The sequence below is a fragment of the Thermobia domestica genome, chromosome 14 (assembly GCF_964235325.1).
Source record: "Thermobia domestica chromosome 14, izTheDome1.hap1.1, whole genome shotgun sequence".
NCBI classification, from domain to species: domain Eukaryota; kingdom Metazoa; phylum Arthropoda; class Insecta; order Zygentoma; family Lepismatidae; genus Thermobia; species Thermobia domestica.
In genome coordinates this window covers 101,059,310-101,203,488 of record NC_137467.1, presented here as the reverse complement: position 1 = coordinate 101,203,488, position 144,179 = coordinate 101,059,310, and positions in this window count along the sequence as shown.

The window sequence follows — 144,179 nt, the reverse complement described above, 5'->3', positions numbered from 1 at the left end:
TTGGACAACGAGACTGAATTCTCAACTAAGGTTCTGGAGGTGGAACAAGAACAATACACACAAAAAACACATTTGTGTTTACGAGATGAAAAATTATCTCCCGTGAAACGTGTTTCAATTATTATTCTGTCTAAAAATGCACGGAGTTTGTACAAAATACTCGTACGTAACATTTTAATGTGGTTATTAATGTGTTATTAATGTGGCTATTAATGTTATTAAAGTGTTTATTAAAACCGCTGTAACTTTTTGCGTCAATACAGAAGGAAAGTTTTCGTTACAAGAAAAGTTTTCGAAAGATTGTATAATTTATACTGACTTTCACTACAGAGAGAAGCTTAACAATTATAAGATCGAAAAGATGTCAAAAGTAATGCTGCTTATTACGGGGAATTATCCTGTCTCCAGTTGAAACGGACAAAATACCAGCATTGAATGGCGTCTACATCAACCGTGGATAACTGCACAGGACAGTTTGAAGTCACACGGCCAAAATACTGCTGGCCTTCTACCAAGGCATGACAGCTACAGTTAATGTCCATAGTATTCCGTTTGTAGGTATTGCACTTGAAAGTTCATATTCTAGTTCCATGGATTATTGTGCTGTTTGACTTCTCAATGACACCTTTCATCAAGTTGGGTTCAGACGGTAAATGGCTTCTGAAAAACTTGCAAGAACGAATGAGACAATTTATCACTGGTACAGTTGAAATGAAGTGCACTAGAAACTGCGGTATTGTGTAATGATTCATACCTAGGCTATCGCAAAAACACGATCAATCGTCGCAAGGTGGAATATACGGAAACTTAAATTTGTTAAGGATGGATCACCACCTCTTTTGTAATTGCATAGTTCCAAATATCCATTCGAACAAAGAAAGCTGAAGAATGAAAGGGTAAAGCACCAGCCACTTAACTTATTTTCAATTCTTGTCACTACCGATCTGCAGATAATAATTAAAATAATAGAAAAAAATTGTGGCTTGTAATGTCTGTGAGGGGAAACAATAAAGACGAAGTATGCAACACCTAATTAGTGATGTCTGGTTTTGCATCGCCATCGTCTCTAATACATGAGACTGGGTAAAACAGAGGTATATGTTGAAATTGACAGTCGATGATGATTTAGTATGGAAGAAATTTCTGAGTTCCAAAGAGGCCAAATAATGCCTGCACGACTAGTAAGTGTAAGTGTATGTAAGATCCTCAGTATGTTAAGTATGTGGCAAGCAACAATGCCCACACTGACAATGGCCTAGAACTCGTGGCTAAACATTTGAGAATAATAATAATTGATGTAAGAGAGAACTCAGTAACAGATATCGCCAAACACTGAAGAGAAGCAAGAGGGACAAGTACACTAGGTCAGGTTGCAATTTGCATATCACTAGTGGCTTCCAACAAAACATCATTGTGAAGAAAATGATGCCGAGAACAAACAAATGGATAGGCCATAATTAGAAACACATCATATGCCCCGCTGAGTAATTTTTCGCCGTCTTTCAAACGACAGACTATGTTTATGTGCGCCAAAACAACTTGTTATCCATGTGGCTTTGTGTTCATCTGCATTCGAAAACAGTATGTGGTGTGTCACTCTGGTTCAAAGTTAATCAAGGTTTCACTTTCACTTTATGTGTGATCGAAATCAAGCTTTAGTATGCAGGAGTATCAACAAGAATTTGGAGTTTTATAGGTGAAGTTCTGATGGTTCAAAAAATGAAAATTCTGTTGCCTGTACCTTCATTTCTACTAAAAGTATCCCACAGTTTTTCCTGAGAACCTCACTAAAGTCTTGAGATCTAATTTAGCATCACTGAACGTTGCCCTTGATCATGTACTTGAATTTTCGTTGCGCTGTATGCTCGTCTGCAGTAACTCGCAATCTCTTTCTATGCCTGGAAATTGTTTGTATAAATCATTACTTCATTCAGCACAATCTGATGAGAAGTCATCTCTTATGTTCGTTGTCTGCAGAGTGCCTGACCATGTCAGCGTTTCCGCAAACAAGCAGCCAGCGCACCTCCTTGGCAAGATTTGCTCTCTCATGATATGATCTATGCAAGTACTTCCTTCAATGAATGTGGTCTTACTGACAAGCAAATTGCAAAAAGTCGAAGGAAATAATCTTCATTGTTGTAAGTTCTTTTCAGGGAATGAAAAACGTCATCGTGTAGTAGTCTCTGGGTTGAAATGATCTGAATAGTCCAGTATTAGACACATTCCTGTCTATTACAAGCTGTTGACCATCCATACTGTCAATAATATTTTATTCGGTTAAGTTTTTTTTTATTTTTGTAGATTGCCCAAACATTCAGACCTCAGACAACATTTATGGCTGCCTAATAATCTTGATCGTGTCTTGGTTATGCCATTGCTTTAGTTGATTATGTTCTAGGGCTTATTTCTGATACCAAACAAATCAACGCTGTCTCCAATTTTTAATTTCTACTATTATAATTAGTGTTGAGCTTTAGTGCTTCTAAATTCTGTTTTTAAGGTTTTTGTCTTATTAATTACAGATGGTGATCAGAAAAATGGGAACACCTGTAGTTGGCAACACGTCAGATGTATAGGTTGGCAGTGGTGTCGGAGCGCCCGCAGCGCCGGACCGCTGGTGGTGGTGTGTTAGGTCGGTCTCCATACTACGTCAGGCGCAGTGGAACACCAGTATCCAGTGGCTGCAGCAGACGGAGGTAGTGTATAATGGGAAACCTCTCAGATTTTCAAAGAGGGCAAATTGTTGGTGCGCGGTTATGTGGAGTGAGTGTGGCGGCAGTGGCTACTGTGTTAGGTGTGTCACGTGGGACAGTGTCGAAGGTGATGACGGCCTACACAACACACGGGAAAACCACATCGGGCAAGCGGAACAGTGGGCGGAAGAAAATCATGAGTGACAGGTCACGCCGGGTATTAAAGCACATTGTCACGCAGAACCGTTGTGCCACCGGGGAGCAAGTGACGGAGGAACTCAATCAGCACCTCCCCCACCCTGTTTCGACAATCACAGTCCGCCGCGAATTACATGACATGAACTTACGGGGTCGTGTTGCACGGGCCAAACCATTCATCAGGGACCATAACGCTTTCGCACGCCGCAAATGGTGCCGCGACCATGCAACTTGGACCGTTGAGGACTGGAAACGTGTGATATGGTCGGATGAGTCATCCTTCACCCCATTCCCAACCAAGGGCCGTGTTTATGTGTGGAGAACGCTCAAAGAAGCTTATGATCTGCAGTGTCTCCGCCCAACTGTGAAACATGGCGGCGGCTCGGTGATGCTGTGGGCCGCTATATCATGGTTTTCATTGGTTCCTGTGGTCACACTTAGCGGACGAATCACTGCCAACGATTATGTCGCAATTTTAGCAGACCACTTGCATCCTATGGTCCGGATGTTATTCCCGGACAATGACGCCATCTTCCGGGATGATAATCCACCCATTCACACAGCTGGCTTTGTTGCAGCGTGGTTTGAGGAACATCGGAATGAAGTTCAACACCTCCCCTGGCCCGCCCAATCCCCAGATCTCAACATAATTGAATATCTGTGGTCTGTCTTGGAAACATGACTCCGGCGACGATTTCCACCTCCATCCTCTCTCACAGAACTGGCCGATGCCCTGCACGAGGAATGGTGTAAAATTCCACTTGCTACCATTCACGACCTCTATGCCTCCATCCCACGTCGCATCAAGGCTGTTCTGAAGGCGAAAGGTGGCCCACACCATATTAATCTGGTAAGTTGCAATTTCGTTCAGGTGTTTCCATTTTTCTGATCACCATCTTAACTTCAGTACATGCTTTTTTGCTAGTTTATTGTATCTGTTGTATCATTTCATAGAATATTTATTTTATTTTTGATAATTTGTTTATACTTTTAATATTCGTTCTTATACGGAACGGTCCCACAAGTTGTCGCTCAAATCTGATTCCCACACAGCGCATCTGATAGAGCATCATAAGAAATGAAAATGAGCAAAATTTAAGGTGCTATGGACCAGAAGAATAGAAGCTTAGGGGCTTCAAAATTTGAACATCCAAAGAAGTATAACATGGAATAATGTACATTTAAAGTAAATATCTTGAAAACCGTTAAAGCAAACAAAACAAAAGTTGTACAATTTAATGAAAATAAAATGCACTATCGAAAACTACAAACAGTGTTGACACTGGTGAAGCAGTGTTGCCAACTCAGGATAAAATATTTTGTTTGAAATAGTACCATATACAAGTGTGCACAGATTCAAAATGCATTATTATCACTGAACATAACAGTGAAGTGTAGTGGTACAGTGTTGCACACTGTTGGAGCTACGTGTGCTGAAAATGTACAGTAGAGAAATGTGATATGTGGCAACAGATGGTAATAAAGGAATCATACTATGAATTCAGTTCAAATGCATAACACCGATAGTATAACATAGCAAAATGACATTTGGAAAATAAAATATTAATCATTTGGAAAACAAATTTGGAAAACAATTAAGTGATGGCATTTTTACGTCCTGTGTGAGCTCTGAAGCTAAATAGAACGGGATCTATAGTGTAAAGTGGGATCCGGACCACTATGAAAGAGAAAGATAACAATGAAATGTAAGATGAAAAGTACAGCAAAAACGTGCGAGGCGGGATTAGAACCCGCGATCTCTAATAAGTCAGTGGACTAGCATTCTAAACCACACGGCTATCCGGGCCGGCTTAAATCGAAATGAGGTAGTAATAAAATAAGTATATTTCCAATGGGAATATGGTAATATTACAGTTTACAGTAACATGATCATATGATGTGTAGGAGAGAAAGTAAAAAAAATGACACTTAACACGAAAAACATAAACCAAGAAAGTACTCTCTAATAATCTGGAAATCTGGAAAAGCAGTTTACAGAATTAGAAAACATGTGTTTCTTTCCTCGCGTGTAACATTTTGTTTTCGCGAGTTGTCTTTTTATTCACCGGGGCTACGGAAATGCAATGCCGATCCCTCTCTTTTTTCTAATGCATTCCTTTATTACTCTCTGATGCCATATATCAGGTTTCTCCATTGTATGTTTTTAGCTCACGTAGCTCCAATAGTGTGCAAGACTTCACTGTTATGTTTAGTGATAATAGTGCATTTTAAATCTGTGCACACTTGTATATGGCGTATTTAAAAAATATATATATTGTTATGCTGAGTTTGCAACACTGTTTCACCTATGGCAACACTGTTTATAGTTTTCGATAGCGCATTTTGTTCTCATTCTATTGTGCAACTTTTGTTTTGATTCCTTTAACGGTTTTTAAGATATTTACTTTAAAGTAGGGATGGCCAGACGGATCCGGATCTCGGATATCCGGATCCTACAAGATCCGGATCCGGATCCGGAATTTCGGATCTTGGATCCGGATCCGGATATCCGGTTCCTGGATCCGGATCCGAAGTTTCGGATCTTGGATCCGGATCCGAAGTTTCGGATCTTGGATCCGGATCCGGAATTTCGGATCTTGGATCCGGATCCGGAATTTCGGATCTTGGATCCGGATCCGGAATTTCGGATCTTAGACCCGGATCCGAAGTTTTGAATATTGGATCCGGATCCGGATATCCGGTTCCTGGATCCACACCCGAAATTTCGAAGTTCAGATTCATACTCCTGTTTTGAATATTTTAGGCCTTAGATTGAGACCCAGAACTAAAATATCCATATGTATAAAATTGACTAGGTGAATTTTATCTAACTCAGTGGGAAGACAATTCAATTTAAATGACAAAGGATTACATCAAAATCTGATTTTCACATTTTTCGGGTTAGACCATTGTTCGGCACACCCCATCATTTAGTCTTTAGTATATCTTTAAACGTACTACAAGTATGCCACTTTCATCTGAAGTCAGTAGTTGTATAGATCTGCCGTTTGTTATATATTAATCGAGTTAGGCTAAAAAAATTCGATTGTTTGTGAGACCTATGATAATATTTTCAGAATGAGTTATAACATTGAAAAACTGCATAGTAATGCTGCATATTTTCTTTGTGCCACATTGGAATTTAATGTAGTCTATCTTATACAATCGGCTCTTATGATTAATTCAATGATTTGAACTCCTGCAGCATTACGCTAAAATCATGGATGTCTTTGAATTTTCGTCATCATTTCTATTTTTTTTTTATTACGAGCAAAATAAATATCATAAGCGGTATTTTACATAATACATATAGACGCAGATCAGTCAGTTGATTGCTTAAAGTTTATAGCAAAGCTATTACATTTCTAAGACACTGGCGGCCTTAGGACAAAATCCATGGCTTTCCCATAAAATCTTAAATATCTCTATATAAAAAGGGCAAAGTCCTGAGTGACTGAGTGAGTGAGTGACAGATCACCGTACAGACCAAATCGCTTAAGCTACAAACTTGAAATTTGGACAGTTTATAGGGTTTGTGACGTACGATACCACTAAGGAAGGACTTTGGGAAATTCGACGAGGAAGGAGGGAAATGGGTGGAAAATATTGATGATTCTTGACGTTAGATACTTCAAATTTGGTATTTGGGTTTCTCATTGAAAATAATTTGATACTTGTTAAAGTGCTTTTTGATATTTAAATTAGAAGGGGCAGGGAAGATGTAGAAAGTAAAAGAACGGGTGGTAATTGCAATTATTGCAATTAGTATAATAATATGCCTATATCTCGGAAACTTAAAGGGTTAGAAACATGGAATTTGGTATTTGGACTTCTCACTTAAAATAATTAGATACGTATTTCAACGTTTTTTTTTTATGTGTGACCCAGAAGGGAAGAAAAGGGGCGAGAAAAAAATTAAGTGGGGATTACAATTATTGTATTAATATGTTATATCCTTTAAGGTTAGAGACTTGAAATTTGGTATTTGCACTTCTCATTGAAAATAATTTGACATGTGTTTCAGTGTTTTTTGACGTTTTAGTAAAAAGGAAAAGAAAAGAGATGGAAAGGAAAGAGGGTGGGGATTGTAATTATTATAATACCATGTCGATATCTGGGAACCTCTGAAGGTTAGGAGCATAGAATTTGGTATTTGGACTTTACATTTGAAATAATTAGGTATGTACTTAAGCGTTTTTTTATGTATGTCTTAGAGGGGAAGTAAAGGGGCGGGGAGAAAAGACTTTTATATCTCGGAATCCTGGAATGTTAGAGAAATTAAACTTGTTATTTGAACAAAAATTCGTTATCTTGTGAAATGAAATGCTTGTGTTTTACATCCCACGTTTAAGCCGGTTAGGATAAAGGAGACGGTGATTATGAGAAATAAATGAAATGAAGAAAGTAGGAGGAAACGAAAAAACCCCGAGAAAACCCACGAGCACGGTGTTTGTCCACCACAAAGTCCACACGGTGCAAGCTGGGATCGAAACAGGGACCCCAAGCACCGGAGGTGAACGCTCTACCACTGAGCCACCGCGGCCCCTTAAAAATTCGTTATGTTTGCAGGCGTATGATGTACGAGGCCGTAGACTGAGCAAATCTGTGGGCTGGGAGGAAAGTCCCCATGTACTCGCACTGAAATTCGGTATGTCTCGGGATACCGGAATGTTATTACATACAATTTGATATTTGAACTGAGATTCGGTATGGTTGTAGGTTTACGAGGTACGAGGTCATAGGCCGATCAAATGAGATATCAGAGGGTCTAAGGGCAAATCCCCAGACATTTCTTTTTAAATTGATTATGATTAGAGGCTTTTGTGGTGCGAGGCCCTAGTAACGGGGGTCTAGTGGCGAAGCCCCCAACTAGCCGAGGTCTATTAAGTACATAAATGTATTTGCGTAATGACTGGAAATTGCATGTATGCCTGTGGACAAAATTGCATAAGTAGCCACGAGAAATGACAATCCTTTAAGATAAAAATTTTAAAAAGCTACCAAAATGTACTTTTGAATGAGTTGTATAAAATTATGTTTGCGCAGGGGCGAATCCAGAACGGACTCTTGGAGGGGGCGGATGGATTCTTAGGGGGCGGTTGGGGATGCTAGCAGTAAAAAATTACTTAGATGATATGAAATTGCCACAAATTACTACTAAAGTACACTGTTAATGGTGGCGCTGGGTAGGGGCAAACGACTTTTCGCCCTCCCCCTGCATCCGCCTATGTGTTTACATGAATGATATAGCTCCTTATACAACCTATGCAGAGTTAATAGTAGTGGATTACTAATTACAAAGATACGCGTTACTGCTCGAGGCTCCATATGGTATTTTGTATACACATACAGTACATTAATACATTGATTTTGATACATTAATTGCCATTTAGAACTTCATCTCTACTACAATTCTTAATTCTAACTGGAGTGGTACGGTCACAGAGAAACGTATTTTTAAAGAAAGAAAAAAATGCTCATCAAGAGCAAGAAAAGGAAGTTGCTCCTTAATTTGATTTGATCTATATTTTATGGGCTGTTTTATTAGCAATGGCCTAGCCCATCACGACTAGGAAATGGCCTCATTCAGTGACCACAATAACTCAGAAAGAATTAGAAAAGTAAGCAGCCAGAGTCTAATGAAGAAGCTTGGTCTTGAGACTAAGGTTTCATCCCAGCATTTGACTAGTGTTACAGAAAACAAAGGACAAATTTCCACCAGGACGACAGCTTTAAAAAAGATTTACTACCTTTTCGGTCAAGTATTTCCACTAGAATCTAATCTGACAATGAGATTGGTCTCACCTAACTCGACAGTTTTACTCAATCAAATTTGGAGTAATTGTGACATATTAAGGCACGAAAACCAAATATCAACAGAACGAAGGGAACGCAAGGCTGTCACACGATCAGATACCAAAAGTGTCTTAAAATCTTATTTTAAGCATAGGAATGAAAATCACTTTGTCAATAATTTCGAAAATTTTGCTGATTCGGAACACCCGAATTTTCTGACACGGAGTTTCGAAGCCGGATCCGAAATTTCGGATCCGGATCCAAGATCCGAAATTTCGGATCCGGATCTAAGATCCGAAATTTCGGATCCGGATCTAAGATCCGAAATTTCGGATTCGGATCTAAGATCCGAAATTTCGGATCCGGATCCAAGATCCGAAATTTCGGATCCGGATCCAAGATCCGAAATTTCGGATCCGGATCCAAGATCCGAAATTTCGGATCCGGATCCAAGATCCGGATTTTCGGATCCGGATCCAAGATCCGAAATCTCGGATCCGGATCCAGTGTCCGGATATCCGGATATCCGGATCCAAAAATATCCTGATCTGGCCATCCCTACTTTAAAGATATAATTCCATGATATATTAATTTTGAAGCTCCGTAGCTCCTATCCTTTTGGTCCTTAGCACCTTAAATTTTGCTCTTTTCATTGCTCATGATGCTCTATACGATGTGCTATGTGGCAATCAAATTTGAGCGACAAAATATGGGATCCTCCCGTGTTAGTATTTAGTATGGCAATCGTGGGAAGTCAAGGTCGTTAGCTTATTGCATGAAGAGGACAAATGGCATCATTGGTGACATTGCTAACAAATTACCAGTTACTCAATCATTTAGCCACGAGACGTGACATGAGATAAAATAAAAACTTTATATTCGAAATTATTTTTAAAAATCTTCTGTGTACTTCTGTTGTTAACACCTGTACTTCTACAATGTATTGAACATTCTTAAAACCCTGTAATTTTAGTTATACATCTTACTTGTTAGTGTTGAACATTCTTAAAAGCCTGTAGTTTTAGTTATACATCTGACTTGTTAGTGTTGAACATTCTTAAAAACCTGTAATTTTAGTTATACATCTTACTTGTTAGTGTTTTCGCGTAGCGAGTGAGAGAATAAAGTTTTCATACGAAGATTCACTACGAGCGAAAGATTAACAGTAACAAGTACTCGGAAAATACCTTCGCTTCAGACGTATCTGATAAACATTAACAATGACAATACCGCCAACAGTTATTTTATCAGTTTCTTAGTTTTCTCAGTTGTTTTACGCTGTAGACTTACAACAGAGTTCTAGCGACAGTACTGAATGTATTCGTAGATCATGCCTATGATTTACAGAACATAATATTCAGTTCCATTTCTGAGATTCAAATAAATTACTAAAAATGAAATATTCGATTTTCGTTATTGCTCAATACCTCACAATGAAATGCTGTGCACTCGGTGAGTTACGTGGTAGTAATGATAACATTCTAAGGGCAAAATACTCATAATAATAGATTATTTTAGAAATATATGTGTTAGTAGAAAAATAGGTATGTTACTTCAACATAATAGTTCTATGTTATCGAAGTTGAATTACATACTTAGACATTCCTGATGCTACTTCAACTTCAACACATTTTAGAATAAATTGTTAAAATGGTAGTGGTCAAATCAAATAAATCTTGACTGGATAGTACGAAATCAAGTAACACAACACTGGTGTTGTTTTGTGTACCATTACCGAACAAGTGTACTAAATGGTCATTTTGTATCTTAATAAACGGAAATGATCATTATGTGAACAATAATATTTGGCTTAAATTATGATATAAGTAGTTTTGAAGAAGGAAATATAGTCGGCAATTAAACGATACATAGTGGGCTTTAATGTTGCGATTTGACACATATGTTTCCTGAATGAAAGAAGAGCCTTCACAATTGACCAGGAAACCAATCAAACAACGGGTTAAATATTTTTTGACTTAGCACAATTTTAAAGAGTCTTTAAAGAACGACTGTAAAAACATCGAAAGCACATGACAGCACTTCTGCTGACGTAATTTTGTCAGAAAATCCATATGTTCATCAATTGTTATCGTGTAAGGTAACATAAAATAAAATGCGTTATTCGTTACTTCATATAAACTTCAAATGTAACGGGTAAACGTTTGCTCATAGTAAAAAGTTAATAAAATAAATACTGTATTAATACAATTGGTTCCTATTTCTGAGTTCATTCACTTAGTTTGTAACACCTCCGCGGTGTTGTTTACACATTGCTCAATATATGTGTTAAACCAGTAATACTATACCCACTTTAAACGCAACACTGGACTCTTAGGTCCATATGCAGAGTCGTTCTGACGCGTGATTGGTGCCGTATTAAAGAGTTCAACTAACATTTGTTTCCTGCAGTAGTCAGTCCTTTAGTATGACGTTAATCATGTATCAAAACGACTCTGCAGAAGACCCTTGGTGTTGAAATAACGTACTATAATAGTAATCATGCTAGGACCATTGGCCTGTGTTTAAAACTGAGTTGTAGCAATAATATCATTATTTACTGTGTATAACTTCGAATGAAGATTACGTCCGGTAATTTATCATGATATGTAACCTTACTGAGAGTATATTCAGGGCCAGATTTATGGGAATGCAGCGATCAGATGCACATGGCAACACTTTTTCTATAAGTCTCAATTTAATAATGTTGTTTATTGAACAAACTAAAACAATGAAACTTTCTCTACTTCGTAATATAAAACGAAGTAATGTGAAATAAAAATAAACTTGAAGAATACTCATTTGTAATGACGTCAAATGTGGTGGAAGTACAAGTAGTACATAATAACGTTATACGTAATGCAGCACAAAGCGGTGACAGTGAGGATTAGCGATCGATAGTATCAAGTGTTGTGTCAAGTGCGTTGTAGTCAGTAACAGTAGCATAGGCCAAGGCCCTTGTTCGTGTGGCGACTCCGTCTCAGTCTGTGCTAACCTATCACTGTCAATACTCAGAATTTACGTGCATTTGCAATCTGTAAATTTGGGAGTATTGGAGGACCATACTGAAAGTTATAATGCTTTTATTATTAGCTTGAAGATATTATTATTCTGTGATGTGAACTTCTGATTCTCATTTTTATTTCACTGTTTGGGTTACTTTAATTAGTTGTAAACATCACGGTAGTTTTTCTTCATTTTCAAATTTTTAATTTTTTGATATTAATACACATGGAAACTTGAGCCTTCTAAATATTGCCAAATCCTGTTCCTGTTATCTATACATCCTACCGTAAATCATACAGTAATACTATAATAAAAAGCAATTCTTACTTTTATTGCCATGGTATGCTTGTATACAGAGGTTGTTCAGTCTACATTTGGCCAATTTCGACTTACCTAAAAATTTAGAAGAATCCATGGCTCCAGGTCCCTAAGTGCTCGATGTGTTTGCCTTGGTTCCTAACAATAGCCCGGCAGCGTAATTTCCACTGTAATGGGCTTCTCTGAAGAACTGGGAGGGGAATCTTGTCCCATTCCCTTTGCATAGCTTTCCAAAGTCCTTCCGCAGTTGTCACACCGTTTTCCCAAAGCCTGCTTCAGCAATCCAAATCCACAATAGTCCATAGGACTTGCATCTGGAGATTTAACAGGTACCTCATTGAAAGGTATCACCTGTATACCACTTGCCTCCTCCATCTCCCTGTAGATGCGAGGGACGATCGTGAGGTATGTGATGAGGCCTTGTCCATGCAAAATACTGCGAATTTATTTTGCAGTTCTTCGCCACCCTACGAATCTTCAGTTTACCTCGGTAACAGTAGCCAGTAACGACCATGAACCCTTTAGGGGAAAGGATTCTTTAAAAACACGGGCCCACCTTCTGAAGTTCTTGTCGCTTTTCTCTCGGTACATGATGGCTCTCGGTTTGCCACAGTCGGAAATGTAAATCCATGCTTCGTCGAGCGTTACGACTTACATCCACCTTTGTTTTCCCAGATGCCGTTCGTACAGCTTCCGGGCGTTACATTTTCGTTCCTTTTGGTTAGCATCATTGAGAAGATGGCAACAAGCTTTCATCACTTTTTTCCAGCTTGAGTTGATGGTGTAACGTCTGGCTCACAGTCCCCAAAGACACGTCAAGACGATTAGTCATACACCTTTGTGTTTGCGGATTTTCATGCATTGCCATTTTGCGAAGTTTCCTCTGTATGGTGGAGGTGGCCGTGGTGCATTCCCGCTTCCTAGACAACTTCGTTGGTGATCCAAATGGTGGAGCTTCGTTGCCCTTGTGCTTTTTAATAACATTTTTTATTCCACTTAAACTGATGTTACAACCATTGTCCTTGCACTGTTTTCTAATGACAGAAACACTAAAGTGGGCGTCATAAAGAGCCGCAACATAGCTTTCCCAAAACCGGCTTAGTTTGGGCGGCATTTTGGTCACAGAGCGGAAACCCACAGACTTGGAAACAAATTTAAAAATACACTCACAACAATGGTCCTGTTTTGTGTGTTAGTTTCGTCCGCGCGGAAAAACAACTCAATTCTCAAGAAGCCACTGCACAAAACTGCAGGACGCCACGAGCCAGGTCGGGTCAGTACATTCTGCCCGGGAGGGTGAAGAAACGAAATCGGCCAAAGTAAGCTGAACAACCTCTGTATATAGGTTGCTATTGAACTATATCAAAACTGTAAGAAGTGATTTCTGACATTGAAATAGAAGACAATGTTAATATGTACCCGTGGGAAGAAGTACATAGTTTCAGGGATGTCCAAAATCGCGTAAAACCTAAATTTCAACATGTGCTATTTCAAATGCTAGAAATCGTCAAATTTTGGTAAATATATGCATAAAGCAAGTCCTACATATAAAATCCAGAAATTAAAGTTTAATCATTATATGCTATGTATGCGGGGAATTCTCTGCAGAATATAACTCCAGCACATATGCTTAACAGAATTTTCAGATATGCTCTGCTTTCCAGGTTGGGTCAAACTAGGCTAAATTTAAGACTTGACGGAAGTGGACACAGAATACTTCGGAGGCAAATCGGAAGTATTACAATTCGCGAGCTTTATGGTTCCTCGCGTTCGGAATAATGCGGGCTACGACGTATTTTGCTGCTGTACATTTAACGTTTTCTCATCTATAAGGGCGAAAAAAGAAAAATCACTGCACTCGTTTTTCCGGACAAGAAAGACACTAGTGCTGGTGGTCCCTAACACTTCTGAATTCCTGCAAAAGCATACTGTGTTCACTGTTGCCAAGGCTTATAATTTACTTATTTTTGACTCACCTGAAACTTAGAGCGTATTTGTAAATTCTGTTGAGAGCATAACTGGGATTGATATCTTGTAGTGAATTTCTGCATACCCATTGCACATTGATGAAATGTACACTTTTATAATGCATGTGAATGATTAGTTTTGCCTCAGTCCCTGCAAATCTACATAACGGCCCCCTGAGTATCCATGGGCAAGGAGGCGAGCAGTTATCAAATACCTCTGTAAGAAGGAAATCGCTGAGGAATCTTGCAACTTCTAATCCTACTGTGAGAAATGGTATTGCATATTACCAAAGGTGTCAAACATCCACTAAAACTTAACTCCGTTCTGGTGTATCTTAAACAGTGCTGACTGACTCAGAAAACACTGATGTTAGTAATGACATGGAATTACAGAACCGAAGGTCCTTGGTTTATTATATAAACTTTTAAAAATGTTTTATACCCTCTACTTCCCCTCCATTGAGCTTTGCTTAGGTACTTCCGGCAGTCGCTACTACATTTTTTTAACCTTTGTCTGATTCTTCGACATTTTCTTCTTCAGCAGTGGAGGTGGGGTTACTAGATTTAGTTTGGATACTTATAATTAATACCAGAGGGTACTTTGCTCTACCTGGTTTTCTGATTATTTATACGTCTTCTCTTAAAAAGTTATAGATTTGATATGTATATATATAACACATATACAATTACATACACATAACACAATAAGTCAAGAACTTCCTATTTCTTAATATGTGACTCACTTCCTAATATTATGCCGCAACTGAATTTCCTGGGTGTAATTTTTCAATTTCACTTTTCATTTCATTGCACTCAGCTTTTCTCACACATATTGTTGGCTACGCTCTACATCCACTGACAGTAAACACGCTAAATACACTTAAAGACAAATAGGTCTGTTTTCCTTATGTACTACGACCACTACAATGACTACACATATACAGTTAAAACAAATTTATTATTTTTGCTGTTCTCCTCAATACACTACACTTTATGTTATGAAAGTTTGGGAGTTAGTTCTCCTCGACTAAATTTTCTGGGATTTTCTTTCTCTGCAAAACTTCAATTACCTTGTTGCAAATTTCTTTGCCTTCTTTTAGAAAGTTTTCGCCCTTGATTATCTCGAATAAATCTGTTTCTTTCAGTGCTGCTTTCTGTTGATTATCTTTCTTCTCCCAAGTCATTAATGATGCATTCAAATATTACGTTTTCTAGTGTTTGTCGTTCTCCACACTGACATTCTACGTTTTCTCTAATCCTATCTTTCTTAAAGTAGTCCGAGAGATCCACGACTGCCTATTAGTTGTATCATTCCCTTGCTGGGATTAAATTTATTGATCTTCAATCCTTCTTCCACTGATAGCACAAGTCAAAGACTCGTCTTCCTTTTGTTGAGTTCCCCTATTCTCCTTGCCACTCTTTTATTGCACATTTTTTTCAGCTTCTCTTTTCCTTCAGGAATCACATCAAGTATTTCAACTGATCTGATGTTATTGCCTTTCCTTTTCCAGTAGCTATATGGTCTCTTTTGGATTTAAATATATAAGGGTGTTATTCCTGTTATCATTTGTATGAGACTATGAACGTTGTTCCGTATCCTCCTCTTAATCTTCTTTGCACGCTGTCTATTTTTTTCATTCTGTCTAATTCTGTACCCATATATTTGTGCCATATACCATTGTTGATGTTACAATTACTGTAATATACAATGTTGTTACTCTTAATGGTAGTTTATCATCTGTGTTTGCTGTGGTGATAATATTATCCAAAATTAAATTAGTCTTTCCTTCTGTTATTTCAATCCATATTTCGTCCGATCATAGACATAGATATTTAATGCACTTTTGTAAAAAAAAAAAAAAATTGTATGGATAAATTTTCAATTTTTATTATGGAATTTCTTTCCAACTTATAACCGAATAGTATGTATTTCAACTTGAAAGCTTAAACTTAAAGGCCATGCGTCCATATGCTCCCACAAAATTTATATGTACACTTTCTAACCCTAATGTTTCTTTCCTTCTTTCAAAATCTCGATCCACCAGGCAAAATTAATCACCTGGACCTGTGTAGTGGTGATTTGTTCTGTCTACTTCTTCGATTATTGTTTTAAAAAATACTATGTGTTTTCCTTTATTGTCTTAATTCCTGACGATATGCCTTAGATCTTGTTGTATTTCCTTATTTTCTAATCCTGAAATTTTTAGGATAACTGAACAAATTATGGATTTTTAAACTTCCTTACTAAATTATTACCTGATGTGCCTTCGCCCTTCATTTAGCTACTTAAGTGTTCTCCACCAATCCTAAGTTCTTCCAACCTATTTTACACATATGCTTTATTTGCTTGTTTCTTCTGTATTATTTGTTTTATTCTTGCTACGTCTGTTATAATTCGCTTGCAACCATTGTTTTCTAATATTCGTTTTAAAACGGTTAGCTTGCATTCATTTGCGCTAAGTTTTTTCTTTGATATCATATATATTTGTCTCTATTCCCATGTTTTTAACCCCATTCTCTAGACGTTTTACTATTACATTATGTTAATAGATGTTTGATTCTTGAGGGATATTTCCTCTTCTATTATCCTCGTACCATTACTTGCATAATTAATGTCCCAGATACTATCGTTATCGTCGTTCCAAAGTCTCCAGTTACTGTACCTTTTCCCGTTGAAATCACTTATAGACCTACCACACCTAACTGGAAGGAGGTAACCAGGAACGCCTGAACATTATGCAACCAACATAACACTATACCAGCACAGATTCTCTAATTAGCACGGAAGATTTTTCAAACTTTTAATAATAATTCCTTTTATAAGTTACATTGACCAGAAACAATACTTCGCATCCACTTCCTTAGTCTTATATATATATATATATATATATATATATATATATATATATATATATATATATATAATTTTATTCGAGATACACAAGAGTGGCTATTTTTCGAGAGGAAATCCTTCTATGTATACGCTTGCATACATATTCATTCTTCAAAGTGTTTCACAGACAGCACTCAACTTTATCGACATACATGCACTTTTTCTCTTCTTTCTGAAAAAAGATACTAAAATGTTTTAGTCTGCATCTTTGTTACTAGTTACCGGATTGACATTGGACTATTTGCATTGCAATAGTCACAGTTTCAAGTTTACGACATGAACTTCAATACATCAGTGTGACATTTATTACTACACGCAGCAATCGACGTGATGGAGCGACCACGAGGCGCGTCATCCGATAACAACATGCATGTACAGCCATGAACAGAATTAACTGGCAGTTGGAGTGATAAAAAATGGTAGCTCTTTCCTCCAGAAGAATTGTTTCATATTTTTTTCACTGTACGCCTGATAGTTGGACAACCAACATGACAGTACAGATATTCCTCTAAATCCATGAAACAGATAGGCAAAAATTCCAATCACTTTACGATCTAAGAAATAAGAATTAGTGCAAAGAAAAGGAAAATAGTAATATGCACCACGCAGAGACATAGAAAGTATGGAAAGAGCTAAAAAAATAAGGAAAAGAAAGAAAGAAAAAAGAGAGAAAGAGAAAGCCAGAGACATGGCAATAAATGAAATTTTAACGATTAGGGATAAAAAGTCTGCATCTTTCTCACCTGCCCTCTCCCTTTGTCTTGTGCTTTTCTCTCTTTATTTGATAAATCTCTTTCATTTTATTTATTTTATTTAATTTAACAATCACCAGATACAGCTCAGAGGCCATTTTACACTGGATATTCAACAACAACAATAACAATGGAAAGGATTTGGGAAGGTATCGGCCAGGGCCTGTTTAGTAGGTACCATCCCGGCATTTGCCTGGTAGGACTGAGGGAAACCCTGGAAAACCTCAGTCAGGATGGTCGGCAGTGGGATTCGAACCCACGACCTCCCGAATATGAAGCCAATGCTCTACCACTTGAGCTACTTGCAAACACCATTTACAATGTATAATTCATTGAGAAAATAATTGGAATTCCAGGCTGGAAATCGAATCAAGAACATGTAGAATGAGAACCTCACACACTGTCTACTTAGTTACACACCCCATTTCAAACGTTTTGTTAAATTAGTCATTGGCAACTAGTTATCCCCGGTTCTATTTGAAATTTGAATTTTATTTACGGCCTTTAGTCATCTATGACTAGCAGGCCCGTTGCTTTCATTAAAAATGAGCCGCTTACTGCAGAAAGCAAACATATCCAACACTTCCACATTTCCATTTTGTAATAGGTCAATGCATCGTTTAGCTCCGATATGACACTTATCCGCTCAATAACAATGGGCATCGCAACGCCTTCAATTTTCCGTTTACTGCAGAAATGAAACTTGTCCCGGACGAGTACCCTATCGTAAGTAAATGAAACTTTGTAGTTTTCCCGTTAGAGGTGACTCTTTTATGCCCAATGATAGGGGTTTCGTGATAATATGGAAGAAGCTGAGGAAGGAGGAAAACTATATAGTAGATGACGCTGTTGAGTTCATTGAAACTTCCTGGACCATCGCCAAGAAGTTTCTCATTGTTCAAATGAGAGCGACTGATTGCATTGACCTGAAGTTTACAAAATAGAGTGTCTGAGCGATGTCTTTTACGGCAAAAAAAGTCGCTAAATACCTTAAAACGACTTTCAACCTTTCAAAATACCATGAGATGTACTTAGCATCTCTAACTCCATATAGTGTTCAGTGTAGTATGAATATTGATGACTTGATAGTGGATACTATTATGCTGAGGAACTCTTCTAAACACTCTGCCCTGCCCATCAACAACAAGAAAATGGATGACACCGAAAAAAAAAAAAACGTTGGTCACATACCTCAAGAAAACATGGTATTTTGGAGTTCAATAGCATCCTGGCCTATCACAACAAAAACACGTTCTGATGACAAAGATGACTGATTAATTAGTAGTTCCACAACTCACACATTATTCAGAAATGTTTAACAGCTAAGTTTTCTTCCAATAAAGGATATTTATCAATTTTATGCTCGTTTTCTTTAATCAATTCAACCCACAATTCGTTTGAACAATGCATTTACTGTAGAAAGGAAGTATGTGCAAAACACAAAGATGCGGTTTCTTGTAATTATTTCAACGTCTCAAAAATTATTCCATTTCCTCTGTTAACCCTCTACTCAAACGTCAAGTTGTTCAAGTTACTATTTCCAGTTCCAACTTTTATTATCATAGATCAAAATGGTCACAAACAGCAGAAATGCAAATATTTCAGTGTTTGTGAACAACATATCATGACTATCTGCATCACTTTGCCGAAACTGGTTGTTGTTCAAATTTGCTATTATTTCTGGTTTCAATGCCGCTTTCAACGCTTATCGCCATAGAAGAAAAAGAGTAACTAATAGCGAGAAGGGTTTGCTACCAAGAATTTAGAATCTCAAGACAACATACCGCTACCATTCTCAATATTCTATCGATACCGGAAGTAGTTCACATTTACTAGTACTTCCGGTTTCAATCTTGAGTTCAGCAGAACAGAAACGGTAAAAGATGCCAGGAAGCGGCTTGTTACAACTGATGAAATATCCCAAGAATAGGTTCCATCTTCTACATTGAAGTTTTATTTAAACCAGAAGAGGTTAAAATTAGTCATTGCAGGTTTCAACTTTTATCGCCATGGAACGGAAACAGATAGCGAGAAGACGTCTTTTAAGAAACGACTCAACGTCGCAAGACAACATAACATGACTAACGTATGGTGAAAAAAAATTGCACAAAATTTGCAACACTGCAAACCCTGGTAACAATGGACCGTGGCACACGATATGAGCTATGCGGGAAGATTAGTGTATCTCTCGCGCATTAGCAAGTGCTGGAGAAGAATGATGCACAACGAAATGAGTTTGGCGTTAAATGAGAAACAGCGTCATAAAATAATAGTGCAATATTGGAAAGACAATCCGTACGTTATAAAGTCAGACTTAATGAAACACTTCCAGAGTGTGGGATATTCAAGACGAACGGTGTATAATATTGTGTCGAAAGTAGAGAAGGATATGAACGTGGAAAGGAAGGTCGGCAGTGGACGGAAATCGACTTTAAGTGATCCCAAAGTGTAATGTAACATTACAATTTGTGTAATGTAATTTTTGTTGGGAAGGGTCCACTATTTTTTGCACGTAATGTACCAGGCATTTTTTTCAAAATATATTTTCGGTTTATATAATATATTCATTTGATTATTATTCAACTCAAAATTAATGCAGAAGCTTGGAATAATTTCGTAGAGGTTATATTTTTGGGGAATAATATCTTTATTTGTACATTATTACATGCTAATATCTTGCATATGGGTATTTCAAATGGACAAATATTGAAACCATCTTCTTGATGCTATACAAAAACATAGGCCTGTTATTGGGCAGAAATTCTCGGAATTAACCAACAATCTGATTTTTGGCAAAATAATTTAGACCCCTTTCGTCCCTCTGAGATACCCATATCCTCCCAAGATCCAGTTCTTACCATTTTCTATTCGTTTTATAATTTTCCACCGCCAAAACCCTATGTTCTGATTGACCTATTTTCTGACGCTATGGTATCAACGCACGAGAATGATCATTCTAGAACTTACGACTATCTCAGCTACAACCACGTCAGTTTGCTGCGGATATTTTGGTGATTTTATAGCAACGCAAACAGTTAATTCAGGTAAAATTAGCTCTACTTAAGAAATTAAATGTTTGGAAGCAGACAGAGAGCCTGAGATAGCAAAAACTCAACAGTAATCTCATAAAAACAGTGAAATATAGAATTCAGCTTGACAGAGTCCATGATGTCATCTACAGAAAGTGATGGACAGGATTCATAAAAGTGTGCATTTTCAAGTGCAGATTTTGTGATTAGGTTTCTTAAAATCTCCTTTTTTACCCTCCCAAAATTCAGTTTAGGTTTGCAGCGTCCACATATATATAGTTTCAGTTTGTGTATGTAGTAAGTGTAATTTTTTTATAATTAGTAACATGGCGGTATCCGATTTTGTAGCAATTAAGGTAATTGCCATCATGGCAGTGTAAACGAAGAAAGGGGCTCTCATTCACTCTTAAGTTGAGCAAGCTTCCAACGAAAATGGGTTAAACAATTTTTTTAGGGTCCTTTTCCCTTGAGGAAAGGGACCCCCCCCCACAATTAACACTTTTGATATATGTTTACAATAGCTTTAACACAGAAATGGGAAAACATGATCTAGTTTACAGAAGGGCTATTTGGCTCTGATCATCTCTTTTTCCTCCTTCTTCAGTTTATAGAGCCGATTAGGGAATTCAAATAATATTATTTGGTTCATTTATATTTGAGTGATGTGATAATTTATGTATGAGCATGTATAGTTATATGTATCAGTATTTATTTTTCTTAGTTTACGTGGAATATAGCATGTATATGTGTATAAAGTAGTATTTTGACAGTAGAAGTAGTGAATGAGTGAGAAGTATGACATTTTTAAGTATGTACAGTGTATTGTGTTTTCTTATTCTTCATCTCTAGTCTGTATTAAGAAATATTTTAATTCATAATGAAAATTCAGTTATTCGTATCGTGATGTGTAATGTATCCTCGTCGCCAAAAGTGCCTTTACATCGCCGTGACGGGTATGTGACCGCGCAGTACTCCAAGGAAGGGATGGTTGCATAAGAAATTGTGATTAATTTTGAACAGTTTTTATTTTGACTAGGGAAATAACGTAGATATAGGAAGCAAAGGAAAAGATTTGAAGCATCAGTACACTATCATCGCTGAAAAGATTCATATTCTCAGTTTTTCATTTTATTCTCTTATATGTTAATAACTGCTGACAACTGCTACTAGCGCTTTTCACTCTTCAGGAATTTAACACGACATGTTTGCAGGACACTTTTCTAAGTCCTAAATTTATGCGTGAATTATTTCATTCGTCTCACTGTCCTTATGCTGAACGTATGTTTCGCTGTCGTCAAGCAAGGGTTGTAATAAATGTAAATAAGGTTCTTATTATTAAATAAAACACAGAAGTATCCAAAGGCGCAAATCTGTCTTCAACATTGGGGGGGACGGGTAAGATGGTCCCGTATATATATATATATATATATATATATATATATATATATATATATATATATATATATATATATAAGCGATGTTCAAAACATTTATGAAGTTGAAAAACAATGCTGTGAAGGATCAGGGGAGCAGAATTGTCTTCAGTGACGAATTTAGGAGGCTATCGGGCTCATTCTCCCCTCGAAATAATTTGTTAGTTTTACGCATTCCACGTACAACAATAATCCTTCTTACCATTTCTAAGAATGTCATTGACTTTCCATTTTCTTATGCTTTTTGTTTAGAAATAATACTGTATTTGTCAAATTTCATTCCATGTAAGAACCGCGTCCTTAATTGTTCTTTCTGTCATCCTTTCTATTTTTCTGTTTCTTTTTCTTGACGTTACTACTTTCATTTCGCCTATCATACTTTATCGACCGTTGTCAGTTGTGATTCAAGTTGGCCGTCATCAGTAACACCAAAACTAAGAGGAGTTGATAAGCGAAACTAGTGTTCCACACCAACATGCGCGGATATCAACATGACAGGACTTTAGTTATTATAACAAAGGAACAATTATATCGTTTAGTTATTTTTAAAAGAAGGAAATGTTTGAATTAAAGAAAATCAAAACGGGGGAATAATTAGCCCGGGAAATTAGGACGGCCAAGAGGATGCTTTCTTTTTCTTGTATGAATAGAAGAAAGGGTTAGATTCACTTTTAAATTTTTGTGTCATATCATATAGGATTTATCGATCTGTAATTCTTGTCATTATAACTTCAATTTATGCATAAATTAAAATATATTTAATTCTCAAACTCAGGTGGGCAATTGCCCACTTCCTTCCTTGTATTGGGCATAGCCCTCAAAAGAAAATCCTAAATACGCCATTGGTTGTCTTCAACATTGGAAGGTGGGCAGATTTGAGGCTTATTCTAGATAAGGGAGATGAAACTCATATTACGGTAGATGAATCTGATCAACTGTTGTAGAGTATATTATATATTAGGTGATGTAGATGAAGTAGTAGTACATATCAGTATTACAAATCACTGCCGTGAAAACATTCTGAAATCTGAATACATGCATATTTATAATTGGTATGTTTCTAATTAGGCATCCACAAAGATCCACGTTAAAATTGTTTTATAGTAATATAATAATATAAATGACGACTTCCCCAAAACTATGAAGAAAGAATATCAATTATGTGTGACGCAACAATACTCTTTGAGCAAAATGATTATAATCTCAATAACATTACAGGAAGCGTTTCAGAAATCTGACGCATGTCATACTCTTTACTTAACAGATGTAACCTTAAGATTAGAGAGAAAAATATTCCAGCAATTGAATTCTTTTCTTTGCTTACGAAACATCCTCTCTCAAAAGAAAAATTGGGACACGCGGAAATAATACGTAGGAACAAACCATGGTTCGAACTAGCAGAGAAGAGAAAACAGGCAAAATTACGTTGGCTACAAAATCCGAATGAATAACTACACAAAATTTCGTAGACATCAGGCGAGGAACTTCCAAAACTTTTAGAACAAAAAAACGCGATATTTTGAAAGCTAAAAGTTAGGAACTTGAAGATAGTAAAAACATTCGGGACATGTATAAAGGGGTCAACGAATTTAAGAAAGGCTATCAACCTCGTTCTTATATATGAAAGAAAGCTGATGGAACAGTTCTCACTGATACAGATAGCATTTTAAATAGATGGAAAGATTTCTTTGACGATTTGCTTAACACGCAGCCAAAAACTAATGTGCGTGGAGAAAGAAAGATACACACGGCAGAATCATATATTCCAGAACCCAATCGAATAGAAGTAAAACTCGCTATAAAGAAATTAAAGAAACACAAATCTCGGGTGCAAACGAAATTCCGGCTGAGTTAATTTTAGCTGGAGGCAAAAAATTGTGGAACAAGATACACAAACTCATTCTCCTTATCTACAACAAGGAAGAATTGCCACAAGAGTGGGAAGAATCAATCATTGTTCCAATTCACAAGAAAGGCGACAAAACTGACTGTAATAATTATCGAGGCATCTCTCTTCTGTTAACATCCTATAAAATCCTTTCAAACATTCTATTAGCAAGAATGAGCCCATACGCAGATGAAATGTTTGGAGATTATCAGTGTGGATTTAGACGAAATCGATCAACTATCGACCAAATATTTACCATTCGCCAAATACTCGAAAATAAGCGGGAATACAGTAGTCCGGTACATCAACTATTTATTGATTTTAGAAAGGCTTATAACTCGGTTAGGAGAGAAACATTGTACAACGTTCTTACAGAATTTGGAATACCGAAAAAGCTAATTAGATTAATTAAGGCATGTTTAAATGAATCCCAAAGTAAAGTCCGGGTAGGAAAAGTTTTGGCCACGAGCTTTCACGTTAAGAATGGCCTGAAACAAGAAGATGCGTTGTCGTCATTATTATTCAACTTTGTCCTGGAATACGCTATAAGGAAGATGAAGGATAGCAACCAGGTTATGCGTACGCTGATTACGTAAGTTTAGTAGGGGTTGATATGAGAAAAATAGAAAGAAATGCAGAGGTCTTATTAGACACGCTTGCATGGACATGAGTTTAGAAGTAAATGCAGAGAAAACTAAATACATGGAAGTGCGTCGGGACCGTAATACGGCAAATTATGTATGTGTTAAAATATTAAATAATACTTTTGATAAAGTGGATACTTTCAAACATCTAGGATCAATATTAACAGACGAAAATCATATTCACGAAGAAATTAAATGTCGACTAAAAACAGGGAATTCGTGTTATTATTCAGTTCAAAACCTCTTGTCGTCGCGAATTCTGTCGAGGGATTTGAAGCTTAAAATGTATAAAACGATAATCATACGCTTACTGAGTACAGAGCATAGACTGAAAGTATTTGAGAACAAGATCCCGAGAGAAATATTCGGACCAAGAGGAACGGGAATGGGGAATGGTGGAAACTTCATAACGATGAACTACGTAAATTATATGGCTTACCAAACATTGTTAAGGTCATCAAGTCTAGGAGGCTTAGGTGGGCAGGACATGTAGCCAGGATGGAAGAAAGTAGGAACGCTTTCAAAGTGTCAGCGGTAAGACCAATCGGAAAACGACTATTAAGAAGACCTAGGCGCAGATGGGAAGACAATATTAAGATGAATCTCGCAGAGATAGGAATACAAAGTAGAAACTGGATCCAGTTGGCTAAGAATAGAAGTCAGTGGAGAGCTTTTGTGAACGCGGCATTGAACCTCCGAGTTCCATAGGCTATAGAGTTTGTTAGCTTACGAAGCATGAGTAGATGCCTAGGCTGATACTACAAATAGATTAAATGCGCATTTACTGAAAAGATGGGTTCTACTGACATTGGATAGACTATATACTCTTCGTGTGCTAGGGCCTAGGGGAGAGGAGGAGATAAGATTTCATATGAGGTTACGTCACGCACAGTCGCACGCCTTCATTTTCATTATAAATGGAAAAGCCAAGAGAAACAAATTTCATCTAACTTTCCTTTGTGACAGTCGGACACAACTCATCACAGTTATCTGCAAAATGCACTTTTCAAATCGGATTATTGGGAGAGCCTCTAGTTCCAATGGTGGGGGGACATGTCTCCCCATTTCCCCGGAATATGTGCCCGTACCTACAGCTGAGACAACTTTCCAGCATGAGGAGAGGGGCATATCCTCCTCTGGCATTTATTGCAATTTGTGCCCAAATAGCGGAAGTGGAATTAATACATATTGATGAGACTACTAAACTCACTACAGCACGAAGTTCAGTTTGAAATACTACAGAATACGATTCTTTTTTTTTAAAATGGAAAAGCCAAGAGAAATCAATTTCATCTTACATTCCTTTGGGGCAGTCGGACACAAATCCGAAAAAGCGCTTTTTAAATCAGATTATTGGGGGGGACAGTCCCCCCCAGGTCCAACATTGGGGGGACATGTCCCCCTCGTCCCCCCCGGGATTTGCGCCAGTGGAAGTATCTATTCTATGTATAGCACAATATAATACAGTAATTAACCAACACGATAATCACTAACGCCCGCAGGATTTTTTTCGAACCGGGAGGGGGGGGGGCAAAAGACCGATATAGAGTTTTTTTTTTATTTATTGCCCTATATATATTAAAAGTCATAGTTTATCATTGATAGCGTATATCCTCTTACTTTTTAAAATCGCCAGTTTAACCTATTAGTCAGAACATACATCTCCAGATATAATGTAGAGGGAAAAGAAGGAAAGAGATATGAAAAGTGGCGTAAGTAATTTTACTGAACCCTGGATAATCCATTACTCATACCCCCCCCTGTCCCACGCATTTGAACTGCTGCGTTATATATATATGGTTCCATGTCAGAAGGGCCCGAAAAAGGGCTAGGATAGAAAGGCCCGAGTCAAAACGGGGCTCGGTTTTAAAAGGCCCCGCGTCAAAAGAGCAAGTTCAAAAGTGGCCCGCGACAAAAATGCCCGAGTCGAAAATGCACAGCGCGAAAATGTTCCCGTCGTCAAAGGGGCCCGGGTCAGAGATCATCGCGAGAAGAGAGTCCGAGACAAAAGGGCCCTATGTGATAAAACGGACAAAGTGGACACCGCCTCAAAAAGACACGGGTCAAAAAATCCTTGCAAGTAAAGAGGCCGAGTCAAAAGGCCTTATGTCAAAAAAGCCGGGTCAAAAAGGACCCCGTTTCAAAAGGGGACAGATCAAGACGGTCCCGCGTCAAAATGACCCCGCGGCAAAAGGTCCCGAGTCAAAAAGGCCCCGCGTCAAAAGGAGCCAAGTCAAAAGAGCCCCGCGTCAAAGGGGTCGGCAAATACAATTCCACGGCTAAAAAACCTGAGATCAGGAGTGAAAACCAGGAGAAAGATACATGTGACCAGTAGCGTAACTAACTTTATTGTGCCCTGATCGATCATCCAACTCATACCTTCCCTCTGCCGCCCGCATTTCAGTTGGTATATATATATATATATATATATATATATATATTTCTATGTCAGAAGGGCACGGACAAAAGACAAGAATAGAAATGCCCGAATAAAAAGGGTCGAAAGGGCCTTGCGACAAAAGGATCCGAATCAAAACAGCCCCGCTGTCAAAAGAGCAGGAATCAATAGGACGTCGCGACAAAAAGCCCCTATCAAAAATGTCCGAGTCAAAAGGGACCTCACCTCAAAAAGGACACGGGTCAAAACGGTCCCGGGTCAAAAGGGTTACAGGCGAAAGGGCACCGCGAAAGGAAGCCCGAGTCAAAAAGGCCTCCGTTAAAACGGGACGAGTCAAAAGACCCCTGCGTCAAAAAGGACCGACTCAAAAGGCTCCGCGTCAAAAGGGCCCGGCAATATAATTTCACGGCGAAAAAGCCTGAGATCAGGACTGGAAATCAGGAGGAAGAAAGAGATATGATCAGTGGTGTAACAAATTTTACTGCGCCCTGGTCATTGATCATGTATTTAATCATACCTGCCCCTGCCCTGCCCCACACAGAGTTGATGTATATATATATATATATATATATATATATATATATATATATATATATATATATATATATATATATATATAGTTCTGTCAGAAGGACACGGACAAAAAGGCGAAGACAGAAATGCCCAACTAAACTGGACCCCGTTCAAAAGGGACCGGTGAAAAAAGGGTCCAAGTCAAAAGGGCCCCACTGTCAAAAGTGCCCAAGTCAAAAGGTCGTCGCGACAAAAGGGTCCTATCTAAAAATGCCCGGTGAAAAAGGACACCGCATCAAAAGTGCACGGGTGAAGACTGTCCCGTGTCAAAAGTTTCCGAGTCGAAAGGGACACGCTACAAAATGTCCCGAGTCAAAAGAGGCCCCGCGTTAAAAGAGGCCGTGTCAAAGAAGCCCCGCGTCAAAAAGACCCCGGGATAAAAGGCCCGGTAAATACAATTCCACGGCTAAAGAGCCTGAGATCAAGAAAATGAAATCTTTGAGTTTTACGTCCCACGGTTATGCCGGTTAGGCTAAAGGAGACGGTGATGATGAGTAATGAATGAAATGGTGGAATAAAGAAAGTGAGAAGAAATGGGAGAACCCCGAGAAAACCCACGCACACGGTGTTTGTCCAAAGGGCTCGTCTAAAGGGCTCGGCGACCAAAGAGCCTGAGTCAAAAGGGTCCAAGTCAAAACGGCCCCGAGTAGAAAGAGCCCGGGTAAGGAGTCGGCGACAAATGAGCCCGCGTCAAAAGGGCGCTGTTTCAAAAGTGCCCTGGTCAAAAGGTCCGGAGTCAAAACGGCCGCGCACCAATACCGTTCGAGTCGAAAGTGCCACGCGTAAAATAGTCCCGACTGAAAAAGGCCCCGCGTCAAAAGGGCCCGCTTCCACGGCTAAAAAGCCTGAGATCAAAGCACGAGAGGAAATCGGGCATGCACAAGTGTATATTGTCCCTTTGGTAATTTGATGGTTTTGTGCAAAAGAAGGAAAAATAATCTGTAGTTATTAGTAGCAAATAGGAAATTTGAATGGTGATATAAGTTTTGTTTGGTTGTTGATTGTTCTGCAACAAATGCTATTACTTAAGTCATTCTCCATTAAAGTAAGGTTGCACTCCCGTCTTTCGGAGTCTGTATTCTCGTTACTTTATATATTATTCATTTTCCCCTTAGTTCTAAAATTCGATTTCTAGCCCTAGATCAAAGTATAGTATGAAAAATATTCTGTGAAAGCGATTAGTTTAATTTTGCAGTCAGAAGGCACATGTGGAGCTGTATACAGGGTTAGTGAAAAGTATTGGGACAGAACAATAATAACGACGTGCGTGGATGGAGGCAAAAAATGTTACAATTGGCATTATTGCATTGACTTGGAGTGGGGTCACATTCGAACCGATCTTGAATTCCGCCATATTACATATCACACAATATTATTAAATATAAAAGGTTATGTTTTTAGACTAACTAATACCTTAATATTCCTACAAATGAGAATGTGAACTCGTTTGTGACACATCATCTGTTTGGGACAGAGTATGCTCTGTTTTACAGGGTGTCCGATGTGTAAAAGTAAATTACAGACATTCAGTAAAGCAACATCAGCATCATCCCTATTTATCGTATGATCATACTTCAGGTCTTGTTTTATCACAATACAGCAGCCTTTTAAATGGTAAACTCCGCATAAAACATTGCAACAGCTAACGCCGTGCAGTTAGGCCACCAAATATACATCTTCTTATCACATAGTCGTGTCAGGTAAAGAGACCCCTCTCTCACCTCCTTTCTTCTTTTCCATACTAAAATTAGCTAACAACATGAGCGCAATTCTTATTTCAAACTATACATGTATTAGTATAGATAAAAAGAAATAACAAAAAAGAGACGAAACAAGATTCATAGGTTGATGTAGGGAGAAACTTAAACACCCACAATCAAAAATTGAAACCAATGAATGTCTATTACACAGAAATTCAGAAATGAGCAGAGAGAGGGAGAGAGAGAGAGGAGGAAAGGAGAGGAGAAGACGAAAAAGTAACGGGAGAACAGGAAACTGTGGAATTCAAACGTAGTAAGAAAATAACCTAACATTATGAAGTTCCGTGTGCAGAAATCCAACAGTAATATAGAAATAATGTTTGTTTTTACATAGTTATTCAGAACTATTCGAATATATAGACGATCCTTTAAATATTTATTATGTTACTTTCATAATGGATAGCATACTTAATTTCAAGTAGAACTGTAGATCTCCGAGACACATCTAGGATAATGTCAAAGGTTTAACACACATGCTCTGTTTCCGCGTGATTCGACTGCAAATTCGGTAGTGTTCGTTGGACGTAATGATCCAAAATACATTCTAATATACCCAGTAGACAGCGTTGGTCATATCTTCCATTTCAGAATACTAATGCGAACTGAACGAAAAAAACGAAACGAAAAGAAAAGAGAAAGAAAGAAAAAGAGAAAATTGAAGAGTGCTATTTTATTGCTAAATATCTATCAGATATAACCTATATTAAAAGTCCAAACTGTATCGTAATGGAAAGCTACAAATGTTGGAAAGGAAAAGTTCATGTTTCTCATAGATGTAGCATCTTTCAAATTTCAACGTTAATAAAACACATTGAATTATAGGACGGGAACAAATATTGTGTCGAACTAGTAAAATAAAATTTTGTTTTCAAATAACCAGAGAGGTACCATTTTCTAGTCTTTTCCGAAGAGTTATCTGTTCCGAACATCCAGCATTGATTTCATCTCTTCCGAATATAACGTAATTTGCACAGAGAGAAAGAACACGCTAAGAGCTCATACGCATCATCGTGTCAGTCGTATGATGTTGGTTAGGTTATAGACCACCACTGGATCGAGGAATTTAAATCCGTAGTGAACCAGTAATTCGACTGAGATTCGGTAACCCAGAGGATAAAAAAGAGATTTTACTTATTTCCTTGCGTTTAAACAGTATTTCTGTCAGATATGACTAAGGCCGTTGATGTTATCCCCAGAGCACGAAAAACACGACGCCGAAGTTAACAGTTAATTAGATTTCCCGGACCAGGCTTCTGCTCCGTTTTAACTTTGGAATATGAACTGCATGTATGTGTGAGAGGGAGAGAGCTAGAGAAGTGAAAGATGCAAAGACAGATAGGGAAACGTCAAGAAAGAAAGAGAGAGGGACGGGACGAATATAAATATGAAGCATACTTACTATTGCAGTGTATGATATAGAACGCACACACTATTTACTCGAACTATCGCTAGTGATGCCTTGTAAGTTCTCCATCAGGAGATGAATCTCTGTTTGCAGCCATTATTTTATGCGAAAAAATCATACTACCTGATGGAGTATCGAACCAAGATTTTTCATTTGGAAGTCTGACACGTTACCACTACATCACCGATTGCTTTAGCCAAACTTTGTTTAACAAATGGTGTAGTGTTTCTTTCTGAGAACGATAACACGAAAATTGCATACTGCAGATCAATGATGTCTTTGGAATGTCCTGGTAATTCCTGTCCTCTTTCCCATCCAACATTCGTAAATCGTCTCTATCATGATACAGGTGTTTGCTTTCACATTGTTATGTATTGCTTGTCCAGTATGATAAGTCGATTCTTCACAATCACTATGCTACGAGGGTCTTCCGGAAATTGGTACCCGTTTGTGCAATAAAGACACAGCAGTACATATTAACAAATATACAGATTTTTATTGGAAAGAACATATTTTACACTACTTCTCCAAATAATCACCAAGCAAATTTAGGCATTTGTCGTACCGTGTGACGAGTTTCTGCATTCCAGCGTCATAGTCCTCCACCACCAGCGTATTGAGATACGTAGTCACACCTCCTTTAAGTTCGTCATCACTGTCAAATCTTTTTCCTGCCAGAAAGTCGAGACACATTAGGAAAATGTTCACAGAGTTTATCAATTGTGACGCGCCGATCGTTCCTCACTCATTCGTCTACTGACCTCAGCAGTTCGTCTGTAATGACAGATGGTCTCCCTGAACGCTCCTCATCGTGTGTACTCCCCCTCCCCAGGTTGAAGTTGCGACACCAGCGCCGAACAGACGACTCGTCCATCGCATTGTCTCCATACACCTCCTTTAATTGGGGATGAATTTTACAAGGTCGAACGTTTCGTTCATTAAGAAATTTAATCACGGCCCTCACTTCACAACTGGCGGGGCTCTCAATTCGTTTAATCATTATAAATGAGCACAAACATAACACAGGCACTGCTAGCATCACGCAACCTCGCACAGAGCAGGCAGACAAGCCTCTGACGCGTTATGACCTTGCCCAGCGGCTTTCCGAGTCATCAGCGCTTCAAGCGGCGCAAACGGGTATCACTTTCTGGATGGCTCTCGTAGATAGCAATATTATTCATAAGGCCATTGCGTTATCCCTACACTATCATGCCATCTAAAATTTCAAGCCGAATATTACTTTCTTAAGCCCTGATCTGTGGAACGAATCGGCTTCTTCCTGTAACGTTATTTGCAACAAAGTGCAGAACAAAATTGATTCGTTCGACGGCCTAGAGAGAAATAAGTGCCCACTCATAAAAAAAAAACAACTTACAATCGAGCAATCGAGGAAAGAATGTGAAATTAAAACATATTTTGCAGTAAGTTCTCCGTGCAAGTTCAAAAGTAAACAAATAATAATAATAATAATAATAATAATAATAATAATAATAATAATAATAATAATAATAATAATAATAATAACCTATATTATAAAATTGAAAGTAACTATGTGTGTGGCTCCTAATCTCTTGAACCACCCACCTGATCTCTGTAAAGCTTTCAACATAGATAAGGTTCGGATCTGGGACTACTTTTGTCATTTCAGTTTGACGGTGCAACGTAGGGGCCGGTGAGAGGGAGGAACATGTAAAAAAAAAAACTGAAAATGAAAGTGGCTGTCTTTGTGACTTCATCACTCTTGAACCACCCGACCGATCTCAATTAAATTTTCAACACAGATCAGGTTCGGGCCTAAGATAGCATTTATCTATTTACTTTGACGATATAGCTTAGGGTTGAGGAGAGGGAGAAGTTAAAAAGTGTAAATAAAAGTTGATAACTCGCGAAACGAATGATCCATCACGATCAAATTTTCAACCTAGATGAAGTTCGAACCTGAGATGGTTTCTGTCATATCACTTGGACGTTGGAACTAAAGAGATGAAGAGGAGGAGCGACATTTAACAAAGAACGAAAAATTACTGGTATAAGTGGTGTATCTGTAATTTTTGGATTCGCTGAGATTAATAGTGACACATCTGATGCTGTTTAAACCCAAATTCAGTCCCTCTAGTGGGAGGAGGGAGAGACATATAAAAATGATCGAAATAACCTATATCAATGTCGAATTCACAGTTTTCCGGCTCGCTGAGATCAACAATGACACTGCAGATGCCGTGCCCCACAACATAGGGATGGGAGAGGATATAAAAAACACAACGAAAATGGCCGATATGAAAGAGGGCTTTAGTAACACGAAACAGTGACTGAGTAACGGACCATATTAATATTTTTTCTCAATTTAACCCAATGAAGCGGGTAATTGATGCTAATAATAATAATAATAATAATAATAATAATAATAATAATAATAATAATAATAATAAACTACTATAGTGTGAATGTACACATTTATTATTATTATTATTATTATTATTATTATTATTATTATTATTATTATTATTATTATTATTATTATTACCGTACTTTAGAACTTGCACGACGAAATTACTGAAAATATGTTTTATTTCTGTAATTTTTCCTGGATTGTATGCATTTCCTTCATTTATTAGTGGGCACTAATTTTTCTCTAGGCCGTCGAATAAATCAATTTCGTTGTGCACTTTGATTCGTTCCAAAGATCACACCTAAAGTAAGTAATATTTGGCTTCTAATTTCAGGTGGCATGAAAGTATTCGGGTAACGCAGTGGCTTTATGCATAATACAGCTATCTAACATAGGGTCAAATCTTATTCACGTCAAAGTTAATATTTTTACAATGTGATTGTGAAGAATCGACTTATCATACTGGACAAGCATTACGTAAGAATATGAAAGCAAACACCTGTATCATGATAGAGACGATTTACGAATGTTGGTTGAAAAAGGGCAAAGGAATTACCAGGACATTCCAAAGACATCATTGATCTGCAGTATGAACTTTTCGTGTTGTCGTTCTCAGAAAGAAACACTACACCATTTGTTAAACAAAGTTTGCACGGCGTTAGCTGTCGCAATGTTTTTGAATCGGAGTGTACCATTTACACTTCCCTATTTTGTCCCTGAAGTGAGAAATTTTGAGAGAAATCAGAATTTTTTCTGATTTTTAAATTTTTTTAGTCCCTTTGGAGCCCCGTGTAAACGTAGACATCTTAAAATCAACTGAAAAATACTATATGTGTGTACAAAATTTCAAGTTTCTATCTTGAATAGTAAGGGCAGGAAAAGTATTTCATTTATCAATAATCCCCACAGTTCCTCAGACTACCGCAAAAGACCCTGATGGCAGGTAAAAAAAATTCCTGAGACATCCGTGTTTATTCTAAGATCATGGTTTGCCATCATTCTCTTGAGAATAGAACTACCTTTCAAACGGTATTATTCACATGTCTCTATCATGTATCTAACGCGGGAAAATCGCAAAGAAAAAAATTTTTCATCAAAATATCCTTTTAAAATTTTACCCCTCTGGACCCCTCTGTTTTAACGCAGAGATCTGAAAGAAATCTGATAAATACTATTAGGTGGAGTGAATATTTGTCCAAATTTCAATCTTCTAAGTGCAAAACTAAGCCTGCTATATATATATATATATATATATATATATATATATATATCCATAATACCCCAGATTCCCGTATAAAACAGGATCTTGTGTAGAAGTTTCCTTGAGACATCCCTATTTATCCTAGAATCGTGGGTCGTACATAATTCTCTTCAGAACTGGCTTTCAAACGATACCATTCACATGTCTCCATCGTGTATCTAAGGCGTGAAAATCGCGAAAAAAAAGAGATTTTTTGGTTAAAAATATTTTTTTACCTTTTTGCCCCTATGGACCCCCAGTGTTAACGCAGAGATCACCTAAAAAGTCTGATAAATTTTGTTCGGTGGACTGCATGTTTGTGCAAAATTTCAATCTTCTAGTTGCAAAAGTAAATCCGCCAAAAAATAAAAAAGAAATAAATATCGGCCTAGTAAAAAAATATTTTTTAAAGTTTTGACGTCATCACCTCCTATGTCTCGACGCAGAAAGGCGTGAAACCATACTTAACGTGTTCTACAATGCTTCTAGGCTTGGAAAACAAAAAACCCAAAGTAAAAAGCTTTATTTGTTCTTTTTAAATCGAATAATGAAGACACTCATTTAGTAGCTAAAACATATTAACAATCCACAAGAACTGTCACTTGTTGAAACCTTCATATCGAATTATGAATGGATTTCAGGTGCTGTACTCAACAAACGAAAGTCAAGCCTGATGTGTGCAAACACAGCTGACCAACTCATGGCAGTCATGTAGACTACAACTTTCGTGCCACAACATGCACTGTGGTAGTGGTTGTCCTTATTCATCAAAGTAAAGCCCGCCATGTAAGTCTTGCAGGCCGAGTATACCTTTTAAATGTTTTTATATTCAGTCGTCTTTGGTTCCATACAAAACTATTTTCCTGCCAAAGAAATATCTCAGTATCATACGGAAACACACAATGCAACTGCTGTGGCATACTCACTCCCTAAGGGTGAATCACGCGACAGTGTACTTATCAAAATGTGTTGGTGGCCTTGGCCTTGAAAACATTTAACTTCAGAGCTGCTCGCACATAGCTTGTGCCAAAAGGACTAGATCAGGAGAGTAATGCTCTCGGAAGTACGAACGAGAAACACAGTTCCGATTGGTTGGTGTTATCAATTTCTTGCCACGTTGCACTTAAATACCAGAAATCAAATAATTGTTGTTGTTAGTCTTTGTGGCCAAGTGGGCTAGCGCTATATGCTACTAATGAAAGTCCCTTTTGGCGTGAGTTCAAACCCGGCTCGAGTATTTTTTTTTACATTTTTAAAATATTTTTATAACACTTTTTAAATTAAAATAATATGAAAATAATATTCAAAAAAGTGATTTACTTACTTTTGTGCAGATAAATAGTAGTAGTAGTAGGAACGGGTTAGAAACCCCGCAGGGCTCGTTTTGTTCCCCTTGTACTCCATGATATAAATTTTGTGACCAACTTAAAACAACTGGCTAGGATAGCGTTAAGAACAGCTGGCTAGATTAGCGCGCGAAAAAAACGTACTTCTGGGAGCATTACTCTCCCGAGTGGGTCGTGTGCTAAACACTGCTCATGGAGTCCCTTTCCAGCACAGTAAAAGGGCGAAAAAAAGAAAAGAAAAGAAAAAATAAAGAATACGGAAAACTGTTCCTTATGCAAAGACCGTTTGAAAACATTTCAAAAGGTACGCTATGACTATTATCAGTTAATTGGCAACAACCGATATCACGGACAGATCCAGGAAGTTTTGAGGGGGGAAGGGGGAAGGTCTGAAAAATAAATTTGAGACATTTCTTGATATGTGGTTGGCTAACCAAAAATGTGAACTGGAGTGCTTCATAATACGTATTTATCGCCCTTCTGGAGGCTGCTTTGAGGAAAGCCATGTTGTTCAACACGAGAGAATCCAGGATTACAATAAAAAAACTTTTTATTACCATCTTTTTATTATCGCATTATTTTATTTTATTATCATTATTTTTCTTAAATTAGATTATGTAGAGTAAACTATTTTTAATTTAATTTCCTATTAACATAATTCATATTAACTCTTTACTAATATCCTTATTTTTATACTGGATAAGTACTATCGTGAGGTCAGATTTAACACCATTATTTGTTTTGAAATTAAAATATGTTAATACGTGTTACCATTGGCAGTTGATTGTGGACCGTTTACTAGTGCTATACTTTAATGGACTTAACTAGTTTTGGGGACAAAAGATATTTTCAAAATATTTTTGACTAATGGTCTTTTGGTAATAGATTATTACGAAGCGAAAGAACATACTTAAATGAAATAAAGTTTTTTGTTATCCGAAAATAAAGTATGAAAATAAACTTATTTTTATGTAAAAAAAAAGCATTCAATTATTAGTGCTGAGAAAATGTGACTTGTCATTCAAAAAGCTGACAATTGATGCTTTTGTGTTTGATTAGTTGCTTGGCTGCAGGCCCGTATCCACAGGGGAACTAGAGTGCCGGGCCCCCCTAAAGTTTTATTGTTCCCCCTAACAGGGACGTACCCAGAAATTTATTTCGGGAGGGGCGTAAAGCGTTTTGGAGGGGTTCAAATACAATTTGAGGCTAAATTATATGAAAATTTCTAAAATTGCCCCTAAAAGTAGATTACATTTTTTTAAAGTCGGAATTTCGGGGGGCGGACCCCAGGACCAACCCTGCGTATGCCCCCTAAAATATTCACGGTAGGCTTGCAAATGAACTGCTATACTATAATGTTGAACTATAATATGGTTGGATCGGCCCCCTAACTTCTACCGCCCCCTCATATTTTTGGGCTGGCTACGGCTACCTACCAATACACATAATGATTAGTCTTAAGGGGCCGTCCACATATTACGTAACGCTACTTTTGACCAATTTTTATCCTCTCCCTTCCCCTTGTCACACTTCGTAATGCAAGGCTGAACCCCTCCGCCGTTCGTTACGTAACACTTTTGGATTTTTGTTTTCTCACCAATTTTCCTTATTTTGGGAGTTATTATAATAAAAACTATTTTTAATAGCAGAAATTTTATTACAAAATGCTCTTTTTCTGAATATTTTTGTAGTATTTTTCACTAATAAATCAAAGTACCGGTACGTATTAGAAAATGGTAGGATGGTAATAATATTTTAACCCCATAAGATTGCTTAATTAACAGTCCTAATTCTTCAAAACTGCATACTGTCGTTTCCCAAGGAGATCACACCTATCCTTTTCGGTCAGATGATGACAACGAGGGTCACTACGAAAGTTTTGAGATACGCATTGTTGTGGCACAGTATTTGAATTCCAACAATTGCGTTCGGTAGTGGTATACAGAGCAAAGAAGCGAAGCAGGTTTCAACGGCGTATCGCCTTCACTTGTTTGTTGATGTGAGCAGTATTCGGCTGTCTAGAATGGAGCTCGAAAGGGAACCTTTTCGGGCAATGATCCTTTACGATTTCAAAAGTGGTTTGAACGAGACACAAAGCCTTGATCGTTTGCAGGGGGCATTTGGGGTCCTTGCTAATTCCCGTGCTACATTTTTTCTGTGGTTTGGTGAATTCAGAAGAGGCCGGACATCGCTTAAAGATGGAGAGAGAGCTGGACGTCCTGCAAAAGCTGTGTGAGATGAAAACATTGCCGCTGTGGAACAAATGATACGAGAAAATCCTTGAACAACTTTCAAGGACATTGAATCTACAGTGAACGTTGGATCGCCAGCAGTAACAAAAATTATTCATGTTCATTTTCGGTTCATGAAGGTTTCATCTCGTTGGGTGCCGCACACTTTGACTGAACAGCAGAAGCGCATGCGTGTGTAAAGGTGTGAAGAAATGCTTGCAAGATTTGATGGAGGCAATTCTCGACGCGTCTCTGACATTGTTACTGGTGATGAGACTTGGATCTATCAATTTGACTCTGAAAATAAACGCCAGTCTACAGTTTGGATCTTTCCAGACGAAAATCCACCCACGAAAGTGAAACGACCGCGAAGTGTGGGGAAGAATATGGTCTCAACTTTCTTCTCCAAATCTGGCCATGTTGCAACTGTTCCACTTGAAGAACAAAGGACTGTTACTGCTCAATGGTACACTACTGTTTGCCTAACAAAAGTGTTCCAGAAGCTTCGGGAACGGCGTCCAGGAACTAGATTGCGTGGGATCCTCCTTCATCATGACAACGCGTCCGCACACACGGTCAATATCACAATTCAGATTTTAGAAGCTAGGGAGGTCAAACTTATGTCTCATTCGCCGTATAGCCCTGATCTGGCCCCGTGTGATTTTTTTCTGTTCCCCAGGATCAAAGATCGCTTGCGTGGGAAGAGATTTTGCAGCCCTGAAGAGGCTGTAGTGGCTTACGAGAACGAACTTCAACAGTTGAAGAAAAAGGCTGGCAACACTGCTTCCAAAAGTAGCTTTCGAGGATGCAAAAGTGTGTACAGTGTAATGGTGAATACTTTGAGAAAATGTAAGTGTTAAATTGATTTTAAGTAAGTTATTTCACATCTGAAAACTTTCGTAGTGACCCTCGTACTGACAAGGAAGATGAAGGTGGAACATGATCTGAAGAACTAACATCGATCTCTTTTTCAGGGATCCAGGATGCTTCGTGCATTTGAAATTCGCCAGTTTCGACGATGCAAAGTTGCCTTCCTCGTCGACCACAGATTCAAAGTGGCTGCGCATGTGAAGAAGCAGGGACATCTCGTTTGTGAAGAAGCTCTCGAGCATCTTTTTTGGACTTAGGACTTCAGTTTACCTCTTTTCATATTCTTCTTGTCCTAAATCAGTGCGAGAATGCGAATAAATTCAATTTCTTCAGAAATGTTCAAATTCAAAAATCAAAAATTTAGTAGGAGATAATATCTTATTTTGATCTACAAATCCTGGATCGTTCCATCGCGGAAAATATAATTTCACGAAAAAGAATTTCTTCTGTTTCCTATGCAAAACCCCTTAGAAGAATAGAGTGAGTAATGATTCAAATCAAAGGTTTCAGATAACATTCTCAGAAATAGCAATACTAGTGGGAACATGAGGGCATTTTCAGGCGGTGGTTACGATCACTGACAACTAACTCCGGAAAAGCGTGTTCCCTAAATGCAATGCTGCGATAGCCACAAAACGGAGTTTTATTGTATTGTAATACATGCAGGATTCGCCACCATTTACGCTGGTGTCTAGTGCGTCTTCGAATCTCTTCTGTATGATTCAATTTATATAGGCTATAGTTCGCAATTTTCCAAAACAATAGGAATATTTATTTATCTATATCGATATATATATATATATATATATATATATATATATATATATATATATATATATATACGAGGGTTGGAACTTAAATAGTGGCAACCAACACTGCTGTGGAGACACTATGCAATGAAATGTACTAGTGGCGCTGATAGCGCACGTTGTTAACATACCTACCTAACCTCTGAGCAAGTAGACTCGCCCGTCCCACGTCACCGGCAGGCTCACAAGCGAGGGAAGCACAGTCACTTGTGAGCGAGCGGTCTAACGTAAAGGTGTCACTATGTTTTCGAAACAGGAACAACGGAGTTGGATCAAGATTGAATGTGCCAGAGGTCGTACAGCACGACAGTGTCATCAAGGGCATCAAGAGGCGTGTGGGGAATCGGCATTGCCGTACAGAACAGTGGCACGGTGGGTAAAAACCTTTAACGAAGGTCGGCAAACTGTGGCGGACATGAATCGGGCAGGTCGTCCTAGCGTCTCTGAAGAAGAAGTGCAAGCTGTTGTGAACAGTGATCGACGCCTGACGATTCGTGAGCTCGCCCACGAAACCGGATTAGAGCATTGACGGTCTGCCCTGGAGGAACGTAATGCGTTAGGATAACACACCATAACTTTCACCACACTGGGGCTCTGACGCACTTTCGACTTTCGCGGCGACCCATAATGACGCCATTCGTTGGATTGGCGTTTCAGTGTTGGCTCGTAAGATCTGGCCCATGTCTCATCCAGTGTTATGATACGGCGTAAGAAAGCCTCGTTTTCGCGGTCATACCGCTCCAAGCGCGTCTGAGCAGCGTCGTAACGCATCCATTTTTGCATTTCCATCAACTCATGCGGAACCCATTGTGATGCAGTTTTGCGCATGCCCAGGCGTTCCTTCAGAATGCGAAGCATAGTCTTACGCGCTAATCCGGTTTAGTGGACGAGCTCACTAATCGTCAGGCGTGGATCACTGTCCACTCTCCACTAGCGAATTTGACACCTTTACGTTAGACCGCTTGCTCACAAGTGATTTGTGCTTCCCTCGCTTGTATGCCTGCCAGTGACGTGGGACGGGCGAGTCTATTTGCTCTGAGGCTAGGTAGATATGTCAACAACGTGCGCTATCAGCGCCACTAGTACATTTCATTGCATAGTGTCTCCACAGCAGTGTTGCCACTATTTAAGTTCCAACCCTCGTATATATATATAAAAATGAAAGTGACTACGTTTGTAACTTAATAACTCTTAACCACCCGACCGATCTCGTTCAAATTTTCAACATAGATGAAGTTCTGACCTGGGATGTTTTTTATCATTTTAGTTTGAAGGTGCAACTTGGAGGAAGGGGAATATATAAAAATGATTGAAAATGAACGATGTTAGTGTCAAATGCATAAATTTCGGCGTCGCTGAGATAAACAGTGACTCTTTCGATGCAGTTTAAACCCAAATTCACCCCACAACTTGGGTAAAGTGGAGGATGACATATACAAAATGTTCGAAAATGACTGATATTAGAGTCAAGACCATGGTGTTAGGGGTCGCTCAGATGAACAGTAACACTTTCGATGCCGTTTAAATTAAAATTTAGCCATGCAACTTGGGGAAGGGGAGATATATAAAAGTGATCGAATATGACCGATATTTGTGTCGAATCCATAGTTTTTGGAGTCCGTAAGTTGATGGTGACAGTTTTGGTGCCCTATATATCCAAAATGAAACGTATTCTCCCCGTATGAAAAACGGGTATTCTAGCTAATTTATAAAAAAGAAAAAAACAATAAAATTATTTGTTTAAAAGATTGCATATAAATCTGAGAATAAAAATAAAAAAATACAGCAGAAAAAACTGTTACGTAGCGAAGACCTAAAGCCCCTCCTCACCCTTATCACTCTTCATAACGCAAGGCCGAACCCCCTTCCCTCCTTGCCGCGTTACGTAATATGTGGACGACCCCTAAATGTGTCTTAATCACATATCCATTAGACACAGAACAAATATAGACACTTTAGTTCTTCTACTGACAGTCAGTACATATAGTGATTTTTCTTTATTGACCCTTATGCACATTTCGGTTGCACATAGAACAAATCCAAGAACGTTTTATGTCATCAATTCGAGAACAAATAGTACATCTCCTTCTTTTAGCTGGAGAATCTGTTTGTGGACAGTCTTCATTGATGTTCCTATCAGTTAGTCGTAACAATGACTGCCGAAGCCTACGAGAAAGTGTCCCGCATTCGCCCCTTACTTTTAGGTGATCTTGAGCGAGAGTCATCGTAATACTCCTCATGAAGTCTCGTCTCTGAAGTCTTCTTGGTTCGTTGGAAAGATGGTAAAAAAAACAAGGCTATTTAAGCATGCAACGTCCAGTATTCTATAGAAAATTGCAAGAAACCACCTTCTGCAAAATCTGCCAGTTCCGAGTTCTGCACACATCTCCGTAACACTCCCCAAGAAAACCACAGAAAAAATGTAATGCAGGAAACGTATAGCGCAAGTACTATCCTGGGGAAAATTTCGACCCCAGAGGTCCGAAACTATCGAAACAACAAAGTGCATGGACACGAACAACAAGTAGCTACGAAATATCAAGATCAACTGAAAAAATGCAACCGTTAAGTTTTACGACCCACGATTATGCCGGCTAGGCTAAAGGAGGATAATGAGAAATGATAATGAGAAATGAATGAAATGGTGGAATGGAGAAAGTGGGACGAAATTGGAGAACCCCGAGAAAACCCACTCACACAGTGTTTATCCAGCACAAGGTTCACTTTGCGTGGGCTGGGATCAAACCCAGGACCCCATGTACCAGAGGTGAATACTCTATCACTGAGCCACCGCGGCTCCCTAGCAAGGTCAACTGAGAATAGACGACTGAAGCCTCAGTGAAACAATATATATATATATATATATATTGTCCACAGCTAGAAATGTGTTTGCGGAGGTCAAATTTGATCCCCCACGATAGTAGTTACGAGTTAAGTATGTAGTGATAACTTAGGAAAAAGATAAGTAAAAACTTATATTTCTTAATAAAAATAACTTTGTATACTGTTAGTATATATATATATATATATATATATATATATATATATATATATATATATATATATATATATATATATATATACAGGGTTTGTCCGCGAAGTAATAGGACTGATTTTATTCCGCCATGACTATACTTCGGAGCGTGCGCGCACTGACTGAATCCAGTAGAGGGCGTTCCTAGCTAACGAACGATCGGCTGGTCAGTTGTCTCCGAGCACACGGAGAGTCAGGACATGCTTTTTCGCGCTACGTGTTTCTGTGAGTGGTGCAAGCCGAAAATGCAGCGTTCGTTAGAGCAGAGGTACGCGATTAAATTCTGTGTTAAACTCGGTAAATCTGCGACAGAGACGTTTGATATGATCAAGCAGGCTTACCCAGATGATGCTTTAGCAAGAAGTGGTGTGTTTCGGTGGCACAAGGCCTTTTCGGAGGGCCGGGAAGAGGTCGCCGATGAAGACCGTGCTGGAAAACCTTCGACTTCAACAAACACTGACAATGTGACTCATGTGCGCGAAATTTTCAACTCAGACCGTTGACTAAGTATTCGTTTAATTGCCCAGATGTTAAATTTACCAAAGACTGTGGTTCATGAAATTGTGACGGAGCATTTGAACATGCGCAAGGTGTTCGCGAAGTTTGTCCCAAAAGTGCTCACTGACGACCAGAAATTGCGACGAGTGGAATTGTGCCAAGAAAATTTGAACATATGTGAAAGTGACCCCCAATTTTTGAAAAAAACTAATCACAGGTGACGAATCATGGATCTTTGAGTATGATCCCGAGACAAAGAGGCAATCTTCCGAGTGGCACGCGCCGGCGTCTCCTCGCCCAAAAAGAGAAGAATGAGCAAATCCAAAGTGAAAACGATGCTCATTGTCTTTTTTGACATCAAAGGCTTCGTCCACCATGAATTTGTTCCTCCTGGACAAACCGTCAACGCCAAGTTTTACGTGGAAGTGCTCAAGAGACTCAAACAAAGTGTCAATCGGGTTCGACCAGACATCGGAGCTGACTGAAAGCTGCACCACGACAACGCTCCGGCTCACACCGCCTTTCTTGTGAACAGCTACCTGACCAAGGCCGGCATCGCAACGCTTCCGCAGCCGCCCTAAAGCCCAGATGTGGCCCCCCGGACTTCTTTTTGATTCCTCGCCTGAAACGCCCGATGAAAGGCAAGCATTTTGAGACGACAGAGGGGATCCAAGCAGCTTGCACCGCGCCTCTCAAGGCTATTCCGGAGAATGACTTCCGTGACGCCTTCAATGCTTGGAAATCGCGCTTCCAGCGCTGCATCGACACAGAAGGAGCCTATTTTGAAAGTTTTCAAAGAATTGTAACGATTGGCTCAATAATTTTTTTAAATCGACTCAGTCCTATTACTTTCCGGACAAACCTTGTATATATATATATATATATATATATATATATATATATATATATATATATATATATATAACGCAGCAGCTGAAATGCGTGGATCAGGAGGGTATGAGCAAATCGATCACCAATGGAATGAATCGATCCAGGGCACAGTAAAACTAGTTAGGCCACTGGGCATATCTCCTTCCTTCTCTTCTCTTTACATTATATCTGGACTCTGACTAATATGGGATCTGACTAATAGGCTACTGTGGCAATTTTAAAAAGTAGGAGGATATACGCTATCAATGATAAACTATGACTTTTAATATATATAGGGCAATAAATCGAAAAACTCTATATTATTGTTCTGTCCCAATGCCCTGTATAGAGATCCACATATGTCTTCTCAGAACAGCATTAAACTAATCTTTTCCACAGAATATTTTTCATTCTATACTTTGATCCAGGGGTGGAAATGGAATTTTAGACCTAAGGGGAAAGTCAATAATAGATAAGGTTTGATTCAGAAAGTCGGAAGAGCAAGCGAACTTTGATGGAGAAGCGATAGAGATTGTTGCAGAACAATTAACAAAATTAATATCACCATTCAAATTTACTATTTGTTAATAATAACTACAGATGTTTCTCCTTCTTTTGCACAATCACTTCAACTTACGAAGGGGATATTATCCCCTCGTGCATACCTGATTTTCACTCTTACTTTGATCTCAGGCTTTTTGCACGTGAAACCGTATTTACCGGGTAACTTTGACGCGGGGCCATTTTGACTCGTGCATTTTTGTCGCGGAGCACTTACGCCCGGACCTTTTCCATGCTGGGCCGTAAGACTCGGGCCCTTTTGAGTTAGGGTTCTTTCGACCCAGTCTGCTTTGACGCAGGACTCTTTTAACTCGATTCCTTTTGACCCGGGCAATTTTGACGCGGGGCCATTTTGACTCTGGCCTTTTAGTAGCGGGGCTATTTTCACCCGTGTCCTTTAGAGGCGGGTCCTTTTGACCCGGGCTTTTTTAATGTAGGGCCCGTTTGTCGCGGGGCCCTTTCACCAAGCCCTTTTGGCGCGGGCTGTTTTGACTCGTATCCATTTGTAGCGGGGTCGTTGTGACTCTGGCCCTTTTGTTGCGGAGATCTTTTGACTCGGAGACTTTTCTCGCGTGGCCTTTTGACCAGACCTTTTGACCTGTGCTCTTTTTTTACATTCGCTCAGCCGCGTAACTCTCAGCCGGTGCCTTAAGCATTCAAAACCGGGGAGGTAACATTATTGCGAATGTTTCATTTTTTCTAGGCTCTCTTGACGCGGGACTGTTTATACTCGGGCTCGTTTGACGTAGGGCCCTTTTGACTCGCTTCTTTTTGTCGCGGGACCATTTTGACCCAGGTCTTTTTCACGCTTGATCGTTTTATTCCGGAAACTTTTAACTCAAGCCTTTTCGACACGGGACATTTTGACGCGTGGTCATTTTGACTTGGACTCTTTTTTCGCGGAGACTTTTGACCTAGACATTTCACACTGGGCTGTTTTGACCCAGGCCCTTTTCACGCCGGATCGTTTTGACTCGGGTACTTTTGTCACGGAGAACTTTTGACGCGGGCTGTTTTCTAGCGGGGCTGGTTTGAACCGTGCCCTTTTGAGTTGCATCCTTTTGACCCGGCCTCTTTCGAAGTAGGGACCATTTGTCGCGGGGTCTTTTGACTCGGCTCCTTTTCACGCGTGGCCGTTTCTACTCGGGGCCTTTTGTCGCTAGGTCCTTTTGACCTGCAGACTTTTTGACTTGCGCTCTTTTAACGCGGGGCCGTTTCTTCTCGGGTCCGTTTGACGTAGTAACTTTTTGAGTCGGGTTTTTTCTCGCTGGATCCTTTCGAGCCGGGCTCTTTTGACGCAGTGCCCTTTAACTCAAGTCCATTTAACCCGGGCCCTTTAGACGTGGAGCCATTTTGACTCGGGTCCTTCTGTCGCGGAGACCCTTTCACACAGGTCCTTTTCACTCGGGCCCATTTGTTGCAGAGATATTTTAAACCCGGGCCTTTTGTCAGGGGGTTCTTTTATCCGAGCCCTATTGACCTGGGTTCTTTTCACGCGGAGCCCTTTTTACTTGGGCCTGTTTGACGCAGGTCCATTTTGACTCGGGTCTTTTTGTCGCAGGACACTTTTGACACGAGCTCTTTTGACGCGGGGCCGTTTTGATCCGGGAACGTTTGTTGCAAAGAGCTTTAGACACGGGAATTTTCGACTCGGGCTTTTTTGTAGCGGGGCCCCTTTTGGTACAGTCCGTTTGGCATAGAGCCCTTTTGACTCGAGCTCTCTTAACACAAGGTCCTTTTTTACTCCGGTCTCTTTCTCGCAGGACGATTTTGACCTGAACTTTTTCACGCTGTTCCGATTTGACTCGGGCCCTTTTGAAACGGGATACTTTTGACCGGGGCTCTTTTTACGCAGGCCCCTTTTAACTCGAGCCCTTTTGACGCGGGGTCGTTTTGAGTCGTTCCCTTTTGTCGCGGATACCCTTATACCCAGACCTTTTTCACACTGGGCCGTTTTGATTCGGGTCCTTTTGAGGAGGGTTCCTTTCGACCCAGGATCTTTTGACACAGGGCATTTTAACTTTCTCCCTTTTGACCCGTACAATTTTGACGCTGGGCTATTTTGACTCAGGCCTTTTCGTTCCTTCGCTCTTTTGGCCCTTGCCCTTTAGAAACCGGTCCTTTTGACTCGGGCCCTTTTGTTGCGGGGTCCTTTTCACTTGTGCCCTTTAGAGGCCGCTCCTATGACCCGGCCTTTTCTGACCCAGGGCCAATTTGTCCTGGGCCCTTTTGACCAGGGCCCGTATTGACTCGGGCCCTTTTGGCTCAGTTCCCTTTTGTCACTGAGATCTCATGACCCGGGGCCGTTTTAGCTTGGGGCCTTTTGTCGCGGTGGTCATTTACCCTGGCCCTTTTGACACTGAGACATTATGACCTGGGCTCTCTTGACGTGGGGCTGCCTTTTCTTGGACCCGTTTGACGCAGACCTTTTTGACGATGGGTCGTTTTATTCCTGGCTCTCTTGACGCGGGATAATTTTGTCTCGGGCCTTTTTCACGCCGGACTGTTTTGAACTGGGCCCTTTTGAGGCGGGGTCGTTTTGACCCGTACTCTTTTGACACAGGGCCCTTTTTTCTCGAGCCCTTTGGACTAAGAACCTTTTGACGCGGGGTCGTTTTGACTCTGGCCCTTTTTTCGCGGAGAGTTTTGACCCAGGCCTGTTTGACGCGGGATCTTTTTCACTCGGGCTCTTTTGTAGCGGGGCTGTTTAGATCGGTCCCTTTTGAGGCGGGTCCTTTTGACCCGGCCTTTTTTGAACTAGGGTCCTTTTGTTGCGGGACCCTTTGACGCGGGGCCGTTTTGACTCGGGCCCGTTTGGCGCAGGGCCGTTTTGCCACGGATATCTTTTAGCCCAGGCTGTTTTTACTCGGGGCTCTTTTACCCGAGCCCTGTTGACTCGCAGACATCTTAACCTACGCTCTTTTAATGCGAGGGCGTTTTTACTCTGGCACGTTAGACGCAGGAACCTTTTTACTCGAGTCTTTTTGTCACCAAATTCTTTTGACCCAGGACCTTTTGAGTCGGGGTCCTTTTGACCCGGGTTCTTTTGACGCAGGGCACTTTTGAACCGGACACTTCTGATGCGGGGTAGATTCGACTCCCGTCTTTTGTCGCGGAGACCTTTTGACCCAGTCCCTTTAGACTCGGGTCCGTTTTGACTCGGGCCCTTTTGTTACGCGTTGTTTCGACCCGTGCCCTTTTGACCCGGCTCCTTTGATGCGTGGCTGTATTGACTCGGGCCCTTTTGGCACAGGGCTCCTTTGGCGCAGGGAGCTTATGACCCGGGGCGGTTTTACTCGGGGCGTTTTGTCGCGGAGGCAGTTACCAGGGCCCTTTTAACCCGGGCTCTTTTAACTCGGAGCCATTTTGACCCGGTCCCATTTGACGCTAGACCGTTTTAACTCGGGCACTTTTGTTTCGGAGACCTTTTGAGCAGGTTTCTTTTGACTGAGGCCCTTTTGTAGCGGGGCCCGTTTTGACACCGGTCCATTTGACGTAGGGTCCTTTTAACAAGGCCCGTTTGATGCGGGTCCGTTTTGCCTTGAGCTCTTATATCGCGGGTCCTTTTGATCGTTCCTGTTTTGACTCCGGCCTTTCTGTCCTCGCCCTTTCGTCTTGCCCTTCTGACATAGAACCATATATATAACGCAGCAGCTGAAATGCGTGGGGCAGGCGGCGGGTATGAGTAAATCGATTATTAATCGATCCCTGGCGCAGGAAAATTAGTTACGCTACTGACCATATCTCTTTCCTTCTCTTCTCTCTACATCATGTCTGGAGATGAATGTTCTGACTAATAGGCTACAGTGGCGATTTTAAAAAGTAAGACGATATATGCTATCAATTACAAATGTTATGAATTTTAACTTAATATATATAGCGCAATAAATCGAAAAACTCTATATCGGCCTTTTGCTCCCCCCCCCCTCCTGTTGGAAAAATCTTGCTGGTGTTAAGGATTATCATGTTGCTTAGTTACTATATTATATTGTGCTATACAAATAATAAATACATCTGTTTTTTTTAATAAGAAGAACCTTATTTACATTTATTACGGACCTTGCTTTACGACAGCGAAACATATTCACGTTCAGCGTAATCAGTTTCCATTCTGAAATAAGGACAGTGAGACGAAAGAAATTATTGACGCATACATTTAGGACTTAGAAAAGTGTCCTGCGAACATGTCGTAGTAAATTCCTGAAGAGTGACATGCGCTAGTAGCAATTTTTAGCAGTTATTAACTGAACATAGAAGATAATAAACTGAAAAACTGAAAATACGAATCTTTTCAGAGATGACAGTGTACTGATGCTTTAAATCTGTTCCTTTACTCCTTATACATAAGTTATTTCCCTAGTCAAAATAAAAACTCTTCAAAATTATTCACAATTTCTTATGCAACCATCCCTTCCTTGGAGTACTGCGCGGTCACATACCCGTCACGGCGATGTAAAGGCACTTTTGGCGACGAGGATACAAAGGTTTATTTAGTCGTGCATGGGTTGTTTATATACTAGTAGCGCCACTGTGTCCAAATTCAGTATCATCCGCTGCTCGTATTTCTGTTACTCGAATGTTTTAGTGATTTGGTTTATACGAAATTGACCCTTATTTTATGATTCATCATAATCATCATAGGTATTCTGCCTTTATTGGCAGGTCACTTGCCGCAACTGAGAAGCTTCCATGCTCCACGGTTCTCCGCTAACTTCTTCGTCTTCGCGTATGATCTTTCTGTTTTTATATCATCCATTAATTGTAGTCTCCTTCTCCCCCTCCCTCTCTTTCCCGACGAATTTTATGATTAATTATATGTAAATATTATTTGTGCTCTATATAAATAAATAGTTAGACAAATTAATTCAAAATTGAACGTTCCTAAAAATTACAATGTTCTACATAGTCCAGTAATTGAAATATTAACAGGGGGCGCGGTGGCTCACTGGTAGAGCGTTCACCTCCGGTGCTTAGGGTCCCTGGTTCGATCCCCGCTCACGCCGTGTAGACTTTGTGGTGAACAAACATTGTGCTCGAGGGTTTTCTCGGGGTTCTCCCGTTTCCTCCCGCTTTCTTCATTCCACCCTTTCACTCATTTCTCATTATCACCGTCTCCTTTAGCCTAACAGGCATGACCGGTTTAATTTTCTTAAACTTAAAGATTTCATTTCATTTTGAAATATTAACAAAAATAAACTTTGCGTTCATTATTAAGCAGAAGATAGAATATGTGATGCTATTTTTCCGTTTCCAGATTACGATGCTAATTGCTTTCCTATTCGTGCTGTAGAATAAACCTCATTGTTGTCATATCAATATAAACGTGTTTAATTAATATTATCGTTGATAATATTGCTTTTCTTTGACTATATATGAAATTATTAAGCTGTGAAGTGGAATATAGTATGGCTTTCGTAGTAAGAAGTTACGGGTTCGTGTGATGCCTCGTGTATTGGTCAGTGCGCGATTAATTTCTGTAGTGGCGAATAAGTTATGACTATATGATATGACTGCTTTGAATAGTCCTTGATATACTGATATATATATATATTAAAATGAATGTGAATAAATAATAAGACATCCCTTAATGTATTTGTTGCCACAAGTTAAAGTATCGATTATATATATAATAATGAATATTTCGAGTACTGACCCCTACACTAGAACTTCACACGAGGATGAATGTGTTGGGTAGTTAACGGACTATATTCGCACTTCGTGGTTTGGCGTTCAATAGTAATAGTACCTATTCATTGAGAATCTAGTCTGATAGGGTGGATAGCATCATATAGCAAACAAGTCGAGATATTTTCTTATCGATCACGGAACATACTAGCCGTTTGAAGAATTGATGTCGTCGAAATACATGCGTTTGGTTTGCTTTAATGAAAATATCCGGCAACTTTTAAAACATTTTCCACCTCATCTAATTCTGGCTAAGCTACCACTGTTCGTAGAGGTAACAAAGTGGATAGGATCAAATAATATAGTAAATCAATTACAGTAAACCTTAGTAATACCGTGCCAGGTCGTCAGAAAATCTCCAATGTCTGAATTTTCACTTCTCCTTCTAGTTGACTTAGTATTTGAAATTAGTTGACACCTCAAGGTTCGCACCCTTGCGTACTGGTAGCGGCTGGTGATATTTTGGCTCTATTAACTCGCCAGTACAAAATTTAATTTATTTAATTTTCTTTCTTATTTTGGCAAATCCCCAATTAGGATATTCTTCTTTCATTGACTTTAGTCTAGTTTTCCATACCTTCCTCGAACCTCTTGTAATGTACCATTACAGTTGAAAGTAATGGCAACTTTTTTCCCTCACCCTGTACCTAGTGAATTTTTAAAAAAAAAATCGATTTCGGTTTAATTACACGATGTATGTATCCTCTTTACTTCAAATTAATGTAATGAATCGAAAGGTCTCATTAGGAATCATATTTTCACGGAATAAAATATTTATTTATATTTTGATTAATTGTAAATCCCATTTTCGCATATACAAGTTGAATAGTTACAAGGTTTACCATTCTGACGTCTTACCGAAACATAGTTCCGCCATTGGATATAAATTTTCTTAATTTCAGACCAATGTAGAATTTGGCCAGGTAACTAAACTTTCCCTCACCCCCTCTCACTAATCAATAGTCACTTTCAGATCCGGTTATATCTGAATTTCACCAATTCCTATTTGCTTTGTAATTTCCGCGGCTGAAAGATTTCGCCCTGATTTGATGAATACTTCTATCCCTGTCGTTTTCGGCGCAGTGTTATTATTCTCATCAAAACCATCTCAGTAGGCGCAGCTCGTGATTTCTCCTTCCTCGTATCTGCTGGAAAAGGACGGAAATTCTAACGATCTCAAGTAATATCCAGTTTAATTTCATTGTTAAACGCTATATGATTATATAGGAGCCTGTAGACCTACATTCTCGTTGAGTGAACGGTAAAACCAAGGCGAAATAGGAACCAGTTCATCACACGGCATATTGCTCGTCATCCGATCAAACTTGTAGACAGTTTAGTTTCAGTACGAAATCGTTCAGAAGACCAGTTCTGTAGTTATAAATTGGTTTGGTGACAGTAACAGCGAATTCAGTTTTAGTGGCAATTAGGGATTAGGTGAAATACGACCTGGTTGAGTACATATACTATAGTGTATAATGTGAATGTGATTTTTTTTCAATAATTGCATGTACTAATACTGTAATACTAATCAGCAGAATGGCAGCTTAATCTAACTAAAAGGGCTCCTATTCCTTTTCCGAATTGAACCAATTCTAGCGGGGGAATGGATTAGTTATTTTGTTTTAGGGCCTTTTCCCCTCTCAGGGGAAAGGTCCCTCAATAAACTTTGTTAAAGTGCCCCCAGGGCTTCAAACTCCAGTAAACATGTTTTAAATAATTGGCCAGGTCATTTGGACCTAGGGTTTACTCTTCTCATTTTGTCCCCCTAAAGTTTAATAGAACCAACTTTATATACCGACAAGGAGTAATGTGTTTGAAGGTACTTGTCTTTAACATGCCTATAGTGAATGGTGCTTGTTTAGTTAGTATTTATGTGTAGTATTTATAGTGGTGTGTGTAGTTAGTAGTTCTGAGTGAGTGCATAATTTAACTGTAAGGACAGTGTGTTAACATGCGTTAATTTAGTACCATTTGTCTAACTCGAAGTATACTAAACCAGAGTAAATATTATAGTTCTGATTAATAAGAGTAAGGGTATATTTTAGTACACAGTAAATTATGTCTCTACTGCAGCGCCATTGTGTTCGTTTTCGGTAATCAATTGTTTGTTGACATCACGTTATTGCATGAGTTAGCGATTTAGGGTTTTGATTTCGGTCCCTTATTCCTAAATTATATCCAGTAGACATGGTTTTCGGTTCATATGAGTATACATTCATATGAAATGGCATGAGATCTTACTGTTCTGAAAATTCCAGCTTGCTATGTCAATTAGAAACCAAAATATCCACTGAAATCAAGAACGCCTATTTTCTTAATAGAAGTAAGCCTACATGATGTTACTATTTGTTTCAAAATGCAATATTAAATTCCCTTTTCCCGTTGCTGTGGAGAGATTTCATTGTTGCTTTAGTTTTATCAGCAAATCAGAAATAAAATCATCGTTGACAATTTAACTTTCAGTGAATACACATATGGATTTTTTTTTACTGCGAAGTAAATATAATTTGGTGTTTCGGAACAAAAGTCCGTGATTCGATGAATATTATCGTGTAGCAGTTTAAGCGTGATGGATTGTGATAATTATAGATTTATTAGTGCATAATGTAATATGTGTATGGCCTGCGTGTAAATGTATGTAATAAGGTGTCTGTAAAATATTACATCGTGGAAATGAGTAAATAATGAATAAATGTAATGATATAATAATAATACGATTATAATATGAAATGAATGATATGATAGGACACCTGTACTTAAACGGATAGGCCCAGTGTATATTATATATTGAGAATAAGAATATGTTTACTGAAAATCTCTCGCGTTTTGATTTCTACACTGATACATTCATCCAACCGAGTTTGCTATTGGATAGTAATATGTAGTTGGGAATTATATGTTACTTCACATTTAAATATCTCATATTAACAGCTCCGGTTCTGAAAAATTTCAGCAGATAGGGTAGCATCATGTAGGAATTACTTCTGAAAGTTTACAGAAATGATAATTAAGAAGAATAACTGCCAAATCCTGGGATCATCGGAAAGTACAGGTTTGGTCAGTTGTACCTTTAACATTCATTGACTCTCCGAGATTTTTCTTCTTTGCTTACCTTATTTACTGTGCAGTGTTCATATAGCTAATGGATCGGATAGGGCTATCCAATTAAATCGACCACTACTAAATTAATATCTAGGTCCATTGCGTACCCGGACGTCGACCCCTAATCCTCTTAAGTATTTTCGTTTCTTTTCTTAGTTTAATTAGATGATGGAAATTAACGACGTCCCAGACTTTGGCATATCTGCGCAGGCTAGCCATCGGTGATGTTTCGTCACTGAAATCACCGATCCAAAATTCAGTTTATTTATTTTTTTTATTTTGGCAAATTACTCGTTAGGGATATATTAGCTATTATTTACTCTAGTTTCATTACTGTTCTAGACTTTCTTAGTTTCTGAGAGGTCGGATGATTTTTTTCTTTTTGAAATTCCCAAAATTAAGAATCTACACTAACCTTCCTGTACGGCCAGGGTCTTCAATTGCGTTGACCTGATACGGTGAGAGGTGGCATTTCCCTAAAGCCTTTGTCTTTCCGAAAATCCCATTGAGGGCACAGACTCATCTCGTTGTTGAAGATATTTGTTTTTCAGCTATTTATTTGGTAAGCCGAACCCCTTTTGGCATAAAAGAGAATATTTGGTTATAGTATGTTGTCTACATAAATTCGACCACTTATCTTTCGTAGTTGTAGTGTTCTGTCTCCTCTCTTTTTACCTATCCTTCTTCTACTCCTTCTCTAAAGTATTTTTTCAACCTCCCCCGCTTTTGAAACTCATGAAAGTATACAATGTTCATATCACCTATTTCGATCGTATGTACTAACTGAGACATCGAGGGGTACAATTCGTGGAGGTATTTCCCGGTATTTCAGAACAACTCAGGACCATTTTTCACGATACTCAACCCACCATGGGAGGGACTGACGAGGGGGTACACTACGATTTCAGATTCCCAGAAACTTGATTATTGTTCATCGATCGTACAAACTATACCCATTGATTACTGACTTCTGGTTTTCCTTCTATTGATTGGTTACATGGTGTGTATGTATTAGTAGTTTGGGCCCACTAATTTCAAATAATCTTGATTTTTTCTTTCTCTGTATACACATTTATATATGTATGCTTACATAGTTTGAAAAATTACGCGCCTGTTCTATTTGTTGTATTTCCACTTCTTGTGACAACGTATTAAATAATATCAACCATTTCTTTATACGCGGATCTTAGTAAATTGAATCTTTGTCGATTATCGGGTTTATGTATACATTTCAATGTTGCAACCTTATTAGAAGAAAAAGAATTTTTGTTAGTCAGGTTTTTTTTTTGGTTGTTTTGAGCCAAGAAAATGTGAATACTTATTGAATATGAAAAGGTTATGTAGAAAATTAAGTGTCGTTGAAATACTAAGATTGATATTAGAATAAAATTTATTATATTGAGTAATATGAATATATTTATGAGCGAATATGTGTGTAAAGGGCTCGGTATTTATCCTGGTTGTTTTAGGTTGTCATAGATTTTTGACACCCGATATTGACTAACTCTTTGTGATTGTAGAGTTTTACCGTGCAATTTGTAATAAATAACACCTTACGGATTTGTTATTAATGTTCGTAACTATTAAATTTTAATACTATGTTAAATGTTGCATGTAAATAGAACAAGTAACAGGTCGTAAAAATAACCCTAATCCGTATCTAAAGTTATTTTTGTGAAACCATAACGAAATCAGTGAATTATGAAGCAGTGTGCCCCAAATCCTTCCCCTACGACCGGAAACATAACTATGAGTCATTCGTCAGTTCAGTGACTAGAATATTTTGACTCCATGATATAAACCAGAAATAAAATTCAGTGATCTTAATTTGAACTGAAATGTGGTTAATAATTTAGTAATGTGAATACAGGACCTAGGATAGATCCAGAGACCTAGCTCCATTCAGATATCGTATAGTACAATGGAAATATGTTCCCGAGGTTTGGGACTGGATTCGATATTTTAAATCTCATGAAATTTGGAAATTTCATCCAAGTGCGTTAAGTTACTTAGTGGAATATATATATATATATATATATATATATATATATATAATGTGAAGCAACTAAATTTTTTGTCTGTAGTTAAGACAAACGACTAACTACTCTCATGGACGCCAATCATAGTGTATAGAGTTGATAAAGGAGCTATTATCGACGTGAGAAAAGGACTCATAAAATTGTCGAAATTTCCCCTCTTGGGATAGAGACTCCATAACAATGCTTCCAAAGTTTTTTAAAAATGATTAACCAATTATATTTTTTCTTTCCTCTTTCACATTGATATGTATTAGTTCGTACTGAATCTCAAATATGTTCAATGTTGACTCTTGAATTTTTTTCTTCGTATTTCGTTCTGTCGATTTTTTTGTTTTGTAACGTAGTCCAACTCTTAATGTATCTGTAAAAATAAATGTGTTATTCGATATTGTTGAAAAGTAACAGATTTCTATGCATGTCTATAAATCATATTATTATTACTATTATTATTTTCTTTTCATGTATCGAAATTTTTCCTTGTTCTGTCAAATTATGTTTTCTTGGAATGTAATAAATGTCTATAGAAATGTAGTTAGGTTAGTTTAATTCAACTAAATGCAACCTGAAGTGTACATTGTCCTGTATGAATGTGAGTGTGAGTGAAATGTAGGTTTAGTATTAAGTGCACCAATTCTCTTGACATATATATGTGTGACTTACTGTAATTAATGGTAGTTGACAATTAAAGTCTTGAAAAGTCAATACTAACTCCATTTAAGTTGGCTCTATAAAGAATACAAAAAAGGACGGAAATAGCCTGAACGAATGATCAGCATGGAAGAGCTTGGAAAGTCAAAATCTTTGACAAATATGTGTGTTGCTTTATTGTTTTTTTTTTTTTTTTTTTTTTTTGTTCTTTTCTGTAGTCAATTATAACATGCCATCAACTTCATCATTTATACTTCAAGTGCTGGATACTAGTCAAGAACTTTCGGAAATATTGAATAAACTGTTAAATTAAATTTTCCCATCTATCTCAGAGCTAGATTGGGATAATTCGGTAGTTGGGGTTAAATGTATCTAGGTCTGGGGGGTATGGATTAACATGTCTACCTTTGATCACCTTAATACCAAATACTCACCCAATAGCTATTGGAAATAATCCCAATTCGATAATTATCCACTTTCCTTTACCATATTTCTCAAAAATATCCAGTAACAGTTTCCCTATTTCCTCATCTCCTTACTTTCCTTTTTTCTTTCTTTTCTTCTTCCTATCCCATCTTTCTCTTCTCTTCTTTACTTCTTCTTCTAATTTTAATAAAACTGAAAAGGGGGTCGTAAATAGGAATTCTATATATATAATAAATACGGTCATGTATTTATTTTATTTTTCTTCGGAAGTCCGATATAAAAGTCATCTCATTTTGATTGAACCTTGTATGTTCAAAAGTAAGACATGGATTATATATTCCTACTAAATTAGATATAAGCTGATAGCTTCATGAATATCACCCCACCAGGGGTGAAGGGTTCCCACTCACGACTTACTCCATGCATCTCATTTGCACAATACAGGGTCCCCCCGTTTTTGTTACGGAGCGAGTATTGTTTGTTCCTTTTGTTTATTTATTCCTCTCTTTCTTTTTGCTTTTTGTTTCCCTTTTCACTCTTATCAGTTTCTCAGGGTCGGATAATTTTATTCTTATTTTTAGAAATCCTAAATTAGGAAACCATGTTGATTCCCGGTAGTGTCGGAGTCTCCACAGCGAGGAGGGGGATTTCCCTAAACCTTCTGTTTTTGAGAAAATTCCCTTGAGGGCACAGACTTACTGTTGCGTTGGAGATACTTTATTTAGAAGGAGAACAAATTTTTGGCATGTGAAAGAATATTTGGCAATGGGTTGTTGTATGTTGAATTTCGACCACTTATCTTCGTTGTTTTAGTGTCCTAGCTTATTCTTTTGCCGCCTCTTTTTCTTTCTCTCTTCCTTATCTATTCCTCTACTCTCTTCTTCGAGATTTTTAAAATTAAATTTTAACCCTTCCCCGAGTTTTGAACTTTACAAATATCGACTACTTAATATATAGCTTTAGAACCAAAATTATCAGTTGAGACGTCGCCTGACACGATTCGTGGAGGTATTCGTTGTTGTGAAGTATAAAGTAAACGTTTTCCGCCATATTGACGGATGGCAGGAGCGAGCGATGGTCCGATCTATGATTAAATTTTCTTACGTTTCCTTCTGTCCTTGTCTAGTTAGAACCTCCGTCAAATTGTTAACTATTCCCAAATTTGTTTCCACTGGTACCTCTAAATGTATATGTTGTAGTTATCTGGGCCCAAAAGTTTTGTCAGTATCTATAGTTATATTTATAACTATACTCTTTTTGTTTATGTGCCTGCCTCACATATTGAATGTCCACTGTTTTAAACTGAATATCTAGAAATATTAATTTTATCTTTATGCGCGGGAAATAAATTGAATTATATATATATATATATATATATATATATATATATATGAAATAACCGATGTAAAATGTAAAGCGTTGCGACCGTAAATGTTCGATTTGTTGGGGTTAATAACTTGAACAATTAAATAATTAATGAATATATGTATATGTCGAGATATGAATATGAATATATGTGAATATATTATTGAAGTAAAATGTATAATATGGAATTGAGTAAATGATTATAAGTGAAAAGGTTCTTGGTACTTTTCCCCGAACGGTTCGTGGTTGCCACGGTCGTGGGATATCCGATAAATATGAAGTGTAAATATTAAAAATACCGCCGCATGTTGTATATTCTTTTTAATTTGTGTAATATTTCTTAATAACCTGTGTAATAACTAACATTATTTATGCTACACTAACCGTATGTAGCATGGGTTTAAGGCAGGTCAACGTAACCCTAATTGATTACCAAATCTATCCTCAGACCAGTGAAATGAAATCCTACTGTATTAAATACATGTGATTCCCTCCCTCCTGTACAACTCCTAAAACTCAACCAGTGCTTTCACCCTTAAAATTGTGTCCTCATGGACGAAGATCTTCCTGGACTTGAAAAATTCTTGTTCACTAGTTTTCACGTTTCCTCGAGTTGTGCGAATTTAATAATAAGTGTGCTTAGCTCATGATATAAGGCGATAACGGTTCAAACCTGGTCAAGTAACTAGTACCTCAAGTGAAATTACCAAAGAAGGAAAATAGTCGCCATAAGAGTAAAGGCAACTTTTTTCCCTAGTAATCTAAACGTGAGAAAAATATAAATATATTAATAAGTATATCTACGAATAGACTATGTGTCGGTTACGATCAGTGACCTAATGCCATGTGTGCATATGAAAAAATTAGTAAGAGTGAAATGTTTTGGACACCACATAAGTGTGCATTGATATTTAGTGAGATATTAACGCTCGTCATTAACTACGAAACAGGACTCGTATATTCACTCAAAAATTTACTTAGTAATAATTTTGTAAAATATAAATAATTATTGTTTTAATTCATACCATATGCCTCAAAGATTTAAGCGAATATATATATATATATATATATATATATATATATATATATATATATATATATATATATATATATATATATATATATATATATATAATCATAATGTTATTATTTAATTTCATATGTAGATTGATACATTCGTGTATATGTTGATTGCATGTTCATATTAACTTATGTCTTAATCTCGAATAGGTGTAATAAATGTTTATAATATTGTAGTTAGATGGTTTCTATTACATTATTTTTATCCAAATCGATACGCTGTCCTGTATGCATGTGAATGTGCTTGAATGAATGATAAACTTAGTTTTAAAGTGGTGGTATTAATATTGATTTAAGATGATAGTATCTGTGATATGTATGTAATAATATACTAATACTTCTGTAATATACCAAGACTGATGGGAAAAATTTATCCGACTATAGACTTATTTCTCTGTTGAGTATCGTATCCAAGGTTTTTGACAAGTTAATATATAATTATTCGTATAGTCATGTTTATCCCAATACTACGATCTATCAACATGGCTTTATGAAAACTAGAGCAACTACAACTAACTTAACATGTTTTATAGCTGATACTCTTCCTATCTTTAAAAGTAATGGTCAAATCGATGTACGTAATTTATTTCGACTTCTCTAATACCTTTCATAAGTTACCACATGACATCTTAATTTACAAATTGAAACATTATGATCTCTCCACTGTATTTATTACTTGGTTAGTATCATACTTGTCCCAAAGAAAGTTTGTGGTTAGGTATAAGGGTAATCTTTCAGACGTATATAACATATACTCCGGTGTTTCGCAAGAATCAAATCTCTGACCACTTCTATTCCTTATGTTTATTAATGATATAACTGAAAATTTGGATTGTAAATGTTTGATGTATGCAGATGACCTCAAAATCTACAAAATTATTGTAAATTTGAATGATTGTTTGGTGTTCCAAAATGATATTAACAAAATACTACTTTGGTCTCAAAACAAAATACTACCTTTAAATTGTAACAAAACCTTTTCAATGAATATTACGAATAAAACAAATCCAACTTTTTTCATTTACAACAAAAATGATACTCCAATTAGAATTGTAGATACTATTAAAGATTTAGGTACTGTTTTTGACAGCAAATTGCTTTCCAAACAACATCTTGAGAATATAACTTCCAAAGCGAGAAGGAATCTTGAAATTCTTACATGGAAATCCAAAGATTTTAAATCTGTTAAAACATGAATTATTCTTTATTATTTCAATGTTAGAATTCATCTTGAATATTGATCAATCATATGGAATAGAAATATAGATTATATATTTACTACTCTGGAGACAATTCAACATCTTTTTCTTGCTTGGTTATGCTGGAAGCTTAAGTGTTATGAAGGTATGTCTTTGGATGAAGTTAGGATATCCTTAGGTATGTTAAGGTTGTCTGAAAGAAGGATTATTTCGGGTCTTAAAATTCTACATGCAATTCTTCACGGTAATTTGAATTTGGTATGAATAATAACTCTGTATACAACCAGTTATCATATAAGAAATCCGAAAATATTTAAACCTATTCAGTTTCTCAATGATGTTCCTTTGTATAAAATTTTATCAGTAGTCAATGATTTTGCCAGTGTTGTTGACATTTTTGATCATAATTTTAGTAATATGCAAAGACAGTTATATAATCATTTTATTATCAGCTGAGAGTATTATTTTCTTTTATATAACAGCATGTTTATTTTATACACGATTTTTCGTTCCTTTTCTGTATCATTTGTATTTTGTAATGTATTATGTTTATTTTTGTTATTTGTCAGAAAATCGTAAGTGGGCAGTTCTGTCTGTAATTTCCAGTATGCAATAAAAATATTATTATTATTATTATTATTATTATTATTATTATTATTATTATTATTATTATTATTATTATTATTATTATAAATATAAAATAGAGAAAAGGTTTGAGGGTATTAAATTTGGTGAGACATTTTATTTCTTACCAGTATGGACTTTATTGTTGTCTTGGTGTATCAGAACCATCTTACATAAGTTTTCACGACGATCTCACATTTTTTCCACTTAAATGTCTTAATAGCTCTCAATAGTATCACCGCTTGCTAGAGTCAATTGCATCTCACAAAAATGCACTCAGTTACATAATACCCTTGCCATCACCTTACTCCGAACATTCCCACTTAGTATTTTACGAGAGGAGATGAGGTTTGTTCTCTACTGTTTTTAAATCGCTTTTGTCTCAGGTTCAAAGTAATGATGCAAGTCATACATTGAATTCCGATATTTTTTTTAAAAAAAAATCTGGTTTTATCCTCTTTTTAAAGATAAATTATGTACGGTACTCAAAAGTGAGATATCTTTCACATTTTCCTATAGAAAAGCTTGTCTGAAGAGAAATGAAAGTGAGTTGAGGCCATAGTGGGACAGTATTTAGTATATTTGAGATCCTGCACAGGGTGATGTTTCAACTTCGAGGGGAAACGTATACCTAGAAAAACACTGAACTCGCTGCCAACTGTGTTCAGCATTCAGTTTTGGGAACCTGCCTCGTCAATATTTTTCTCATGGTCTGCCACATTTATATCTTTAAGACATCATCAGTTGGTGTTGTCTTGATCTTCTGATACAAAATGCCTATAATTTCTATAGCACACCAAAAGTTTGGTTTTGCAATACTGTCGTGGGTAACATCAATGTTTTCTTTGTCAATATTATTGAAGGTGCGCTGCAGCGAAGTTAATTAAAAAATACCTTTGACCTTTTAGATATCTGCAACGCAAATTCTCAAAGTAGCATTAGAAGTTGCACATCTCCTCAACAATTGACACATATCTAGTTGGATTTTTGGGGTGATATCCTTCTAGTAGAGGTACCCAATACAAGCTCGGTAATGCGCACCACATAGCCGGCTAGGTTGCGGTGAGCTATCCACTCTGTTCGACTCGGCTCAGATGAGCCATCCTGGAAGTAACTGTATGTCCGGCTTAGTGAGTCTTCCTGTATCTGTTCTCTCCTTAAAGAAATCCTTGGTTCGGCTGTGAAGAGGATTGTTACAAAACAAAGTTCTTGTTAAGTCAGGTGTTGGTTAGCCGTACATCGTTGGTTAACCGTAAAATTTATTGGTAATAAGTATTGTCTTAAAAAGTTTCATGAAGTGAAATCTAGTGCGTTTTTCCCTCAGAATCCACTTTTGGTCTCACAAAATTATATTTCGTCAGTTTAATACGCGTAAGACAAAGTTTTCTCATAGCTTTCCTACTTTTCTAGATTTACATACTTCAACATTTATAAATAAGTAGAGATAATATAAAGTGCCTACTGTAAATATTTGACTGTCCAAAATTCGAGTTTAAATAAATCATGAATACAAATACAGACCATTTTCTGGAAATAAACATTTATTTATTCATATATTCATTCAGAAGAGAAAGTAAAATATAAGGAAGCTGATTTGTGTAGTTGTTCTTCCAATAAAATAATAAAAGAAATGTAAAAAGCTGTACTATTAGCGCTGCGTTCTAAAGGCAACAAGTAATTTCATTTTAATTTACAAAATAAAAAACATATTACTTTTTATATATGTGTGTACTTGTTCTATGGAATCGTCATTATTTCCAATATTTTTATACATAATAATGGTAGTTTTACGATACAAATATCTGCTCTACAAAATTCCAATATTTAAATTGTGATTTACGAGTGTTAAACATTATAAAGTCAAAGCATTTCTTCCTATTTTCTGTTACAAAAATAATCTTCATAAGAAACTTCTATGTAGTTATTTCATTACATAGGCAGGCCTATATGTGAAGAAATAGTGGAATTTTCTGTTTTTCAAATAATTTATAAATTCACAAAGGTTTGTTTTCGATTTCTTGATAAATTTTAAATATTGGAATGAGATATTTGTTCTCTACGAACTCGATGTATGTTCCCTGCACTTCACACACACACACACTGTCTAAAGTTTTACTTCCCAACTTGAAATAGAAAATTTTCCGGTTTCCGAAAGCTAATTGGAAAATTATAATTTGTTGTTGTCTAATTTTCCTATACAGGAATTGAATTTTATATCTCAATGTGCAGTTAAATATAGTGGAAAATTTTCCACCTAACAACACTATACATAATATCCAAAACTGACCGGCTGATGAAAGTTTATCCACTTGTTTCTACATCACAATGAAAATTTTCCTATCCACGAAAATTCCTTTCACTTGTTCCTACAGAGCTATATAACTTTCCTATTCACAAAAAGTTGTTTCACTTTTTGCTTCAAAATGAAAGTTTTTCGACTCATAAAACGTTTTTCATTTTTTCCATAGAAGACAGGAAATATTTCGATTCATGAAAAATTGTTTCCCTTGTTCCTCCATAGTACTGCACCATGTCTGTGCCTTGAAAATTTTCAGATTCTTTAGACGATCTTTCACTTTTTAACAATTTGTTTAGAACGGAAAATTTTCCGGAAAAATATAGAAATAAATTTTCCACCTCATATCACGGCTAAACCACGATGTAGGAATTAGTGAAGTATGTTTTCATGAATCGGAAAATTTTCATCACTGTATACAGTATATGACACAAGTTACATACTAGGTGATAATTGTTACTTATATAACTCATAGTCAGTTCAGAAGTAGCGCGATATTTGTAGCGAAGCTACAATAGCTAGCTACAAATTTTGAGCAGACAAAATGTACACTTTACTGTGAAATGCAAATTGACAGACAAAGCTTTTATGTAATATTTTAACCAAACTTTTAAGTTCAGTTACGCATGTAAATGCCATGACATATGTATTATAATGCATGATGCCAAGTAAACTGTATTTGTGACAAGAGCTTAAGTAGCGAATACGTTTCTGGAAAACTAGCTAATAGTTATAGCGAGCTACAATTTTTATCATGTAGCTGTAGAGCAGCTACTTTTGAAAAATAACTTTCTCATCGCTGCTCATACTAAAATAATGTTGGCAAATGGTGAATATAGTGTATACTTGCCTTGTACGTGAGCCTCACGGGTCTACTGCAGGCGGCTTTCCTCGATTTCAACAAGCGATAGAAGGAAGTTTATCACCTTTCTCAGTTGTTTTCTATATGCTCAGAAAACTGTTAAAAGTAAAGGATATGATTTAGAGTACACGGGTCATAATCAAGAAGGAGCATGAAAAACGTGGCACTACTCACCTGAACCGATGAAAACTACTAAACACTGCTTAAATCGATTAATTCTTTACGATAGCTATGCAAAATCTTTATCGAATTAGAAATAGTGGTGTCAACCGGCTCGGCCTATCAGTCATTGTTATTAATATCAGTATTATTTAACCATATATATTGTTTTACCATGCCACACACACACACACAAACATATATATATTTAATATTGCACTTTTCATTAAAAACATGATGTTACAATTGACCCGGGCCCGGGGACGTTTGTAACAAGACAGATACTGTCATAAAATGCTTCGCAACTTTCTATATTAGAAGTTGTCATGTTTGAAAAAAAAATTGAATGGAGTAACAAAGCTTTACTTACGATATTGTATAATTTTCATACTTATTGAAGCATAAACACGTGAGAAGAAAAATAAAATAAAAAAATTGTTACAATTGTCCCCGGTTTCTCCTACTAACGGATAACGGTGACTTTAACCATAATTTGTTTATATCCCATATCCCATGTATAAGCAAGTATTTGAATTCTGTTCATTGCAGTAGACAGCTAGAGTGATTATCTCTGCATAGTTCGTTAGTGAAGTCAATATGTCCATATCTTAACTTGTAACGGCGAATTTAGTGGTGGCTCTCTATGTACTGTAAGAGAGTATTTTAATTAAACAGATCTAGCTATTTTTATAACAGATAGCTAGAGCGATTATTTGGACTGATTTCTTTAATAATGAAGTTAATCCGTTAACATCTTAACCGGTAACGGAAACTAATAATGTAGCTATTACTTACGAAGATGTTAAAGGATTGACTCCATTAATTAACTCAATCAAGATAATCGTGCTAGTTATATATTTAAAATAAACAGAATTTAAAAATTTCGCTTTCACTCAAGTTATAACAAGGAGTAATAGACAGACGTAAACCATCATTACCCGTGAACATGTTAATGTACTAATTTAATTAACGAACTCAGACAGAATAATTACTCTAGCTATCCATCGCAAAAAAACAACTTCGGTCAAGAGTTATTGTGTGGAGTAACTGATGGACATAAGTCACTCTTAGTCGTGAGTATGTATGTTAACGGATTATTTCCATGAATGAATCGTCCGAGGTAATCCCTCTAATTTAACTATTGCAGTAAACAGGATTAAAAATTCGCTTTCGTTCCAGATTATTATGTGAATTAACAATTTATTTCCGTAGTACGTACTAAAATCATAAACTCATGAGGCCCAATTGCATGATTCTAATGAACGTTACCAAACAATATCTCTCTCTGAATTCGTGGGATAATGTTATGATGAATTATTCTAACAGAAAGTTTACAGAAAAGCACAATTTTGTGAGAAAAGAAACCAGATTTCTACATACTTGCATGGCATACTACAATAGCGTAAGCCATGCAGAAGCAGGTCCGACAGTTGACTAAGAAGATTGGAGCTCAATGGGAAACTCTCCACAAAAATTCTTGTAAGCCAATTTACATTTGCACCCGTGAAAGCTGACAAGAATTAACATATTCAGTGGTTGTGAGAGGCAGCAAGGGCTAGGACTTTGATTATCCAAGTGTGTACCGTAATTTCTGAAACACGTGTCTCTTTTCGTAAACATAAACCTTATAATCTCTGTATATGTTATACGATAGATGAGTAGTTAACTTTACTTGTATTGTATACTTAAGATAAACTGCTATGAATTGATATTTCTCTATTCCATGGCTATTTTGAAAATATTAGCTTTCATACAAATATTTTACTTGAGGGTGTACAAAAATCTCGTGTTTAGTTTATTTTCTGTGTTCATTTTACAGAAAATAGGACCAAGACCAGACATTTTATGCATTTTTTCTATTATAAATTTCTGAAAATAGAACTCACTCTGAAACATGAATCTCAACCGGCCCGTATCCAGGGGTAGTCTAGGGGCGGCGGGCTTCCCCTAAAGTTTTACTGCCCTCCTAAAATTTTTACGGTAGGCTTGCAAATGAACCATAATATGGTGATGAATTATAAAATGATTGGATGGGCCCCCTAACTTCTACCGGGCCCCTTCTACATTCTTTGAGCTGGCTATCGGTCTGAATCTCAACATTGCTGTTTTTCGGGGAGCCAGACAAAAATTAAACAAAATATTTAAAAGAACCGTCTTTCCTATGTGTTTTTCATCTAGGGTCCATGCTCATAATAAAAAGTGGTGAATAAATTTACAAAAAAATAGAGAAGCTCAGACTTTTTGTGGATGTATCAAAGTTAAAATTCTTTCAAGCTGCTTCAAACACAATAAGTAAAGAAAGTCAATCACTATCTACCTAAAAATTAGGATAAGACCCCTGTTGTTTACGAAGTGTAAAATGGCTCTTACGTGCAAACTACAATAATAATAAAATCACAGATACTCATTACAAACATAAATACTCAATTATAATTATATGACTCAGACTTACGACTCCTTGCTCGAGCCAACTAATAATTTGTTAACAGAGTGAAAAAAACGCAACACTTCTTGTGCGAGCTCAAATTAATCGTCAGTGCCTAACTGAGGAATCAGATGCAAGAGTTCTTGCGCATTCGACTGTTGACAAGGTGGATACGAGTAAATGCTTTGCACTGACACGTGCTCCAGTTTCCTTTCTGCTTCATTCAATCTGGCAGAATTAAAAGAAGAAGAACGCAAAATCTTTTGGAAACTTACTACATGTTGACTGGTGTTAAAGGATCTCATCCGGGCACGTATTTTGTCTCTCTGTGTGTGTCGATACACGCAAGAAATTTATGTCCTAACATGATTTTATTTTCACCGTGCATACTAATCAAGTGCGTGACTTAGATGCGTACATGCTTGCTTTGTTGATCGAGTCACCAAACACTGGAGGCTTTCGTTATTCACACGTGCTCTGCTGCATAAAAGTCCAAGACATGAGTTCTTTGACAAGCATGTGGATAACCAGGTTACACTTTCATCAGACGGTTATGATTCCAGTTTTGGTTACATAGTTGTGTTACGAAAGTAACACGTGTTATCTACTACCTAGGCGTAAAACAAAACGAAAAATAAAAATAAATAAATAAATAAAAAAAGCTCAGTTACCTAAAAATATTTTAAACGATTTGTCTATAAATTGTCACCAATAATTCTGACATATTTATCATTCGTATTTCCATTGTGTTATCAAGATTTTTAATTTATCTTTAAAAATATTAATTAACTTATTTATATTTTTTATACTCACTCCTTTTTTTATTCAAATTCAATTTAGTACTTCAAATAGTAATAACAGCGGAGAGTTGTAAAACTAGCACTGATTAGTGTATATATAAATATATTCACAGGAATTAAAACTAACAAATCTTCTTGCAGCTAGTAAAGAGATGGATAAAATATCTTAAAACACTATACTTCCTGCTTCTCCTTTAACATTAAACCATCTTGTACAATTAATGATTCTAGTATTTTCATCAATTTTTCTTTGAAATGTTATGTTTTTTTTCATTTATTTAGATGTTTGGAATCTTTCATTACTGCTCACGTTCTTCATCACACATGTAATTAAAATGGTATTAAAAAAGTATTTCTCTGCTACAAAAAATCCAAAATCAACCATAGCATTTATATTTGTCCCAACATTAACAGACTGTTTGTTTTCTTTTCGCACAATGAATAGCATACATTGGTCTATCTTTAATAAGCTCTCCAGGAATAATAATAAAAAAAACACATCTGCGTTTTCATGTGCACATCTTTTGTAAATTGTATATGCTTATATATATATATATATATATATATATATATATATATATATATATATATATATATATATATATATCGAAACAGTCTGTTTTGAAATATCAAAGTTATAACTTACTCTAGGAAAATTTCATCCCTACCATTTATCAAACAAAAATTATTAACATTACAATAGTTAAAAAAATCTCAATTCTTTCTGTGACCTAAATTATCATCTCTATTTGTTTGAGGCAACAAAATTTGGGTATATCAAATTGTTGAGAATTAAAGCTCTTTCGTAGTTCAAATTTAAATTGAGTTGGGTTTTGCGGTATAGTTTGTTCTATGCATTGATATACATTAAATAATATTAATTCTTTTGGTTCTTTTAACAAAAGAGGTTGATATTTTGTTTCAAAACCTGAATTAAATTTAAAAATTTGGGAGTCTAATTTTCATACTTTTTGTTTCAATTTGTTGTGCTATTATACAATGATTTTACCGACTTCACAGAAAAGTGTTGTGAAAACTATAAATTAAATACAACGTATTATTAAGTGTATCACACTTAGCTAGTACTGCTGTATTAAAAACCACTGGGTAAAAATTGGAATTACAGCAGATGAATATATGTACTGTCTACGACGAAAGATACAAGAGGCGATATTAGCATCGTAATAAGCTCACACGCCATCGCAAACAAAGATTAATTTTCCGACTAAAATCAGGAAGAAGTTGTTAAGCTATTAAAAGGAAAGGGAGGAGAAATAGGTAATCATAATTGTAAACAAATGTTAATTTTATAATGTGTCTTGATGCTAATAGTTTCTATGGGTGGACCAAGTTACAAAATCTATCTATTAAAAACCACAAATCGATTATACCGAAAAAAATACAATATATTAAGAATAATGTAATGGATATTAATGATGCAAGTGATGTTGGCTATACATTTGTAGATTTAAAATTCCAAACAAAGTACATGATTAGTTTAATGATTATGCATCTGCACTAGCACAAGAAATATGATGAATTATGCAACTATCAAAAATATATTATTGATGATCTATGCTAACAGATAAAAATAAAAAGCTTATGTGTACCCTGCAAGATAAATCATTATGCATTATTGACTATTGCAATCTTAAATAATATATTAGTGTGGGTTTAAAACATGGTTAAAGCTATATATTGAAAAAGTACAAAAAAAGACAAGAAGCAAAATAATAATAATAATAATAATAATAATAATAATAATAATAATTCAGAAAAATATTTTTCCAAATTAATGAATAATAATGTATTTGGTATGCAGCTGGGAAATATTTTAAACAAGATAAATGTTCAAATAAACAAAACAAATAAAGCATTTCAAAGATTAGTCATTTCAGACAAATATCAACATAGAACAATCATTAACGAAAATCTTGAGCTTGTGCATGGTAAAAATAAAGAAGTGTTTATGGGAAAATCAATATTTGGGGAATTGTATATATTCGGATTATAAAAGTTACTCATGTTTAGATTTTACTATGATTATCTAAAAACAAAAACATAATACCTATGGTAATAATGTAAAACTGCTACAAACGGACACTGATTCATGTATACGTAGACACTGGGGACTTTTACGAAGATATGAAAGAAAATATTAAGTTTTTTGATATACTAGTGACAACCCGGATGATGTTCCAATAGATATCCCTAAAGCTAATGAAAAAATGATTGGTCTATTCAAAGACGAAAATAATGGAAAACCCATTAGACAATCTATTTGCTTAAGAACTAAAATGTATTCATTTAGAATTGATGTGAAAGATAAAGAAGTTTGCATAAGAATAAAAAAGGTTAACATTGAACGTCTTAAATTTAATAACGACAAAGATTGTCTATTTAATCAAAAGCAAATTACAGAATATAAATATCGCTTTCACTATATCAAATTACAAATGTACACAGTTAAAGGAACAAAGGTACTTTTTAGTCCATACAACGGTAAAACGTATCTTGTAGATAATGTGACTAGACTTAGTATACAATACGATAGCATCAATGTATAGCGCTCTTGATTGAAAGTTCTTTTGCTGTGATCACCCACAATGTCTCGAATGTAGCTTGCAAACTACACATTAATAGTATTGACTACTATTTTTAAAAATAAATGAATCCATAGATGAGTCTAAATTTGTCAGAGAATTTCCATATTACTATTCAAGGATTTCAAGAAAATGTAGAGGTTTTATGAGAAACATCTAAATGTTCATTTTTAATTTTGACAATTGGACTGAAGTTTTAAGAAATTAATCCAATTGTACTGGAATTTGAAAATACAAATGCTAGTAAAGTATTTTGCATTACAAATAAATTATGGTTATATAATGCAATACAATATACAATGCAATACAATAATACAATGTTCTCTGTAGAGTTATTACCTTCCAAACCAATAAAAAAATGTTAACACTGAACGGCACTAATTGGAATGAGTTATCAAAATATGAATTCTAGATTCAACGTAACATTCAGACGTTTTCATTATGAATATTCACACATCTCTCTCTCTCTCTTTCTTTTTTATAATTAAAATGCATCAAATCTAAAATACAAGATCAGCGCACAATAAATTACTTTTCTCTATGAAGTAGACAACACGTGCCACTTTAGTAACCCTGTCTGCTTGTTAAAAAAAACAGCAGGTGTGAATAATGGAAGATAAACAAAGCATGCATGTTCCCATCTGAGTCACGCACTTGATTAGTATGCACGGTGCAAATAAAATCACGTTAGGACATAGAATTCTTGCGTGTATTGGCACATAGAGATAGACAACATGCGTGCCTGGACGAGATGTTTTAACACTAGTGAACATGTAGTTAGTTTCCAAAAGATTTTGTATACTTTTTTCAATTCGGTTAGATTGAAGGAAGCAAAGAGAAAAGCTGAGCACGTTTTGCAAAGCATTTATTCGTATCCCTTTGTCAACAGATGAACGCGCAAGAACTCTTGCGTCTGAATGCTCGGGTAGGCATTGACGATTAATTTGAGCTCGCGCAAGAAAGTGGTGTGCCTCATGCACATTGCTAACGGATTGCATTAGATGGCTCGCGCAAGGAGTCTTACGTCTGTCATATAATTATGATACAGTATTTGTTTGTGACGAGTATCTGTGATTTCGGTGTTATTATATTTTGCAAGTAAGAGCCATTTTACACTTCTTACACCGCAGCATTGCCGGATTTACGCATAAAGTAAACAAGCTATAGCTTAGAGCCCCACTCTCTTGGGGGCTCCAAAAAATTAGAGAAAAAAGTGGATATACATTCCCAAGCTATAGGATAAAAGAGACATGTTATAAAACTTACATATATCTACAGTATTTTGTGTTGTGTAGGATCCAATGATGTAAGTAATGGGGACCCTCTTGCTACTCTGCTCCCAAAATGCCATTAGTTTGCTTATTTCTGCACATAGGCTGCTTACTATGAACTGGCAACATGCAGCATGCACTGCATTGACAATGAACCACTGGACATATAAAGGGCCTCCATTAGCTTTAATAGCTTAGAGCCACATTTAATCTAAGACTGTTGCTTGTCGAGAAAGCGTTTTCAATGCGTTTTCCCCCACAGCGAACGCGACCTAGGTGGCTACTCGGTAATTTTACTTTCACCAGAGTTATAAATCATACTATGAGGCATTCAGGGGTTCCAGGTCTTTTCTTTTCATTTCCCGCGCCAGAAGTGAAGAGTGAGAATTACCTGCTTCAGTTGGTTTCTTGTGAGAAGACATGAAGGTTATCGAAGATGTATTGGTCTTAGCTGCAGTTTCTTCTTATATAAAGAAGAAAAGACGCAGAGGTAAACGCCGATTTAAAGTGCACCCAATTAATAATTAGAAAATTGCATTTTATATCGAGGTCTGGGGGCCACAAAAAGTTTAGGGGGGCCTAGCCCTCCTCTGGTTGCGGGCCTGAGTGCCTAGCAACATTTAGCTGTTTCGTCAGGTATGTGCTAATCTTCACTGTAATAGGAGCTGATATATCCGCAATAAAATTATTGTGACAAACTACATCAAAATCGAGTTGTGGCAAACGACACGCCATCGTTTCAGAGTAGCTTTCAAAAATAGATTTTCATGAAAGGAAGCGTGTGTGTGTGTTTTCTTGGATGTTGAATTGCCACTTTTTTTTTTTTTTTTTTTTTTTGCTTGTTATTTTTTCCAATTTGTTGAACTAAGTACACACAACGTAAACGTCCGAAACAGCTTACTTTATCTTAATCAAACTTGGAAAACAATTCTGTTGGTGTTAGATTGTTGCTTTTTCAATCTATTCCTACATCCATATTAATCTGTGTATCTCTATGAAAAGGATGTGTATGTATGTTAGGAATGGTATAGAGACGAGATGAAACTCAATACACTCTCGGTCTCGTCTCGAGTCAAAAACCCGTTTCAATCTCGGTGTCGTTTCGGAAACTCCTTCGTGACTAAGCCGTTAGCGTATGCGCCTTTGGCGTGGTAGACCTGGATTCGATTCTAGGCAGGAGGTTATGTGGTTAGGATCCCACGTTGAGCTGTAGTTCACATCTGATGTAGCCTCGCTAATATAGTCGAAAGAGACGGAGCAAGAGGCATTTTGTTTAAGATATCCTCTGTATCGAAAACGAATATTAGACCTCAATCAGTAAATTCCAACACTTACATTACTTTATACTTTACTAGTTTTGCACGTGCCTTTGGAACATGGGATTCCGGATTCGAATCCTGGTGTGAGATCATTGAAAAGTTTCAACGCATAAAGGTAGTTTAGATTCCACCTTAAACTGTAGGTTCACATCTTGTATAGCTTCGGTGTTGAAAGGGCTGCTAAATTCCACGCCACTAAGTATAAAATTTACATCTTGATATTTTAAACCAATTCTCTGGTTTAATCTGATAATTTTCCTCTTCGCATGATCTTGCCTTATTCTGAAATTCATACTCTCTTCCAATTTTAGCATCTTATTCTCAGTTTCAGAACAAAGTTGATACAACACGAGAAATTGCAGTTAAAAAATAAATAAATAAAATAAACATATCTTTCCCTGGAATATTTCTAAGCTGCATGGACAGAAATGTCTGGAAACTGAAACATTATGTGTTTGTTTTACAAAACTAAGTTTCGAAATAATTTGGCAACGTAGTTTTTCGGTCAATTCAAAGGCTGGAAAGAGAATAAGATATATTGAATCCCAATTCAAAATTATAGTCTTTGCTGCTTAAAACATTTTCGATGTGGCATTTTCCTCCTTTCTCCTGTGCACACATCTATGACTTAGACCATCTAAGGGAATTGTTCCACCATCTAACATATCCACCTTCATAAAATGTCGCATAGCCGGCCCTGGCCCTTACGTGCTTTCGCGCCGTAAGGTTTGTTATATATTAGGTATATTGGAAGGTGGCACAACTTTAACAAAGTATTATTATTACTATATTATTATTATTATTATTTATAGTTAACATACAATTTAGCTCGATGCAGCTCTACTTACAGTATTAAATAAAATCATAAAATAAGAATATTCTTACTTTCTTCATTCTGAGAATTCCGTTCCATTCGCAAACAGTCTGGAACAAATATCTCAGCCAGTTCTCTCCACAATTTTATTTCTAAATCACGATTCATGTAGTTCGGATCTCTTAAATCATATAGGCATGGCCTATTTTGTATTTCGATTGCAAATGCATCTGTGTTAAACACACTAATCATGGCTAGAGATGTACACAGGACACGTTTTCAAACACAACTGAAAATTTCTTTTTGTGATTACACTTGCGGTTATCTGCTTCGGGGTGGAGTTCGAGCTTCAGAGATAGGAGCTCAAATTCAAGTTATTTCGATGGTTCATCTTTTGCCTAAAGCCAAATATTTTGCTTATAGATTCCCATGGCACCTATCAATGAAGTGTATCACGAGAAATAACCCAATTGTGTTACATAGATTTTTCTGTGATTAGCTAATTTTTCGGAATTTCCTTGTATTTTTGAGTTTTCTTTTGTTATACACACACATACTTCATAATAGCAGAATTCCAATCTCTGCACAAAGCGTCTTCCAAGCACCTGTTTTTTGCTACAATCTCCTTGCCTGGCAACACGCCTTTCCTTTTTTGTCCTTCCTTTTGAAATCTTTTAAACAGCACGCGGTATATTGTTCCGAAATGCACCAAATACGCTCGAGCTGACGTTTTTCCCGCGTTTTCATTGCTTTCGCGTTTGAGATTAGTCACCTACATTTAAATACATTGTCAGCGTATTCCAAGTGTACGTATGAGCAATAAATACGCTTTGCGATTGCTTCAAGTAGCCGGGTACTAAATCCGACAGTGCACAGCAGGGGTCTTATATTAAGTTTTAGATAGTGGTTACTACTGAGGACATACTTTACTGACTGTGTTTAAAGCAGCTTCAAAGAATTTTAACAATGATACATTTCTTCTTGAAAAAACAAAAGAAAAAGAAAAGAAAAGAAAAGAAAAGAAAAGGGACCTGCAAAAAGAATCTAGTCTGCCTTATTTTCTGAAAATGATTTCAGTACTGTAAACAGCAAGATTTACTTATAACAATTTGTAGACAGCTGGTTGTGAAAACAGGGGATCCGCGGAGCAAACAATTTTTAATACAAAGACACAGTTTAGCAATTCAGCGGGGAAACGCAAACTTGTTTTTTTAAATCATTCCCCTCTGCTCCTATTATGGAAGAAGTTTTTTTTTATCTTAAATAGTTGTAGGGGACATTGAGTACGAAGATCGGCCTAAGTACCAAGAACATTAATTCTTTTAATTCAAATGATGTTCACTAGAAAGGAGAGTAAGGTTTCATAAGATGGTGAGAGGGGATAGTAATGGTGAGAGATGAATTCAAATGCCATGGAGACCTCTCTTGTTTAAAAGGAAAATACAGCCAGGGATTCATGCTTTTGGTAAAATATGCCAACAAAGCAGCTTCTGACAAAATCAATGAAAAACAACTTATATTATTATTATAGGTAATATCTTTAAACACATTTTTTTTACTGTGGATCTGTTAAAATAATTTAAAATTCTTATTTTTCTTAATCAGATAAGATATAAACAACTTATGTAAATATTAAATATTCATTGCTCGTATAAAAAACAATAATAATAAATTAGAGAAAAAAGCTACTGCAAGTCATCTGTACATTTTCAGATGCAAATATTTAACTTTTAGAAGCTGTAGAGGTCTTCTGTTGCTAAATAAATGTTTTTCTTATAACAATTTGCATATGAATATTTAAAGTAAGTCGTATTTTTATATCGAATGGTTTTCTTTATTCAAATGTTTATTATTTTTTCATAAGTGAAGTTTATGTAAATTGTTCAAGTATAAATATATGCAAATATACAGAGTATTATTTAATATTAATTGTTTCTTAACGAAAAGTGATATGCATAAAATTATTGATTTACGTTAAATTGCTGTGGTATAGAAGATGAAGCAAAATTGAACATTTAATCAGAAAGTTCATGTATGATAAAAGGAATAGAAGATTCAGAAAATATTAAGAAAATATTGGATTTTCTTCAGTTTTAAGAAAACTAACTTTGCTGAAGACATATCTTTTTTCTTTCTCAAAGAACGAAAAGGAAATCACTCAGAGTTGGCTGTTGCTGACAACCCTCTTTAACTGAGCTCACTGGAGAGGACATACGAATTTAGGAGAATATTCATTTAAAATATGTACATTATTATACACTTTGTACCACTAGGTCTAGTCACCTCGGAGTTCCTGTGTTCCATTGTATTTTCTTAGTCTGTCCGAACTAGTAGCATGGTAGCAAATTTTGCGAACAATACTACAATTTTCCACACATTATTTGAGATTCTCGCAGTTTTCTTGTGCTCTTTTGTATTTTCGACTCAAAAAGCCGACCTATAGTTCCGAGGTAAATTTATACTCCACTCTGCTAGGAGAGGAGGAAGAAGTTCGGAGAACCATTTACATTATTGAATATTTGCAGATATATGTACCAACTATTCTTGGGAACTGCCGAAAGTAATAATATATATTATGTTTCAACGTGGACTTTACCGATATATTAAATAATTTTCCTTTCTAAATAAAAGAGTAAAAGTTTCTCAAATAAGGTGTTCTTGGAGAAAGAGCATCTGTCTTGAACAGCAAAAGCATGGAGTTCTGCTTGCCGGAAGATAACAGAGTGCTTTTAATGGCAGTAACTCAACTTTCATGTATTGTTATGTTTAGATATATATAAAGAGATAGCTTTGATATTGTAGTTGAAGATTATATATAGTATACAATGGCAATGTGTCATTGTATCATTTTATTTGTATTATGTACCTGGGTGTTCCTGATCTGAGAGGGTTATTATTATGTTTTGCTGGTCTATCATTTATTTATATGAATATTCTGTTACATATGCCAATAGCCACAAGTGTACAGGATAATTTCATTTGGCTATATTAGCACGGAAAACAAAGGCAAAGAGGCCACCCTCATTTTTGCGGTTAAGTAACAGGGGCCATTTGAAATTGAATCGCTGATTTGAGAAACGTCATAAGTGAGCTATATGCCGGAAATGAGTGTACATGCAGTTTTGATTCTTGAACGATAGCTATACCGTTGTGTTATGATACGTCAGAACTCATGTTAATAGTTCGTGCAATATCGAGCTGCAACAAGTGTCGCTGAGTTGAGAAACGTCACAAATCATTGATTTACAGCATTTTTGACATTATTGACTTATGACGTTTCTCAAATCAACGATTCAATTTAGAAGGTAGAAAGTGAATCATGACTGTTCTCACGACCGAAGATCAATTTAAAGAGATTGAAGGTATCTGAGAAAGGGCTGTATAAATATTTTGCTTATTTTTGTTTGAGCCCCGAAAAATATCTGTGTTAAGATCCGTGTTTTAAAATAGGTCCTATTAAAAAAATAGTATATAATAAAAATAAGATGCAAATACATGTAAGATTTTGGCCCTAATTTCTGTAAAATGCTCACACAAAAAATGTGGGCTAAAACGCAAGATTTACTGTACTATTGGTATCATATATTTCATTGATTTTTAATATATTATTCTTCAGGCTCTTACAAAAAATGCCTGACGTTGACACTGGCATTACATTTTAATATATATAAAAGACAAGATGTGTATGCGTCTATCTCACTGAGTATCTGTCATCAGATTTTTGTGTTGAACGGATTCATATAGAGCCATCAAATTTTGCACATAGATGCAACCTCCACCAGATCTAATCGCATACGAAGCATTTTTTCAATTTTCAACTCAAGAAAGGATTAGAGGAGTCAAGTTTAAAGTACATTTGTATAAAATGAACAACAATGCATGTAATATAGCCAAGCCAACAATTTATGCTCTTATGCGGATTGCTGACCAGAGAATTAACCCTTAAGTACTACGCATGTTTTTTGTTATATTACCATTACGCGGAGTCTGTCAGATTCCGAACAATATATTGCAAACACACTACCGACATGATGTTAATTTTCACATATACACTCAATATAACCAAAAAGGTAGAGGAAGCGACAATTTGGAGAGGCGGTAGAACGGGAAGTTATGGCGAACGCAGAATCTGACAGACTTCGCGTATTACTTACGTAGTACTTAGAGACATTGCTCCTCGATACATAGGTCATGCGTTTCTTTACTTTTCAAAGATTTTGCATAAACATTATTCTTACTATGAGAGGAAAAGCCACTTCTGCTAGTTAAATATAAAACCAATCATAAATTCTTCTTTTTCCAGGTAATAAACCTCCATTTTATGTAAATTACACGTATATAACTGATTTCACAATGTATTAGGTACTAAAACGAGTTCTATCGGACTTTTGTCCTACAAACAGAAAGATAATTAGATGAAGTAAGACGTATATAGAAAATCAGAAATAGTTCTCATCAACAGCAACAACTAGTCTGCACTGCAAAGGCACATTTTCAATTGCATGGTGGAAAAATACAGCGGAAAATAAACCAAAGTAGCCATTCAGAAATGTATGTAATTTTTTCACTATAATTTTTCTTCAATACTTAACTGCAAATTTCCAGCCAAATAGAAATAGTTAGGGTTTACTATCATGCATTGGTATTTTTCTAGTTTTTCATTTAATATTCCTTTACAGATTGGTAACTCAGAAATGCTAAAAATGGTAGTAAGAAGTGAAGTATCGTTAGAATACGGGTAATGACGCAAAACCTAATCCCAGTTCTTTAAAAATCAATACAGCATTATAAGAATTATTGATTTCTGCCAATGCTAAAGAATATACATTGATACATACTTATTGTTGTATGTTGTATAAGATTTAGGTCTCTTCCTAAATTTTATACAGTTAAGATTTTACTATGATATATTTGTTACTATTAGCTTCTCATGACATTTCATGAACTAATTTAAAGTTCCCCGTTTCGCCTTATGACATTTCATGAACGAATTAAAAGAAAATCAATTTCGTCCACTTTTTATGATACTCTTTCTACAAATTCGTTAACAGCATTGAATTTCCCCGTGGCTATGTGGATACCCTGTGCGTCTTTGAGTAGGAAACTGTGATACGATTCGTGGCGTGAGCTCATGTGGTTTAAAATATTGTAATTTTACCTTCATATACAATGGCGACTCGTGGAATAAAAGGTAGAGTGGGACAAGCTTCAAGACAAATACTTCATAGTTACTACTACTACTAAGGCATTATTATTGTTATTATTTGATTATTTAGTGCATTGCTTAAAAAGCTCGAAATTGCAGTCAGAAATACTTATCATACTTACACATTAAGTATAATCATAGGGCAACAAAATAACATAAAATATTTACTGTAATAAATGGGACACCTAATTACCTGTACATATACTCTGTTCTTCTATGCTTAAGGCTGGAGAATTTCTCAATCACTTTTGTGTTAAATTCCTAAATTGTAGCAATATAGTCTTTGTGTGCGGACAATATTGTTAGTGCATTACGTCTATTTTGGCTCATCGAATTTCTCAGACAAGTTTTGACACTTTGTAATGTACTGAAACAACTTTCTAACGTTCTGATTCTGCTGTAGCTACAGACGTTGTCAACACCATGTTTACCAGTTGCGGCACTTCCGAAAATGTATCTGTGAAGTCATTGTCTTGCAGAAATATTAATAAATCACTGGAGTTACTAATTGCGCAAAGAATATCATTTCTGTATGCGGCCGATAGTTCGGATTTGAGCTTTTCTTTGTTCGGCATCGGATAGGAAATGATACAAATGTTAAGTCATTTTCCAGGAAGGAATGTTTAAAAGTGGAAAAGTTCTGAGGATTCACTCGTGTAATACTTTCTAACAACACGCTTGCTTTATTCATTTTTGTACCAGACTAAAACACAGGGGGCAAAATAGCACAAAAGGCACTAAGAAGATGAGCGTCCAAACTGAGGGGTGGACATGCGGTTGATTTTTCGTGGATCCCTTCAGCAGAAGTAAGACAAGAGAGCAAGATCAAAGGACAAAAGAACTGAAAGTACGGAATGAACAACTTCTACAGACAAAGCTTGTTTTGGCAACAAGCAAGCTTCAAACCTTCTCGTTCGGAAGAGATCCGGTGCAATTTTGTGACGAGGGCCTACGATTCTTGGTCCATGCCACCTACGTTCAAGCTGGGTTTCCACATTGCTCGCCACACTAGTTAATGCAAGACTATACTAAGTCCACATTGAAGCAGCTCAGGCCCTTTCTCTTTTTATTTTATACTGACCGCGTGAATAGCGTATCTACAAACGTAATTAGTACGAAGAAAAACTGATTTTTTAAGGAGTCAGAACTACTGTTTTGGGTTCAGAGGGAAATTACAGCAAAAATACTAACAGAATAACTTAAGATACATACATTTTTCTATGTTAATACAAAATTATGGGAGGGCCGTATCCATCGAGCCCCTTATTACGGGCTACCTCTCTCTCTCCTGCTCGTATATATATATATATATGTGTGTGTGTGTGTATAGGGAAAACCCGGGTATTCACGAACACTGGGGTAATACCAAACACCCAAGTGTACGCTCAAGGAAGCTTTTAGAAAACGATTTTGCTGCACGCTAGCGGAGAGACCTGGAAAAATGTAACATAAATTTGCTGACAGTCAGTTGAGTGGATTGGAGGAAGAAGACGTTTTGTTGTTTTTGTCGAGTCACTTACAACGTTGATTCAAAAATCTGGGTAGGGTAAGTTGGCTCTTATCTTATCTATATTGTTACAGATAAGACTATATGTTCCCCTATATTTGAGCATTAGTTCTTGGTAATCTTACTAGTCTGTATGCAGTCAACATATTGCCCCATGGTGTGAAATAAATTATCAAAAATTTTTAATTTTTTTCTTATTGAAAAGTAAGTAGTAAGTTAATGAAATTAGTGTGGGAAATAGATCTTGCTTGGTAATAAGCGTTATTAGCTTTATTAATTAGTAAGTTTGCTATATTTATTATTTTAGGCCATTGGTAACCCTATTTTAGATGTTGCCTTCATCATAGGCAACAATTTTACCTGTGTGCGATTCATAGAGTGTTTGTTTTACAAAACTGTTTATCGTAGTAGCGTCCATTAGGAGTTAGCGAATTTTGTTCAGCGTATTAACCGCATTTAAACATTGAACTAATAAAGAATACTGTCATTGAAAGCAAAACATTAATGCGTATATCTGTGATTTCTACAATCCCAAATAATGTTTTCATTTTAAGAATATTTTTTTAACACATTTTTATTTCTGAATTTATTTCATAAGAGTACATTTTGTTTAGCATATTACCTATTAGTTTTCATTTGTAATAGTTTCAAAGATGATGAGGTCTGGTTATGTCTCTCATTACCTTGAGTTATGTTTGTAATCAGTGGCGGCTTTAGCGGGTAGGCCGGCTAGACACGGACCTACCCAAAAATTTTGAAAAATGTATAACCATTAAAAGATACAATAAAGAGTAAATGTATTTTCCACTATTTATATTAATGGTAGATAATAATTTTACAAATAACATCAACCACTACCATAAGAGTAATTTCCAACTCTCATTAATCAATGAAATGTGTATATGTAGCCATAACCGAGGGCGCGGGCCTACCCAAAATTAAAATTATAAAGCCGTTCCTGTTTGAATTTATAATTCTTATTAAAGATTTAAATACTACGGTATATCTTTTAATGTATTTTAATGCATTTCGTACTTAAACTAAACAGTATGTTCGGGATTACCCTGACCACTGGGACAATTCCGAACATAGGTACATTTTTAAAACATCTGACTGATTTGTTCTAAAATGTTACTTTTGACTTTCCTCTGCATTTTAGTAAACAGCAAAAACTCTGAACTTTCTATAGACAAGAAATCATAATTTTATCTCTGAAAACAAAAGAGTTATTTATAATCACAGCTTAAGTGTTCCTGAATACCCCGGTCTCCCGTACACGTTCACACACACACACACACACGCACATATATATATATATATATATATATATATATATATATATATATATATATAGGGGGAGAGAGAGAGAGAGAGTAGATATAGATATATTATTTCTATAAGCTCCTCATACTCCAGAAAGAATATAAACTTAGAATAAATTTACTGTCGACATTCTCAACACTGGTAGGCTTGTTAAAAGTACTGGTCATTTTACAACTTTGCGTAAGAACTAATAAAGTTGTAAATATTTATTTAATTTATTTTCTTACTAAATATTAACTTCTGCTGGTTTTCAAAGTTCTGAAAGGTTGTCACATTACTAAAGTGAACACATGTATGGTACTTACGATACGAGAACAATATACTCGCTTTCAAGAACAATATACTCACTTAAGGGGGAATTTTAGCCTTTAATTATTCCGTCTTCATAAATGTGCAGATGGTCTTGTCTGATCAACTCTTCAAGAACGGACTATTTAGCATTGACCTTCATTCTTAGATTTTCACAGTAACTAATTTACCAGCATAAAATAATTATTAAAATTATCATATATTAGTAATGTTAAATTGCATGTGAAGTATTGTAGTAGTAAAATTAAACAATATAGAATATAACGTTGTCAAGAACCTATCACCAGTTAGGATGAAACTCAATAATTCATTTTGTTTCCTCTTCATTAAATTTAGATCTACTGTTTGTTAAAGGCAAATGGATCAAAAATGAAAGAAATGATTTGAAGTGAAGCCAATATTTTTCTACAAGCAACAGGCCTTTTATGCAGAGATGGAATCTCATAGATAACACTTGAGTAAAATGGGGAGAATCCAGAAGTCGAGAAAATAAGTTTTCCTTCCTTATAAAAAAAAAAAATCACACTTCATCTTGCTAATTTTCCTGCGAAGTCAGTGGTAAACATAGACAAAATAAATCTAAGGATAATTATTAATGTTGGAGAAAAGACACATGTGCCATCTAGTGGTTGGAGAGAAAAGCTAAAATTGTAATTAATTGCCGACGAAGAAGAAGAGAAAATGGAAAAGAAGAGAGGCTGGTTTGGTACAATGACATTTCAACCTTTCCTTTGCTAACCGTGTCAACTCAACTGAGAAAATATGACAGCTGAAATATGTGTGTATAAAAACGTCTATTTCCTTCCCCGGGAACTCCTGAGTGCTATAAGGGTTCTTTCTGTGACAGGAAAAGAGAGCGTTTTTAGCTATTTTGTCGTGTAATGCGGCTGCATTTCTACGTTTTAAAGGTCTCACGTAAGAGCTAAGATCGTTTGCTGTCTCAAGAAACACTTGCTTTCCTCTTGAAATAACGACTCATTATTTTTCTAACGTGTGGAGCAATACGCAGAAACTTTGTCTTCTGTTGTTTTACAGTCACAAAAATGCAACATTATTCAAATCAGGCAGTCAAGTATAAAAGAAACTGAAAAAAATCTTGATTTAATATGCTTGTCTATAAAATTTATTTATGACTTCTTTCTTGTATTATGAAAATATACTCTTCTCTGCTAAAACGCACAAAGAAAAACATAATTGCGTAGACATGAGCACAATTCTCTTAATATGTTTTGCTTTCCTTGCTTTTCATTTTTAGTCAGAGACAGCCATTATGCTTACAGCAGTTCGAGGGAAGTTGTAAAAGATAAAACATGTTTTACAAAGAGAAACACTGGATTAGAATATTTTGTTTATATTTTCTTTTCTCGTAGAAATTATATTTTTTGCCGTGAAAAGAATAAAATAAAGGACAGAACCAGTAGCGTTTTGTGACATAATTTTTTGGTAGTTCACAGCCGTTAGAAAATTCTAATTGTAGAATTATTTCAGTATTCTAAGAAAACGATAAAAATCAATGAAAGTAACTATATTGTATTATATATATATATATATATATATATATATATATATATATATATATATATATATATATATATAGGAAGTACCCATTCATAAATAAATACTTTACTTCATTCGCATATGAAATCACTTCTGTTGTTCTTATGGGCAATCAACTTGCCAACAATTCTTCGGAAGTTTAGTTTTTACAATTTCTTTCTCTGTTGATGCCGTAGCTAATACACTGAGACTGTTTTGAGCTACGGCACACCTTTAATATTTTTCTATTTCTTAATAAGGTAAAACAACTTTCAGTTTCTTAAGTCAACATTTGATTATTTACTATGATTTGTACGTTTTTTTGTTGTATGCCATTCTTTTGTCTACAGACTCACCATCAATTTCGTGACAATATAGTAATGGAATCTACATTAAACTCCAAACGCCTGCTATCTCGTACATTTGAATTGCCAGGTATGCTGTTTTGTGAACTGTTAACAGTATACACGAAACATACATTGTATCAAATTATTATGATAGTTGCAGAGGCAACGTTAATAATAATAACGCATTGTCCTCGTATTTTGCATTGTTGTCTCAAGACACATCATGACTGTTTATTTTGTATTTACATTCTCTGTTAGAGGTTAGGCTATATAAGACTAGATGTACCGTTTCAAAAGGAGATTAGTATAGTATGCTTGATGCGCTCCCACCTGGAATTGAACCTGGGGCTTGTTGACCAGTCACTAAACAAATGAGGACAGGACACTTCATGAAGTCAACCAAACCACGTAAAATGCCAGAGTTACTTGAATCTTTGGACTCCTAATGAAGACATACAGCATATTCAAACCCCCAAGATCTGATGTAATCAATCAAGAGTAGGCGAATGTGACTCTTTTCTACAAGATTATTATGAGTCTTAATAGAAATGATCATAGGAATGAATCATGATAGAATATTTGGCGTACCTTCCAAGCGAACTCCCAGAAAATTTAGTTGGATGAGTCCAAAGTTTGGAAGGGGGTCCAATACTTTAAGACTCTACATCTATGTTCGATTGATTTGGGAGTAATTCTACACCCGAGAAACGATATGTAATTATTTAGTTCTGTACTCTATATTCGAAGAAAAGATAGGATTGGGCTTTTCAAAGAAAATAAAGAGTACAGGTGAAGTACAACATGAAAATGTACAAACTTATGTCGAGCTAAGAAGTTTTGAGGGCGGATCCGAACCTGGTAAATTCGTGTGGGTGAACCCCTGGTGGTCACGCAGTTAAATTCAGCATAGTTTTAATATGTTTATTATAATTCTCACATTGTTTAAATTTTTAAATCAAATGTCTCAAATATATTACACTGTTCCGATCCACTGTTAGTTCCCTTGATAAAATATGCGAGAAAAGAAAAACAATGATATTTCCATTTCGTAATCTATCAGCCATTTATTCCCTTAAATGAACTTTGAAATTTCGACACAGTTTAGTTTTAACCTCTAGGTGATAGTTAACTTTGGTCGGTTATGTTATTACCTCTTTCTAAACTTTCACAATCCGCCAGCGCACTTAGAGGTATACAGTAGTTTGCAATCGCTCAACAGAATCCTCTACAAAATAAGGTAATGGTAAGATTTTTCTTACAAGAAATCTTCCGAGAAATGCTTTCGTGTCAAGCAGGCTTTAGATTCACTAATACTAAGAAAGTATTTTAGGAAAACCTAACACTGCAAACCTATCAAAGAGGATATACGGAATATACATTCCTATCAGTATAAATTTACATTAACTGAGAGATATAATGGAGATATAAGGGTGGATATAAGCTATAGTTTTGAAAATGGTCGAGCATATACCTACCAAAAATTCTAGCAGCACATAGCTGATGGAAATCATAGAAAAGAAGTAATAAATACTAGCAAATACATTTATAAATTAATCAGTATACCACCATACTACACGTTCTCAGTTTTCCAGTTTGAAATACACTGAGAGATTAATGTTTCTGCACATAAAGTACATTCTCCGAAGTAAGTGTCGCCTTGCCCCCCAAAAGGAAAGCTTTTCCGTTTTTTTCGGAAGTGTTACAGTTGAACGTAAGTTACTGCAAATACCAATAGTCGTCTTTTTTCTATTTTGCACGTGCTAAAGATGAATGTTGAAATAGACAAATCAGTTCAAAATTTCCTTCGGGTTCCAACAATACAGATGGTAAGATTTTACCATTGTAGCGATGTTACCAAGTACAATATGTATTAATAAGCTATTCACTTTTCTTACGAACATTCAATTTATTTAGGCAATTAAACCGTAGCCTAAAGAAAGATCAGAGATTAGACCCTATACGTATTTAAAAGAAGTCTTGAAAATAAATTGAAATTTAATTTTGTCCTACGTTAAATTAAGAACCTCTGAGGAAGGGTTCTAAAACCTCCCATTCCCCTCGGTACGTCGTAATTTTGTTGTTCCATTACTTTATTTTCATTACAAGAAATTGAGATATAAAGAAATGTAGATAACTGAAAGAATGAGTTATATACTATTATAATCTTCTATTTTAAATTACACATCATTCTCTGATTCTGTTTAGAGCGCCACATTACTGCAAGTTAGTCAACAACTGCTGTCAACGCTGTACATTCAAATTTTGATTTGAAGACCGCAGTATCTCAGAAGACCGCAGTATCTCCGCGCAGCTGCCTGCGTTTCCTTTCTGTATTACACAAAGAGCAGTTCTGTTACGTTCGCAGCCCTGTTGTTAACATGTATAATGATGGAATGCATATACACAAGGGGTAAAGTGAGCGGATAATAGAAAACAGGACAATATAACAATATTTTAAAATTTATTAAATATCTTAAGAAGCAACAAACAGCGCACGATATCTGGTGGTTCATGTGATCTTGCGAACTGCACAAGGCAACGCCATCGGCCAAAACAATGATACGGTCAAAACACAGAAACATGTAATCTATTAAAATGATTGCTAAAAATATATGTGTTTGTTAAGATGTTTCCATTAGGTATCTAACGTAAGTAAACGATTGTTTTCGGCTTTTACAATGAAAAATTGATTATTAGGAATCACGAACTATTTAAATTCTTCCTTCATATAGCATTTCTACACTAAACGTAGCCTACGTACTAAACACTAATGTGATTGATTCACAACATCCATTACTGTTACAGCGTAAACGGAATAATGGGCTCTACTACAGTGAGTTGTATATATTGTTGCAATTTCGGGTATGCAGCACGTTCTCCGAGATACTTTCAAATTTTCATAATCTGACTACAACAATCGTTCCTACTATGTTTCTGCTCAAAATTGCTCGAGTTTGAATGTGACTGCTACGAAAATAACCTCGTTATTAATGTCCCGGTCAATTTCACTTCAAGTTTGTTGGGATATTCTTCTAAAATTTCAATATTGGATAATGTGACCATGCCAATAATTTCTACTACATTCTTGCTGTTTGAGTTTGAACGTTACTGCTAGATATATAATGCCATTAATAATTTCAAATGTCTCAGCCGCCAGCGTGCCAGCGTGTCTCAGCCGAAATGATTCAACATCGCTGCCAGCGTGTAGGAGTGCATAACAATTCTCCCACTTTTGTGCTGTTTATGAAGCGATTTTTAAAAAGATAGTGTTGAGTGTATGTATTTGTTGTTCATAAACCACTAAGCTTGCTTTTAAAGTAAAATATATATTGTTTTCCTGTGTGTTAATAGTGAAATATGCCGAAGAATACACGAAGCGAGAACACCGGCACTCCTAATGCACGGTCACCCCAAAATGTAAAAGATGATCTTGTGAAACAGATTTGTAGTGAAGTGAAATCGGCCGTTCAGTCTCCAGAGGTAACGAAGGTCATAGTAGATTCTATTATTGAAACTGTAATAAAGGTGGTGATTGAACGTTTGGAGGAAACTATAAAATTTAACTGTGATAATGTTAGCGATTTGAAAACAAATATGCACAACATGAAGAGTGAACTTAAAAAACGTGACAAAACAATTGCCGATCTAAGTGACAAAATTGTAGAACTAGAGCAGTACCAACGGAGGAATAGCATTCGAATTTTCGGTTTACCGGAACGTGAAGGAGAGGATACAGATGCAATTGCTTCGTCTCTGTTTGAAGATCGTCTAGGAGTCAAACTTCAGAATTCTGGCCTGTGTCGAACACACAGAATTGGCCCAGTGGTTTCCGGTAAGAACAGACCTATCATAGTGAAATTTACAAATTATAGGATCAGGTCATTGGTATTTAGAAGCAAAAGGAAGTTAAAGAATTCAGGTATCGCAATAAGAGAAGATCTTTGTAAGGCTTGGCTTCAACTACTCAAAAACGCGACACAGAAGTTTGGTACAAGGGACGTTTCTATTCAAGATGGTAAAATAGTTGTTGTGAAAGGGAAGCAAAAGCACTTCATTACCACTGTAAGTGAGCCAAAAGCCATTTAAACTCAGTGTAGTGTACTCTGTCAACAGCAAATGTGGGCTGAGTTTCGTCTGTTATGAAAGTGTAGATAGATTTTTTTTTAAATATTTGTGTTATGTTGCTTAGTCTACTGAACACTTCTCTTAGTGACTACTTCATTATGCTTTGTACAATACAGTCTTACGATATTTTTGTTAGTGTCCATTGTGTTTTTGTATATGTCAATATTCAGGGGTGTACTTGTAGTGAAATTTCTGTTCTTGCAAAAAGTAGGTTACTTATTCTCTGTGGAGATGATGGATCAGATTTATATTACTGTTTTTCAAAGCCTGAGACAAAGGTGGGTACCACTCTAGCTTTAAAGGGTTTACTAGTTAATACATTATCACTATATTGTAGTTGTATTGTAAGAAAATTGTTTAACAATAGTTATGAGTAACGTAGACATAGTACAAGGGAGCATTCATGACCACTGGCATGGTACAAGGGAACATTTAGATACTAGTATCAACAAAACTTTTCAGGAAAGGTTTGAGTGTACGGCAGGACAACAGTCTCAATTTTTAATTGTGCATGCTAATGTTCGTTCCATTTTACCGAAAATAGATTATATACAGTTTCAAATGTTAGAATCACAGTGTGCTATTTTTATAGTTAGTGAAACGTGGCTTGACAACTCAACTGATACAAGGCTCATTGATATACCTGGCTACTCCGTTCTTCGGCAAGACAGAGAACATAATGCTGGAGGAATTTGAATGTATTATCTTGAAAATTTGGATGTAAACCTGGTTGAAATACATAAGTCAGATCAAGTAGAATGCCTTACGGTAATGGTGAAAATAAATTCGCTACACATAGGTATCGTATCAATGTACAGACCACTAAATACCCCATACACCAAATTGTCTATTCTTGAGGATCTGATTACACTTGTATATCCACAAGTTGATTGTCTTTATATACTAGGTGGCCTTAATTGTGATCAGCTCTGTCTTGACAAAGCCAAAACAAAATATTTGAACCGTATCCAGGATATGTTTGGGCTTGTCCAACTCATTAAAGAACAAACCAGAATAACATATTTCGGTGAATCATTACTCGATCTCACTATTACCGATAAAATTGACATGATAGCATCAACTGGCGTTAGTCCACCCATTGGATCATCCGATCACTGGGTGACACATGCTATCCTAAACATTAAAAAACCGCCAAGAAAGTCATTTGATATTATTCGTTATAGCAACTTTAATATATTTAATCACGACGTATTTCTACAAACTGCTGAAACCTTGAACTGGAATTTTGTAACAGGTTCTATTCCAGAGACACGAAAAATCCTATTTATTGACATAATTTATTAAAATAAATGGGTTTTCCAGAGTGGTGATATTGGCTTGTGTTTCATAACAGTACAATGAGTTTGAGGTGAGTGATTGAGCATACTGTTCAAATTCATGTCCTCATTTATGGGTTGTATTGTTTCCCATTTTGACACTGAAAGTGGTAATGAAGTAGCCTGTTAAGACACTGTTGAATCTGCTGATAATATCTCTAGCCATTATGGGCCCAAGAGACGTAGATCCGTCTACCAAAACCCGCAAAAGCGCACCTGCTGATTCGGAAGATGTGTTGACATTTCCTTCAGTCTTCATCTCTTCCAACGTAGAGAGAATTTCTTTATAATGTTCACCAACTCCCGTTATTTGACTGAGTCTACAAATTAACCGAATGGGACAAAAGAGTTTAATGTTTAGAACGTTTTAGGCAGAACCACCAGCATTAGCATCGATCACAGCAGAAAATGTTAACCTCACTGAAACTGACTGCGGAAACAGTAATCCTAGTTCATTCACCTATTGCGTAGAGATTTTTACTATTTCTGACGCACTACAGGTATCCTTAATCACAAGATTAGTACAGTGAGGTCCCTAATTTGTTTACAAGGCAAGAGATCGCTGTTTACATATGAACACCAATGTTCGCACCACTCATATTTGGAGCGCCATCATAAGCTTGTCCTCCGAGTTGAGCAATGGGAAGCTGGAGCCTCATCATCGCATCCAGAATAACTGAAGCTATAAACTCACAAGTGGTTTTATATACTATAGAGCCCAAGAGAATTTTCATGAGGACAGAAATCTTCATCAACCCACCTGACACAAACAACTAATTGTTCTTCACCACTAGCATCCCGGGAACCATCAGACTTGATAGAGAACAGAGGAGGATTTTGAGATTTGACTTTGCTGCATTATTGAAAAATAATTTCATGTCTCATGATTTCCAGAATTTTGTTCTGGATTTTGCCATCTATGAAATTATATCTTTTCATGTTTCCCTCTACCCAGCTCTTCAATTGTGGAAAGTCTTCAGAGCGAAGGTTCATTAACTGAAAGAAATTCCCGGACCTGGAGTTATGCGAGTTCCTATTTCGCAAGATAGCGTGTACTTCAAATCATTTCTTCAAGGCACTTCTTGGCTTTCAGTTGATCATATGATCATCTGTTTAATTGGTTTTCTATTGGAGTTTTTCTCCGTGTCTAGCGCAGGAGAGTCAGTTATGGTATTTTAAAATTTCGTGAATACAGAATTTCAATTTAGCCTTATTCCACTTTCAAAATCCTACAGTAGTGAAAGCGTCTTCCATGTTTCTAGTGAGATTTTTCTTTACTGTTTTTCAAGAAGCTCATGCAGTGAAAACAGAATATGCTGTTACTTTTGTTTTTATCGACGTGCAGCCAGGGAGTTGTCTGGAATCAATTTGCACCCATTTCAACTTTCGATCTTTCAGAAACTTGTGGAAAAGGCTGATTGGGCTTTGAAACGTTCAAAGGTTGGAGAGAATCTGAACTACTTGCTAGGCATGGAAATTAAGGGGTTTCTCCTATAAACGCTGATAGTGATGGCCTAGTACAGAGATTCGAATTTCCATTACTAGTTTCAAGTTGTAATACGCCAGCTGAACTATCTTTAGAATTATTTTTTCTCTTCCTTTCTTCAATAATGTCACAGCTTTGGCCCACGTTCTATCTTCTTGTTTTTCTTCTGACAAATTTATCCATTCCAAACAACTAAACATCACTAAATGCAACACATGGACACAGATGTCTAAACAACGTTACTGCTGGAGAAAATATGCTGCAAAACACGTCCTCTAGAAATTAGTGGGGCACGTGCGCACAGTCAAGTTGACGAAGTTGAACAGTACGTTAGAAAGAACACACAAAGAAGCCTACACATTCGCAGATGCAGAGAAAAGTATGCCTAGGTAGGTTTTATTTATATTTCCGAAGCTAAACACAGTGTTGTAATGAAAGTCTTCCATCGATTATCGAGGTTGGCACAACTATGTTTCTATTTTCACACGAGGCCGATACAGCAAGAGTCAGTATATTATAAAAGGTTTCATTCAGCATTTTCTTTTCTCTTTGTAGAGGAATCTCTTTAGAATTCCTTTAAGACAGCGACATTTTATTTCTTGCAACTGCAGCTTTCTTGAAACATTAACGATACGAGCGCAAAACAGAAATATTTGAAACTGAGGATGAACATTTTGACGGGTACAGTACTAAATGGAATAAGAAATATTTTTGTCTTGGAAGCAAGCTGTAAGTCTTTCACAAAGCAGTAGCTCTACTAAATAAAAAGACGCGCTAAGAACGGTGTACTTTCAATTAAAATCTACAATTTTCTTAAAGGTATATTTCAGAACTTTCTTTTTGCTGCAGTTGAACACGCTTTATGGTAGTTTTTTATATAGCTAATACAGTCTCGCTACGTTCTGAAATTTATTTATATACCATGGTAATTGTTACAGAATTTTCTTCAATGAAATTGTAATTCTTTTTCCATTCTAGGAATCATTAATTGACAATCGACGTTCCCATTCCAGTATTTCATCAATTTTGCCGAAATATAAAAAAAAAACCTAGTATACCTAGGTACAATTTTTTTGGGATGGACAATCTCCTCCTGGAAAATTTCTAGGAGAACACGTCCTGCTCATCCTGTCCCTGCAGTTTCTATTATATCATTAATTACTTCATGTTTTGTTCTGGGACTTACTGTTCTGTGTGAAAATTGCAACAGTAATATAGACCAGAAATGTTTGGAATGATCGCGACCTCGTGTAAGCAAGAGCCCTATAAGTGAATAGTGAGCTAAACCCTGAGTTCAAGTAAGTGCAAGTTCCAAGGAGACTAGTGAAAGGGAGCACTATCAAATAAATGTAAGCCTCATTAAAGATAGTTCTTAGTGATAGTCCTTAGCGATTGAGACCTCAGTGAGGCTAATGAGAATATGATCGACCTACAGCGTGTATCATTAAGGATAGTGTGCTGAGTTCGAAATAGTGAAAGTCTGAGCAAGTATCAACCTCACTGATGATATTGTGATTGGTGAACTCGACCTGCATTGAGTATCATGAGTCTAAGCCCACACAAATCTGAGTGAGGCAGACTGCAAAATGATTTTGACAAGTGTGACCGTATTCAAATGCGTGTCACATGTTAGTTACACAACAATACATAAATTATTCAAAATTCAAATGAATCAGTATTCGTTAAAACAACGTCATTCATTATTTAAATGAATATGACTTTTTCTGCTTTTTTAAATTATGCATAGATTGGGGTATGATTTAAACAGTAACATTTAATTTTAAACAATTTCCAGCAGAAAAGATTTATGTAGCCAGATTATTAAATATAAATTTTAGAAGTACGTTCCAGCCAATTTGAAATGAATAACGGCGTTATTTATATAGCAGCTATGTCCAAATCGTAGCGATTCTCAGCAGAAATAGAGAAGAAGCTATTCGTGAAGCTAGATAGTCAAATTTTAAAATATTAGTACTATGTTTCGATTAGTTTAACGATCTTATCATATGCTAGAAACGTGAATAAGGACATTATTCACCCAGCAGAAATACCCAGATTCGAACAGTTTTCAGCAGGAAAGTAGCAGAATCGATTTGAATAGTCAGAAAATCAAATTTTGAAATTTTGATTCTATGTTTGAGCAAATTTAACGTTAATATGGAATATTGGAAACATGAATAACGGTGTTATTTACACAATAATAACATTAAAATTAGAGTACTTTTCAGTACGAACAGAACAGAAATGACTGTAATATAATATTACCAAATTTTGTAATTTATGTCGTATGTCCAGCCTCAATTAACCTTAATTTAAGAAATTTTAAACGTTAATAACGATTATTTACCTCGCAGTAACGTTAAAACCCTAACAGAAATTTAGCAAGAATCATTGTCATAGTTATATTGTTCAATTTTGAAATATGGTAAATTGCCCACACGTTTCCGCGATCTAGACGTTTGAAGAGCAAATAACGGAGTTTTTATGCAGCAATTAGTCCAAATTTGTGCAGAGGAAGAAAACATAGGAAAATGATTCGTGTAGTTGCATTCTTAAATTCCGATGTCTTTGTCGTGTAAATTAACGTTAATCTTGGATATTACGAACATGAATAACGGTGCAATTTACATAGCTGTAAACTCGAGTCATTTCAGGCAGGAACGTTTCAGCGGAGACTCACATCGTCAGATTATATAATTTTGAAATTTGGCTACTATGTCAAGCAAGCTGACCTCGACATCTAAACCTTAATAATAATAATAATAATAATAATAATAATAATAATAATAATAATAATAATAATAATAATAATAATATCAATACTGAATAAAACGTTTACTTAGCAATAACGTTGCAAGTATCGTTCAGAAGAAACATGAGAAAATGATTCACGAGTCAAACCTCCAAATTTTGTAATCCTACACAACTTGGCGTGGACGCTAGAAATTTGAAACGTGGATAACGGCATTATTTATGTAGTAATTACTTACAAAATTTAACCAATTTATAGCAGAAACAGAGCAAAAACGAGTCTCCAACTTAGATTGTCAAATTTTGAAATTTTTGTTCTTTGTTCTGTCTACCTTAACGTTAGTACGGGACTTTATAAAAGTGAGTAACAGAGTCATTTATCTAACAGTAACATCCAAACTTGAGTAGTCTTCAGCAAGAATGTATCAGAAATGATTAGTATGGTGAGATAATAAAATTTTGTCTTGTGTGAATTTATATCTCAGATTATTGAATCTTGAAATTTTGGAAATATGTCCTGACCAAATTGACTTAAAGCTAGTCAGACTATTAGAAATATTAATAATGGCGTTATTTATGTAGCATTATTGTTGAAATTAGACCTATTTTGTAACATAAATTTAATAGAGACGATTTGCATTGTCATATTATCAACTTTTGTAATTCTAGAAGTGTTTACCGCCCAGTTTGACGTAAAGTTAGCCTGGACTTTTCAAACGTTAATAACGCCGATATTTCCTTACTAGTAACATTCAAGTTCGTACAGTTTTGAGAAGGAACGTAGCAAGAACGATTTGTATAGTCAGATTACAGAATTTTGAAAGTATATCGGCCAACTTGATAATGTATTTTTGGAAGGATATCAACTTTTGGAATAATAATAATAAATTGCCACAAGAGTGGAAAGAATCAATCATTGTTCCAATTCACAAGAGAGACGACAAAACTAACTGTAATTATTATCGAGGCATTTCTCTTCTGTCAACATCTAATAAAATACTTTAAAATATTCTATTGACCCCATACGAAGATTAAATTATTGGAGATTTCGGATTTAGACGAAATCATTAACTATCGACCAAATATTTACCATTCGCCAAATAGTCGAAAAAAAGTGGGAATACAATACCCCGGTACATCAACTATTTATTGATTTTAGAAAGGCGTACAACTCGGTTAGGAGAGAAAAATTATACAACGTTCTTACTGCACTTGGAATGCCGAGAAAGCTAATTAGATCAATTAAGATATGTTTAAGTGAATCCCAAAGTAAAGTCCGGGTAGGAAAGGTTTTGTCCACGAGCTTTCACGTCGAAAATTGCCTGAAACAAGGAGATGTTGTCGACATTATTATTTAACTTCGGGAATACGCTATAAGGAAAATCAAAGATAGGAACCAGGGCCTAGAGTTGAACGGTATTCACCAGGTTATGGCATATGCTGGTGATGTAAATTTAATACGGGATGATAGGAGAACAATAGAAAGAAATGCAGAGATCTTATTAAACTCTTGCAGGGACATGGGTTTAGAAGTAAATGCAGAGAAAACTAAATACATGGAAGTGCGTCGGGACCGTAATACAGCAAATTATGGATGCATTAAAATATTAAATAATACTTTTGATAAACTGGATAGTTTCAAATATCTAGGATCAATATTAATACACGAAAATCATATTCACGAAGAAATTAAATGTCGACTAAAAGCAGAGAATTCGTGTTACTATTCGGTTCAAAATCTCTTGTCGTCGCGAATTCTGTCGAGGAATCTGGAGCTTAAAATATACAAAACGATAATCATGCCTGTTGTTCTGTATGGTTGCGAAACATGGTCACTTACTCTGAGGAAAGACTGAAAGTATTTGAGAACAAGATCCTGAGACGAATAATCGGACACAAGAGGAACGGGAATGGGGAATGCGGAAACTTCATAACGAGGAACTACAAAAGTTATATGGTTTACCCAACATTGTTAGGGTCGTCAAGTCTAGGAGGCTTCGGTGGGCGGGTCATGTAGCTAGAATGGAAGAAAGTAGAAACGCTTTAAAAGTCTTGACTGGAAGACCAATCGGGAAACGACCATTAGGAAGACCTATGCGCAGATAGGAGGACAATATTAAGATGGATCTCGCAGAGATTGGAATACAAAGTAGAAACTAGATGCAGTTAGCTAAGGATAGAAGTCAGCGGAGAGGTTTTGTGAACGCGGCATTGAACCTCCGGGTTCCATAAGCCATAGAGTTAGTTAGTTATAACAAATTGTAGATGGACATAGAAAAGTGAAGATAAATTGCACGTTTCCTTTAGAGAGAAAGTGAAAATAGTGAGCACTGGGATTTATGAAAATGAAAGAATTCCAATTAGTAGAAATGTATTTTTTTAATTATTCGATGTGATTGAAATTTTCAATTTTACGTTTGGTGGAAAATCACTCTTTGTAATGCAACTAGTGTTGTAAAGTGTCGGGACAAAAACGGAAATAAAAAAAGGACAGTTTTTCTCTAAAACCAGGAAAAAACGAAAACAAGGTAAAAAACACAAACATGTTAGTTTCCAAGTTGTTTTTTTTTTCAGTTTGTTTAACGATCATTGCAAAACTAAATTTGAATAGCAAATTTTATACAATATTCTGTCTCTGTTGCATACAGTTATCTTCACTTATTGCTGCCAAGAGCGGAATTTACTCTCCGTCTACATCTTCTTTCGAAAATACATACAAGCAAATCTATTCAATGAAAAGAAAAAATGTTCTTGGTAGCAAAGATATATTTGTTAACTGAGGTATGGGTGTCAATTCTGGAGTACCAAAGGATGCAAACTTCTCAAAGTTTGCTTGGGATTCCCAAGGATCTGTATACCTGACAACAATATACACATATTCAACCCCCCCCCCCCACACACACACACAAAGTTACTGAGAAATCGACGTCGCTGAACAGAAGGCGTGCACATGAAAATCATACAATTCCATCCAGACACTCGAAAGTTATAAATTATCAGATAGTAGCACTTCACTAACATAAATACTAGGCCCATATTCGTTCAGTGAACAACATACGTAACTTGAGAAGTACAGTTTCGTGATAAAATTCTAGTCACCGCCTTTTCTTAAAAGTCTTTGCCTTTATTTTTATTTCAAACAAAAATGCTGTAAAAATTATTTACCCGTCTCTGAGAATACAGCAGTCTAATGAGAAATGTGTGTCAGTTTTATTTTCTTTGAAGAAACTTGTGAATGAGTTTCTTTGCATTTATCCAAAAAAAACATAGGGATTCACAAAATATCCTCCTCTTTTACTTGATATGCCCTTCCCGACTCTTTTGTTCCCACTTGGTACGCCCTTCGTTATCATAAAAGAAGTGAGTTGAAGTCAGTATTTAACATATTTTAACTATAGGAAATAAATTCCTGATCTTTCCTGATAAAGTTTCAAGTTTGAATATTTTCTGGCTGGCACAGATGAAAACATTGACCTGTGTATTAAACTCTAATCCTTCTTTCATACGAAGCCACAAAGTTGCGCCACTGCATGCAAGCATTGCTTTAAGTTGAAGCTTTCATACGTAGCAACTGCAGTTGCTTCCACTAAAACAGTTACTGCCACCGTCTGTTCTACCGCAACTGTCTCTAGCAACTTTCAGCATCCGCCACTCGTGAAGAAGTGGGTCTTAAATGAAAGTGTTCGCGCGGTGACACTGCAGTGGCTGCCACTACACAAGGTTGCCAGTGTATGTATCTTTTGTTTAAAAAAAATAAAATAAACTTACTTTCTCGTTGAGAATTTATTTTATTTTACACAATATACTGGAGTATTCGACTGTCTTAAAACAACTTTAGATAATTTCTATATTTTGTGTTAAAATGCTATATCATCTACTGCCTGCTTCTTTATATTACTATCATCTTCCAAATTACCTTTATAATCCTCATCTTTCTGTAACCGTGAAACGTGTCCACGGGAGCTAACTAGTCGTCCCGTATGTCTCGTTCTTTGCATGAATCATACTGTATACAGTAGTCTTCGATTTCCAGCCACCCACATTTATCAAATGAAGCATTTCCAAATCTAGGTTTATTATTATTATTATTATTATTATTATTATTATTCAACCACTAAGTAAAGAAGTAAAGAAGAGAAATGTGTTGTTGACAAGGCCAGCGATGGGATTCCTAGTGGCTAACTGGTAGAACTTCGCTGCCTGTGTAGACCGGCTTTGCTTTTCGGTGATAGGTACTGCCATGGTTTGAATGAAAGCCATGGATCTATGTCTAATATAGACTAGTAGCCTAGATGCGATATATTTCTATATATTTCTTGTGTCCTGGCAACCCCGTCCCACTACAGAGAAAATACGTGGTGTTGAAAGATTAAGAAAAAAGTGTCAAATGTCTGCTATCTGTTGCTTGGTTTACATTTCTGTTTATACTAGTGGCGCAACTCGGTGAGACAACACAGTTCCTGGGTATGACATAATTTAATCCATATTGTTTTTCTTTCAACAAATGAGTGCCTTAAAAGAAAGTTCTTTTCTTTTTTGCATTATACAGATTGCTTATTTTAGCCTTCAATTTGCGATTGTTAATTTAATTGAGCTGAGCGAAGCGAAGCTCTTATACTCGGGTTAGCCGTTTGGTTGTCCGCGAACTCCTCCTAGACCGTTTGGCCGATCTCAACCAAACTTAGCACGCTGATAGAGTATGTCGTGCTGAGTGACAACATAGGTCGAAATCAAAAATCCGATGTACCATCGAGGAATAATCACCGAAAAACGCTTCCTGATTACGTAGTTTAAGCTCGCTCAGCTCATTTCATTGCAATCGGGTATATCCATTGCATTCCTAGTAATAATAATAATAATAATAATAATAATAATAATAATAATAATGTTTCCTGATTGTGGGAAGATTTCTCCGTTCGTTGTTTTCTGCAAATGTGCATTGTTTAGTACATAGAGCACTTTATTTAACATTTAGCAAGTTTTTCCATGTATTTACAGCTAATTCTTGTTATAAACAGCAATTAGTGAAACGTATACGAACCTTTGACTAAGTGCAAACCCCAAATTTGATGGTAATCACTCGGAAAGAAAAGATTTGGACAGGAATGTATCGTGCGTTCTTATTAACTACGTCAAGGTTTATCTTCATGCCACATTGTTCCAGATTAAATGTTCTCTAGACCAAATGCGATATACCTATGTTGACCTTGAGGTTGATTTACTGTTTAAAGGGCAATCAGGTGAGAAAAAAATAACTGGGTTACTATTCGAAATCAGAAACTTCTATATGACAAATATTCTCTACTTTACAATGGCGGTTCCAAACCTTTTTTGATTGACGACACACTTAACTGAAAGCCAGCGACATCACAACACATTAGTTTGATTAAAAAGAATTAAATGGAATATTTCAGTTTAGCGTCCTACGGTTATGCAATTTACGCTTACGGAGACGACGATGAAGGTAAGTAAATGATTAAAGAATTTGTGGAATAAGAAAGTGGGAGGAAACTGGAGTACTCTGAGAAAACCCATGGTCATGATGTTGACCACCACAAACTTATTTGACAGGGGATAGAACCAGGGATCCACGCACCAGAGATAAGCACTCTACCACTGAGTCACTATGTTCCCATTTTCTAAATAATAACAATAACAATATCAATAATAATAATAATAATAATAATAATAATAATAATAATAATAATAATAATAATAATAATAATATAGGCTTAAAAGTTTTTTTTATATAAAATAGGACTCTATGTAGTAGACCTACTGGGGCATTGTTGTTGTCACTGGAAAATTGACTGGTTTAGTCAGTCTCAAAATTGATTTTAAATAGTTATTGAACGCTTCATGATTTTTTAAATTCTATAATTTCCTGACACAATGAGACTGCACGATAGTCCAATATTCCGCGACATACCGGTTAGAAACCATTAATATTTAGTGGATTCATCCATTGTAAGCATGAATTCTGTACATATCCAGTGTGGAAATACTTTGATTTATGATAAACAATATGCATATTCCATAATGATCTTCATATTTAGATCGAATTACAAAATAAGTATGTCTTCTTGACACAAACACACACACACACACACACACAGTTAATGGATTGTATTTGAAAGACATGTAGAATATAAGGTTTTTTAATTTAAAAATAAGTTGATAAACAAGCACTATTTCACTGGAACTACGTTCATACTCATCCCGTCTTCTGTTTACGGGTCACATTTCGTACAACTGCATCTCACCGTCAACTTAGGTCACACGAGGAACATTTATATGAAACTTCAAAGTTCTACGCCAAATTGAGTCGGGTATCTGGAAAACGCCAGAAAAACTTTAAAAACCTTTCTTCCCTTTACTAGTCGAATCTCACAATCTGGCTAAAAGTATATTATTTGTGCAAAATTTCAAAGTTCTACTTTTAATATTTTTGGAGAACTAGTAGCGAGTGAATCAGTAAGTGTGTCAGTAAATTTATTCTCGTAGAACTGGAAGTCGAATCAACACCTCTCTTGCTGATTTTTTTCATTCAATTTTTATTAAAAAAATAAAAACAGGAAAAGAGAATTTTTATCGGCTGTTCAAAATTTTCGGAATTTTTACAACACTCAGCACAGACAATAGTTTGACCAAGGATGCAAGCATGATGTCACAAACTTCGTGTATCTTCAAACAATAACTGGGATACTCAGTTAGTAAGGAGCAGGGAAGAAAATGGAATGCCAGATCTAGGGAGACACAGCCATTAACATCACATAGTGTACAAAGCTTTAAGCCTTTTGTGTACGAGATGGAGTCAGTGTCTCTAATATCAGATTATGTAAGTCGTAGCAGGTCAGAGCAAACGTCCTTTGACATCTGACAGTTTAAGTTAATGGATGTGCAAAAGCTGTTGGAATTCTTAAAATAAGGTGTGAGATATTGCTCAGCAAACATGAATGATCTTTCCGTAGAACTGTGCTGCATTTTACAATTTCATTTCGGTAAAAGGCAAGTGCTGCGCAGATCTATGATGAAATTTATACTATTTATTGGCAAGATACGTAACCAAAACAACAGCCAAAAGGTTGTTCACTCTCTATCTTTCCGGTAATTTCAATGTCCAAGGTACTCCTAGCAATGGGAAACCAACCACAGCAATACGACCAACATGTAAGCAGTCACGACATCACCAATGACCAACACATTCATCACCAAACAATGTCAAAATATTTGAAGAAAGCTCTTTCACAAAAAGTTCGATGTTTGGTTGCCACATGATCGGTTTCAAAAATATTTACTAGATCGAACTTCCATCTGCGAATATCTACAGAAACATAGCGAATCTACAATAACAATTTTGATACTAACATTGTGAAACCATGTATGCAATATTTTCTTAGATAACCGTCTGCCATTTCACCGACAACACCCGTACTTTTGTCACTATGAAACTTTTGTGTCCTGTAGTAAAAAAAAAAATTGTATCATATAGTTTTCATAGGCCTCTTTTATAACCATTTTTGAAGTAGTTGATCACGAGTGATAAAAAGTGCACAATCTACAACAACAATTGTGAAATAAGTTGTGATCAAAGCCAAGAGAAGTTCCATTATTCGGCGAAGCACAATGATGCCCAGGAATGTTATGTTGTGTGCTTGACGACATTAAAAGAGCATCGTGCATTACGAGCTAATGTTACCGGACAGTAGCCCGAGTGCACATACGAAATAAATAATAATAAAAAAAAAAACCGTAGCTGGTTAACAGAAAGGATGTTGTATACCACTCTGACAACGGCTGACCACACACACCTTTAACGACCCATCTGAAATTTACAGAACTTGGCTGGGAGCATTTATTGATTTGACCATACAGCTCAAATAGGGGATTATCAGACTATAACTTGTTTCCGTTCCACAGCACTCAATGAATAGTGTTAAGTTAGTTTTAAAAGAGGCTTATGAAAACTACATGTTACATTTTTTACTACAAGACATAAAAGTTTCATAGTGATAAAAGTACGGGTGTTGTCGGAGAAATGGCAGACGGTTATCTAAGAAAATAGTGAATACATGGTTTCTCAATGTTAGTATCTAAATTGTTATTGTACTTACTACTGTCATCAATTTTGATCTCCGAAAGATCAATACTTGCTTAGATAACCCGATAGATACAGTGTTATCAGGATATGCTACGGTAACGCAAGTCTAGGGTACGAGTGCACAAGAAACTTTTTCTGGGCAACCTACTAAAGCGTTAGTGTTTAATCAGAACAAATAAAACCCCGAGATCCCTTTGATATATACCACTGATATTAATGTAAGACTATAATCTTCTATAAAGTAGTTACTCCATGAAGTATTGGGCATTACTTCTGCTGTTGGAGGCTTTGACTGATACAGTCTGTCTCAAAACTGATTCCAACTAATTGATTCATTAAATTCGAAAATTGGAACTAGAGTTCGATAACCGATTGGGCACTCGGTCCAAAAGGTGTAACAACGTTTCAAGATCAGCTATCCTGAATGAGATTCCTCCTGATTTTCTTTCATTTTCACCAGGCAAATGCGAGAATGGTACCTAACATTCAGGTTGCTTCCTACCTTCCCCAGATAGTGTTATCGCCCATGGATGTCATTCCTCATATGTGGCGGGCTTAAGGCCATAGATGTCAATAATGACCAGAAATACGTATGTATAAATTCTAAACTTTCACAACACACTCTATGGGAACGTGCGACGTACTGGTTAGGGACAACTAGTCTATAGATTGATAGGATAATGATAGCTTTTATTTTATGCAGATCAGTAGACCCACGCCTTACGAACTTAATCAGCTTATTAATGTTGTTTGTAAACCAAAATTTTCTTCCGTTCTAGCCACAAAAACATGATACTGCTTTTTTTAAAAAAAAAAATAAGAAAAGAATATTTTAAAGTTCCTTCTTTTATGAACAAACTAGAATGAAAATAACTTTAAGTGACAATAACAAATAAGTAACGCCAAATTATACAAAGCAGTATGAGGAATAAAAACCTCAAAATGTAAAAGGAACCAAAACGTAGTTTTTGACGGCAGCATTCTAACGGATATAAGGTTTACGGTAGATTTCCATAATCTAATATGCCAAAATGTGATTACCCTTTGATGTGGCTAATTCGTTACATGAACATTAACTCGCGACACAAGAATGACAAATTTTATCTTCTACTTTCAGGTTTGCTTTTAGAACATTACGAATAATATATTGAAATAGATTGAAATGTATGAAAAATAATGGCGATAATTAACTTGATATAGCATAATGTTAACATCGCTTATTCATAATTTTTAAATAGATCTGATCATTTTTAACAATTCCTTTCCACTGACTTCAAGTCCAAATATTAGGAATTAGGCTTAGAACAAAATGGATCTACTATTGCAAAGGAAATAGCGAAACATACTTTTTACACGCGTGAAGCCTTCAGGCTCGCGTTGTCGATTGATATTAAATCCAAGTAGTAGAGATAGTTCTGAAGCCTCGAAAAAATATGCGCCACATTCCATTATTTCTTTCACAAGATTTGTCATTGGAACTTATTTTTAAATCGAAGTAGGGGTATTCATTCTATATCAGCCTCATAAATTCGCCACGTCCGTGAAGTTAGTTCAACCACTTTCTCCCAATCTAAAAATTTTCAAGCCACTAGACCAGCACTAACTCTGGGAATTAGCCACTAATTAGTACTAATGTTTGGCGCGGAAGCTTTTGGACTCTGACAAAGTGGTAAGTTGGACCAGTGTGAAGTTGATTCAGCCGCTTCTGTTGTGCTCTAATTTCAAAACAAAACCAGCACTAATTCTGGGAATCAGGTGCAAATTACCACAATTTCGTGGAAGGAAAATTTTTCAATTTGAAGAAAGTGGTTGTGCCAGTGCAAAGTTGGCCCAGTCATTTTTACTAGGCCCTAGCTTCTCAACGAGACACTAACTATGGGAATCAAGCACTAATTAGCACTAATTCCTGACGATAAAAAATTTTGATTCGGAGAAAGAATTTAGACCAGTGTGAAGTTGGCCCAATCAATTTTGCTAAGATGAAGTTCTCAACGACACCAGCAATAATTTTGGGAATCTAGCACTAATTCTGGGAATCTAACACTAATTAGCACTAATTCTGGGAATTTCTTGTGCCATTTTTCAATCCGGAGGAAGTAGGAGCCAGTCTGAAGTTGACCTAATCACTTTTGTTAGCCCCGAACCGGTCATTAAGATAACAGTACCAATTCTGAGAATCAATCATTAATTTGCACTTATTCAACACTAATTCCTGGCGCGAAAATTTTTTGATTCGGAGGAAATTGTTAGAGCAGTGTAAAGTTGACCCTGCCACTTTTGCTGGGCCCTATCTTCTCATCGCGAGCACTAATTACCATTAATTCGTGGCACGAGATTTTTCGATTTGGAGAAAGTGATTGGGCCAGTTTGAAGTTGGCCTAACATAACATTTCCGGACCTAACATTTCAATGAGACCATCACTAATTCCTCGCGCGAAAAATTTCGATTCGGAGAAAGTGGTTTGACAAACTCACACACGTCACCGATATGAACCACAAATTTTTCCGCAGGCACCCAACGATGGTTAACAGGCATGGTGTCCTCTTCTTATATGTCAGACGTATGCCAAAGAGACACTTTTAAGTGAGCTCCAAATCTCTTTTCTTGAAGTGTTTATCTTACTGAAGCATAGATTCAGCAAACACGTTTCCATATCCATATTTATTTATTTAATTATTGTAGCGATTCAAGTAATGCTTGTCGATAAAAACAACTTTTTCGCGGAACTTGACGTGCACTTTTATTAGTGCTATAAACTATTGTCACACTGTTGTCTCTCTCACTCTCTTTCGCTCCTCATGCATAAGTATATTGGAAACAGAAGACTTTACCGATAGTTTTTTTTTTTATATATTATGTGCTAAAGAACCTGCCCTGCACTCGAGTAATGCGAAATATCGATGTATTTATTACAAAACAGAACGGATTGTAGAATCTAATTGCAGTGTCCAAACATACGCAATAGTTAATATTTAAGCAGTATTTAATATGATCTTGAAGCTTTGCTGGCGTCTACTATTAATCCAATGTTCTCGGGATTGCTGCCAGAGTGAGTGTTGCTGTGCTGAGCTTTCGTTACCATACAGCGGCAACATCTTCAGTTCAATTGCAAGTTAGAAACGTGTACTTAGTAGTTTATCATACACAAAGGATTCTCTATAATATTATATACATCAGCTCTGATCCTCCCTAGAATGCTAACTTTGACATTCAGTTCAATCTTAGCTTTCACTAACTAACCTCTTGTAAGATGCACTTAGGCTCCATACTGTTTTTTTTTTTTTCATTCATAAGGAGTACTTTACAAGAAAATGAAACGATACTTTTAGCTAGGAAAAAGAATGGTTGCGCTACTTCTGGCGAAATTGGGTTATTAGATGGAATGATCTGGGAACCGAAGACAGAACAATACCTAGGTAGTTATTGTTCGGAATTGTATCTGCATACGACAAGATTTTTTTTTAATATGTGTCACTGCATTGCACTTCCTTTTCCAGTTCAATTGCAAGTTAGAAACGTGTACTTATCATTGGCTTTCCGGTGCCGTTCATTTCTTGGTACATGGATTCTAAATTTGCTAAGTAACTGCATGCAATAGATGTGATTTCGAAACAGCTTGGGAAAAAATAACATTTTATGCATGGTTCGCCTTTGTTCAATATTTAGTGTAATTACCATTAAGTCAATTCCGAGTCAGTTTCGAGGTGAAAACTCTCCGAAGAAACAATATTCCTTTTACAAAAAGAAATATAAATAACACTAAGGATTGGCAATCATATAAAGATAATACGAAAAATTAGAAACAAGTGATGGGATTTCTGTGTCGTAAAATATAAACAAGAATAATCTTTCAGATTTGCATCTGACGGTAATACCGTGTAGACAAAGAAAGACAGTGTTGATGAGAGTGAATAAAATGGTGTAATGAAGAAAGTCGAAAATCCCGAACTACAGTGTTTGTTCACCATAAAGCTACTTGGCCGGAGCTAGGATCGAATCAGGAAGCCCACACACTAAAGGTCTACCACATTTTAGAATCTCTCAGATTGTTATTTTACTTGTTCAGAACAACGGAATACGAAGGGATGCAAACATAGAAAGATCGAGGACAGTTACAATTACAAAGGATCTTCTACAAGGAATAAAACCCGGACCACATACACCGAAGTCACACGCGCTAGCCGGTAGACAAACAGGAAATGGTAGTGACTGAGCCACCTAAGGGCCAAAGTGAACAAGAGATAGAACTGAATCCAATTGACTGTGTTATGAGAAAAGACAAGAATTTCGTCAAAATGTAAGTTAGTGATGATTAAAATAGAGAGAAAACGAAGATATAAAAGAAGATGACTACTAGCGACATCAGAGAGACTAATCTGGATGTAGATTGGATGATAAGAAATAGCCTGACGTGCCGGAAACGTATTAAAATCATCTGCTATATATTAAAAAGGGGAAAATTGAGACATTAAAATAATAATAATAATAATAATAATAATAATAATAATAATAATAATAATAATAATAATGGTATCGAATTCAATCGCTGTGAAACAGCACTCGTGAGCACGCGTGATAAATTATTGCTGACAGTTCGAAAGTGCTACGTGTTTACTTGGAAGAGGACGACTATTGTGTGATTGGTCATATGTCTCAGAAAATTACGGTCTACATTTGTGCTCATTTTGACATTGATTACAGTTATAGCCAAATAAATAAGCTATGTATGACAAAATGTTTCAGTGCATCAAAGAAAGATGTCAACGCTGTGTTGAATCACACCAAAATGGCGATCCATGTTACTGTTGGACTCTCCAATATTGGGTATTGTCAGAGGTCCCAGGGCGAGTTTCCAATGTGATTGAAAAAGTGCGTTCCTTAGTTGAATGTGAAAGTCCAGCGACTCAAAAAATAATAGAATGAGCAATACAATGTTCCATCACGAATTTAAATCGCATAACTGGGCAAGGCTTGTATCTAGTAAATAACTATAAAGCTCGAATTCATATGCCCCGTCCCCCACATGTTATGGAGAAGACAAACAATCGAAAGCTATAAAAACTTCACTGTGTAGGAAAAAAGTGTAAACTTGTAGTTGCTGTGGGCGAGGTATGGATGTATCTGTCGAATTGCTATATGAAGACGGCTATCTATCATCCCAGTGATTCAAGACGTCATTCATTGAGTACATGATGTGTAGAAAGTTCCTTACGGTGATCTATGGTTGTTGGTGCTTACTGCTTGAATGACAGACTTCCAATACACAGAATGGTCAAAAAGGTTAAACTCAATCATATTCCATCTTCACATGACGGCGGGAGCTCATGTGGTTCGGATTCCACGTTAATCAGCAGGTCCCGTCTCATATGGCCTCACTGCTGAAAGGACGTTTAACTCAAAAATCAAATCAAATCAGCAACACATCTACCGTTGTTATTCACTAAGGCAATGTGCCCAACCATACTATGAATTGTACGTACATGAAGCGGAAGAAACGTGAAAGAGAATTCATGCAATTCCTGTTAAATTTCCTGGAGCATTCCGCACGGATTTTTATGGGTTCCAGTTTTTGAAATGACCGCTGGGCCATTGACAGCCGCGCGAAGAAGGATGGCAAGAAATTGTTCAAATTTTACTTCAACATATTCTCCTTTAACAGAAACTGTGATGCAGAATGATAGCTAACAGACAAAGCTTGTACATCAAGCACAGTCGCTAGTACTTCTAACAGTAAGGTATAAGGGTGCAGATCGTTATCATAAACCTGAAACGAACTTCAGTAAATTTTGCAGAAGGAACAAAATGAACAAGAAGTGTAGCAATTTCACCTTCTCAGGACAATTGATAATTAACAGAAGCAGTCAGTTTCCCAATTAAGTCTTATTCTCGTATTTATTTAAATGCTTACATAAATCATTTAGAAGAATCTCAAAGTCTCTGAGTTTCGATTTCCACTGAGACCGTATATGGTTATGAAGTCACGGAAAACTGTAGAAATGTTATCTTTACATTTGAGTCAATAATATATCTCCACTAAACCATGTTGGGGTAAATCGGCTAGAATGTAGGTTAGAATTCAGGCAAACGCAAGAAACTCATAGATTAACTTGTTGATTTGTAACCAAATAAATACTTTATCGACTTTTTCTGAATATAGTCACATTTTGTAAAACTTGTCCCTCCCACGTATTTTCTGAACACTTAGATAGTCCGTTGTATGCGAATTAACTTTTTAAAAGAAAAATGAGAAAAGAAAGTTATTGTTTGTTCAAGCGTTTGAAACTTTAAATTGAAGGCTTCTTGTATTTTAATACTTTCTTCAGCATTTAAAAACGCTCTTTTATTAAATAAAATAAAAGATATATAGTTGGAAAAATTGATAAGACGTCGTTGATAGACCATGTCCTACTCTTTTTCAATACATAAAGAATAGCTTTTACTCCCTCCCTTTCTCTCTTTCTCTCTTCACGTCTCGTTATAGGCGAAAGCAGTCGAACGTGTGCTTCATGCAATAATTCCATTGTGGAAGTGCTGATACCGCAAAGTGTCCTGTTTCGGGCGCTGCTTGCGTTGCCACATTGAAACATCGACTACGGACCACAAACCATTCTTCTGCACCGCTGGCCATCGAAAGGATAATCCGGAACAACTCAACACACCCGCTCAATGACCATCCCCCAATGGGATCTGTTCCATTGCCACTTACCACGCTGTTGGAGCTTCCACTATTGAAATCAAGAACTTCTGATTTTCCAATTACCGGGACAATTGTATGGAGAGGATGTATTTTTGCTCTTTTCGTACTCATTCGCTCTTAACTGATCATATCGAAGTGATAGTAGCCTGTTTTACAATATTATTATGTATATAGCTTATATGGTCAAAATAACTTATGTAAATTCTTATATTATTTTGTTAAAACAAGTGCTAATGTTTTGAAGTGTCTCTGAAGGAGAGTAGGCTTAACACTATCATTATTGATTGTTATCTTAGGTACTACGAATTCAGCGAATTCGTACTAAAAATTCTTGTATAATACATAGTATTAGCACTAAACGTTACGAACTTAATACTCCAACCTTATTTTATTCTTCATTATCAATCTGAATTATAATTTTTAACTTTCACATTACCGATTAATTAATATCATTATGATAATTGAGATACTTAAGTATGAAACATGACACTCTTATTCAGAAACAATAGCTTACCCTGAAGGTGATTAGACGACTTATGATTGTCTCCTTAAGACAGGAGACAATGACAGGAGTAAAATGATCCTTAGAAGGATGAGTGATCACCACAGACAGCGATACATGCTTTGCAGCATGCAACTATACTGCTCACAAAGTTGATAATGAGTTGTTATTGAATAGAGTTTCATTCCTCAACCAGCTCTGTCGAAGGCTATTACATGGTCGTTCAGTACATCTAGACGCACTGCAAGACGTAACATATAGTATTTCAATTGTGCTCAATAGAATTCAAGTCGGGGGAATAAGCAGGCTAGTCTGTTCGTCGAATATTCTCTCGTTCCAAGAACATCATTTGCGCTGGTCGGTAGAATCGCGCATTATTATCCATAAAGAGGAAGTCGGGGCGGATTGTATCTTATATAAGACGCACGTGAAGGAGGAATACACTTTCACGATAACATTAATCGATGAGTATAGTGCATTCAAATATTAGGAGGTCGGTATTATTTGCGTACTTTTGAACTTGCTCGGCGAAATTACTGCAAAATGTTTTATTTCTGTAATTTTCCTAGATTGTAGGTTTTTACTTTATTAGTGGGCACTAATTTCTCTCTAGGCCATCAAATAAATTAATTTCGTGTTGCACTTCAGTGCAAATAACCTTACAGGAAGAAGCCGGTTCATTCCAAACATCACAGCTAAAGTAAGTAATATATTTCTTGTAATTTCAGGTGACATGATAGTGTAGGGGTAACGTAATGGCCTAATGTATAATACATCTCTCTAACATAGGTTCAAATCCTGTGTCACGCAAAGTTGATTTTCTTACAAAATGATTATGAAGAATCGATTTATCATACTGGACAAGCAATACGTAAGAATGTGGAAGCAAACACATGTAACATAATAGAGACGATTTATGAATGTTGGTTGGGACAGGGCAAAAGAATTACCAGGAATTCCAAACACATCACTGATCTGCTGTATATACTTTACGTGTTATCGTTCTCAGAAACAAAACTACACGAAGCCCAAGCAGGGCCGCGGTGGCTCAGTGGTAGAGAATTCATTTCTGGTGCATGGTGTCCAGTAGCGTAGGTAGAGTTTTTTTCAGGGGGGGCCAATGAAGGGCCCAAGAGGATTTTGAGGGGACCATCTCCAATATATATATATATATATATATATATATATATATGTGTGTGTGTGTGTGTGTGTGTGTGTGTGCAATGCAATTGATTTCTAATATAAGTAAATAGTTATTTAATCATGGCGTTTAAAATATGTGTAGCTGGTTGACTTAAGTGGAAGCAAACACACTTTTACAGGTAAAGAAAATAACTTATAGGTTCATGCATCTACTTGAAGAAGATCTTTCTATTCGTGTGGACAACAGCAAACATATCCACAACTTGTTAAAGATCTAACGACTTAGCAATTTTCTTCTCAATATAAAGTAACAGTAAGTTTTTCAACCTATCATGAGTCATTGACTTGCGTATACAAGTCTTTAATCTTTTCAAAGAAGAGAATGACCTGTCACATATAGCACTAGAAACTGATATAATCACAGAGATGATACCTAGCTTGTAGGTTTCTAGGAATGATTTTTGTAGACACAAAGAAGATCAACGAAATTCGTTAAGGAATCAGCTTTCGTTTTCTTCTCGTCTTCATACAACTTAATTATTAGAGCAACCCACATTATGCTTTATTTCTTGTTTAATTATGCTTTTTTTTAAATTATGCTTTATTGTTAATTTCAATAATTATTTTACATTAATCGTGTATAATGTATATTTTTTATACATCAAATATTCTAAATATCTTGATCTATTTATTGATTTTTTTGCAACTAGTTTCTCTCATATTTAATGAACTTTCTACTTAATTCATTGTAAAGAGATGTGGTTTGCTCGAATAAATTGTTTCTATCATTTGTGTGCGTCTTACAGGTACATATATACAGAAAGGGAAAGTAAAAGATGCCACCAAAAAGTACAGAAAGTGCTTAAGTTCAAAAAGTAAACATAACAATACAGTGATGACGCCAGAGGGGAGCAAGGGGGGCGAGCTCCCCCCTAGTAGCTACTTCTGCCCCCCTGACTGCCACCTAGACTGCCCCCCCAGACTCGTACAATCTTTAAACATTCTTCATGTAGTATTATATATCAGTATCATAACCAATCTCATTGACAAATTGTAGTCTACTTTCCATGAATTTACTATGTGGCAGATTAATCCTCAAGCTTTCTTCTTTGAGCGTCTGGGTATGCACGCATATTTCTGTTTTCTAATTTAGCCCCTTTTGAGGTAAATTTTAGTTATACTTCTTTCTTATGATTTTTAATAATTGTGCCTAGCGAATAATAGTAGATTTGGTCGACTTGTTTTCATCTCATTGGATCAACTTCGATTGGAAACAAAATAAAGGTAAAACCAGTTACGTAACTTGTTTGTATTTGTCCAGGTTTGAAGTTTTCAGTTTCATATTTTATTTAAAACTTCTTTTTTCTGAAACATTATTCTCGGCTTCCAATATTCAGAAGATGTGCTTATAACAGCTTAGTTTGCAACTACCAGGGCTTAATTTTTTGAAGGAGATAAAAAGAGTTGTGTTTTCCCTTCCTGCAAATGATAATAATAAAATTATGGAATGAAATTGATTCCCAATAAAATGTATTGTCAGAGTGCTGATCTTTAGTTAGTAATTGGTTTTTACTAGTGCTCCTTTACTTATTGTGTTTCAAAGTACTGACGTGACGTCTACCATATTAACTACAAACTGCTGAAAAATTCGTAGCCCAACCCAGAAGGAGTGCACGTGGATTGGTGAAGTTTTACTTCTTCTTCTCTTCCCCCGAGAGTCAATATACTACCTTGTACAGTGCTCCAGCTTTTGCAGAAAAGTTTAAAAAATCTAGATTTCCTCGCACCACTGTTCGTAGCACTAGCCCTATCAGATCTAAAATGGCGTCTTTCAAGTGTTATTTAAGTTTGGGAAATAAGTACACGTAATAGTTAGACGGAGCTAAATCTGCGGAATAAGAATGATGATCTAGACATTGAAATCCTAGATTATGCAATGTCAGTTATGTTCGCAGGGGCTTGATGGACAGGTGTATTCTCCTGAAGGAACAGAATTCCTTTCTTTTCATTTTCCGCAGCGTTGAACTTTGAATTTTTCTTTCAGTTTTGTAAGTAATGTAGAGATTCTGGATTAAATATCTGACCATTGAGGAGGTAGTCTACCACTCCATACTTATACCAGAAGAATGTTCCAAACAGTTTCTCAACCTACTTCTCTGTCTTGAACTTCTTGCGGCGATGGAGAAATGAGTGCAACTACTCCATTGACTGTTGTTCCGATTCAGGATCATAGTGGTACAACCATATTTCATCTATGGTTACTATTCGTCAGCGAAATTGATCAGCATTACGGTCAAATTGGAAGAATACTTCTCTTAATGCCGTTACCCTTTTACTCTCCTGACATATATTTTGGGAACCCATTATGCCGAGAACTTGCGCATACCCAAGCCATTCTGAATTATGCTACCGATGAGTTCCAAAGAAATGCCCAGAATCCCTGACACAAGTTTTGCTGAGAAGGTAAAAACTGAGAAAGCGGGGTGCAGACCTCAGGCTATAATAAATATAAATAGCTTAAATTATTTTTGTCACACAAAAACTGGGGTGGCCTAGGCCCTCCGGCCCCGGGCTACATCCACCACTGGCTGAAATGCTGCAATTTTCAAGAATAATGTCAGAAATTGCATCCATGATTCCAGGAAGAGTCATTGCTTTTAATCATCCTGGATGTAAAGCATAATTTGTTGAGAAATTGCTACGTTTATACTAAGCCACTTACTTCTTCACCACTATATATAACGGAGGAGAGTCCCGTGGTGTTTCACTGATTTCCTAATTAATTTACTTCGGTGACTTTCCTTGGTGGAACAAAAATGTTATAACAGTAAGGATCTGGATGTTCGTGAAATTATCTGTTTGGGCACACATAATCACTTCAGAGGCCTGAGAAACAATAAGAATTCCATTATTAATATGAAAATTTATATTTGTACATACAGAGATATGTTTTTCTAAACTACGGTTTCATTTTTCTACCTAGTACCTACACTCCTTCTGGATTGGACTACTACATTTTCAGCAGCTCCTCGTAAATTCTCTCTCTGTCTCTCTCTACATATATATATATATATATATATATATATATATATATATATATATATATAGAGAGAGAGAGAGAGAGAGGGAGAGAGCGAGAGATACGTAGCATATAGACGAATGTGTTACTTGTAGCATACGCGAAAGTAATTCAATTTATGTTTAGGCTTCAAAAGTTTCATTGAAAAATATTTCATGTGCAGATGTTACTTATTTGTTTGAAATAAGTTTAATTTATAATCATATAGATCTAATAAATAAGTCAAACGTAAAATAAGTAATGTAAAATAAGTCAAACGTAATAAATATGTCATTTTTGGTATGGCAAATAGCAGCCCCCCGAAAATGTATCTGCCCCTCCTTTGCCCCCCTAAGAACTTAAAGCTGGCGTCGTCACTGTAACAATATAGTATGGAGTTCTTGCATACTATTCATTGTTGGCGGAAAAATTTCTTCTTTTACTTTCTTTTCTCCACATCAAAGGATTACACCGAAAAGTTTACAGAAATGAAAATAAGCTTTTCATTGTTGCATTGTTATGTTCTCAATGATTTTGCATTGTAAATATTGACTTTAAAAAATATTAACACAGTATGTTAAACTTTCAGTTAAAGAGAATTTTCCAAGAATTGTGCTATATATTTTAAATTATGCTTTATGCTTTATTTTCTAAAATTTTGCTTTTAAAACTAGTTTCCCAATGTGAGTGCATTTTGGCGTTCACCCAGTGTCGTGACCATAGTGCTCTCAAATGGGTCGGGTTGACCAGACCCGACCCGTGACCCGACCCGACCTGACTCGGATCGGGTCAGTTCGGGTCGGGTTACGGGTCGGATCAACTCGGGTCGGGTTGTCGGGTCGGGTCAGTCGGGTCAGTTCGGGTCGGGTTGTCGGGTCGGGTCACTCGGGTCAGCTCGGGTCGGGTCAATCGGGTCAGCTCGGTTCGGGTTATTCGGGTCGGGTTGTCGGGTCGGGTCAATCGGGCCAGCTCGAGTCGAGTTATTCGGGTCGGGTTGTCGGGTCGGGTCAACCGGACCAGCTCGGGTCGGGTTATCGGGTCAGGTCAATCAGATTGGATCACGGTTCGGGTCAGTCGGGTCGGGTCAGTCAATTCGGGTCACGGGTCGGGTCGGGTCGGTCTTCAACCCGACCCGACCCGTTGAGAGCACTATTCTCAATGCATCTTTAAGAACAATATATTTCGGATTAGTGTTACTTTGACTATAAAGAAACAGAGAAATAAATTGAATATTCCAACAATTAAAATTATAGAAGAACAGTGAAAGCATTGTAGCAACTTTTGACTGTTTTTTTCTCATTGTTTTAAAAATATAAAACTTTTTGTGCATAATGGTATTACTATGTTTTATTTGTCTATAAACAACTAAAATATGTAGGATAGCATTTTTAAAACTATATAATAAAACTACTTTTCAGAAAATGATAAACAACAATGCGGTCTGAGAGACCGCTCCATAGTAGTTATGTGATTATTTTCGTCCATGGTACTTAAGGGTTAAACGCAAGGGAATAAGTGAAATATATATATATATATTTATCTTCTGGGTTACCCAGTCTCAGTCGAATTACCGGGTCACTACGGGTTTGAATTCTCGTCCCAGTGGTGGTCTACAACCTAGCCAACACCATCCGACTGACACTATGATCCATTTGAGCTCTAGCGTGTTCATTCTATCTGTGCAAATTATGTTGTATCCGCACGAGATTAAATCGATGCTGGATGTTCGGAACAGATAAAATCTTCGGAAAAGTCTAGAAAATGGTAACCTCTTTGGTTATTTGAAAACAATTTTATTTATACTAGTTCGACACAAATTTTGTTTTCATCCTATAATTCAATTTGATTTATTCACGTTCAAATTTGAAACATGCTACATCTATAAGGAACATCCAATTTTCCTTTTCAATATTTGTAAGTTTTCATCACTATACAATTTGGAGTTTTAATATAGGATATTTCTGATAAAAAAAAATTAGCAGCACAATAGCACTCATTCAATTTTCTCTTTCTTTCTTTTTCTTTTCTTTTCGTTTTTCTTTTCTTTTTTTCTTTTTTGTTGTTGAGTTTGTACTAGAAGTCTGAAATGGAGGATATGACTAACGCCATCTACTGGGTTTATTAGAATGTATATTGGATCAGTACGTCCAATAAACACTACCGAATTTGAAATCGAACCGCGCGGAAAGAAAGCTTGTGTGTTAAACTTTTGACATTATCCAGATGTGTCTCGGAGATCTACAGTTCTGCTGGAAATTGAGTATGTTATCCTTTATGAAAGTGACTTAATGAATGTTTAGAGCATCCTCTATATATTCGAATACTTCTGAAAAAGAATGTAAAAACACGTTATTTCTATATTACTGTTGGATTTCTGGAAATGGAATATTATACGTAATATTAGGTTCTTTTCTTACTATGTTTGAATTCCACATTTTTATCTGTTCTCCCTTTTCGTTTCCTTCTTGTCTCCTCTTCCTTCTCTCTCTCTCTCTGCCTCATTTCTGAATCTCTGTGTAATATACATCTATTGGTTTCAATTTTTCATTGTGTGTGTTTCAGTTTCTCCCTACATCAGCTTATGAATCTTGTTTCGTCTCGGTTTTGTTATTTCATTTTATCGAAACTAATACATGTGTAGTTTAAAATTAGAATTGCGCTCATGTTGTTAGTTAATTTTAGTATGGGAGAGAAGAAAGGAGGAGAGAGAGGGGGTCTCTTTACCTAACACGATTATGTGATATGGAAGTGTATATTGGGTGGCCTAATTGTGCGGCGTTAGCTGTCGCAATTTTTTGATGCGGAGTGTACACCATCGAAAGCTTAATTCATTATCTTTCGAATAGGAAATAATTCTTGTTTTTAGACCAAATACAGGGTGTACTACACACAATTAACTAAAATTCAGCAGATTTCATGGACTGAAAATGTGCCCTGCCCTATCTCAGAAGCCACTGGAAATGGGCCATATGTTCATAGAAACCTTTGGATTAGTTTAACCTCTCCTAGTTCCTTCCAAAATATATGTGAAATGTCTGCTATTTCTATGCATTCGCCAGCATATATACATTGTATTATATAAAGATAAAAGTGCTTGTATGTATGCTCTAGGATAACTCTGGAATGCTTGGAGCAATTTTAACTAAATTAAACACATATTTTGCTCAAAGACTGGTATGTGGATAACACACACCTGACATACCTACAGGGAGTTGAAAAGGGTCCACATATAAAAGTATTCGAAATCGAACATAGTTTTCGTGATCCCTAAGTTGTTAAGTAACAGTTCCGATACTCTTTATGTTCAACGTCAAGCCCCAGTAGGGCTAAGACCCCTAATGCACCTATGGGGAGTGGGATGGTTGGCACAAAACTGATCGAAAAAATAATTTCAAATCCATGATACCTGAGATGAACAGCAACCGTCCCAATACCATTTAAGTCCAAGTTCAATCACCATTAGCACCCTTGAGGGAGTAATGGTGGCATATAAAAATAACCCAAAACGATTGGTATTTGTGTCAAATCCATAATTTTCGGGGTACCAAAGTTTTTTGCGACAGTTCTGATACTCTTTAAGCCCAAATTCATTCCCCACTCTATGTACAGTATCACTAGAACAACTAAGAGTGAGAGGCGGAGAAACAAAAATGATCCAAACAATCGATATTAGAGTTGAATCCATAGTTAGTGGAGTCACTGAGATAAACTCTCGATGCTGTTTATCTTCAAATTTAGCCTCTCTAAGGAACCTTTGGGGAAAAATAGTGATATGTAAAAATAATCGAAAACATCCGATATTAGTGTAAATCCATAGTTTTCGGTTTCGTTGAGATGAACGTCACATTCCTGATAGCGTTAAAGTTGAAGTAACCTTCCACCAGAAAAGGAGAATGGGTGAAAAATAAAATCTTTCAAGCGACTCAGAGACATTTTAATGTCAAATCCATAGTTTTCTTGGTCTCTAAGCTGCTAAATGACAATTCGGATTACATTTAAACTGTAGTTTATGCAAGAACGAGGTTGTCAGCTAGATTCGGAATTTTCAGGGCAATGCTGAAGGTCCATTATATATATATAGTGATATATATATATATGGATATAGCTGTATTAATGTATATTCTAGCGTACTATGCCCTACATTAGATATATTATACATACGTATAATATACTGATACTGATGAACACTGTCAATGGGTATATACTGTTGTATTGAATATACAATAAATAAATAAATAAGATTAGGTGAGTGAAGTGGGCATTGGAACAATTGAAATTAGCCACAGTGCCCTTCGAAACACTATAGCACAATATTAGCCTTGTGACAAGCAGCTTTGTCTGGCTGAAAGATGAGATGGCCAGGTGCAAACATAACCGATATGAATAGGTATATGTGAATAGCAACGACCTGCTGATAACTAGAAGTGATTGTGGTGCCTTCCACATGCACTACTGTATGACTATGTGTTAGTTTCGCAAATCATAATAGAGCCACTACCAACTTCTCTCCGTTCCAATGTACATGTCTCGAGCAACTGTTCCCCTGAAAGTTGGCTTTTGACATAGTAGTCGATGTGATGAAGCCAGTATTCTCGTTCATTGGAACATGGAACATTGTGCCATTGCTCGGCGGTTCAATAACAAGTTGCATGTACCCATTCTAGTCGCAATCGTCGATGCCGTGCGGTTAAAATTCTCACACGTATAGGACTCCAATTGCAAAGGCCTATGCCTTTCGGGTATCTGGGTTTTTGGGGTATTTTTTAGACTTTCAGTCAAGCAGCTACTGCATCGTCACTATTTATCCTAGGATCAGGTTCATACCTCATTCTCTTCAGAATCGACCTGGCTTTCAAATGGTACCACCTGCATGCCCATACCATATACCAGGAGAGAGAAAGTGATGTCAAAGGGAAAATTTCGGGGGGGGATTTTTCACAATTTGGGCCCCTCTGGAACGGCCCTGGGCGAACGTAGAGATCTCAAAAAAATATGATAAATAGTACTTGGTAGACTGAATGTGTGAGCCAAATTTCAAGTTTCTATCTTGAATACTAAGGAGGGAAGAAATTTTATCAAGAATCCCCACAATGCCCCAAATTACCGCAAAAGACCATGATCTCAGGTAAAAAATCTCCTGGGACATCTCTACTTATCCTAGGACTATAATCCGCCAATCCTTCTCTTCAGAATAGAACTGCCTTTCAGGCGGTACCATTCACATGTCTCCATCATGTATCTAAGGCGGGAAAATTCCGAAAAAAGGGATTTTTGTTGTTATAATATCCCTTTTTTAAAACTTTTGCCCCTCTGGATCCCCCCTGTTTTAACGCAGAAATCTAAAAAAAATCTGTTAAATACTACTCGATGGACTGAATGTTTGTGCACAATTTCAATCTTCTAGGTGCAAAAATAAGCCCGCAAAAAAGAAATACCGAAAAAGTCCAATATTCCCCTATACAGAAGTATATTTTGAAAAAAATTCTCTGAGAGATCCCTAATTACCCTAGGGTCATGTTTCGCACATCATTCTCTTCAGAATATAATTGCCTTTTAGGCGGTACCATTCACATGTCTCCATCCCGTATTTCAGGCGGGAAAATCCCGAAGAAGGATGCTTTTGGTAAAAATATTCCTTTTTCAACTTTTTGCCCCTCTGGATCCCCCCTATTTTAACGCAGAAATCTGAAAAAAATTCTGAGAAATACTACTCTGTGGGCTGAATGTTTGTGCAAAATTTCAATCTTCTACGTGCAAAAATAAGCCCGCCAAAAATAATGAACCCATAGGCTTAATAAAAGAAAATATATATTTTAAAATTATGACGTCATCACCTTCTATGTCTGGACGCAGGAAGGTGTGAAACCATACGTAAGGTCTTCTACAATGCCTCTGGACTTGAAAAAAAAAACGGACAAAAAAGCTCAAATAGGAGAGTTATGACGCAATGTACCATGAAACACCCGTATGGTACAAATTGTACCATGGGTTCCCAAAGGACTATATCTAATAGTGTGTTGTAAACTGTGTGCTGAAACACACTTATACTTTGTCCACTGTTACAGTCTACTGCTTATCGTGTCACAATTTGCGCCCTAACTTGTTCTACTTACCTTGACACTCTACGACGTGCAACATCTTTACTGATATGTGGCTGTCCATGTCCTTTCGTTTGGTGTTAATTTCACAGTCCTTTTACTATCTTTGCAAGACAGTACTACGGAAACCCGCTAAAACCCAACAAGTAGTAATGTTTCCGAGATGATCGTCTTCCTATTCTACAACTATTCCGAGACGATCGTCTAGTCCCTATCAAACTTTGATATATCGCCGTCTTCAAATTCTGCGTACTTACAAGTACCACACTGATGATAAGAGTGATTTTTTTTATCATCGTTTGGCGGCCAGTTCTTCTGTGCCCCGTAGTTCTTATGTCAGTCCAAAGATTTTGTTCAAAGTAAAGTGTGTGTGGTGGACAATATCGTGTCGGGGGATTTTCTCGGGATAGCCCCGTTCCCTCTTCCATTTTCATTCCATCAATTCTTTCATAATCATTCAGTTGCCTTAATAATCCCTCTTCCATAACCTGAAGGGCATAATCATGGAACGATAAACTGAAACATTTCACTTCATTTCCAAGTAGCAGGTGCTAATAATGTTTTGGCAGACAGTGTACAATTTACAAATCTAATATTTCATGAATTTTCATTTTAAATGTTAGTATTTTAATAATAAAATTATAAACTAGCAGTACCCTTGGAAAATAGGCCATTGTTTCATTTTCCTACAAACTCATCTAGACCATTTTTAGAGTCAGAAAAAGAAAAGATATGATAACCCTAAGTATGGAGATACACCTTCTCTTAAGAGTGTATTCTTTAAGCTAAATTTAGTAATTCTCAGAACATTTTACTATTATTATTTGTTTAAATTTAATTTGTAAATAAGAAATAATATTAATTATATACTTACATTCAATTGTCAAATTTTGTTTTAAATTCAACAAGAACTGGCTTTTTATAAATCTTTAAATAAAGATTTATAAATGTACTGATTGAGTGATATTTATTTTCCACAAAGCTGCGATTGCGTTGTGATCTTTAAGATATACGATTACTACGAAGAGAAACGAAATTCATCATTACTTCAGCTTCGTTTGAGTTTATACAACGGCAGAGAAGCAAAAAGAAAGTAAACATAACTCTTGCTTTCTCATCTGTGGGAGATCGTAACTTTCAGGTAAGCTTTCTGCTGGTGATGTTCCTTTAAGACTTTTAAAGCAGCAAAGCTTTCTACGTCAACGACGTCAGGAGCCAATAATAATCTTTCCTCGTGTCACTAAAGTTGGAAAGAGATTTCCATACAATGAGAACAATCCCTATCGTTCCACCCTTCAGTGCTCCTGAGCGATGTTACAAAGTTGGAAATAACCTCTGCAAGTCGGAGGCTATTGTGAGAATGCTAATTACCTTCTTCCTGGGACTTTTCTAGCTATTTGATCGACTGACTCCTTTCCTTGTGTAAAGAGATTTCTTATAAGTTGACTTCTAGAAGTCTTAATTTTGCTTTTATAAAACTTCTCTACCTGCTTTTCTTTTTATCCCACGAAGCATTGATTTATTCTACACTTTACTTTGAAAATGTATTTTTATAAAAATTCAACACTATTGTATGCCACAACTTCCCGTCCTAACTTCACTTAAAGTTCAGTATTGACGTAGAGTTAGATAACCAAAACAGAGTACATTTGTACATAGTTACGGTTATAAATACTAGTATTAAAATTCTTTTTCACATGTGGTGCTTATATTCCAACTTTATAAGAGAGTTTTGATAACAGATTTTACTGATATGCTTTCCCTGTATTGCTGGTGCTGAGCTCATTTCAATAAACTACGTCGAACATAAGTACATGTAGCAATTAAATAGCTACAATTTAGATTTAAAAGTGGCCATTGATAATTAGACAAATCTTAACTAGGCCATGTCGTAAATTCATTTCCCTTGATCTTTACTGGCTATGAGATTCTCAGAAATTTGTCTCTTTTTGTCATCCGTACATAGGATCGAAGTCCAAAACTACATTTGTTTGTTTTCTATTTCTCCCCTCTCAAGAGTATAAGTCAGTTTCGGAACATTTTTATAACTTGTAAGCGTTTACACAACATAAAATATGTCAGATCAGAGAACAGGATGTTTATGTGAGGCGTGGAGAAAACCACCGCTGTCTTACGCAGAAGCTATATAGTAGTAATTTCAGATTATAATTTTCCTAAGTTGAACAGTCAATGAGTAAAAAGAATAAAAAAACTATAATACACATAAATTTACATCAATAACTTCTTCTTTTAAATACAAGGACTATATATTAATTCAATGATTGTTTTTCTTCTTTCTCAAGAAGTACTTAATGGTAGATCGGAATCTTCATCTCAAATACCTGTGATAACATCTTATGATATAAACGCACCATTGCCCATATGAGTCCAGGCAGTTTTGCGGTAGCGGTGATTGCATGCAGTGTGCTGTGTGATTTCTGTCCAACTTTGAAATAAGTGATAGAAAGGAACAGCGAAATCTGTGTTAAATTTTGTTTCAAATTTGAGAGATTTGCTAGAGAGAAATACAAAATTTTATAAATAGCATTTGGTAATGCATCAATAAGTCACATCCCGCGAGCTTCCAGCGATTTGCACGTTTCAATATTGGAAGACTATCCGTAGAAAATGATATCCGTCCTGATCACACGACTGTGAGTCACAATGAGGAGAATATTCCCAAAAAGTAAAACACACTACTACGATCAGAAAAGTATATGTCTCTATATTTTATATCTTGAAAAATTATAGTTTGCGCGCAATCCTATCATGACTGTAGAAGGTTTTCTCTATAATGCCAAAAACTGTGTTAAGTGGACATACAACTTTTTTGAAAAACATCTCCTCACTTCAGAAATAATGCCCGAGAAAAAAAACATCCAGGTCACCCCAACTTGCAGGACAGCGACTACCAGTATAATCAAAGCCTATATGGCCACTGATTTATAGATCATTACAGACAGATCAACGTTCTCGCCTTAATGTCGTACGATCGAGCCCGACGCTAAATCATTGTCGACAACGTTTTCAGTGATATAACGAGAGACTTTAATGGGAGAAGAGTGAAGGGCGATGGTATTTTTCAATGAGTGTCGTTTCTTTTAAAATAAGGTGAATGGCCAAGATGTTTTGAACAAGACTGTATAAGTGATCTTGAAAATCCAGTTGCATTTCCACCTGTCACACAGGCTCACCACTAGTGTTCTGGAATAGGGAGTAGTAAACTACTCTTCCCTACTTCCAGATCTTCTTTCAGGCGAGAATGACTTATGTGTCGTACGTTTGTAACGTCGTAAATCTTAAATCTTCATTTTGTATCTACAGTTTAAAGCATCCAAAGAAAATGAAAATAAAATCTTTAAGTTTTACGTCCCACGTTTATGCCGGTTAGGCTAAAGGAGACGGTGATGATGAGAGATGAGTGAAATGGTGGAATGAAGAAAGTGGGAGCAAACGGGAGAATACCGAGAAAACCCACTAGCACGGTGTTTGTCCACCACAAAGCGCACACTGCACGAGCTGGGATCGAACCAGGAACCCCAAGCACCGGAGGTGAACGCTCTACCACTGAGCTACCGAGCATCCAAAGAGAAACATGTTTTGCATAAAAACAAAGTGCAGAGTTATTAGAATTCCCTGAAAATATATTCTTAGAAATGTAATTATGAAATATCAGTTATGGTTCCGTAGTATGCTTTAACACACTGAAAACAAAGAAATTTAAAATAATATAGAAAATGTTTACTGGCTATTGCTCCACCTCAAACTACGTTAACTTGAACTACAATCTCTTGCGACAATAAGAGAATCTAACAACACAATGCTCATTGGCGAATTAAACTGTTCAACAAATTTTGATCGAAAGTATGTAAATTCTTTGAAATTGCGATTTTTACATTCATTTAAGCATAATATGAAAGGAAATGATAATAGAAGAATTTTCTTAGCTCAGATTGTGAAAAAAAACGCCCTTGTACAACAGTAGCTATATATATACAAACGTATTAATATTTATAGAACATTTAAGCAAAATCCTTGTAAAAACCTACATTTCACTTTTTTTATCTATTTCACTGTGATGTGATAAGCTGGGGAGTTAAGAAGTACCCTAACCTATAACTAACTATACCCTTGTACTTCCTTTTTCAAAATTGCGCAAATACCAGTTTCACAGCGATACAGAAAATAAAGTAACCGTGGTCAAGTTAAACATTAACAATTCCGTAATAGAAATCAGTATTAACATCAAAACATGAAAAATATGTACAAATACCTTTCTGTGCAAGAACTACACTGCAATGCAGACAAAAGTGGTACAGGATTATGTTTATTTTATTTTGAGCGTCTTCGCTTGGCTTGCCTTTTGTAGGTTACATCTGGAGCATCCCTTGCAATAGTCCAACAGTAGTCGGCTAATATGTTAGAACTCCACTTTCCCTCATATCTCTTCTCCATGGCTGCAATATCTTGATGGAAACGCTCACCATGTTCGTCACTTACTGCTTCACAATCTTCGGGAAAGAAGTCTAGATGTGAATGAAGAAAGTGGAGTTTCAGGGACATATTGCAACCAAGATTTTCGTAGCACAATAACAATTTTGCTACCAGTTGTTTGTAATTTGTTGCTCGGTGTCTTCCCAAGAACTGTGAACAAACACTCTTCAAGCTTTCCCACGCAGCTTTCTCCTCACCTTGGAGAATTTCGTCGAACTTGTGATCTTTGAATAGTTGCCTAATCTGTGGCCCTATGAAAACACCCTCTTTAACTTTGGCATCACTTAATCGAGGGAATTGTCCTATTAGGTACTTATAGGCCTCATCCTCTTGGTTCATGCTCTTAACAAAACTTTTCATAAGACCTAATTTAATATGTAGAGGGGGAAGCAAAATTCGGTTACGATCTACCAGTGGTTCATGCTGCACATATTTCACTCCCGGTTGAAGAGTTTCTCTGGTACTCCAATCACTTTTGCGGTAATGAGATCCACGATCTCTACTGTCCCATTCACATATAAAGCAACAATACTTTGTGTACCCTAACTGCATACCTAGCAACATGCTATTACTTTAAGGTCACCACAAATGAGCCATTGAAAATCGTAATATTTAATGGCTTGAAGTAAACGTTTCAAGTTTTCATAAGATTCCTTCATATGAACTGCGTAACCTACAGGAACTGAAGGAAGTTCATTTCCAATATGTAAAACTCAACTTGGACGAATCTATAAAGAGCCTCCACTCCGTAGGTTCGTAATTAATTTTAAGTGCCCTCATGAGACCATTTACATCTGTACATGCCACAAGTGTGTCTTCCATAGTAAAAAATGAAGTGAACATCTCCCTATTCCGATACACTGAAATATTTACTTTTTTCTGCAATAAATTCCATTGCTTTAAGCGTGACGCTAAAATTTCGGCTTTGCTTTTCGAGAGGTCCAAGTCTCTGATTAGATTACTTAGTTCCTCTTGAGTAAGTCTATTTGGTTCACATGGAGGTTCTTCTACAACAAACGTAGGGTCCTTCGAAGTACTTGATTCAGGAGCTTCAACTTCTTGATCATCATCAGAAAAAAGATCGTATTATTTGGTGGGTCAGGAACAGGTAGTCCTCCTCCATGTGGAACAGCGCGCATTGCGTGGAAATTCCCTTCTTGACGGAAAGAACCATACAAAAATAACAGTCTCTGATGTGGTCGTTTGGCTCCCTCCAAATCATGGGCACTGCAAAAAGCATTGAGCGCCCCTTCCCATTAATCCAATTTCTTAGATTGCTGGCACAAGTGTTACACACAATGTGGGGTGCCCAAGATTTATCTTGGTCTCCAATTTTACAACCAAAGTAATATTGATAGGCTTTTCTTATTAGTGGTGCATAGTCTGCTTTTGTGAGGAAAATGTCACTTCCCTACACACGTAGCAGAAGCTATCCGCACTGTTTACACAATTTCGCGGCATTTTTGTTTATTGAAATCCTCAAAATGTCACTTGAAATAGTTCCGACAACTATTTAAAAATATACATTCGAAATACCAGTATTTTTGCGCACTTGTAGTTTATTTTTATGTCCTGCAGTACACAAACGTCACACCCAAAACGCTGATAACTGCACTAAACCTGTCTTTTTTAACAATAGTAGAACACTACTGAAATAAGGAACACAATGAAACCAAGCGTTCATATAGTTTCTCCAGTGTTGCCAGATCAGTGTAACATTTTACCCCAAACAAAGCGAATATATTTATTTTTAAACCGTTATTATTAGACATGCCTGTAAAACGAAAAGTAGAGCTAATATTCGAAAATAACTTTCAAATTTGTGATCAGCACCACAAAATCAATAAGAATTAGCTGATTTTGTACAATTTACATTTTCGTTGTTGAACAGTGAGGAAACAAAACAACCAGTCAGCTTATTTTTGCAAAATAATATTCCGAATTCCAGTTCAGATGCCTGTTACAGATGTATATATAAAGACAAATAAACATTCAGTCCGTAAGTACTTACACAAGATAATACTACAAAATTCAGTCTAAACTGTAGATGGAACATTTTAGGAAATGAAACTATACTATACTCTTTCTAAATTGTAAATGGTAACGGAAAATGTCTCATAACGTATCTCATTATATATTATTTGCATATCTTAACTATAGATACTATTAATGTGTAGTGTCTAAGTTTTCCCTACAATAATTTGTCAATGTATTCTATTGTTTGTTTTTCTATTTTTACAGTACTCCAGTATAGATAGTATGTCGGAAAAGTAACGGACCTTTTTTCTTTACATTTTACCACTACCTCCATTTGTCGAAGCAACATATCATCGGAAACTGGATATCTGGTCAACAAAATGAGACCACAATCATGAAAACCGATTAACGAAGTGTCAAGTTATAGCAAGAAAAGCGAGTGTATCTGGTGTCACCTCGTCACAAAACAACATGGAGCAAGGAGCCAATATTAAATTTTGTTTCGAGCTACGTATGAGTGCTTATCTCATACATGTGTACTCAAGTGATATTCGCGATTCCGGACCGGTCGTGAGTCTTGGAAGATGACTCAAAGCCAGGCAAACCGAAAAACAAAAAATCGCGATGAATTGCTGAAACAAGTGAAATCATCGTCCACGATGCGAATTCTACTGTCAGATGGATGGGGGAGGAATTAAACACGACGAAAGACATGATTCACGAAATTTTGGCAAGGGATTTATAGATACGGAAAGTCTGTGCTCGATTCGTTCCGCATGCCTTAACTGACGACCAAAAACTTGCTCACGTTGAACATTGCAAAGACCTGATTAAAACAGCCAGACTAAACAGAACATTCCTGAATCGATCGTACTTGTGGCGAGATTTGACGCTTCAAGTACGACCCGCAAACAAAACGCCAAACTTCTACGTGAAAGTCCTCAATTTGTCCGAAAGCGAAAAAAAAATGCATTTTCAATAGTCACGTAAGATAATGTCGATTTGATTTTGCGATCCTAAAGGTATTATACTTCGGGACTTCATTCCACAGGGTCAAACTGTTAATGGTGAGTATTATTAATATCTGGGTATTTTGGAGCGTTTGTGGAAATGAATCGTTCGCGTAAGTATCGAGCGCCAGACAGTTGGTCTTTATTGCACGACAATGCACCATGTCACACAACGCCTCAATTAGTGACTTTTTGACTGAAAAACAAATCTGTGTGTTCCCACCTCCTTCGTATTCTTTTGATGTATCACCTGATGTATTTCCAAAATTAAAGTTGGTCATGAAAGGAAAATGTTATGACAATGTTACACACGTCCAATGTACGGTGACGAGGGTCATTGTAGAGATTTAAAAAAAATGCATTAAGAAGAATATACTAGCATTAGTTCAACGTGATTAGCGAAGTATTGATGCGGAAGGGATGTATTTTGAACAAATACAACTACAGTTGGAAAAATACTTAATTCGTTTGGTTTAATTTAAAAAATTCCGTTATTTTCCAACATACTGTGTATAATACAATTTCCTGCAGAAGTTTCATTGAAATTATTTAACAATCGGTTCTATGATCAACATAATAAGCTGGCTTAGTATTGATATCATTCTGTATAACATGGATTCAAATAAGCAACAAAATTTTACTCGCTCAAGAAAATAGCTACTAGCCCACATCCCAGTCTTTACAGTTTAAAATAAATAATAGTGACTCGCCCGGCGAGTGATTATTTGCATCCCTGTTACATAATTATATTATTTGCGAAATGATATTAGTAGTGGTAACTAGGATTAATATCTTTATATTAATAATTTTAATACAAGTTATCTTAAAATTTTTAATATTTATTTTTAAAAATACTACAATACTAGAGAATTAGTTGCCTTTCGAAGTAATTGTATTAGATAGCGAGGTGAAGAGACAATTTTAACAACAAGCATCGGGAATTTGGTACATCATAACAACCACCTCCGCAAAGCGGTTGAATAACACCATTGATTTCATGTTTGTATTGTTTTACAGAAAGCAGTCCTTTGTGGGTGCATTGAATGTATAAAACTCTGTATTAATTCTTGATTATGTACATTCAGTTGGATCATTTTTTTTATTTGGATAATTCGAATTTACTTTGTTAAATTTTATTTCCAAATGCGTATTTCAAGGACTTAGTAGAAGCATTTTCAAAAAATGTTCTTATAATTTACTATATAATCGTTAATTACTTTTGAATATTTTCATAATCTAATGTATATCTCCGTGGAAATAAACAGATATTTTTTATGTTGCCATGATAATGTTTAAGTAAACCCTTTTGCTACTAGTAATTAGCTATTGAATTACTTTCGTTCAATCAAACAATTCTGATAACAAGATTGAAAATATCGTAGTTTGGTGAGGAAGCACAGCATATGTAATTTTTCTGAATACGAAAATTACTATTTGAAGCTAAATTTGAGAATTTTAAACATTGATAGTGTACTACTTATTTTTAGACTTTCAAACTGTATTATATATAAGTATCGAAAGTTTTATAGAACGTCAATGTCCGTCTTTCTGTCTGTTCTTTCATTCATCTGTCGGCAGATATAATATGGAAAATGTTAAGATATATTAGGAAGCAGTTTTATACAATCGATTCAGATTCCTAAAAATATATTTCATTTCATCCACTAACCCTGTATTCAGTCCGAAAGTAAAGCAATTAAACATCTCTGATTTCAACATTGATCATCATAAAGCAAAAATGGTAACTAAGAGCGACAAATATTTATTGTAATCGATTCAGCGTCTCAAGAAATTACACCATCTTCAACCATATATTTCTACTAAAACCGGAAATGGTGAAAATTTAATATTACTTCCGGGTTCAATATTGATCTTCATAGAGCAAAAATGGTAAGAAATAAGGTGAAGGGGTTCCTATGATTCATCGTCCCAAAGAGTATGTTCTAACTTATCTATTTACTATTCAAACCAGAAATTGAAAACCACTAATTATTTCCGGTTTCAACGTTAATCGTTCGGGAGATAAGAAGGAAGAAATGGTCTTTTGAAATAGATTCAACCTTACACGAGCCTCTGGTAACCCACTATTTCAATTGGAACTGGTAGAAAACAATCAATTCCTATTTCAGTATTGATTGCCATAGAATTAAAATCTGTTAAACAAATGTCTTTTCTTTTCTTTTTATTTCTTCTCTTTTCTCGGAATAAATTCCACATATCAAAAAAAGTACCACCTCCATCTGTATCCCTCTATCCTCTGAAAAAAAAAGACGACTATTTCTGGACTCAATTTTGAATTTCGTAGAGGAAAAACTGTAAGAGATTGTGAGATATGGTTTTCTGATATGAATTGAGCATTGGAAGAGCAAATTTCATTTCGACACTTCTCTTATCCAAACCGGAAGTCATGCGATACTATGCTTTCCAATTTCAAGGCTGATAACCATAGTGAAAATGTTAATAAAGGGAAGGTTTAAAAAAAAAACATAATTCAATGCTGTAAGAATAGAATTCATTTCCGACTTTGTTCCTATTTTGCAATCAAAAGTGATGAAAATAATCTACTACTTCCGGTTCAAATACTGATTACTATACAGTGAAAACGGTAACTGGAGCCTACAAACGACTTTTTCGTGTGGATTCCGATTCCAAAGAATAATTTCATTTCATCCTTTATTGTTTTACTGAAACCGGAAGTACAATTAACTTGTACAACTTCTGGTTTCAATATTGATTCTTATATATATCTTACTAGGGCTGCACTCACACAGGGAATCCACTGGTTCTGGACCCCCTCCGAAACTTCATATCTTGATATTCATTTACACACTTTCTTAATAAAATTATACAGTATTTGTTTAGTTGAATATGCTTGATCTAGCACAAAGATTCGATCTTACAGCTTATCAATACTTTTTTCTTATAGGGGACAACCTGGTTCTATATTCTTTTCTGAGAATATAGGTGGCAGTACTTAACTGTTACCTACTGCTTTTTTGGGTATAGAATAACACAGTTCAATACTACTTAAACGTAGTGTCTTATAGTATTGAAACCCTCCCAATAAACATTTCTGGGTGTGCACTGTATCATACCAATAATTATAAGAGACAGCAAAAAAAAAAAAAAACTACTTTTGATAACGATTAAGTGCCCGTTAAACAGATTCCATCTCTCGCTGTTATCCCTCTATTGAGCTCAGAAACTATTCGCATAATTTGGAAGTATACTATAGTTTCACATTAAGAAACGGTACTCACTTGTTCCAAATATGTCGATTGACGACGAAAGGCTATAAATCTTTCATCTGAATCCTCGAAAACTCCAATATTTCACAGAAATATTATTCGATTAACATGAAGACGCCATATGAAGATATGAGGTTATTGAAATGTTTGGGTATAACAAATAATTTACGTGATACATAGTAGGTAAGGCTTGGCTTATGGCTTGGAGAGGAACTTTCGAATGTGATGTAAACAGAACTTTGGTTGGCCACCTTGTGTTCAGTAGAATGTTAAAATTAAAATAAAATGCAGGAAGTTTCGAATTTTCTTTTATTCAGTGAGGTTCGATATTTTTCTGGGTTGCTACCCACGGTCTGGGTTGCTAAATAAAAAATAAGATGCATTATTGAATTCCTTAGTTCTTTGTCCCAAAGAGATAGAATGCCTCTCCTTGGCTGCACACATACTCGGTTTTTTCAATATCTTTATCAATTTACAAAACGTTCTTTCTACATTATAAATTGTTTCCATTTCGGTTTCATGTGATTTGGGTTTTGTCCTACAAGAAAAATCATAAGTTTTGCAATATTTCCACGACGTAAAGAGCAGGTGCCTGTATACGCCGCAAGTACAAGGTTAAACTGTCCCAAGAGGTAGCGTGGCAAGCGGACTATTTAACAGGAAAGCCGCCACTCCCTCAATACTTTTAGTCAGTCTTCAGTGGCAGTAATGATGAGTGTTTAAGAACGTCTGATGAGGGAATTGTGACTGTATGAGTTCGAAGTCGGTCATAACGTTGCTGCATCAATCCGGAATAGTTTTCATGCAAAAGGTAGTGGTGCAGTGAACCACAGCACAGTAAATCTTTGATACTAGAACTTTCGTTCAAGTTGAAAAAAATGTCGAAAATCAGTGAAGCCCAGTCACCCCAGGGTAACAAGTTTTGATTTCATTCGACATGTCATTGAGGGAAACCCATCCACCAGCACATGAAGATTTTGAAACCAACTCGGGATGTCCCAGTCCACTGTAGTGCATCACCTTCACGAACTTGGGAAAATTATCAGGAGTAGCCGGATTGTGTCAAATGATTTACCCTAGCTTAGGTAAAGAGATATGGTCGAAAACTGCTACAAAATCTGCGTGATGTCCGTTTCCTGAAATAATTGTTACATGCCACAAAAAAGGAGTCGTTTTTTTTAAATGTGAATATGCAAAAACACTGATTGAGCAAGTGCCAACTTCCAGAACCTGTCATCAAACTGTGTCGTGCCATGCATAAAGCCATGCTCTGTATCTGATGGAAGTAAGAAGAGGAAATTCACTTTGAGTTTGTTCCTAACGGTCGTATCCTAAATGCCGACCATTATTCCGAACGGTTGCAGCGGATTTATGCTTCTCTTTATTCTACATTGGTGAACTTAAATTGCGCCTGCAAAAGGATAACGCAAATCCTCACTTGGCTCGAAAACCACAACAAAAAAAGCAGGAACTTGATGACATCGAACTGATGCCACACCCAGCATTTATTCCTGACCTAGCCCCTTCGAATTACTACTTGTTTTGGTCCATGATGTACTTCCTGAAATAACGATACTTCATCATCCAGAAGAACGTGAAAATAACAGTGACTGACTTCTTTACTTCTAAGGACGAAATATAGTACCGAAGGTGGAATCGATGAACTGGCCATAAGATGGCCGCAGACAACCCAGCAGGAATGGTTACACTTTGAATTTTAACCTGCTTTCATTCCATTGTAATAAATACAGATATGTTGTGTACCATAATATTGCAACACTTATGACTTACCCTTTAAAGTATTATTGCTTCCATGTTACCATGAACACTATCTATATTATTACGGATATTAGCTATTACGAATCATTCTACATGGAATAACTTAGTTATGGTTTATTGGAAGGATGTTTAGTAATTTTAATTATCTTCTTGTAGATTTCTGTTTAATTTATTTTTGGCTTAAATCAATATACATCTTCACTTTCCTTACTCTAATTTAAACCGATAGAATACTCTTGTATGTGATGTAGCTCGTAGATTTGCAATGTATTAAATAATTGTGCTTATGAAACAAATTGCTATTATATTTTAGATCAATTGTGTAGAATTAGTACGATGTGTATTGAATAAATTTATACGTTAATATTAGGTCGGAATTGCGTGGTGTGTATGAGCCAGTATTTAATGTAAGTGTTCTTTATGCATATTGAATTTCACTGTTTCATTTTTAAATATAAATCTTGCATGTCTTACCAATACGTTCATAGATGAAAAGTTCTTGAAGGTAGAATATACTATGTGATCCGATATTTTCCGTGTATAAAGTCGAAATGCAAGAGTAGAGCGTTTAACCAACATTTTTAGCTTCTGATATTATAACCAGTTGCAGCTGCAAGTAGTAGTGAATAATTGAACTAAACTATCGGCATTACGAAAGTGTCTTGTAATCCGTCCATTATATTTGTAACACTAATGTTTCAGTTGTTCGTAGTTATGTTCGCGATAGAATATATTCTTTGTAAATTACTGGAAGTCGAAATATAAATACAATCTAGTGTGTAACTTGGTATCTAGTGTACATTGGCGGATTAAACCAAACGTCTTGGGGGGGAGCTCTTTGTTGTGGAGTGGAATGTGTTCCCCGAAATTACCCCCCACAAAAAGGTAAAACGAATTCAGGAAAAGAGGGTAAAAGATATAATTGATACGGAATTTTCACCACAATGCTCCCTTCCCCCGAAAAAATATTCTGTCTACATGCCTGGTCGTGGATATTCTTTACTAAATATTTTGCTAGACAAAAATATCATGTTAAACATTTCTTAGAACGTTGATAATGTTTCTGTTTTTTAGTAAAATGAATTAAACATAAGGACAAGAGAACTTACGACAAGTTACAACGCGAAACGCGCTTTTCGACGAATACCACCCAAGGCGTATCTGTCGATATAATATTGTCGCGAACTACGACAATGTCCCTATATGATTCAAAAGTGCCAGTCCATTCCGCCGCTTTTTGCCAGAACGAGATCACAACCACATTTTCAGACGGCGCAATGAGGATTAAAATCGTTCTGTACTGGCCACGCTCGAATGCAAGGTTACAACTATTTGCAGCAGTTTTCGAATAGGCATGTGAAGATCTTCGTCGCTGGTGGCCAAGGCCTTCAACGCAGTTCCATTTTTCTTTGATTCTCTTAAATTTAGAAGTGCAGATTGCAAATTTAGAACTAAGGAGGGAAAACAGCATTTTTGCTTCAGTTTCGGTTCCGATAGTTTCGTAAAATCTTTCTGCTAGAACGCGGAGGTGTTACTCAGAGTTTTGTCAGTTGCGCGTGTTGGTAATAGAATGTTGAGTCCGTATACTTTTAAAGCTTCCGGCGTAAGACGCGTTTAGAGGTCTTCTACAACCGACTCTATCAACGGAATGCAGACAGTTCTTCAGTAGTAAGATGTCGTGTCATCTGCCGGGAAGATCGTATGATGTGTTTGTCTTTTGGTAAGATGAGAAGTTTGAATCTGCACGTCGACATTGGCAGCGATTCTGGATATTGCTTCGAAAATGGCTTGAATTCTTCTTTGCTGTTTGAAGGCTTCTTGTTTAATGCTGCGATAGTGACATGACTGGCATCCGACGCTGCGTTCATGTTTAAACATGTCTTCTGCAAAAGTCGGTTGAAGGGAAGATTATCGTGAGAACATCCTGAAGACACGTACTAGTTACGATAAACTCGCTGTCGTGCATGGCAGAAAAAAGTGCCCGTGTTTCGGCTGTTGTATCTAACTCGGACCACTTGGAAAAACACTGAAGAGCCTCACTAATTTCTTGAAATTTCACGTGAAATTATAACACCGCGTCGTGCCCTTCAACCCATCTCGTTTCACACAATGTCTCCAACTGGCCACCAACCTTAAGCTTAAGGACAGTATTACGTTTTGACGATGCGATGAAAAACGCAATGATCTCTTTCATTTTTCCCAGGCACTTCCTCATGCGCTGTACTGACGACAACCTGAAGATGGACAAATGAAGCTGTGACTGCAATACGGACAGTGCAATGCATTTGAAGTCTCCTTCTGGATCTCCTGCACTGCCCCGCGACTTTGAGAGGTCATGGCGGCGCAACCATCTTTACATACCAACGCAGTTTTTCGGGTCGAGTGAAAAGTCTCGTAGCAAAGATAGAACAATTTCTCCAATTTTCCTTCCAGTCAGTGATAGTTCGGACGGTTCTGCGTCTTCGAATTCCGAGTCGAACCAATGTCCTCACGTTTCAACTCTACTGATCGAGGATCAATGAAACCGAAGCAGTCTTTTCTTGTTTCACCCATCTGTTCGCCAAATCACAGCTGAGATGCGTGCGAAACGTCCGTAGTCTCATCAAACATAATAGAATAAAACTAACTCTCCCGCACTCGACTGACAATATTACAGACGTGATTTATCATCCACACTCTCAATGAGGGCATTTAATGTGGTTTTATTTGCAAAAATGGTCCTTTTCGATGCTTTCTTCTAGTGATTCTTTAAGACGTCGTCACATTGTTAAAAATGTTTTCTTAAATTCGAGAAAAAATTCCTCGTATTTGAGAACATCTGTTTCTTACCTGTACACCGAGTAATACATTCTTAAAAGTGAGACTTCGATTTTCCCAAATCATTTTGAGAGATAATGACTTAAATGCGAGGAATTATATCTCATTTTTGAGGGTGTAAATGCTTTCTCAAATCTGAGAAAAATGTATTTTTTTTTCTTAAAATTGAGTAAATAACATTTGAGGAAATGAGACGTATAACCCCAATTTTGAGAAACACATTCTCAAAAAGATTTGAGAAATATCTTCCATAAAATCGAGAAACGGAGCACAGAAACGGGGTTCTCAAATATAAGAAGACGGAAAAGGATGTAAACAAAATATAAACATGGAAAAAAATCAAACTATTAGTACACCCAGAATATATATTCTATAAACACCTACAGTTATATTGTTTAAAATATAACACATTTAAATCTTCACTTCAACTCAAGAAAATTCCACGAATGCTACGATAACTTGCATTTTAGGTGCGTTACTTATTCTTATTGCACCACACAGTTGAACATTTTCCTTTTTATCACTGTCCACTTTCTCAAGACTTTTTCTTTTTCATCGACGTGGTTTACTCAAGATTTTCCATTCTCCTCCAACATTATACTAACTTCTTGATACCAGATTGAAGAATTATCCGTATACTTCAGAATAACGGCAACAATTTCTGCTGGAGTGTAACGTCCCATGCTTACGCTACGAAGCTCAGGGAGACGTTATGATGAGAATGAATGAAAATGCTGTAATAAAAAAAGTGAGAGAATCTCGAAATTACACACATGCGGTGTTTACTCACACTGTCCACTTGAGGAAGGTGGAATCAAACTAGGGACCCCATGCATCGGAGGCGAGTTCTACCACCGAGTCATCGCAGTCAAATATGCCTACTCCTCTACCATAAAAAAGTTGTCTACATGAGAAAACACCGTGTTCGTGGGCTTTTCCAGAATTCTCCAGTTTCCTCCTACAAGAAACGTACGCAGGAATTTATTTCGAAGAGGGTTCAAGTTTAATACAAGGACAAATTGTATTAAAATATGTAAAATTGCCCCTAAAATTAGATAAAATGTACATAAAAGTAGCGATTTCGGGGAAGGTCCGGAGTCCCAAAACTCACCCCCTCCTTCCACCTTCTTCATTACGGCAGGACATGCGACAGTTTCTGCCTCTCATAAATGTGCTTAAATTCCACTGCTAAGGATAGAATTCACATTGGAAACAAGGACACAAAACCATGCAAAAACTGCCCAGAAACGTAAGTCCACATTTTCAATACACCATTATTATCAATCTCTATCACTGTCTCTCTTAGCCTTGGAGCACAATCGTGGGACGTCGAATTAAAAAAAAATAAATCTTTGAGTTTTACTTCCCACAGTTGTGTTGGGTAGGCTAAAGGAGAAAATGATGATGAGAACGAAAAAAATAGTGGAATGAAGAAAGTGAGAAGAATTGGGAGAACCCCGAGAAAACCCATGCACACTATGTTTTATCCACCAGAAAGCCCGCTTGCCGCGTACTGGGATCAAAGCAAGGTCCTCACGCACCAGAGGTGAACGCTCTACCACTAAGCTACTGCAGCCTCTACGTTAAATTAAGAACAAATGCATACAGTGTTATGCCACAAAAAACCTGCAAACGTGTGTCATTAAAACGATTACTGGTGACGAAAAAACGAGGCGCAAATCTATGCTACGTGATCAGTACAAAGTACCTTTGTATTACAATTCCATAATAATAAATCAGACTTTTGTAACGCTGTTTCTAACTACACAGATGATTTATGCATTCTTTGTTTTCGTACATAAGTGATTTTGCACATTATAACGAATGGCGAAGGGTGTAAAACATAGATATGCCTTCCCGTGCTATTGTAATATAGAAAACAACGTGCCCTACGGGGTTCTAACTCGCCTTCACTTGTTATTGCTGCACTCGTTATTATGTGAATTGAGTACTGAGCTTTGATACATAAAGGGGCCAACCTGACTGCTGTAACCTATGCAACCTGTTGAAGGGGGTCAGCGTTCTACACCCTAACGAATGTACTACAGTAACTTTTAGATCATGGTAGTATGTTTACAATCCACCCAAACTTACGTTCGAAAGTTGATATGTATACTGCTCCTTGCCGCTGTCACATGACATGTATCTATACGCCACTTCAGCCGCATCACTTACTGCGTACTCGTATCCATTCGTACTCTGCTACAACTGAAATCCTTTATCTCGTTTCCTGAATAATAATTAATGCCTAGCAATATTACTCCCTAGTAAAACATACTAATAGTATTTCGGTAAGATTGTTACTGTTGCTTTTTAATCATCTATGATATTGAAAATCAAGCACTATTCCATTCTCATTTTTAAGAAGTGAGAAAATCTCATAAACGGGAACCTGAAAATTTGCCTTGAGCTCACAAATGAAAACACATTTGGAAATAATGAGACATTTTTCCTCAAATATGAGTAAACATGACTTATTTTGTTTTGAACATGCATTTTTCTCATTTCTGAACAAGGAAAATTTTAAGAGTGCACCACAAGCTATTCTAAATTTGAACAATTCTCGAAATTGCCCTCGTTGAACTTAGTTTCTGCACCGTCACCATCTGAGGTCCAATTATCCGCACAAGCATCGTCCCTATGGCCTTGAAAAGCAATGCCTCGCCTTCCAAGGAATATCACATTCTAAAACATTAATTTCAGTTTATCGCGATTTTCGATGACTTGTCTTCTAGACGAGTTGATTTGATGCTCGACTGATTTCACTGGTTGCCAAGTAGTTTTTCAGAAACGCTTTTCCGACCTCAACAGCGTTAATGTGATATTTGTGCCTTGCTGTGGGTTTCTAAAATATCGTAGAAAGTGGCGAATTTCTTCAAAGGTTTAGTCACAAGAGTTTGGAGAGGCATGTTTCTTCGATAGCCCGCAACTAAACCCGTTGCAAAAAGTGAGCAATGTTTACATAAAAAGACCCCTCTCCTTGTTGGAAAGAACCAGCCATGGATATTTTTCCGGATGTTCTGGCCTCAAGTAACATCGTCCTTCTTTCTGAAATTTATCTGGTATTATGACTCAAGTTATTGTTAGCGTAAATGAGGCATGCTGGACGGAGACTATTTTAAAATAGAATTTAAAGAATTAGCCCTCTTTTGAAATAACGCAAGAACGATCCCAAACTTTCGTTCGTGTGGCGGTAAGCTACAAGCAACAGTGTGTGTAATTTTTAATATTTTGGAGTGCTCTTGGAAGGGGGAGGATCGCCCCCCTTTAATCAGCCCCTGCTAGTGTATCAAGAAAAAAATATCGACTGATTTATTGCAACAGTTTTTTTTTTCGTCTAATATTACCAGAATGGAACAGAATATAAATAGTTCAATAAAAATTCAGTAATATTTTCTTACTATTTATAAAATTCAGTACTATTTCAGTATATTGTTTAATCAGGCAATTCAAATTTAATCAAGCAATTTATTGAAATTATTTCTTTTTCAACATTTTTCTTACAACGTCTGCTCAGTGTACATAATAATAATAATAATAATAATAGCAATTTGTTGCACATATTTTCGTCGCTGTAAGTGGTGACAGCCAAAAGTGAGTATTAGTATTCTTAATATTATCAAGTTGGGACTACTCTATACAGGGTGTTTCAAAACAACACCGACGATGTTTGGGAGGTGATATCTGACACAAAGATAAGATAAAAAGTATAGGCCAACTTGGGAGCACAAATGCATCCTTTCGGCGTTATAGGATGCCAAAAACATAAAATAATAAATTTTAAAGGTCCATAGTTACACAGCTATGGGATCTATCGTAGTCGGGTCTAGTACTATTTCAGTATATTATTTAATCAGGCAATTCAAATTTAATCAAGCAATTTATTGAAATTATTTCTTTTTCAACATTTTTCTTACAACGTCTGCTCAGTGTACATAATAATAATAATAATAATAATAATAATAATAATAATAATAATAATAATAATAATAATAATAATAATAATAGCAATTTGTTGCACATATTTTCGTCGCTGTAAGTGGTGACAGCCAAAAGTGAGTATTAGTATTCTTAATATTATCAAGTTGGGACTACTCTATACAGGGTGTTTCAAAACAACACCGACAATGTTTGGGAGGTGATATCTGACACAAAGATAAGATAAAAAGTATATTCCAACTTGGGAGCACAAATGCTTCCTTTCGGCGTTATAGGATGCCAAAAACATAAAATAATAAATTTTAAAGGTCCATAGTTACACAGCTATGGGATCTATCGTAGTCGGGTCTAGACTTCACTTAGGAATTATTATCTGCCCTATCCAAATATTCAAGTTTCAGAATGCTGTGGTATTTCCGCAACAATTTTTATAGAATGAGTTTAGCTAGGGGCATATCATTTGAAGTACTCAACAACTAGGTGTACAAAAATTGTTGCGGAAGTACCACAGGATTCTGAAATTCAGATATTTGGATAGGGCAGATGCTATTTTCTAAATGAAGTCTTGACCCCACTGCGGTAGGTCCCATAGTTTCGGAGCTATGGACCTTTAAAGTTCATTTTTCATGTTTTCGCAACCTATATATAACTCCGAAAGGAAGCATTTGTGCACCCAGGTTGGTCTATACTTTTTGCCTTATCTTGGGTCAGGAATCACATCTCTAATGTTGTCTATGTTGTTTTGAAGCACCCTGTATATGGAACTGTGTATCTTAAGACTATTGTAGATGTTATTCAAGTAGCACGTATTAATTTTCATGACAATTACTTTTTATACCTTCATCTTTATTCACAACGATAATATAGTTAATATATGGATAACCTGTAATGGATAATATAGTATGTTTCTGGCTATCATTAGTACTAATATAACATTATTATTATTATTATTATTATTATTATTATTATTATTATTATTATTATTATTATTATTATTATTTCTAACGGTAAAATGGTAAACAATTGAGGTATGAGAAATTTAAATAATAACTAACAAAAGCAAATAGTTTAGTACATTACTATTAAACTGCAGTCTAAAGTCACTGCAGCAACCCAACCTCTTAAAAATGCTTCAAACATAGACGATTCGGAGATACAATTACATATACAGTAACAGAAAACTACAATACATTGAGAGAAGAAGAAAACGCACGGATATCCCTCTGTTCTGATTTATATTCAGTTGTTTTATGGAAATTAACGGCTATATTCTTGGAGAATGTTTGGTCCAGAGATTAGCGAAATTTATTGAGCGTTCTAAGACCTTTGCCATGTAGCTGGCTTTCTTATGCATTTCTATTTGTTTCGATGAGATGGCTGACCTCCGATCTGAGAAGCAATTCATAAACGAAAAGACGCAGTGCAGTCTCCTCTATGTTCAACGTTTGTAACTCCATGTAATTCTGCCAACTACAGATGCTCTCTGGCAAATTAAACTCTCCTCTTATTTGAAACAATAATAAAGCTTAAGTGGAGCGAAGTATTATTAATGCAAGAACTTCCGACTTGTCTTAATCAGCTGATTTCATAAATGATATACATATACATATTTTGAAAAAGGAATTTCTGAAGATGGTTAGCTGTCCGTTAAGAGTTATTATTATTATTTTAAATAATTATAATAATAATAATAAAAGTAATAATAGAAATAACGGAGTTCTCTTGAGCTTTTGTGCTTATGTGGATAAGATATACATTTGGTGCGAGATACCCAGGTTCAATTCCCGGCAGAAGCTCATGTGGTTCGGATTCCACGTTAAGTGGTGGTTTGCTTCTCGTATAGCATTCCTGCTAGAAAAAAAGACGTTAAACTCAAACCAAAATATTATTATTATAATTATAAAAATGATAACAATATAATATAATTAGTATTTCAGCACACTAAATTTCTAAGTTTTCTTTCAGATAAAAATTTCATTTCGTAAATTATCACCATTTAACTGTGATGAACTAAAATTTCTATACTTTCGAAACTCCGTCTTATGCACTTGTTATGCTTTTTATGATGCAGTACAATTTGTGATAAAATTCCTACATTTATATTTTAATTACGTTGTTAGCTTGTCTTCTTCCCAAATATATTATCATCCATATTAAAGTGACATCTTTAAAACATAGTAACTGGTATCACTCAAGTCACCTTTTTTATATAATCAAATAACCTTCATAGCAATATAAGGCATGATACAGTGACACCAGGCTATGATGATCACCAATGTTTCCAATGAAACAGGATAACTCATTGTTAGGCTGGTGGATAACTTACATGATATGAGACATTATATTTGTATTTTGTTAGAAAATATTAATATTATCTGATAATGTGTTCAGATTAATCTTATTGAATAATTATACAAGATGTATTCAAAATGTATCGAACCATATTTTTCCACATAATGCAATGAAGTGCGGAAGACTTTCTTCAGTGTACATGTAGTGGGGACACTCATGCGTAGTCGTGAATTTCTTTCCCGTCCGCAGAAAGCGTCAGTCACTGGCAGTCGGTCAGCGTGTGAAGACATGTATTGGGCGGTCGTCAGATTTATTATTATTATTATTATTATTATTATTATTATTATTATTATTATTATTATTAATAATAATAATAATAATAATAATAATAATAATAATAATAATAATAATAATAATAATATTTTGAAATAACAGATAAACTTGAGCAGAAATATTGCATTAAGCTGGGTAATACCCAAGCGGAAACCATTCAATCGAATCGGTACATTCAATTTTGAACGAGAATTTGGGCACGAGGAGAGTGTGTGCGAAATTTTGGTTCAGGGTTTCGTCGCCCAATACAATATTCCTGTGTGTCTTCAGGCTCGCCATTAAAAGAGACCCGATTTGAATCAAGACGAAACATCATGCGGAATGCGATGGCACGGTTGCTAAAACTGCGTACCAGAAGTGTTTTCCACAATGGCGGGAGCGCTGGATGAAGTGTGAGCATTACCAACGAGACCACTTTCAAGGGAATTAGTATTTCGGATTTCCAAATTAATAAATGTATTTTGGGCAACCAAAACTTCGATACTTTTTTCAACACACCTCGTATATTTCACAAAGAATACATAGTATTAAAATACACTTGAATATCAAAACAGCATATGCCACTATTATTACATTTGTTTTTCTTTACCATATACACTGCAACTCAACATCAATCTTCACAAAACACTAGATTGCAGTAATTGTTTATTTTATTTCTTTTGAAATGAAATGAAAATGAAATGAAATCTTTAAGTTTAACGTCCCACGGTTATGCCGGTTAGGCTAAAGGAGACGGTGATAATGAGAGATGAGTGAAATGGTGGAATGAAGAAAGTGGAAGGAAACGGGAGAACCCCGAGAAAACCCACGAGCACGGTGTTTGTCCACCACAAAGTCCACACGGCGCGAGCTGGGATCGAACCAGGGACCCCAAGCACCGGAGGTGAACGCTTTACCACTGAGCCACCGCGCTCCCTTTTTATTTCTTCTGCCATAGCAAGCTGATGTACGTATATATGCCATTTGCTTATGACCTACTACATAGAAACGCTTCCCAAAGATGGTAATTCTTTAAAGGACAACACATGAAAAGGAAACATTGATCGAGTGATTGATTTATATTTACAGATATTTATCAATTTAACGAATCTACAAGGAGTTGGAAGCACGTCAGATTTCTGGGTTTTGCAACTGTCAGGCAGCAACAGCAACGCTGAGCTCTTATTGATAATATGTTAGGTGAAACTAGAAACTACGTAAGGAACAATATAATGGAAGTATAATGTGACCTCAGCAGACGGCAATAGTGTAAAACGGGTAACTTTTCTGATTTCCAATGAGTGCAAATTGCTGGACCCTGGTTATATGGCGCGAGCGTGACGAAAGTGGTAAGTGTGTTGAATGTGGCACTATGCTGACAGCGAATGAACTCACGGCAAACTACGATGGCAAAAAGAATCTGTGATTGGAAGGAAAGCCTCAGTTATAGGTCCTCCTTGTTTTAAAACAGTTTGTGACTCAGAACCGACGTATGACTGCGGTGCAAATGGTGGAGGAACGCATGGAGCATCTTCCATAGCCAATGGCGACGATCACAGTCGTCGCTAGGTACTTGACATGGATGTATGGAATAGAGATGCACGGACGAAACGGGTTATAAAGAACCCTAATATTTTAGCACGACGCCAACGGTGTTACGAGCATGCAACATGGATCACTGATGACTGGAAACTTGTGACGAGATAGGATGTCATCGTTCACCTTATTTCAGACCACAGGAAGACGCGGACACTTTCTATATGGTCTGCAGCTCTCCGCCCATCCGTAAAACATTACAGTCCTTCTGTGATGCTTTATTCCTCAATACAATGCCATATCCTGTGGGTTCTATGCTGGCGCTTACCGTTTGTGTCTCTGGTCATGACTATATCATCAATTTAGGGAATCATCAGCATCCCGTAGTCCTTATGTTGTTTACGGGAAATGACCACATACCCAAGGATATGCCCATTCACACAGCTAGAGTTATTAACATGAAAAACAAAATCTTAAAGTCACGGCTGAAGGAGACGGTAAAGATGAGAAATGAATGAAATAGTCGAATGAAGGAAGTGGAAGGAAAAGGGAGAACCCTAAGAAAACCCGTTGTTTATCCATCATAAATTCACTTGGCGCGAGCTGGGATCGAACCAAGAATCCCATGCACCAGAGAGGAATGCTCCACAACTGAGCCATCACGACTCTGCTACAGTTATTGGAGTGTGGTTTGAGGAATGTTGGGATGAACTTGAGCACCTCCTTTGGCCCTCCCAATAACCAAAGCTGAACACCATTGAACATTTGTGGTCCGTTTTTGAGTTTCGAGTCCGACACAGACTACCGCTTTCATCTTGTCTCACTGAATTGAACGATATCTACCCGACGAACAGTGTAATATTCGACTCGCCATCATTCACGATCTCTGTGATTCCTTAGTGTTATCTACCCATTTTTATCCAATGGATCATGGTGAATCTAGAATACTCATCTTCCTTGGAAACCGGCTTCCTTCTATCATATACACCAACGACGGACCACTTACACATCACGGCTCACGCAAACTTCTCTTTAGCAGAACAATAACTAGGCTTCTTATATGCATACTTTATAGTAAAACTTGAGATCACGTAATCTCACAGTAGGCGCGGATTTGGCACTGCAGACAAGAACTGTGATCCACTCACAATGGGTTCGCACACAAAGCTATACTCAATTGTCAAACGATTGTCAAACTACTAACTCTATACCCTCGATAGACAATCACATCAGCCTTAGGTGGCTCACACAAATTCTAAATCTTATTTTGTTTAATTACATTTCGTATGCTACATGATTACTACTAATTACACAGACCTGCATTATTTCGGTTAGGTCTTGTTTTTCAACATTGGACGATAGATTCCTATGTATCTTGGTGAGCTTAATCCAAAAATGATCTTAAATTTTGTCCATCACGTCAGAATTGTTTGCAAATCGTAAGTGTCACAATGTGTTACATGTCTAAAAGCATCACAACTATGAAACGTAGGACAGATATCAGGACATAGGAAGTGTTGCCATCTGTTTGTTTATGATAACAACGAATCGTTTGCAACGTAAACCGGCAGATGCAGCACTTATATCATTAAACGTGGTGCACATTACAACTGTTAGTGCTGGTGCAACCGTGTATCTCGCCTATTTCGGTGTACAAGTAGAACACCGAAACAAAACTTGGGCACCCCACTATGTTTGCTATACATGTGTTGAACAACTAAGACGGTGGTTAACGGGAGAACAACATACTTTCAGATTTCGCGTTCCGATGGTGTGGCGCGAGACACAAAATCACAGTGCTGATTGTTACGTTTGTTCAACCAATGTTTACGGTTTCAATATCAAGACTAAAAGAAACATTGTCTCTCCAAAGTGCCATCGGCGTCATGTCCTGTCCCTCATATTCCAGACGTGTCCGTGCTAGTGCAAC